We start from the raw sequence: 144,179 nt of genomic DNA, 5'->3' as shown, positions 1-144,179 counted from the left end.
AGATTCTTTATTCATTTATGGTAGTCTCAGCACACAGAGGGGACTCCCACATCAATTAGCCATTACACCACAGAAGCTGGTACATAAATCCCTGTTCCCAACATGAAAAATATAACTAAGGAAGTGATAAGCATATCATTGAAACCCAAATATAGATCATAAAAATCGCAAGAACAAGAAAAAATGCAAAAATATTTTTGGCTTTAGAAAATTGCTTACTAGGGGCTTGGAGGGGGGTCCCATAGTAGAACTCTTGCTTAGTGTGCACAAGACCCTGGGTCCCATCTTCAGAAGCACTAAGTAAAAAAAGAAAGTTCCTTAGTAAAGTTTGGTATATCCATGAATTGCACATCAATACTAACAGAAAGTGTTATAGGATGATAAATAAGAAGCAAAGATTGTTTTGTTTATGATTATGGATCTGAACTATTTTTATTAGTTTCTTATTTGGTTATGAATCTGACACCCTCTTCTGGCCTCTGTAGGTGTGTGTGGACACACACACACACACAATTAAAAATAAAAGCCCATGACATTTTATTATATCAAACTGACAAAAAGTTCTATGTCAAGAGATAGAATTCTCTTTTATTTATTTATTTATTATGTATACAATATTCTTTCTGCGTGTATGCCTGAAAGCCAGAAGAGGGCACTAGACCTCATTACAGATGGTTGTGAGCCACCATGGGGTTGCTGGGAAACTCTCTTTACTATTTTCTTGTTTTGTTTGTTTGTTTTTGAAACAAGGTTTCTCTTTGTAACAGCCCTAACTGTCCTGGAACTTGTAGACCAGGCTGGCCTTGAACCCAAAAGATCCACCTGCCTCTGCCTCCGGAGTGCTAGGTTTAAAGGCATGTGCCACCAGTGCCTGACTATTTTCTGGATTTAACAAAAAAAAATTCTTGAAAAATACAGTTTATAAGAATTATCAATATTTTCAGATAGTCCTTAATAAACATGACTTAATATACTTATGTGAGACTCAAAAGTACTGACAAAAGAGAACATTGGTTTGTATTAGAAGCATGGACAATACTCAAATACATTTATAAGAAATAATTGAAAGTCTATATCAAGTGCTAGAGGCCACATCCCACTAACTCAATAAGTCATGGGAAGAATTTCTTCCCTAAAACATTTTGGAAATGACCAAAATTTCCAAAGCATGTTTTCCCCCTTGTTAAATAAAAGAAATATTCATAGTCAATTCTTGGATTCTCTCATTATAAAAAGCAGAAGTTTAAAATCTGCTATCTAAAGTGATAGATATATAGTAGAAAATCTGTTGAGTTACTTGGGGGGAATTCCATATACTTTTAAAAGTTTCTTTTATTGAGACACATAAAAGTGATAGTTTTCTTTATATGGAAGCATGAACTCAACACTGCCCCAGGAACAAAACCAGGAAATTATGCTTTAAGAATACATGCCACTGTGTCTCATAGCTCTGTGTGTGTGCACAGGCATGTGTGCGTGTGTATGTGTGCATGTGTGTGTGTGAGGGGGGGAAGGGAGGGATGGAGAAAGAGAGAGTTATCATAAAACCTTAGCTACCAAGCCAATCATAGGAGCAGAGTAGACAGAGCATGTATTTGACATGGAGCATGTATGTGACGTGTATGAACCCCGAGTGGCAAAGCATGTATGTGACGTGTGGAGAGCCCCAAGTTCAAACTCTAGTGCTCAAACAAAACAAAATAACAAAATATCTAAGAAAACATGAAAACTAAAAACACATTTTATCCAAGAAATAAAAAGTTAATTAAATATCTGAAAATTAATTATGATAGCCCACCATATTAACAGGCTAATGAAGAAAAATGTCAAAACATACAAAGATATGTAAAAACACTTAACACAATTCAACAAGCGCAACATTCAGAATCGATGGAAAAATATTGGTTTAGTCAAGAGTAGATGCAAAAATCCTATAGCTAACATTGTATGGAACGAAGAGAAATGAACTTTTTTTTTCCCTAACTAAGATTAGGAAAAGGACAACATACCCCCTTTTAACATTTCTTTTCAGTTCTATATTACAAATCCTAGCAAAGCAATCCATCATGGAATGAAAGGTATACTGGGAAAGAAAAAAATCTTTGTTTGTAGCCATTGACATGAACATGAAAAAATGTTCATGTAGAAAATCTGAAAAAAATAGCCAAAAATACTCCCAAATCAAAACTTTGGAATTAATTAAACAAGGATTCAAAATATAATAAAGTTAATATACAACAGTCAGTTGCTGGGGCTGGAGAGATGACTTGACACTTAGAGCACTGAGCACCCTTCCAGAGGACCCAGGTTCAATTCCCAGCATCATATGGTGCCTCACAACTGCCTGTAACTCCAGCTCCAGGGAATCTGATCCCTTCCTCTAGGTTCCATGAGCACCAGGCACACAGATGATGTACAGCCATCATGTACAGACATACATGCATGCAAACACACGCACATACACACACACACACACACACACACACACATATATATATATATATATAGTTGTGATAGTTTCAAAACTCAATCCTTGCACTGTATACACAGGGCCTTGTACCCAATCCTCACTACCCAAACCCAAAACAAAACAAAGCAAGGTCAATTGGTCTCCTAGATGCTAGCAATAAACAAGCAGGAAGTAAAACCCCAGAACATATCACCACTTAGTTTATCTCCTTCCTTCCCTAAAATAAAATCTAACAAGATTCTGACTTCTAAGGCTTACGCCGCCACTCTCTATTCCTCCCTTGGGTCAAAAGCAGTAACCACAGCAAGACAAACTCAGAGAAAAAGCACTGAGACGCAATTGTACAAATATGCATACCAACTCTGCTGATTTAAATGATAAGAAACTGCCGTCCATTGGAGACTTGGCTAGCAAGCCTCTGTGAGTCAGGTGGAAGTCAACTACTCAATGAACAGAATAATGCTTTCATGTTTTACTGACATGGAGGTTTTTGAATCTAGTAAAAATTAATTTCTCCTAGCACTTACAGACGTTTTAGTAGTCTTTATATTTTTGTTAGATTATTTCATTTCACATATATGGCTGTTTGGCCTGCACATATGTCTGTGCACTGCATTCATGCTGGTGTTCATGGATGCCAAAAGATAGCATTGGATGCTCTGGAATTGGAGTCACAGACAGTTGTGAGCCACCATGTGAACTCTGGGTATCCAAGCCAGGTTGTCCACCATGAGGATTCTGGGTACCAAACAGTAACAAACGTTCTTAACTGTTGAGCCATCTCTCCAGCTCCTCTAAAGAGTCTTACTCCAGACCTGGTCTTGAATCATGATTTACTTGTTCATTTGTATGTCATATAAACATACAAATATTACTGACTTGACATTATTGTTTATGGGGTCACAGAAGAGAAAAATGTGTTCTAGAAGTTCATGATTGGGTGAGACTTTTAGAAGTGTGAAAAAATTTAGAGTATATTTCATAAAATACATTTTATAGATTAAGAAACTGAGTGACAGTTCATTTAGTAACCCGGTGAAGACATCATAGCCTAGCGAAACTGACTCCATAAATGAAGAGTTCTGAGTTCACAAAATATAACACTTTGGCCTCAAAGGCGACATGAGAACATTTGAAGACTTATGCTTTTGTCAGTTTCTGAGCAATATGAAGCCCTAACTTGTCCAGCAAGAGTTAACATCGCCCCTCCCTGGCCTCTCAGCACAGCTTGGGTTTGCTACAGCCTGCTTGCAAGAGCCACGCACAGTGACAGAATGCAAAGAGAAAGGAATTTATTGCAGGATATGACTTCAGTTTGGTCTCTCCTTTAAATAGAAAGCAGTGCTATTTAGAGAGCAGGGGTGTTACTGAAGAAAACACATCAACTTTACCCTTCAAGTGTATTCCAATACTCTCTTCCTGATGAGACCAGAGAGTAAATCTGCTGAATATTTCATGATGGCTGCTTTGTGGTTCCTCCCAGGCCTCAACAGTGTCTGCTTTGAGTGACAGTCATTCTTGAAGCATCATGTTCCATTTAGTGGGCAATCCACACCACGCCAATATCCTTAGTGAGGGAGAAGAGGAGGAAGGCAAAGCCACCACTGATTGAAGAAGCATATTTGGCTTGCGACCTGAAGACTGACCTAGGGCCTCCCACCTGCTCTGAGCTGCAGCTCTAGCCCTGTTTTATTTTCCTTTTGGAGGCAGATCTCACTAGAAGGCCCGTGCAGGATTCAAACTTAGGATCTTCCTGCCTCAACCTCCCAAGTAGCTGGGATTGCAGGCCTGGTAAGACACATTATTTTTATTAGTGCATGAATCAGTTTTCAGAGACAGAATGTGTCTTTACCAGCGTCAAACAGGTAACAAATGATTGTTCTTGTGTGAACCAGGTGTCCCTTCCCTAAGAAAACAGATCATTTGAGTCAAAGGGAGACGGTGCCTCATTATTTCCTCCACTTCACACATTCCCTGGATTTAATCCCGTTTTTAAGTTTCATTTTTGTTTCTTGCTTTTGAGACAGAGTCTTGCCCTGTCATTCAAGGTGACCTTGACCTGATGCATGTCCCCCTGCCCCCCCCCGCCCCCAGGCTAGGATAACAAGCACACACTATCTTGTATTATTATTCAGGATTGAAGATCTTTGTTATGATCTGTTTGGATTTCTCTTCCCAACAAGGCTGAAGGGCCCCTACTCCGAATCTCATTAAGGCATTCTGAACTTCCTGGACGATATTTCTTCCCACCCCCAAATCCACTCTGGTTTTACTCCTCTCAGCTCCTCAAGAAAGGACATTTTTGCTAACAGGGAGTTTAAGAAAGAAGTGTATCGATTTTTTTTCCTCACTGCATCTCTTGCTTCTGTTAAAGTTAAAGCTGGCATTTTCAGAGTGAAGTATTACATCTTAGAAGTTCAGTGCTGAGCTACAATTTGCTGTCAATTCTGATGAAGCATTAAAAGATGCTTCTTCTTGTTACTTTGGAATATTTGTTTATTTCCATAACATATTCTTTATACATAAATGTAAAGGGCTTGTTTATATGAGGCAAGCAAATAACTTTGTAAAACCATTAGATGGCAGAGATTGTATATTGATTGGCCAGGCTTAACACTGATCGTTTCTTCTATAGACTCCGGCCTATGTAGCAGTTTCTTATCGTGAATGATGGCTGCGGGGATATCTCAACAGAGCAGTTACACCTCAGTCAGTTGTAGAATCTCACAACCCAGCAAATCAAACCAGAAAGGCATGCTTGTGCTATGGAAAGGGAGGTAATTCCTATGGGAGGAATTTGTCCTTGCACAAAACAAAGATAAGGCAGCAAACTCAAGGCATTACACTTCTGTTCAGAACTGTAGAGGCAATCACCAAGCCTACCCTGTTACATTATAATTATTTCTCTACAGCTCTTTCATACTCGTTAAAAGTATGCTCTTCCCAAAAACAAAAGCCACACTGAGCACTCTCCTCTGTCACTCAGGACCAGCCAGTCACAGGCACTAGGGCATTTTGGCTGATGAAGACGCTGAACCAATCAGTGAATCTGAAACATTATGTGATGCTCACTGTTTAATTCCCACGAGGCCTGTCTCGTTCAAGACCCGATGTGCGAATCCCGCTGAGTGTTTCTTTCCACATTTGGCTTAAAATAGGCCCTGGATAAGGAAGTGAGATGCTGTGTGGAGTGCAAGGGATCCTTTGACAGACAAACCTCTGTGGAATGTCAGCAGCAGCCTTGTTCAGAGGAGGTATTTCACAAGATCTCTGTCAAAGTTTAAACACATACGCCAGAAGCCCCCAGGGAATGGGAGTTTCACATATCAGAGTCTTCAAAAAGAGCCTGTTCCTGTCAGGCGACTCACCTCCCACGTGGAAACCACCAGAAATGCCTGCACGTGCTGTTTCCTTAAGACATGGTTAGAGAAGGCTTTCAAGTTTGCCCTGTCGCTATGTCTATTCCTCACACGGTAGGTGTCACCTGAGTCAAGGGCACTAGCTCCTTTGGCACTTTGGTCCCTTTGGGCCTGTCTCTAAATCTGATAGGAGAGTATGCTGTTGGGATGACATATGCCAGTACACATGACAAACGCCTGCCCCTTTATTGGTTCAGTTTGGCAGCAATAATGTCAACTATTCATTAAACAGTGTCTCGGACACTCCTATAAAGTGTTTTACAGATACTATTTCATTTGATAATCTCGTGGGGTGGGGTGGGGGGCACATCATTCTTTCACAGACTAGAAACCGCTGATGCCAACAGTGCGCAGTAACTTCCTTGTTCGTGACCACGTGTCTGCTACAGAGCCGGGATGTGATCTAACCACAGGCAATCTTTTTCCAGGCCCACTGTACACGGCATTGTATGTAACCCCTGATGTGTTCCCCACTAAGGATCTTATTTCCTTCTGATAACAACAGAAATAACAGCAACTTTCATGAGACTAGGGAGGCTCCCAGTTCTCTGCTGTGTCTCACTCAGCCTTATCCAAAATCGACAAACTGAATGTAATGAGCAGAGAGAATCTGCCTGCTTACCGCGAGTAGGCTTAAAATGTCATGCCCCTGACACACTGCCTTTGGAAATAGGGTCTAACTATGTAACTCTGACTGGCCTATAACTTTTGGCATAGCTAGGGTGGTCTTGAATTCTCTTCAGGGTTAAGTTCAGAAGTTTTAGGAGGCTGTGCGCTAATTGAGGTCTCCAACGAAGTCCGTAGCTGTGATAATACATTATGAATGTTTGGGCTTTGAATGTATTTTTAGCTTTTCACCACAATGCCCGATGTGGTGTGCCTACATCTCTCATTAACTTAATAGCACGTCAGCACATCCCAAGAATTCCCAGACCAGTGTACGCCCGGACTTGACGTAACATGTACAACAGGACAGACCATTGTCACACAAAAGCAAAAGAGAGATTTCCCCCAATAAAATACAACACAGAGCCAGGAGGAGGGATGTCTTACACACATCCTGGAAAGCCAGACCACAACCCTCAGTCCCGCTGCTTATGAGGTGAGCGAGTAGTCGGACGTCAGAGCACAGCACTGGCTTAACCCCTGTGCTGCAGTTCTTATGCACTTCCTTGTTTCCTTGGAAAATAATAGTCTTACCTTGACTCTAGCGGAGGGAATACTTTTCCAAGCCTAGAATACTAAACTGTTTTTCACATTCCTAGGAACCTGCTAAACACCCCAGTAAGCGTATTTGAATAATGCTCATGGCGTTCCCTTGCCCAGCCCCTGCTAGCCCATGGGAGATTAACCAGTTCTGTGCCTTCCACCAACTTTGTTTACCTGTCAGTGTGTCCTAAGACCTTCTGCTTGGTCCTTAGGTCTCTTTGCCTTAGTCACCCTCTTTGGCTCTCTTTTTTTTTTTTTTGAGCTATGGATTGCCTTGCCATCTCTACTCTCCTCCTCCTTCTAACCAACCCAGTGACCTTTTCTACCAGCTCACAGCAGGGATAGGGCTGGCTGCCTTTCCTCTTTTCTCTGCTTGACAGAGTCATCCATCGCTTATGGATAGTTCAGATGTTACTTTCAATAGCTCACGGAGGGCAGGATTTCCAAGGCAGAGTGAATACCCCACTGGTCTTACTTGTGTTCCTCTAGCAAGAATTGTGTAGATGTGAGAGTGTACTACAGTGACTTGTCCATTTGGCCTTCTTATAGCCTGTGTACCTTTGAGACTGTGAGCTCCTTAGCAAGAGCTTTAATGCCTCTTGTTTTTATAGCGCATATGAGTTTAGTCTAACGAATGGGAATATAGACTTGAGAGTATGATAAGTTGTCCACATCCCAGATCTATCTCTCAGTAACTGGAAAACTTTGAACAGAAATAGTTTCTATTTTCTGTCTCCATCTTTTTTCTTATAAAGGAGAGGATGATTGTATCTCCTCCATAGGTTTGTTTTGATGGTAAAGCGAGGTGATAGTTGCTGTGGATTATACTCTTGTACACTGTAAAGATTTGTGACTCTGATTAGTTTAATAAAACACTGATTGGCCAGTATCCAGGCAGGAAGTATAGGCAGGGCAACCAGACTAAGAGAATTCTGGGAAGAAGAAAGGCAGAGAGACACAGTCACCAGCCAGACACAGAGGAAGCAAAATGAAAATGCCTTACTGAGAAAAGATACCAAACCATGTGGCTAAATATAGATAAAAATTATGGGTTAATTTAAGTTGCAAGAGCTAGTTAGTAATAAGTCTGAGCAATAGGCCAACCATTTTATAGTTGATATAATCCTCTGTGTGTTTATTTGGAACTGAATGGCTGTGGGATTGGGCAGGACAGACACTTCTGTCAACAAAATAGTTGTCAGTTACTTAAGATACATAGGATCAGCCTAGATTCCACAGTTTTTTTTCTGCACTAAGGCAATAATAATGGTAGAAGGCTCAGGAAAGTAGAGCTACATCTCAATGAGAGGAGAGTAGAACTTTAATCGTCTATTCCAAGAAGTCACCAGATAGCACATGACTGGGTTTCATTTAGTCACATCTGAAAAAGAAGCAGGTGTTATTACAGGGTAAAATGGAGGAGTTTCCCAATGCAATAGCTACTGAAGAAGTCTCAGATAAAAACAAAGACTTTCTTTGGGGGAACAAGTTTAAGAACTGAATCCGAAGTCACGTTGTTTGTGGCACATTAGCTGATTCAGCATTTATCCAGTGAAGAATGCCTAAATAGCACAGGGTTCACTACTGAGAAAAAAATCTCAGCTGAGCCGTTAGTATAAATGCACACCAGAACCCTCACTGGGGAATTACAGGTGAGGTCCAGAAACAGGAAGTCTTGAGGTCAGAAATGCGATGTAAGTCAACTGATGGGAACAAGGGCACATCCTTGAAAGAGTCAGCAGAAGGAGTATGTGAAGGATGGAGATCCATGCTAACTGCCATCCCGCCACTGGAGAAAATGGCTTCTCTTTGGGCCTGTGTGATGATGAAGCGGAGATGCTTATATCAGAGGATAGGCAAAGATCGATGAGTTCGTCTTCTGAAAACTGGCCTTGTTATGAGGGAGAGCAGACCCCCTGTTTTGTGCCAACTGAAATCCAGTAATGCCAGAAGTATTTCTCTGTGCACAATGATTTCTTAGCTTGTGTGTTGGGATTTTAATAAAGAGGTTGAAAGAGTTTTAAAAGCTTTAAACCAATATTATGATTTCATTTTAACCTATAGGACTCTTGTCCATGAAGTAAAATCAGATAAGAGTAAAACATTATTACACACACACCCTTCTCCAGACCCCAAATCTTTATGTATTAGAAAAAGTAATACACCAATAGTCAATGGTACAAAGTTAAAGTGTAGAGCTGATGATTCCTGGGGAATATTGGATCGAAAAACAACATATGGATCAGTTTGTTCGAAATAAACAAGCATATCATTTTGAGCAGAATCCTGAGTTAAAACACAGATTTTCTTTTTAATCTAGGGAAACTAGTATGTTTTTATATAAAATAAAGAATATGTTTTAGTCTATTCTGTAGATACTGTATCCAAAATCCCTTTCCACCAGATTAGATCTCTCTCTCTCTCTCTCTCTCTCTCTCTCTCTCTCTCTCTCTCTCTCTCACACACACACACACACACACACACACACACACACACACAGGTTCTATAAGGTGGCAATCACCATTTAATAAATGAGCTGACCGCAGATAACTCACCTAAGACTAGAATTGAGGTACGGGTCCATGGTTTTGCATCCCCCAACTGTCTCACAGCCCAGCTCTTTTTCTTTCTTTATCCCAACACCTCACTGTACATTCTACTCTGATTATTTTACCCCTGGACCTGATTTTAAGGGTTTGCCAGGAATTCAACCAGTCATATTAAGTTGTGTAAATAGACATTAAATATCATCAAAGTTCCATTCAAAATGCAAATGTATAAACCCCAAAGAAAATATACTCTTATTGATGGCTATGCTCTGTATATTTAGCATGCATTAAGTACTCGATAAACATTTGAGAAAAGGAAGAGGAAGAAGAAAGAAGAAAGGAGAAGAAATGGGGGATAATGTAAATGCAGAAGTCAGGCATGGTAGTGCTCACCTCTGCTCTCAGCACTGGGAAGACTGAAGCAGGAGGATCCCAAGTTTCAGATCATCTACTGTTCATTTTGATTGACAGATCTTTACAAGGAAACACACACATAAAAAGGAATCTAAAATGTTAAGGATCGATACATATGAGAGCCACAAGCCTAGAGGAATAGTGTTGGGAAGACTCAAGGGTAGGACGTGCTAAATCCTGTAGAAATGCTGAACAACATTTTTCAGGGAGTTTTGACTGATGTTTTTCTCAAGCTAAGTTCAAAGCAAGAATAGCACAAAAGTGATATGGCGAGGTCCGGGCAGATGGTGCAGTATTAGCAAATGGCAGGGAGAAGAACTCAATTGCCTTTTGTATTTCTTCTATCACACACACACACACACACACACACACACACACACACACACACACGTTACTTAACCTGGGACTCATGAAGTAGTAAGTGCTGTTTAGAGGGCACTGTCCCACCAATATATGTATACAGTGTGTGTGAGGCAACCATGGAAAACAAGCAGCTTCTTCAGGTGTTTTGAAGACTTCAGGTTCTTAGAAATTATATTTAAGAGAAGCTAAATAAGAAGGTGAATCCAAAGAAAAACATATAGGCATCCTCCTGAATATTAACCTTCATCAGGCGATGAAAGGAGACAGAGACAGAGACCCACATTGGAGCACTGGACAGAAATCTCAAGGTCCAAATTAGGAGCAGAAGGAGACGAAGCACGAGCCAGGAACTCAGGACCGCGAGGGGTGCACCCACACACTGAGACAATGGGGATGTTCCATCGGGAACTCACCAAGGCCAGCTGGTCTGGGTCTGAAAAAGCATGGGATAAATTTGGACTAGCTGAACATAGCGGAGAATGAGGAAGAATGGGAACTCAAGAACAATCGCAGTGGGTTTTTGATCCTACTGCACGTACTGACTTTGTGGGAGCCTAGGCAGTTTGGATGCTCACCTTACGAGACCTGGATAGAGGTGGGCGGTCCTTGGGCTTCCCACAGGTCAGGGAACCCTGATTGCTTTTCGAGCAGATGAGGGAGGGTGACTTGATCGGGGGAGGGGGAGGGAAATGGGAGGCCGTGGCGGGGAGGAGGCAGAAATCCTTAATAAATAAATAAATTTTTTAAAAAAGAAATTATATCTAAGATTCCTGGTTACAGGGCCTGTGTTTGTTAACATTTACGCTCAAGGGAAAGAGTTCAGATGTAAGAAGTAAAAAAAAAATGATTTTTGATTCTGAAACAGCCAAAACTTGAAGAGTGGATCTTGGCCAAGCAGATCAATGAGCTGAGACCCAGCTAATGCTCACATAAATGATTAAGCAGATGACAGTGAATATTATGGAAATTCCGTGACCTAGCTGCAGCCAAGTAGAATATTGGCTGGAGGCAGTAGGAGCAAGGAGCTTTTCTGATTGTCAAGCTGAAAGAAAGAAAGAAAGAAAAAAGAAGGAAAGGAGGAAGGAAGAACAGAAGGAAGGGAGGGAGGAAGGAAGGATGGGAGGGAGGGAGGGAGGGAGGGAGGGAGGGAGGGAGGGAGGGAGGATGGGAGGGGTGGAGGGAGAGAGGGAAGGAGAGAGGAAGAGAAAGAATGACCAACTTAAAACCCTGAAAAAGAACAGGAATGGAAATTCAGATGGAAATCCAACAAAAGGAGTACCCAGGACAGGAGGGCAGGTATGGAGCTGAAGGGTTTGTGAGCCAGGCCAAGACCCGTGAAGACAGGCAAATCAGGCTGGCAAATTAAAGTAGGATTTAGAGAGCTAAGCTGCCGCCTCATATTCTGAGCTTTTACGGGTTTCTGGGCTGCGGAGGACCATGAACCTTTGAAAATACCCCCAGACAGCTGAACTGCACGCTCCCAACATTTTCCCATTCACTATACCTCTCAAATATTTTAATTTCATTCTGTGGAAAAAAGAGAGATGTTTTGAAAAAACACCGAATTTCATTTAAAGTGCTGTGAGTTAAGATGCTTGCTGTGACCCAGATGTCATGTTTTGTGAACTCTGTGCAGTGAGAAGGTGATGTCTGTAGGAGTGGGATTTTTTTGATACTATTAAGTCACAAGGGAAGAGCCCTTATGGGCCTGATTAGGACCTCTGAGAGAGGCTCCACACAGACCCCCGAGCTCTTCCGCCATTTGAGGACACAGCCAAGAAATGTAGCCATAAACAAGAAAGTGGGCTCTCACCAGACACCACGGGTGCTTTGATCGTGAACTTCCCAGCGTCCAGAAGTGGGGACAGTAGATTTCCATTGTTTATCAGTCTGCGGTTTGCTGTCACAGTAGCTTGAGCACTGAGTCAGGGCCGCCTCAAGGAAGGACCAAGCTTTTCAGAGTCACCAAACATGAAGCCCCACAAAGGAAAAGTTACAATAGGCAGGCCATGAGTGCTCTATTCATGCTTTGAATAAAGGATGTTAGAAAGACGTTAGCCCCCATTTCCTGTGTGCAGGCAGCTGTCCATTAGAACCCCATTAGAATATCAGTAGAGTTTTACTAAGATGTATAGATCCCTTTGGCTAGGCAGCATGTTTTATATTTATACAAATTTTTCTTCTGAAAGTTATGTGGCTCGGTCTATTCTTAGGTCACCGTTCTTCAGATTAAATTTCCTATTGTATTGTCTGTCATCTTTGAGTATGCTCATAGCTAAGAAAAAGATTGATTTTTTTTATCTCCACAGGAAATGTCTTTATTTATAGAACCTTTTATTTGGTACTCCCATCATTTATGAGCTTTCTCAGGCTTGTAATCAACAATGGGTAAAGAAGTGTTTCTATGTTGTGTTTATCACTGGGACTGTGGAGATGACTGAGTGGTAAGACATTTGTCATGCAATCATGACGACCTGAATTTAGATCTCTAGCCTGCAGATAGAAGCCTGGTGTGGCTATAATCCCAGACCCGAGGGGACAGAAACAGGGGGATTTCTGGGGCTTGCTTACATTGACCTCTGGCTTCTAGAGGCACACATACTTACACACAAAGAGAATATTTATTGTGAAGTTAAACACCTTCACTGATTTTATTAACTCAGTCTCAATCTCTAACTCTGATACATTCTATTAGTTAAGAATACTTTTCTATGGAAAAATCATAGAACATATGCACTGACTGATGCATAGATCGCAACAGGTCTTACCCATGTGCAAGTCCCGAAGTTGGCAGTACAGGCTACTTGGCAACCTGATTATGTCTTCAAGGATACAAGCTATTTCCTTCTTCCACATGACACTGTCTTTAGTGTGCCAGCTTTCAGCTTCAGGATTGCTGCCGCATGGCTGCTCTACCTCTTACATCTATTGTGAAAACGGTAAAAGTCACCTGTTCCTGCTTCATGGACCTTGACTGGGTTACACTGCCATCTCCACACCAATCACTGGAAGATGCCAGGATGGGGTTTCTTTTACTGTTTATTAATTATAAAACTTGAGGACTAATATAAGAACCTGAAATGGTTATCACGGCTGAGATGCACCCGCCACACCACCTTCCAGCTTTCAAAGGGCCTCACAACCTCCTGGCCCCACCTATTCTCCTCGGGGCCATCTTTCTCTTTTCCTAGGTCCCCCAAGGACTCCTTGACCCATTCTGGTCAGCTGAATGTGAATTTTGCCTCTCAAACCAAACGCCCTATTCAATTGGATAACAGACCATGACAATAATAGAATTCCCGTAAGAATGCCAGGGACCTGTTATGGATGTGACTGGAGAAAAAAAAAGTAAGTTATTTGTCACACTTTTCTATTCCTCCTGTGACTTTTTAAAATGTAGCAAAGATGTGTTAGTGATTCTTGACATACTTAGAGTATGCCGAGCATGTTTATATACATACATACATGCAAAACTTCATTTAAACTAAACAAAATTCTGTGCAGTAGTCTTTACTCTTCTTGTTTTAAAGTTAAGAAGAGAGAGGCTTGGGTAGCATAATGGCTGCTAAGTGGTGGGAAGGAGCACAGGCTTGACAATTGATTGTCTGCCGAGTTGTGGAATACAATGCGAAGAGTCAGCTGGGACGCTGCTTTCTCGTAAAATCAATGACACAGAATCCTTTCTTGGTAACGCACGTGGCCTGCCCCAATGCCTGAGCCTCTCAGAATAAAGTGAACCTCTAAGATGAGATGTCAAGGAGGGAAAGAAAGCAACCAGACAGTAGTCTGCAATTGACAGCAGGGAGCGCACCATTATACGGCATCTCTACCACAGAGATACGTGAAAATAACCTCAGTCATAGCAAAATGTAAAACAATCAGGGTATGCTGGGTTTTAAGAACCACTTTTTCTATTACTCTAACTTATTTACTAAGAGATGTATAAAAACTTCATTTTTAAAGGTTGTATTTAACAGCTTGCTCAAGAGATGTCTAAATCCGTAGCAGCTGGTTCTCAAGGCAATTTGTATGGATCAGAGGGCCCAGTTCAAGCCATTTTGAGTCAGTATCCTTAGTATGAAATGGAAGCCAAAATTCTTGCTTTGTGTGTGATTATGCGAATTAAATAAAGCCATCTATTTGATGAAAGCTCTTCTTGACTGACAAAGTGCTGTGTAGATGTAACCCATATGTAGGGTAAGAAAACAGAGTGTATCCCGGAGAGATACATATGATTTCAAAGAAAAAGGGGAAAACACTTTAAAGTGTATTTTAACAGTGAAGATACCTTGGTAAAGTATAGGCAGTAATGGAAATGGGTTAAAGACTACAGCAAGCTTAAAAACGCCCCCCAATTCTCCGTGCCTTCTCCCTCAGACTGACTTTGTGACTTTCTTTCATCAACTGAAAGTGGGAGAAGCTCTCTGTGCATAAGCTCAGAGACTGGGCATGCTCAGCTTGCCCCTGAGCTCTGATCCCCTCCAGGAAGGAGCCTGGGCTAGCCTGTTGGAGGACGAGAAGAGGCATGGAGAGAGGGACCCAGGAGCTGTACCCAAGAGCTGGCCAGCCTCCAGCTGATTCAGCAGACATCTGGAGCTGCTTGAGGGAGCCCCAGTAAGATGAGTCAAGCCTGCTCAAATCACCATAGTGCCTCAGATGAGCTCAATCTGAATAACTGATCTTCAGGGCTGATGGCTGTTTAATCAGTGGCCCTTGAGGTATGCCACCGATTATTCCACATAGCCCTACAATATGTTCAAGGGTTTTTGTTGGGTTCTTCCTCATTTTTAGTCTCAGTGAATCTTTCTAAGGGCCCTGTGATGCTCCTATTTATATTTTCATTTTTAAGGGAACCAAGGACTCTGGTTAGAGGGATGTGGTGAATATTAAACTGACGGACACATGAAAGAACAGATACGAGCTGTGTAAAATTTTACAAAAAGTGTGCTGAAGGCCAAGACTGGCCTCTAGAAGGAGGACTTGAGAGACAAGGCGTAAGGGTGTCTACTGTTGAGTAATAGTCTATTCCATGTTTGTACTTATAAAGCTTGGATGATTTGAATTTGTGGGAAGTATCACTTTTGTGATTCCTATACTTAAATTTCAAAACCAGGACAATAAGGAGATCTCTTTTCTTCACCAAGTTCTGAGCTGGTCTTGAATAGTCATGAGTAGCACATCTATAACCGCCCTTGGTGCTTTTTAGAGTTAAGTATTCTTTCTGCATCTCTGCTATAGTCTGCATCCAAAGCTCTTCACTGGTCCTGTGACTATTAATATTTACTGTATTTAGTTATGGCATACTTTATCTTCTTCATTTGAACTAATAAATCAGTAGGGGGAAACCTAAATCTCTCTAAATTACGTACATGGAAATGTTTTAGTGATGTATGATGTTAATATTAAAATTTATAATGGAAAAATTCTGCAATGTCATTACTTATACAATGTACTTTTTATTAAGAGGATGAAAATGAAAATCAAGAATCCCCATCATCTTCCAAACTTCCCATAGTCTTCCTTTAAAATACCTGCTCACTCTAGCTTTGTACAGCTGCTTGTGTGTCGTGACACATGTGTGGAGGTCAGAGGACAACTCTCTGGAGTCTGTTCTCTCCTGCCCCCTTGTGGGTCGGGGGATGGAACTCAGATCTTCAGGATTGCATGCTCTCATGCCTATACTCCGAGCCATCTCACCGACCCTCTTTTTAGCTTTTGAAATGTTATGGTTTCCTGTGGGCGCTATAAGTGGGAAAATCTGATACCAATGCCTGCATGCAGAGGCTCCTCACTGCTTTGCTTGAAATGTCACCAAATATTTTATTTCCTTGGAAAAGAAAATTATGTTTGAGATCAGCTCTTAACAGTTAGAGAGACACCAACAGAATGACCTAAAAGGGAATGTAGAAAACCCAAAGCTTATTCTACAGAAGCAGGGTTGGCATTGCGAATCCAGACGATGGTCACGTTTGTCTTTGGTACCCCATCTCTTGAATGCCTCATTCTCTTCCGTCATTCCAGCTTTCCCTTCCCACTGTTGATGAAGGACACATCTTTGGGGTACTATCCATGTTAGCAAACATGCACATGTAACAACAGGCCAAGAAAAAGAGGCCATGAATTTGAAAGACAGCTGTGGGAGGGTGCATAGAGGAGATTGGGAGGAAGGAATAAAAGGGGGGAAACAAGCTAAATAATAATCAAAAAAATTTAAAATATTTTTAAAACTTTATGTATTTGTTTTGTGTATATGTGTGTGTCTATGGTGTATGTGTATATACGTGTTCTATGCACACATGTATGGGGTGAGTGTGAAAACATGTTCATGCACATGAGAAGTCTGCAGATCAATGTTGGGCATCTTCCCCTCTACCTTATTAATTCTTGAGTTAAGTTCACTCACTGAGCCTCAGGTTAAACAAACTGGCGATACTGGCTGGTCAGCAATCCCCCAGGATCTGCCTGTCTAGGCCACCTGCCCCCGAGTGTGAGGATTACAGATGGGTACCACCACACCTGGCTTTTTATGTGGGTGTCAGGGTTCTGAACTCATGTTCCCATGCTTATATGGCAAACATTTTACCCACTAAGCCATCTCCTCAGCCCTGATTTCCACTTTTCTTAATTAGTTATTAATTTGATGTGAAGGAAGGTTTTGCCTGCTTTATGTATGAGTACCGCAAGCATGCTGGTATCCTCACAAGTCAGATGGGAGCATCAGAGTTCTTAGAACTGTCCTGACAGAGGATGTGAGCTGCCAAGTGTGTAGTGGGAATCGAACCTACATCTGCTGGAAAAGCAGCCAGTGCTCTTAACCACTGGCCCATCTTTCCAGCCCCCACTATCTGCTCTTACAGAGACCAAATTCTTTAATTGAGTGGATAAGACTCTGCTGTAAGAAACACTTGTTAGTGGGAGGGGGCGTGTGTGTGTGTGTGCACGCATGCACATGCACAGAAAAGAAGACACTGAATTCTCTTTGTATGACAACTCTGGTTTATGCATGCAGCCTTAGATCACCAAGGCTTTAACCACCCTGTTTACTTTGCCTTTTTCCTTTTCTAACTTAAAATAAAAGCCATCTTAAACTCCAAAATGTTTGCAAGGATAGAGACAAAGTTTTGGCTTTCCTAATGGTGTCTCCTTGAACTGATTTTAACATTAATGGCAAATGTTGTCAGATCTACTGGTTTTGTTCTTTGGTTTCTCGGTTTGTTTCCATCATCTTTGGCCCTCATCTCAGTACTCGCCCTCCATGCCTTTTCCTGGCCTAGCTCTTCCACACTTCCATGCTCCTGAGTCAATCCCCTCTGTCCCCCGGCTCCTCTATTGGGATTCTATACTAAACCCCTAAAAAGTTTTTCTTCTGGCCTCAAGAGTTGCAAGTTGCCTCTTGTTGCATTTGCATTCTCAGCATGCGGCTCCTGGCTTGGGTTCTTCTGTAGCCTTAATTCTTGGCGAAGAGCTTCTGCCAGTCTCAGGTCCCATTTAGACTTTGAGCATGTTTCCTTTACTGGTTCTGAGGCATGAGCACTAAGACATCTTGCTTCAAGACAGTATTTTTTCAGATGTGTGTGAAGCAGATACGTGTGTGGATGTGCATTGTGTGTGGGTGGTGGGTGCATCTGTGCCTGTTCACACAGAGACCAGAGGAAGACACTGGGGGACTGCAATATCTCACTCTCTCTTATTGCCTTGAGCAGAGTCTTCCAGTGAGCCTGGGAATTGCTGGTTTTAGCTAGGTTGACTGGCCAGAAGAGCTCTAGTTATCCCCCCATCTTTGTCTCCTGCAGTGCTGGGGTTATAGGTGCAGGTGCATGTGGCCACATCAAGCTTTTTCATGGTTGCTGGGGATCTGGATTCAGGTCCTCATGCTTGCACAAATACTCTTGCCCACTGAACAATCTCCCCACATGTGTGTGTCTCTGTGTGTGTGTGTGTTGCTGTAGATTTCAAACTAAATACAATAGTCAATGAAGAATTTTGATGGATACACTGGAAAAAAAACTAGCAGGACAACCAATGAAATTGAGCAAGTGCTGACTTGGAAGAGATGATATATTTTGAGGGTTTCCCCTTAACTTTTACAGCCATTTTTCTATTTTATGTGTGTGGGTGTTTTGCCTGTATGCATATATTGCATCATATATATACCTGGTGTCCATGGAGATCATAAAAGAGCTTCTAATCATCCAGAACTAGAGTTACAGATGGTTGTGAGCCACCATGTGGGTGCTAGGAACCAAACTCAGGTCTTCTGAAAGTGTAACAAGTACTCTTAACCACTGAGTCATCTCTACAGCTCCTACTCTAGCTCTTGAATAAAACCAACAGCTCCTAACTTGTCTCAGAGATTTTGTGACTCCCACTTAAATTATTATGAATTGGCATTGTTTGGTTTGGTAGATAAATTACCTGGTGTGCAAACATGAGAACTGGGCTTTGAATCCCCAGCACACACATAAAGTCTTGGTGAACATCCCAGCACTCAGAAAAGAGAGGATCCTAAAAATAAACTGGCTAGCTAGACTAGCCCAATCTGTAAACTCTGAATTAAGTGAGAGACTCTGCCTCAGTACATAAAGTGAAGAGTCAGCAGGGAGATTCCTGTTCGTCTTTGGCTTCTGCGAGCACTTATGCACACATACACACACACACACACACACACACACACACACACACACACACACACGTGTGCAGCCACATATGTGAACATGCATGCACATAAAGTAGACTGCTATTGTAATTGTATTCCTCAGGTATACAGCATTGGTTCAAGTAACACAATTCAGTATGATTTCTGAAATGAGTGCGCGGTTCCACATGCCATGGGCATGCCATAGCAGCAAGTCCCTTAGAATGTAGTCTGTCCCATTCTGTGAATGGTCAATGTGAAGGTTCCTGCATGTGTCCCCACATAAAAAGGCTCCTCAGTTGTTTCTCATCGGTACCCTGAACCATTGATCCCACCATAGGACTGCATCCCTTCTCTGGGAAATACCGTTTTTCTACCTCAAACCACAAAGCTCAGACGTATGTGTGTAATCTCTCAGTCAAATTTATTAACAACCCCAGACTTTTCCAGAAACTATAAATACCCATCTCTGTTATCATCAAGAGAGAGAGAGAGAAAGAGAGGAAGAGAGAGAGAGAGAGAGAGAGAGAGAGAGAGAGAGAGAGAGAGAGACTTGAGCTATCTGATAATAAACATTTTCCTTACAAAATATAAGCTTGGGGTCAATAGCTTCACAATCTTCAGTTGGATTCATTGGGTTTAACAATTTAAACAAGGTTCGTCATTCCCTGTAGTACACATGGCTAAGTCTAGGCCCCTTTTAGCAAATATAAACAAACATTTAATAATTTGCTACTCCATCTGGGCAGGTGAGTTCTGTGGATAAGAGCTGATTTTAAGCTTCCTGGAGGATATACAGGTGTGCAGCCATGTCTGGCTTCCTGAATAGTCTATGTTTTTATGCTCTTCGATTCTCTGCAAATCCTCGGTATTTTTTTCACACATATGGTCCACTCAGCTGTTAGATCCATGCCTGCAGAAGCATTTTATTTTTGTAATCATTGATGATACTTTCCAGAGCTCTGTGGCCAGGAAACCATCTGTACTGACATCTCGTAGTCTTCTGCTGAGCCTTAGCCACACTCTTTCTCCCATCCTGAGGAATGGTGTTCAGGACCAGTCAGCCAGGCAGTCTATGCTCCTTTATTATGTGACAGGCCTGTTTAAATAAATTTTTCTTAGAAAAATATAACAATAGTGTTCTTTAGAGCCATGTTACTGGTACAGAATGTTGTATATTTAGCAAATATAAATCATGTGATCTTGTACGTCAGAAGATTCCAAGTCACTATTTTGCAATGCACATGTTTACTTAATGTTCAGAAATTGCTCCCTAACCACCAGAGTGATGATTAATGGTTTCCTCTTGAGTTTTTTTTAACTGTTATGTTGGCTTGGGGTTACAGGGTGCACTCTAGTGAGGTCTACTTGAATCACAAATAGTCTTGGTCCCAACTCCTTCCCATCATCTTTAGGAGGACGGGACATGGCTTACAGAGACAGGAATTGGTTAAAAATACACTATCTCATAAAAACTGGGGAATCTTTGTTGAGTAAAACAGCATGTATTTAGGGAGGAGACAGGCCCAGCTCCTTCTGTCTCTCTAATAATCACTTTATCTGTGTTAGTCCAGAGGAGAGATTTCCACCTTGTACCTCTGTCTCAAGGAAAGAAAGAAATTATGTGATACAACCATGTTTGTGTTTGCTTAGGTTTCAAATAGATGTCAGACACCATTATCATCAAATACTGACGAAGTGTGACTTGTGTATTTGGAATTGTACTTGCTGTTATCGTTTTGGGGGTACTGCATATGTTATAATTACTGACTACCGCATATAACCCTCTTTGTGTGCATGCACACGTGTGTGGAGGGCAGAGGTTGACAATGGAGTTACTTCTATATCACTTAGAGATATAGAAGTGACTAGTGAGTTCAGGACTGGGCCTGTCTCCACTCCTCATTCTGGGGTTACAGGAAGTCACTGCCATGTTTGGCTTTAAGTGGATTCTGTAGCTCTGAACTCAGGTCCTCACGCTTGCACAGCAAGCACTGTCCCTCCCAAGCCATCCCACTGAGCCATCTCCCCAGCCCTATAACTGTATTTTTCTTACATTGATCTAGAGCTCCTAGAGAGGGGGCAATACTACATTTTAAAAAATGGTCATTTTCTTGTTAATGTTCAGGGACCAGAGACGTCCAGCGTGGGGTGCACAGTGCCACACATCTGGTCAGGAAGATAATTTATGGGGTCTGACTTTCCAGACTGTCTGGGCCTCCTCGTTCTCATTTGTAAAATTAGAGGGCAGCCCAAACATTTCATTATTTGCTCCCTTACTTGATGCTGTCTGTGACTCCGCATTGTTCATAAGTACGCAAACTATTTTTCAAAATCCCTGAAAATCTACAAAAACTTAGCCTATTCTCACATTTACATTAAAGTCACACCTGTATCTTGTCATTTTAACCTTATTAAAATGAGATATTTATTAACACAACTCAGGCAAGTAAGGATGACCAAATAATATTCTTTGAACATTTCTATGTTTCCATTGTCTTGAATTATGGGAATGTAGTAGTTAGTCATGGGAGGCTGGTAGGGTTCTTACTATATACTTGAAATGAGCCTGAGAAATTATTACTCATAGCCTGTTCCTCATTATTAATATATATAAATGTGTAATATAACAAGCATTGTATAAGTGCCCACGGTTTTGTATAGACCCATACTAAAATGTAGACAGATCTGAGTAACAATTTCCAGTCCACTCTTAAAACTCAGAGAAGAAATATTTTTTGCTAAGTGAGGCAAAGTTCAGGTAAGAGTTAGTCACATGAACGCTTTCTTTTTTTTTTCTCCACATAGTAGAACATTTATTAGCATTACACAATCTAGACATGCTCCCTCGTTCTCAGGCCTATCTGCTGGCCAGTCATTGTTTTATTAAAGCAAATTGAGTGACAAATCTTCAGAGTATACAACAGAATAATCACTCCACCACAGATGTTCCTTGTACATGGGATTTCCTTTGCAAAATATTCAAAACCTGTCAAGAAGCTGATATCTTTTTTACATCAAACCTACTCAATAGCTGAGAATGTGTGTGTTACAAATATAAACCAGCATAAATAACCATAGAAAGACACAATCAAAGCTAGCAATGAATTGTATGTACATATATTTGTATGTGCTATTGTATATCTGTGTGTGTATGTTTGGGCATTCTGTGTGCATATACTTGTGGAAATATAAGTATGTGATTGTATATATGTGTGTGTATATATTTGGAAGACAGAAGTGAATCTCTTGTTTCAGGCCTTTGATTGCTTTGTAACTTTCCAAGTAGACTAGGCTAGCTGACCAACAAGACCCAGGTACTCATTTGTCTCCATGTCCCTTTCCCAGATAACAGTCATTTTAAAAGAAAGGTCTGGGACCCAAATAAACATTAAACAAAAATAAAGCTAGGGCCCAGAGGCTGTTCATTCTTCAGCTGATGACTGTGCTTTAAAAAAAAGTAAAATTGTATCTTTAGGTTATCCTTTGATCAAATAAAGTTATAATCTGTAATATAAAAATAAAAGAAGAAGGAACTTAGTTTGAGCCCAAGAATCCATGCTGAAGAGAAAACGAAAAAAGGTATGGTCACAAGGACTTTTAACATTAGTAATGGGAAAGGGACATGGAGACAAATGAGTACCTGAACGCTTTCTTGAGAAAAGATGAAGTCCATTCTCTGCTTCTGTACTGCATCACTGGGTCATTAGGAGAATGTCGATCTAATTCAGAAGTGTCCATTCTTGTAGGTTCCTCAGTTCTCCAGAGGAGAGCCTGCATCCCTATGCCTAACTGAGTCTGCAGGCTCCACTCTCCTCTCTAGGGTACAATGTCCAAAAGCATTATTGAAGGATGAAAAATTAAATGACACATGGTACATAATTCATGCTTTCTAGAAAGGAACTCCCATTTCACGAATGTCTTTCCAATAGTTCTCTGTTTTCCTTTTAACTGGCCATGGTCATCAAACGGAGGTAGCTTCAAGAGTCAGTCCTTGCTTTAAATTATAGATATTCGCATCTGGTGGGCACTGGGTAGTGTTTAAATGCCAGGGCTAGTATTTAGTGATGATTTTAATTATTTTAAGTGTGAAAGATTTGGCCATTTCTTTGCGTACAAACAGGTTTAAGTGGCTGTGTGCACGCTTCTCCTCCTGTTCTCCCCTCTCCATTGTTAGTTGTCCCTGTGGATAGTCTTTCCTCGGATATGCTTATTTGACCAGGTGTCAATCCAGGGTCAGTGAGTTCCCACTAGCTCAAGTCAGCTGTTTCTGTGAGCGTCCTCATCATGGTCTTGACCCCTTTGCTAGTAATGTCGCTCCCCCCTCTCTATGGCTGGACTCCAGGGGTTTGGTCCAATGCTTAACTGTGGATCTCTGCATCCCATGACCTTAGTGGAAGAAGGATGTCACTGAGGGGTGACCTTTGAGAATTCAAAGAATCACACCATTTCCAGTTTGTTGTCTTCCTAGTGCTTGTGGTTCCAGATGTAATCCTTCAGCTGTTTCTACCACCGTTCTTGCTTACTGCTACACGTCCCTGCTGGATGATGAAGGGCTCTTGTCCCTTAGGAACAGTAGGTCCAAGTAAGTTCTTTCTGTAAGTTGCCTTAATTGTGGTGTTTTATCACAGCAATAGAAAAGTAATGAATACAGATATTTTGGCTCAAACTCTCTTTTTCTCTTAATATTGTTATGATAGTAGTTAAATTTTAACATGAGTTTGGAGAGAGTGTTCAATCCGTAGTAATAGGCAATGTCAACCCACTTTAGGAACTTTAGTAAGCTAAGCTGCAGAACTAAATGAAGGATCAAGCCGAGTGTAATTGAAGAATTCTGATATAGACACTCAGAACAAGTTCTGTATTTAATTAACTTCAAAGAGACACTATATTTGGTTCTCATTTCTCAGAGTTCTTCAGTTATTATCTGTCTTCTAAAAATATTGGTGGAAATGAATAATTTTGCTAATCTTTCAAAAATAGCCTAACTTGGCACATGCCTTCTAAACTTGGATAATAGGTAGACTCACAGCGGAAATATAAAATACTATAAGAGAATTCAGATACTCAGAAATTCATATGCAGTCCATTTCAGGAAAGAGTTGCTGTAAGTCCAATAGAAATTACCTCCAATAGAGTTCTTGTCTCCCACAGGTTGTTCCCTATCATTCAGAGGCTATAAGTAAAAATAATGCTTCGAGATGTCACAATGTAGTGTCAAACAATTGCTCAAACAATGAAATAGAATCACAGACATCTAGCTTGTCTTTCCTATAAACACTAAACAGCACAAGAAGGATAAAATCACATCCACGGTCATGAAATACTCTGCTGTCAAACACAGGAAGGATCTTTATGGTGGTGGAAGCATTTACAGTAAGGAAGACCTTGGGGGAGGATGAACTTATTCATGGCAGTTCTCATTGCTAAGGAGTGTACATTCACTCGAGTTGTTTTCTTCCTCTTACATAAGGACATGGGAGTCAGCCAATGGACATCTTGACACAGAGAATTGACAGATGTCTGCAGAGTGAAACTGGAGACAAGCCAGAAGTCCAAACTGGCACACTTCATAGTGACTATGGACCAAGCATTTGCTTTATAAAATGAAAAGTATCCAGCCAGGTTTCCAATTTTGTCATAGGTCTTCTGACCTTATGAACACGTTTAGTAAGTTGTCTACATCTTTGAGATATCTTAGTAGTAATTCATACACTTGTTTTCTTAAGTGCAATGCTGCATTTGTTATATAAGATAAACTGCAATATGGCTTGTGGATAGAAATACTAATTATTATAGGATTATAGGCATACACTGTCACTCTTTGATATATATCGAGAAACCTATTCATTCTCATGAGAATAATGAGTAATCAAAATTAACAAAAGAAAAAAATGTATTTTCTGCAAATAATCCCTGCCTCCTGGTGTAATTGGAGGAGTGGGTGCTACAGTCAGCGCCTTGTTCTCTTCAGAACCACAGTTACAGTTGCACATATGGTGAGACAGAAAGGCTCCAGGCTCGGAAATCGGACAAATTTCTTCAGACCCGCCTATTCTTTTTACCATCTGGGTGACCTTGGAAAGTGACCATCAGTTCCATTAGGACATAAGTATGAGGATATAATCAAGATAAACTTGTCACATTTAAGGGTGTTTAATAGCCAGTTTCCCTTCAAATCCCTCTTCCACTTTCATGAACCATGACAACAAAACCTGGACTTGTTACTGTGTGTCCTACTTTGAGGGGAGGGGTGCTGCATAAGAATTCTGTCAGCTTTTAAAATGCTAAGGTTCAATGCATGCATAAATGTTACTTGCTAGAAACATGGTCCCTAATGCAGAAGATTGAGAGGAGAGCCCTTCAGAAGGCAACAGACCTGAGGCTCCACCCTTAGTTCATGGATTAGTGAGTATCAAGGAAGGCTTTGTTCTGGACAAGAGTTTTCTTCCGAGCTCTTGCTTTAATACCTATGCCCTCCACCACCTCCACCACCTCCACCACCACGTCACAATGTAGCAGGAAGGTCCTTCCTAGACGCAAACATCATGCTCTTGGGATTCCCAGCTTCCAAACTGGGAGCCAAGCAAAACTTTATTGTTTATGGATTCCGAGGTCTGTGGTATTCAGTTGTAGTAAGAATAAACAGAGTCATACAAGGAAGAACTATTTATGTAGAAGGAAAACATAAATCATGTTAATTTTTTTTATGTATTTTGAGACAGGGTTTCTCTGTGCAACAGTCCTAGCTGTACTGGAACTTGCTTTGTAGACCAGGATGACCTCAAATCACAGAGATCTGTCTGCCTCTGCCTCCCACCTATTGGGATTAAAGGCATGCACCACCATCAACCCGCATGTTAAATATTTTTTTATTATTTGTTTGTTTGTTTTAGTATTTCAAGATAGGGTTTCTCTGCAAAGCCCTTGCTGTCCTGGAACTCACTCTGTAGACCAGGTTGAACTCAAAGTAAGAGATCCAGTTACTTGTGAAACCTAGTTATCTACCAACATGGAATTGTGGGGGTTTTTTTCCCCCTCAGAATACTGTAAGCTTATGTCTCCTTCCTCCTCATTTTCGGTCACATAGTGAAAAACCTGTAAATTGGTACCTGTTAAGTAATTTTATTCAAAACAAAATTAAAAAGAGAAACAAAATCAAAAGATAATAATTCAAGGATATTTTAAGAATATTAGGGTGATACTATAGTCTGTTCCTGAGAGCTTTGTTTACCTTTGTTTGCCTAATTTGACTTTGCAAGCTTACTATTTATTAAACTTCCAAGAAATCCTAACACATGAAGAAGAAACCACGAAGAATCATAATGGCATTGGCCCAAGACTCAGTGAGGTGGTCTTCCATTAGATGAGGAAATCTGTCAAATGCTACCCTCTGCCTTTCAAAGGATTGCAAAAGTAAAAACATAATTAAGTTGGTTCAACTGATGACTCAGAACAAGAAGACAACACGTTATATAATGAGCAATGCCGTCTGAAACCACAGCATAGCTGGGGCTAGAGGAGGAGGGGAGGAGGGAGGAGGGGGAGCAGAGGGAGGAGAAAGAGGGGGAGGAGGCAGAAAAGAGAGGGAGAAGAGAGGAAAGATGATAAAAGGAGAAAGGAGGTAGAGAAAGAAGGAGGGGGGAGAAGAAGATAAAGGGGGAGGAAAGAGAAGGCGAGGAGGAGAGGGAGGACAGCTGATAAGTACCCAGCTGCCATGTCCCCCGCAGAGCTCTCAGCCAAGGAGGTGAAGGGAAGGATGACTAAATCCGGCCTCATCATTAGCAACTTAGTGCTGGGGAGAGAGCCGGATATTTACATCTCCGGGAGTGCTCTTGTTTCTGTGTGACTGGGTCACCTCTTTGTGAAGTCTGTGACCCATGGCGGAGAGGGGTAGGACAAAGGGATGCAGGGCTGAGAAGTTCTGATCTCCTGCAGAAACATAGCTCAGCCCTAACAGAACCCCCTGATACTTGGCCTACCCAGCTCTGGCCACCTGTGTCGTTGATCCAAGAGTTCCTTCACAGGGAAGCCCCGTGAATGAGAGACAGGTGTGCGGATCACCAGCTTCACCCATGAGAGCGCTAAGGCACACGGAGGTTAGATAATTTGCCAAGGTTCCGACAACCCGAAAAGATAAGAAGCAGGATCTGAAGCCAGGCAGTCTGCTGTCAGACTTCCTGCCTTAATGAAGAAATGCTCATCCTTGTTCATAATAATGTGTAGTATGCTGTTACACATTCTAGTTCACTTAGTTGTCTAAGCAGCATAATATCAATTAGTTTGACTGTTGAATGTCCTTAAAGCTGAAGGTTCAGAGGGAGTGGGTGCAGCTGTCACGTAATTGCTTCAGCGTGTCAGTTGGGATGTCTTCCTTCTCTGCCCTGTTTTTGAGACAGGATCTCTCATTGGATCTAGAGCTGGTTACTTTGGCTAGACCGGCTGGAAAACAAACCCCCAGGGTGCACCTTGCTCTGTCTCCCAGATATTACGTGGGTATCTGGGATCTGAACTCAAGTCCTCAAGCTTCCACAGCAAGCACTTCACCTCTGAACTCCTTCCCCACCCCCACTTCGATTTTAGTTAAGGGGCTACACCTGTTTGTTATAACTGATGGTCTGTGTAAAATAGTAACAGACTGAAATATTCGTCACATCATCTCCCAAGCGATTTCAGATTTCACTTTTAGAGCTAATTTGAAAATCCTAGTATGTACTTACAGGTTTTTTGTTTTTTAATTTTAATGCACTGTTGAAGATAAAAGAAAATACAAGAAGCACTTATTTTCTGCTCCCAAAAAGAACTAACGTAGACAGATTTTAGTTAGCCCCTTCCCTCAGAGGGCTGGGAAAGGACTTCTGAGATTTACATGCATAAAGTCATTGAGAGTATCTGCCATGAGCCATTTTTGAAAGGGTCCCTTTCACATGACACATATATTGAGACAACCCCGAGATGATGATGATTCGGGTGCAGATACCTTGGGGGAAGATCAGGACCAGAAGAAAGGGAGAAGCTGGGCGGTGGTGGCGCATGCCTTTAATCCCAGCACTCGGGAGGCAGAGGCAGGCGGATCTCTGTGAGTTCGAGACCAGCCTGGTCTATAAGAGCTAGTTCCAGGACAGGCTCCAAAGCCACAGAGAAACCCTGTCTGGAAAAACAAACAAAAAAAAAAAAGAAAGGGAGAATGAGATGGGAAGAAGGAGATCCAAGAGGGTTGCTATGGAGTCACAACCACCAATCAGACAGGCTGGAAGGGAGGGGCCATGGTATATGTATGGTTCACACCTCTGAGGTTCTCCCTTCCATGACTGTTCTTTGAGAGGTAACTTGCCTTCTACTTGCAATCCCTGTGTTACTGCAGGTGGAAGAGCTCCACAGCGAGAGACAGAACAGGAACTGCTACCAGAAGCCCAGCCACTGCAGGTAGGAAGCCAGGAGGGCCCTCTCCACTCTGCCTTTCAAGCTAAGGGGCACACCAGTATTTCCATAAATGTCCCATCAAAACAGTGTGCACTCTTGGAAACAAGAAACAAATGGAATACCAAGGTATGTGGTGATTGGAATCCCTCTGCAAACTGCTGCCATGTCTTTGCTCTGCCATAGGGACTCTAACCCTCCGAAACTGTAAGCCAGATTAAACACTTTCTTTTATATGTTGCCCTGATCCTGGTGTTTTATCACTGCAATAGAACAGTGACTAATAGACTATTAAGTTTGATTCCAGAGCCCACTGTGGAAGAAGAGGACAAACAGCCAAACATTGTCCTATGACATCTGAATGTGTACACTCCTCTGCACACCACATGCACACAGTAATAATAAAAATTAAAAATCAAAAAGAAAGTTGAGACCAATAAGGAAAGGTGCCCAGTGTCAATCCCTGGCTTCCACATATATCTATGTATGCACGTAGACATGCAGCCTTCTCCTTATACATATGCACAAGCACACATACATACGCCACACCATACACATAAAGAACATATTTATTCTTTGTCCTGAAATGTTCTCAACCCATCGTTAACTTTCAGTTTCTAACAGTGAATATTTGCTCCATATTGGGAGCAAAAGCATTCAAGAAAGTAATGCCATGAATTCTACTATTCTCTCCCTCCCTCCAAACAAACAAACAAACAAACAAACAAACAAGCAAACAAAAAAGATTAAGGGTAGGAAATCAAATAAATGTGATTTTTAACCCTCTTGTTGGATATTGGTGATATTTCTTGGAAGAAGGGGTTGATATATTTATGCATTTTAACATTTATCCTTAGCCTGAAATTAGATCTCTGGGTTCAGGCAGCCAGAAGAAAAGATCACATGACTCACTGGAAACACTGGGTATTTTGAAAAATGAACGACAACCATAGCACCTACTTTCTAATCATCTTCAAAGACAAATTACTAAGAGGAGAGTGGAGAATGTCATCCCCGTGGTCCCCATGAAGCCCCGATGAGGGCAGACGTGCTGACTGTATGCTGAGAGTTGGAAGGATGCTACTATGTTTTCACTGGGCCTCACTTCTGGTTGTGTGTGTGTGTATGTGTGTGTGTGTGTGTGTGTGTGTGTGTGTGCGTGTGCTCGCGCGCGCTCGCGCACATGTGTGTGAGAGGAAAGGACTGCTGCACCAGCATGCAGAGAGGTGTAAATAGACTCCTGTTTATTTCTCTTTAGAGATGAAAACCATAAAGGTGGGAAGAATATGAACAGAAATGGTGTGGGGAACAGGAAAGCGAAACATAGTCACTCGAGGGTTTTGTCAAACCATCCCTTTGCAGATAACATACTTTCCTGTACAGACTTTTCTGGAGCACAACACACGTGCCCTACTGTGTTTTGCATGGATGGAGCTGATGTCTTAGGATGGAGAGAGCACCCCGCAAGTCTTAGGCTTATTTACTTTTGCTTGGTTGAAAAAAATTGCATTTATTTATTTAATGTTCTTTGGAATTTGTTCTCTAACACATGTCTCTGATTATTCTTTAGTGCAAACACTGCCTTGGAGGCATGTATTAGGACAGAGACTTTATTCATATCTATGCAACATGCTGTCTGCATAATAGACATAAATGCTCAAGTCAGGCAAACAAAACAAAATCCTTGGTTTCCAAGGAAATTCTCATGGCTTCCTTTCATGTCATAAGCAGGAGTTCGGGATTTGAAGGATCTAAATCCTTAAATACGAATAAAATATTATGAAAAGATAATAGGAAATTTGTAGACACTTATAATTGTCAGAAACATCTGGGAATAGTGGTGAATTACCATAGCTATTTCTAGCAATAATTCACTGAGGTGAAACTTTGAGCAGGAGCAAAAGAATGAAGGTGTGGAATTCTTCAGGCATTACAGAGAGTCACTATAATCTGCAGGCAGAAGACTGCGGCCCACAGTTCCTGTTCTGTGAAAACATACCCCTAAATCTGCAGAACTTAAAACTACCTGTAAGCCTTCCATCTGCCTTGACCATCACACACAGTAGCCGCATGCAGTCCTTGGAATGTAGGCATAGAAGAGAGACACAGATCTTTAAACTTTTTTTTTGTTGTTGCTGTTTTGTTTTGTTTTTGCGAGACAGGGTTCCTCTATAGCTTTGGAGCCTGTCCTGGAACTAGCTCTTGTAGACCAGGTTGGTCTCGAACTCACAGAGATCTGCCTGCCTCTGCCTCCCAAGTCTAGGAAACTTAAAACATCAACGTGCAGTTACCATGGCTATCGTACTGGACACTATAGTTCTGGGGTGGAGACAACTCTCTTTTATCCCCAAGGGAAAATTACAATGGAGAGGCAGAGGGCATATAAAGTCAGAGATCTGAGAACCAATGTCAAACCATTGTCAACCAATGAGTATAGTCTAGAAATAAATATTAAGTTTCAAATCAGGATCTCATGTCAAAAGTATGGAGATTCTATTGTTGGGAAATATGTTTTGTTTTGTTTTCGTAGCTTCTGTTTTTAGAAAAAATAAACATTCTCTAACCCCTTTGTCTCTTCCATAAACTCTTGAAATGCTCTCTTATTCAGGCTTTCTTGGCCTCTGATGTTTACTCGGGTTCTGGGGACTCAAGCTCACGCTCCCCCACCCCCACTCCTCCACCCCCCCACCCCCCCACCCCGGCTAACACAGCAACTCTTTGCACTCTGGACCATCTCTTCAGCAGCAAGGAATGACTTGAGTAGGACTCTCAGGCAGTGTCTGCTCTCCTGCATTTTCCTCCCAACTATGGCTTCCTTTAGGGAAAAAACTACATCTGGATGGATCAGAGCACACAGTAGTCTGTAGGACTGCGGCCACTTAGTGAGAACTCATTTGATGCTTGTATTCTTAGCCCCAGGCTGGGCATTCCCGATGGCCTCATCTGAATTTTTACTGAAGGTTTATTTCAGAATCAGAACAAGCTCCTGTTCTCTAGGTAAGAAAGCTCACTGGCACACTGTGAAGTGGGAAGATGCAAATTTAACGTGCTTCGTATAGATTCCTGCAGAATTTCAGATACAGATTTTGAGTAGTGGATTTGTATTTCTGATTATCTGCCTGATACAAACATTATGTACTGAGCTAAAGGGAGAGCCCCGTAATTATCTTTGCAGGAATCCTTGAGAAATGTGTAGATTCTAAAGTTAACAGGCAGCGTGGCCTCCTGACAGCCTGTGCCTCTTCTACACATGAGTTAACTGCAAATCACGGTTTCTCTTCCCTACACATAGTACTTTTCTCAATCCAGAGCAATTAACATCTCCATCAAGTAAAATCTCCAGTTGTATCATATGGTCCCGGCTACTCCCAGGCCACTCACCCATCTGGTTCCATTATTCCTGCCATTTGCCGGCATGTGGCTCTGTGTGTGTGTGTGTGTGTGTGTGTGTGTGTGTGTGTGTGTGTGTGTGTGTGGTGTGAGGGGTGAGGGGCGACAGAGGTAGCTGGGTGTCTGGAGTAACACGTTACCACATGGGCATTGTCAGGTTTTAACTTGTAGCCATTCACTCCGTCCTTCTGATAAAGCAGCACAGGGCAGCTAGCCCTGGTCATGGGGCTCTGGGATTTAAACTCGGACCCATGCCCTGATCAGTGTCTCTGGAGGGCACCACAATGTGGACGAGACACATGCTTGTGATGAATTAGATGAAAAGTTAGAGCCTGGCAATTTGTCAGCTGCAAAAGTAAATTGTACAGAGCAAAGAAATAATGGTGATTCTGAGTGAAAGCGGAAGTTTTTGAGCCACTGGAAAAAAATATTATAGAAAAATGAATGTGAGATAGAGTCTATGTATGTATTCTAAAATTATGCATAGGCAGGTTACTTTGTACATACTTCTCAAATACTTAGGTCAAAGGTTAAACTTCACCCTGACCTCTCAGGGGATTTCGTTCTCTGACAGTCTTCATGCAGGTATTCCCACCCAACTTTTCGTTTTCCTTTAAATCATGCTGAAAGAGCATAAATAATTATTTAAAAAAATAAAGCTGTCAGGAGAAAGGGTCCTATTTATACACTATTTGGTGTTATCTGTATTCAGGAAATAGCAGATCCAGAGTCTTGCTTATCTGGATACTGTTTATCAAGCTGTCCAAAGGAACCACTGGAGGAGGCAGAGGGCAGACCAGACAGTTACTGTGACCTGTGAACAGCCATTTTTACGTACTGGAAGAAAGAAAAAGGAAGAAAGAAAGACGATAGCCATTCTACAATGCTAATTCTAACACTTTTGATGAGGATCAGTTAACCCTGCAAGGGCCATACCGTCTGCACATTTTACTTGTTCCTGTTTCAATCCACAATTTACACCATTTTTCATTATATATAATGAAAAATTATATATATAATTATATATATATATAAACCAAAACTAAAGTAACCATTTGATATGGCCTCCTCACAGCAACTCCAGTGGCCTTGTGTGACGTTGATTATGGCTGCTGAGCCAGAGTGGGAAGTCCAGGGACAGAGAGACAGAAAGGAGAACGGTCAACGACCCTAACACAACATGGAACTCAGCTTGCAATGTGCTGCTCCTGACTCTGACTCACTGGGTCCCATCTGACCAGGCTTCTGTTCCCTGAGAAGGATGGAGGGCATTAGAACAGGCTGCAGTGGTGACGTGGTGCCTCTGCGTGACTGGAATCTGCTTCACTAGGCTGGCAGCCTGACCATATTATAAAGTCTCTCAACCTTCCCTTTTATTTTCTTATCTTTTTTTTTCTTCAAATTGTGGCAATAACAGAAAGTATCTAATAGGCTTGTGGGCACCTTGAACACAGTAATCGTAGGAAATACTAAGCCCATGAAGGTACTGGCTTTATTTTGGTTCTTGCAGCAAATGGGTCCTGGGGACAGAACTGCTGGGCCTACTCAGGATATCCTCACACCATCCATTTCTTCACGGATTGTCATACCGATTGCCTCTTCCCATCATGGACAGAGCTGCTTTGGGCAATTGTGAAATTCTCAGGCAGGTGAAATTGGCCTCTGGAGTTTTCTTTCTTCTCTTTCAGCTTATTTTGTCCAGTTTATTTTTCTCCTACTTCTCTGGTGGCTCGGGGCCACTCACTTAAGTCCACAGATAATAGCCTAAGCTGTTATTTCAATTATCTCTCATCAAAAATCTGCTGTGCAAAGCCCTATTCACTGAGAAAGAGTGGGAGAGAAACAGAAAGACAGAGAGAGACACACAAAGAGACAGAAAGATGGGCAGAGACATAAGACAGGGTGTGTGTCGTGTTACTAAATTAAATCCATTTGCTCTGCCGGGCGCACTGTGTTAACAGCGTAAGCCTGTGGTTCACAGGAGCTCCTGTGGAGACACCAGGACAAAGGAATCTTTTAAATAATGTCAGACAAAAAGTAGGTTCACTGAGCAAAGAAAGACCAGGAACAGACATGGGGTCTGGCACCCGTCGGGTGACTTTCTACATGTATGGGTGGCCTGGCAAGAGGTAAGGTCCCGTGAAGGGATCTAATGGTCTGAGGGGTTTAGATGGAGAAACAGATATCAATCAGATAATGGCAGTACAAAGCCAATGCTTGCTGATGTTCTGAGAGTGCGTAAAAAGGTCACAGTCATTTATTAATAATAACTGATATTCTTACGATGTGACAGAGTGTCTTAGTGTTGTAAAATGTAAATACTGTACAACTGGCCATTCACATCGTTGAGCATTTTTGTCATGTAGCAACTGCCACGATTCCAGAATCCTTTCATCAAAACTGTAGGAAACCCTACGACCGTCCCCATTCTTCCCTTCCCTTTAGTACTAGGGAAGTATTTTCTGTCTATACAGAAGAGGAATCAGACAATATGGTATTTAGCCTTGGATTCTTTTGCTTAGAAAGGTATTTGTAAGGTTGTAGCATTTATCAGTATTTCTTTTATTTTTATGGATGAATAGCATTCTACCTTATGGATATGTTCCCATGTGTTTATCTGGTCATCAGTGGTGGACGTGAGGATGGGGTCTGTTACTTTGCAGTTGTGAACTGTGTTTCTCTGAACACTCATGCAGCACTGTTCACGTGAATACTTGTCCTCTGTGCTTTGAGCTACACACTCAGAACTACAATGGCTCGGTCGGATATGATTATTTAACTTGACTGCAACACCGAACTTACAATTTCCATTTGCTTTATCACTACCAATGTATGAGGGCTTTAATTTACCCACATCCTCTCCAAAATTGCTACTTTTCATTTTTCAAGAAAATTCTAGCTATATTACAGATGATGTGGAATGGTATCTAACTATCATTTTAATTTTTCTATCTTTGATGTCACGGGGCATCAAATGTCTTTTTATATGTTTGCTGGCCAATTGTATAGCTTTGTGGTATGATTTTTAAACATCTTTATCATTTAATTCTTATCATAATCTTGGCAAGAATTTTATAGATAAGTGAGATGTTTTATAACTAAGACCAAGTCAAGTGTCAAGGGCCATAGCAGAATCAGGTTCACACTCTGGAAATAGAAGACCTTTCAGATAAAGACAAATCTAAGGGGTAGTAATGTAACTGTACTGGTGGATGACTGTAGAAACTGTTTTACCTCGCATGCAGGTGCTGCTTCAGAAGCAATGCGCTGGCCACTGCCTTCACCTGTGCTTATATAGGCTGGCCTGAAACATTCAGCTTTCAGAGGGAGGCATCTGAAAGCCTCTGTAGGTCTCCAGAAACTTTTATCTTTATGTTTTAAAAGAGATAGCTTGTCTTAACTACACCAAGATCTAATATCTTTCAGAAAACACCTTTTTATTTGATTAGCTAGCACGCAGTGATCAGTATATAAAAGATGAAGTTAGACATAAAAAACCCAACCGGAACAGCATCTAAGCAGTTTCAAAGAGCTTCTACTTAGGTTCAGAGACCATTGAGATGAAACAGGTGAGCAGAGAACACACACCTGAGAGCCGGTGCTTTTCTATCCAGAGACTGGTCCAGCAGCCCAAGAGAAAGGTGTCTGAGCACACACGCATGTCACCTGCATTGTGTATATAGACACTGTACACTGGCACACAATGGCAATAGCACAGTCATGAGTAACCGCTAAGACGTCACACATGTCTTGAGATTGATCGATCACTGCTGGGAACTCAGCAAAGCATAGAAGAGTGCTCGTGAAGTGCCTTTGAAAATTCCAGAGAATCTGCCATAAAAAGATGCCCGAGGTTACATGGGCACTGGGTAAAATGTGAGGGTGAGACTGTTTGCAGCTCCAGGTCTCTTAGGAGATAGACTTGAAGTGCTGGGTGAGAGAGCCTCTTAAGACAGAAGTAAAGAGAATCAGCACTCACTGGACATGGACAGGGAATCCCAAGGCTAAGGTTCAGGTAACTTTAAAGTAAACGTTCAAGAGAGACGGGTTTACGGGGACATTGCTTGCTGCCTCTACTCCACAGTAGCTCTGTATTTTCTTGGGGACTGTGTGAGTATCACCAGCCTGACACATTGCCCCGGGCCTTGTGGATATTTTCATTAGCACACAGCGGCAACCCGGCAACCCCCCAGCAACACCAGGACTTTCTGTTTACTTTAAAGGAAGTGCAAAGTACAGATGTTTGCCAAACCTAGCTTGTCTCTGCTTTCTGTTACGCACTTAAATGTGTTTTGCTATGAACAGAGCCATCGGGAGCAGAAACCCCCAAGGTTCAGTTCCAACACTTTTCTCCAAGTCCCAAAGAGTGAAGAAATTGGTGGGGATTTTTCTACTAGGCATGGTGACTAGGAGGTGACCTGTCTTTAGTATAGGATGTGATGATTTTTAAAAACATATTTCAAAGAAAATGTTTTCTTTTGTTGTTGTTGTTGTCATTGTCTTTTCTCTGGCAACTGTGTTTTTAAGAAACATTTGCCCCGTGAATCTCCTTTCCTCTTATTTATAAAAAAAATGTCCCCCAGCCAAAGTCACATTTGCACAGAATGGGCACGAGTGGAGACAACTGGGCAACATTTGCTGGGGTCCTGACTCCTGGAGAGCAGGGTGAGATAAACTGAGATCTTCAGATATACCACTCACCCCTGTGCAGGGCTTTGTCGGACATGAATCTGGCTCACAAGGGAACAGCATTTCAGAACATGACCTTTTTTACTTAAGACTTTTGGGGATGTAGGAGGTGTCCTCAGCTGACCCCACCTGAATTGTGTGGATATTGGAGGTTTTATTTGTTTTTTGGGGGTGTGTGTATGTGTGTACACGCATGTGACCTATACAAATCCAATTTCAAAAGAACACACAGGGCGTCCCACACGACTGCATAAAGGAAGTTAGAAAATGTGGACATAACTGGCCTTTTTTGTGCATCTTTTCCCCCTAAGGCAGAGTTCACTGAGAGAAGCACACTGTCCAAATGTGCCCAGGGCCTACCTCTCTGATGTAAAGTGGTGATTATTTTACTTCTCAAGGTTTTGGTGATGGAGTTTGACCCCAGGTTCTGACCCACCAATGCAGCACTTTCCACACACCTGCAGCCTCAAGATCATAGCATTTTATATTTTATTTTAACATCATTATCATTTTTGCTCTTGAGGAAAAACATGAACGTTGTCAAAACAGAAGATTTTAAAGAAGTTGGCAGCTACAACCCTAGCTACAATTTTTAAAACTATTTTCTCCTTTTTTAGGCACCTGTCTATGGTTGTATAAATGCATTTGTATAATATCTAGATACTGATTTATTTCCTGAATTTATACCAGGTGTATTTCTTATTTATACTTTCATTAGACATTATAAAATGAAACTTTAGTCTTTCACTCAATATTCTTTGAGCATATGACCTTATTTTTGTGTATTTTCTATCTGGAGCATTGTATTTTGGTTGAACTTGTATAATATGGATATGTCTGTGCTTGGGTGGGATTGGGTTTCCTGCATGTGTACTTCTGGAGACTAGAGGTCAACGCTGGGTATCTTCCTGCATCACAATTTGTCTTACTTTTTGAGATGAGGTCTCTTCCTTAAATCAATTTGGCTGGACCAGGTAGCCAACAGGCTCCAGGGATGACCACATTCCTGCCTTCCCAGTGTGGGGTTACAGGTGAGCCCTGTCATGCCTGACTTTTACATGGATGTTTGGGATCTGAACTCAGATCTTCATGCTTACACTCAGGCACTTCCTTTACTGAGCTATCTCCCCAGCCCCAAACACAGGCTTTGCTTGGCTCAGGATCGTTAGATGAGTACAATGGTTTTTGTTTTATGAATGAGCACTTTAATGCATCCATTTTGGCATATGTCTTTGACTATCACCTTCTACCCTTACTGTTCAGAATGAGCATGCCCTCGACATCTGTGTAGACCCTCACATCACAGTCTTCTGCATCCTGTACATGTTCAGTCTGACTTTTAGCGTTAAAAATTATTTCCAGTGGTTTGCGCAGAAAAGAAGTGACTCAGTGTTCCTTTAATTTGCTCTTTTCACTTCTAAGTAAGCACACCATAGAGTTGGTTCTTCACTTTTCAGTATTGCATAGACTCACTGGCCGTAGTGGGGCGGGCTCGTGACCAGAGAACTTGAAGAGGAGGCAGGGAGGTGAGATGGGTGTTCAAGTTGGTTTGTATAAAAACTTTAAATGCCAACTTGGGCTTCGTGAGACTGTCACAAACCAAGGGACAAGCCAAAAGAGTACATTCTTTGTTTATTTGTCATCCTCATTGGTGATTCTCACTCATACAAAAGTGCTCTGTCCTGATGCTTACGTGTGATGCAGCTTGGTTCACGATGAGTGCACAATCGCATCCATTTATCTTATGCTTGTCCTGCATAAGGCTTTGATCTATTGCTGTGGATCTAACTCAATGTAAAACGTCGATACAGATTTTCAGTTTGCTCTTTTTCTGAGGGAAAGAGCTTCTGAATTGCACCCTGAGCACACAGGCTGGTTAAAAGAACCAGCTAGTAAACCGAGCCAAGGTCTGGACTGCTGTGCTGTGTCCCACTCTCGGCCTCTGCCGTGACGTCACAACTCCTGGGAAAGCTTCATATGCACAGATGTGAGAGTAACGGGGAGAGAGGGGAAAAGGGCTTCTTTCATCCCTCCCCACTCCTGAGCCAAGAAACATAAGCAGCGTGGCCATAGCGCTGGGGAAGAGAGAGCTAAGGCTCCACCCTGCAACCTGTCCTCCGCTGAGCTCACGGAGCTCTCACACAGACTGTGCTGGTCACACATGGGGCAAGGCTGTCCTTGTTTCTATTATAAGAACTCTAAAACTGACCATAGCTAGTAAGCTCTTGGCTTCTGCTTTCATGAAATAGCTCCATGCCAAAAATCCTCGAGAGACCAGAGGCGGCAGAAGCTTCCAAGCTAGCCCTGTGCCTCTCCTACTCTAGATACACCAGTCAGGCCTGCCTCGGGGGGGGGGGGGGGGGGGGGGGGGGGGCGGGGGGCGGGAATGCATGCATACATCCACGAATAATTTCTAACTTCTAATAAATTCTAATTCTAAGAAATTCACTAATTTCTTGTGGAATGACCATTACACTATAACATTCCTCATTTGGGGACAGGCACCTCGAGGTGTGAGGTTGGTGGTGGAAGTGAAGGGCTCTCAGGAGGGACTGAAAACTCCTGGACATTTTGGTGGTCAGTTCTGTATACTGGTACTTTGAAAATGAATGACAGATTTAAGAAGACCCACAAAAGATTCTAATGTAAAACATGCATTTGACAATATACATTATATATTCAACCACAAGACAGTACACAGATGTGTTTGTAATTATTATATTCCTGTGAATAGACATAATGACTTTCTATCAAATCTCAAGAAGTTTTAAATAGTCTAAAATCTCTCTCTAGCAGGCACTTGGAGAGAGAGAGAGAGAGAGAGAGAGAGAGAGAGAGAGAGAGTAAGAGAGAACAAAAATGTAGGCGCAGAGATTCTGGGAAGAGTTGGGGGATGGGAAATAATATGGTTAAAATAGTTTTGGAAATCATTTAAAATAAGAAATTTAAGTAAAAAAAAAACAGAAGAAGAAAAGAAACAGCAGACTCCAGACTCAACTCTATGGCATGCCCACTGCATATAATGGGGTAGGGCACCTAGGGTGTGGAATTTTGAACTTTGTGGAAAAGAGGGAGGTATAGTGGGAGAAGGAGACAGGAAGGAAGAAGAGAAGGAAGAGAAAATGGGAACTTATTTTTAGTTGTTTTCAAAACAGTTTTATTTATTTTATTTTTATTTGTATGAATTTTTGCCTGCATGTATGTATGTGTACCACACATAGGCAGTGTCTAAGCAGTCATAGGAGGGCATCAAATTCCCTGGTACTGAAATTATACACACATGGCTGTGAACTACCACGTGGGAGCTGAGAATCGAACCCAATCCTCAGTGACTGCTCTTAATCACTGAGCTGTCTCTCCAGCCCCTGATTTTTAGAGCTCACAATTTTCCTAGTATAAACACTCCCCCCATGTCAAATTTGAAGCCAGTAATGTCAGCTGCAGAAATGCCTGAAAAGTTAATAGTTCCTGAGCTAGAGGAAGCCAGAGGTTCACAGCACAATGCAACCAGATTATGATTCTGAAAAGGCCAAACTTCCCATGTTAGCAAGGAGAGGAGTGTGATGCTAGGAAATTATCTTAGCATTGAAATTTACCTCCTCTATTTCTGTGCATCGGTTGCAAACATTATATAAAGGACGTAGAAGTGTCTTCAGCATTTAAAAGAAAGAACCAGGGATGCAGAGCTAAGTGGATAAGTATAGTCAGTAAATTGCTTGTCGTGCTGGCAGGGGGACCTGGGTTTGATCTCCTGAACCACATAGAAGAAGCTAGGCATAATGATACAGGCTTGTAATCCCAGTGCTATAGATGTGGAGACAAAGGTATCTCAGGGGCTTCCTAGACATCCAGCATAGCTGAATCAGTGAACCCCAGACTAGTGAGTATCCCTATTTCAAAAGAAAAGTTGGATATGGAAACAAAATTAATATGTCTGCATTTCATTGTGCAAATTTATTTTTTAAAGGAGACTCTTTTCCTTTAGCTAAAGGTCCCTTCCTCACTTTACCGCACCACTTCTTTCTATTAATCCATCTCCTATTGCTGACTTTTAACCTCCTGCTTACCTCTTCCAAGAATCTGTAATTATTAACCTATCCAGTTAACCCTGGGTCATCTTCCAGCTGGACATGCTCCGTCCCATCTGCACAGCCCATTAGACCATGGGTGTAAACACACTCATGATTTTGGAGGATTTTTGATTTGAATACTGCTGTTGTTAACCTTGGGTACCATGCTGGTGCGGACTCCTGGATTATAGTTTTCTAAATGATACGGTACTTAGGTTAGTTTTTTATTTTTGCAGATTACCCCTGAAGAGTAAAGGAATAGACTCGGGCCAGTCCAAATGAGAGATGGTTGGGCCTTGGTCTGTTAGGAGATAATGGGGATGGAGAAGAATGATGACAAATTCACAGAAGAATGTGGCTATTTGGTAAATTTAACTATGAAATATGTTTTATTCTTTCTTCGCTGATTAAGAGGGTTTTAGTGGAATTATTTCCTTACTCTCCTGGAGTTTTCAAAGACAGTCCTGTGTGCCCTTGAAGAAAGGGATCTGACTCTTCCTGCAGCTTTGATCTATGCTCCAGACTTAATGAGCCACTGAGTTCTGTTGGGAGGGTGCATGCAGAGGGATAAAGAGGTTGTGGAGTGAGGGAAGACTGAGGAAAGGAGCCAACCAAGGGCAATACTAGAGAGGACCCTAGAGGCTGGGAAGCTGATCTAGGGGAGCTCCAAGAGAGTGGGCTGGGCACTGGAGTCCTATTCTGTGATGGTCTCATGACTACATAGGAAAAACCCTCTCTCCACACAACACATATAACCTTGGGCTCCCCAAGCCATTGTTTTCCTTCTGTATACACAGGAGCTTCCAGCCCCAGAGATCTCTGTGGGACACTGTGACTGACATTACCAAAGGGCCACAGGTTGAAGTAGTGAGGGCCACTTCCAGGCCTGGAACATAAAATGTTTGTACCCGATTTTGCTCTGGCTCTGCATTTGACTTTGCCCAAGTCAAATTGACTAGGATTATATCAATCTACCAAGCTTGGGGGTTTATTTGTGAGTGTGGCATAGCTTAACTGGCCATGACTAATGCCTAGATGCTAAAGCCAAAGCTGAAGGCAGAGCTGAGGCTGGGTGCTTGTGAGTCAGGGCCCTGCAGGTGTCCAATACACAGCCTCCTTCCTGACAGCAACCTGATTTCTTCATGGAGACTTACTTCTTCGGGGTCAGAATTCTTAGCTCTGCGTTCCCATTGCCCAGAAACAGATAGGCCCCTTTTCTGACCTCAGCCCACCTTACTGGAGAGTGGATAACTCTGAGAGGCAAGGGGCATACACCACAGAAGGTATAAACATAACAATTAAATCCCGTGTCCATATATATTACTTGTCTTTTCTGTGGCTGTGGTAAAATGCTCTGATAAAAGCAACCCAAGGAAGGAGAGGTCTATTTTGGCTCACTGTTTGAGGGTGCTGCCTCTACAGTACCCTGTTTGAGGTGAGGAAGTCATAGTAGAAGAAGGAGAAGCCTGGCTACATCCATAGTTAGGAAGCAAGAACCATGAAACATGATGCTAAAGGGGCTTTCTCCATTTCATACAGTTCAGGATGCCCGCTCAAGGCATGGTCCTGCCCATAGCTAAGATGTCTTCCAACACAGTTAACTTAGTTAAGATGGTCCCAGCAGACACATCCAGAGACCCATCTTTCAGGGTTATTCCAGGTCCTGCGAAGATGATAGTAAGCACTAACCATCACACTACTCAAGAGTACAACTTGGCAATATCCCCTTGTAGTGGCTGAGTTCAGGTGTAGGCTAGCTCCAGGTCTTGAATCTTGAGACAAAAGCAAGAAGCCATCTGACAATGGGTCTTGGAGAGCAATGCCCTCAACAGCGGCAATCTGACCTTTTGGGTATGTTGTTATCCTCACATCAGCCTTCCAAGCCTCCTTAGTCTTATTTTCTAGCTTTAATTCTTTTCAGTCCCCTTCCGGTAAGTCATATCTAAACTTTGTTGGAACAATTGGTGACAAGGGCTAGAAGTGGGGCAGGGAGAAGTAACATCCTCACCCTCTCCAAAGAAATGGGTTTCGGCTCCACCTGTGATCCTTACCAATTTGTATTGGTAAGAACCCACTCTATTCAGCCCCCAGTAGGCATTGTGTATGACGTGTGCCTGCACAGAGTAAGCTTGTTGCGGCATGTTTATAAGTAGACTTCGATGTAGGATCTAGTTCTCATGCTGTCTTGTTAGAATTAACATTATCAAGGGGGAAAAATCCCTCTAACTTCTTCTTTGGTAATCTGTCAGTGTAATCGGTTTAGAAAGAATATCCACTTTTGATTTCCTTGATTCTGCTTTAATATCACTTAAGTTTCGTGATATAATAAAAGAGAGTCTAGAAATGTGGATTGAACAGACATGCTTTTCTCAGTTCCCTAATAAATGCTGCTCAAAAGATGGCAAGGAAACCAAAATAGGCTGTGTGCACAGAGACAAAGAGAAGAGGAGGAGATGGCGGGCCCTGGCTGACTCATCAGTGCGAGGAAAACTGACACCTGAGCCAGCAGTGGGGAGACGGAAACAAGCTGACTCACTCTGCAGAGCCTGGGAAGACTCACGAAGGGAGCTATGGGGTTCCTGGGAGAATAAAAATGGGGAAGACATTAAAACAAAATGAGATGAAAGTGTATTTCTCACAGTTAGACTCCTTTCCCCGCACACCAGGAAACTCGCCCGCTGTCCACCACAGCAGCAGACTGGGAAGGTCAGCTCTGACAGCTCTATGGACCAGAGCGCAGCAGTCACAGCTGAGGTACTGTCCTGAAAGGGTGGGGTCATTTGTTAACCCGTCACAAGCATCATACACCCAAATTCAGCCACACTGTAAACAACGAAATGCCATACACATTTCAAAATTTTCAGTACCTATATGCTATGATTGTTGAGGTCAAGGATGTCCCATAAGGGGTCATGCTTGGAAACCAGTTTGTGGCGCTGATGGGATGTGGTAGAACTTCAAGAGATGAGACCCAGTGACAGAAAATTAGGTCATCAAGGCTGTGTCCTTACAGGACATGTTAGGACCTTAGTCCCTTTTCTTCTCCCTTTGCTTCCTGGTTTCCATGCACTGTACACTTCTTATATAATGGCCTTGCCATATGCTCAGGAGTCACAGGGCCACCTTGCCACTGAGTGAAGCCTTTGGAGTTAGAAGCCAAAACAACCCTTCCTCTGTATCAGTTCATTATCTCGGGTCATTTGTCATGGCAACGAAACCTGACTAGTTATCTGTTCCCACGTCCTAGCTCTTAGATGGCGCTTACAAACACAGTGTCAGGGTCTCTAGAACCAAGAACATCCCTGCCCTCTGAGAGCTGGAAAAATGCATGGTCATGAGCCCAGGAAGGGAGCCAGGCCCTCTACAGACCAGGCACCTGGAAGCTGTGCCTTCCAGGCAGTGTTACAGGGTTCCAAACTGTTGTTACTACGACACAGTGACTATACCACAGTCTTGGAGTCATGTTACCTGAGACCAAAGCTCTACCGGTTGTGTCCTAAGACAACTACTTCCCCATGTCTTCATTGCCTTAAACTTTTAAAACTCTTCGGTGCAAATACTTAGAATTTACTTGAATTTTTTGCTTATGAAATCCACCGCAATTGTGTTTCTCTCTGTGATGAGGAGGCCCTCTTGATTATCAGTTTGACAGGGCCTGGAATCACTGAAGAAGGCTGTTTCCAGAAAGAACTGATGGGAGGATGATAACTCTTTCAAAATGGGTAGTACCTTCCAAGGGGTGGGCCAGGGATTACATGACAGGGGATCTGACTTCTGCCTGTTTTCATTTCTTCATGAGTGAGTCTGCTTATCTCTGCTACTGATGCTGCTGATGCTGACAGTAGTGATGATGATAGTGATGGCACTGCCGTCCTCTGCTGGCATTAGACACCAGCTTCTTCTGCCTTCCAGTATGGGATGAATATCATTGACTCTCAAGAATAAGGATTTTAGCGTCAAATTTGGACTGCTGAGGCATCTAGCTTTATGAGCAGAGCAGCCACAGGAGTTTCTACTCTGCAGCATGCAGATGGCCATTGTTAGAAGACCTAGCCCTCGTTACATAAGGGCAATCTAGTAAATCCCCCTTTATAATATATACCACACATAATATGTTATATATAATATTATGCTATGTATTAAATATATTTATATAGCTTGCATAACATATATTATAAAGGGAGATTTATTAAATTGCCTTCATATATGGTATATGTTATACATTAAATATATTATATAACATAATATATAATCTTATAAAGGGAATTATTAGACTGACTTTATGTAACAAGAATTATATATTATATGTGTGTGTTTTTTATATAGACATACATATTATAATTGAATATACACATACATCAATCCTGTTCCTCTAGAAAACTGTTGATAGACTCTCAGGTAGAATGTCAAGGGATTTATTCACAAATATCAAAGGCTGCTTTCTTTTGACCCACATCCACCCAGCAAGTTAGTTACTTCTCTCATTGACATGAGCAAAATATCTGCCAAAAACAATCTTTTGGGAGAAAAGATTTACCTTAACTCACAGTCTCGGGAAAACAGTCCCTTGTGGAGAAGGAGGTGTTCTGGAGTGGCTCAGTCCAGGCAAGAGGAGTGCAGTGTGGCCCCTCACATCCTGGCGGATAGAAACCAGAGGACTCAGCTGGAACCAGAGTTGAGCTACCTTCAAGGCCCTCCCCAAACAACTTACTTCTGCTAGGTAGGCCATGGTCCCAAATAACACCATCAAGGGCACCAGGTGTTCAAGCACATGAGCCTGCAGAAGACATTTCACATTCAAACCGTAACACCCTCAAACAGAATTCTATGACTCACAGAACTGTGATTCAGTATAGGATCGCTGGAGCCCACGGTGTCTACTAATGTCCTAGGAGGAGCGATGGAGCTAGAAAGCCCCGTTTTGAAGCCATTCATATCCATAGCAGTATATGTAAGCATGCCAAAACCAGAGGAAAAGCTTCTCAGGAAACAGGATGTTTACATAGTCTCAGGGCAGCTCAACATAATTCCCTATTGATCACTAATGGAGAACAACTGGAAAGCGACTGGTGTTCATATAACAACAGCGAGACGAATCCCCTCGTGTGCCACCTCTGGGGACACCTGGGGAGGGTAATATGTTACTGCTGAGTTCCTCCAAATTTTGCATAACCTGGATTAATCATCAGGCTATATGTCATAAGTTTAAATATTTAAAACCTGCAAAATAATTCGTCAGTTTGCTTAAAGATGCTGAGGTCATGAAAGACAAAGAAAGGCTGAGGAATAGTCAAGAATCTGAAAGGAATAAGACTATACTTGAACTAAATCCAATTCATGGTCCCAGAATGATCCCAGAGCGGGAAGAGAGGAGGTGTGGAAGACAGCATTGGGTCCACTGGTGAATATGTGAATATTGCCTTGAAATTAGATGAGTTATTATTTTCTATGAAAAAGATTGTCCTTGATTTTAGAGTTCAGACTATATTAGTCAGGGTTCTCTAAAGGGACAGGACTCAGAGAAGGAGAGAGGTCCAACTACGTCTGTCTCACACTGAGAAGCTGAGAATCTGGTAGTTGCTCAGTATGCAAGGCTAGCTATCTCAGGAGTCTCAATCTGGCAATGATGGTCTGGAGAGCTGCTGGTCTTCAGTGTACATGAGAATCCCAAAGAAGTTAACTTCCATGTCAGTGGCAAACGTATCAACAACAGGGTAGACCGACTTGGAAGTGAGAGTGGGGGCAAGCGGGCAAAAATCATTTCCTTCTTCTACACCCTTTTATCTGGGCTTCCACCAGAGGGGCCATCCACATTGATTTGAATAATGTGATCAAGAAAATCCCTCATAGGAGTGCCAGCAGCTTGAGTTTCAGTTGTTTCCAGATGCAATCGGGTTGACAACCAAGATTCTGATTCCGTTGCCTTCTCTTGTCATCCATTGAGATCTCTTCCTTTCCTCTTCTGAGACCCTTATGCTTGAATAGCGCGCCCCCTCTCTCTCCCTCCCTCCCTCCCCACCCATCTCTCTCTCTCACACACACAAACATTTATGTATACATTTATGTAATTTTAAATCTAGGTTCTACTTTTTTGTCTTCCTGAGTGCAGTTTCCTGCAAGAGTGTGATGAGAAAAAGAAACAGTTTTTCTTAAGTCACTGTAAGTTTCTACTACACAATTTATCACCAAACAAATAATATTTGAAGAAACTGGAAACCAGGCCTGACGTAGCCTTATAATCTCTGTGACACTCAGGAGCCAGCTCACTCCTTGAGGGTGGCTGTCATCAATGTCGCCTCTGAACCTCAATGTCTTCACACAATTCCAGTTGAGGAACATTTTTGGACCTAATGAGAGTTTTTTAGTTTTGTTTTATTTTTATAAAAACAATTTCAGGAAGTTAGCTGTAACAGCTATGAAAATTCAACTGTGTTCATTAATAAATAAATATTTTCTAAATAAATACTTGACATAAAAATAATTATTTGATAAAAAAAATTACAGTCTTTTCCTGGTCTTCCAGTTTGCTGTAATTATAAACTTTCCTATTATACTTTTATTTTGATAATATTCTTAATTAAAAAATAATGAAGTAGCATGACTAAGCTAAAATGTAAAAATCCCCAAGTCCTATTGGCTTATAAAAACAAAGGTTTGTGGCAAGGGAGATGGCTCAGGTAACATAGTGCTTGCTGTGCAAGCCAATGACCTGAGTTTACTCCCGAGCACCATGGGAAGAGGTGGGTATATGGTGATTCATGCCTGCCCCGCTGAAGAGGTCGAGTTAGGACAATCCCTGGAGCTTCCTGGATAGATGCCTAGACCAACTGGTATACTGCAGATTCACTGAGAGATCCTGTCTCAGAAAATAAAGTGAATAGTGACTGAAGAAGACACCTGACCTTGTATTGATCACTGGCCTGCATTCACACACACACACACACACACACACACGCATGCACACATGAACACCCCACTCCTCAAGGTTTTATTTCAATTTAGTAGGGGCATCTGGTCCACATCATCTTTATTGAAGCTGATGTTACCATCTCCTCCATCCAGGCACAGGGAAGGGAGCATGGCATATTGCCCCCCACCTCACGTGTGTGTGTGTGTGTGTGTGTGTGTGTGTGTGTGTGTGTGCATGCACGTGCTGAATGAATGGGAGTCTATGGGTGCACATACCCATGTGCACACTTGGGATACTCTCTCACTGAATCAGCTCAGTCTCTTGGCTAGTCTGGCCAAACAGTGAGTTCCCCCTGTCTCCACTTCCTAATCCTGGGATTCCAAGCATGCATAGCTTACATTTTTACATAGGTGTTGATGATTCAGGCCAGGTGTCTTCCTCAATTACTCTCTATCTGATATTTTCGAGACAGGGTCTCTCAGTGTTCACTGAAACATTAGGTCCAACCCTTTATCACCTCAAGAAAAATGCTCCTCGTGCCAATCCAGCAATCACTCTCACCCAGTTACTCTCCCCTCCCCACATGCCCATTGGTTCTTAACACTTCTAACCAGGAGTGAGACATATCACTTCAACTTATATTTTATTAGCTAAAATTAGACAGCCACATGCTTAACCCAAGAGGCTGGGAAGTAAAACTTCACTTGATACACAGGATAAAGACAGCAGAATGTAGAGAGCTCCTCTGACCTCTAGATACAGTGTTTCATAACAACATTGACCTTCATAATAGTGTTAACCTTCATAATGACATTGACCTTCATGATGACATTGACCTCATGACCTTATAAGACCCCCTTTAGTCTTCTCCTTAATTTGCTCTCATTATCTTTTTTAAAAGATTATTTATTTATTTATTTATTTATTTATTTATTTATTTATTTATTTATTATATAGTGTTATGTCTGCATGTATGCTTGCGTGCCATTAAGAGGGCAGCAGATCTCATTATAGATGGTTGTGAGTCACCATGTGGTTGCTGGGAATTGAACTCAGAACCTCTGGAAGAACAGTCAGTGCTCTTAACCACTGAGCCAGCTCTCCAGCCCCGCTTTCCGTTATTTTTAAGGCTAACAGATTTTTTGATTAATAGAATTAGCCAGCTGTATTTTGTTATGGTTCTAGGAAGAAAATTTTTCTTGAAGTGACAGCAGATTGAACTTAAGGCTCCTGTTCAGCTACATTTGATTGTGACTATCTGATGATGGAGTCAAGTCACCCTGACAGTTCAAAGTCTCATGGTGCAGTCTGATGTGTTAGCTTATATCTGTGGAAGAAATAGGCAGGACTCTTGTGTATTCTCCAGAACATGAGGAGGCCACAAAAACTTTCCTTTCTCAGATATACTCATTTGAGAAAATATTTTTCTCCTGTCTTCCAAGCAAAACAACATATAGTAAACGGCTAATTGAAAAAAGACATGGGAAACCAGGCATCTTCTTAGGCCAAAAGTTAAAGAGATTTACAAAAGAAATTAGTCTGAAAAATATTTTTGTAACATAACACATATATAATAATATGTAATATAATATGTAATATATAATATAGCATTGGTTATATATGATAGTGTTGTCTCTGTAGAGATTATAAAGATCACTAAGAAAAAATAAAACTTGTGTTTATAAATACAGAATCATTGTGCAGACACATCTGCTTGGTGGGAAGATGCTTTAACCACCCGTGTTGAAACACCAAATCAATTGCATTTCTCCATTATAAGAAAATATATTCGTCTAATCTCCTGAATAACATTTGGTTAAAACTAGTTACTATTGGGATATATAAAGCAGCAAATTAGCAAGTTCATTAAAGACACAAAATTAAAAGAAGTAAACTCATATTCTCATCTACTGAGAAGCACAGGTTCCAGATATTTACAGCTGGGAATTCCATAGGCTCAACAATGTAAACACAGTCTCAAGACCTTTCCAGCCTCCCTATCTATTCGTCTCAGCATGCTGGCTCAGGAAGCTGGCTCCTCTCCTGAGCCTCACTCCTGATGTCAAAAATAGCCCAACTGTGCTTCCGTTTCTGTAGCTGAAGAAGCAGCCTTCCCAAAGACAGCTGACTCCTTGACATCCACACAAAATTGGGGTGGGGAAAATCGTAATTGGATAGCTGGCCAATAAGGTCTTATTCTACTGCTGTCACCAATGAGATGCCTCATTGCAGTGACTAACACTGCCACAAAACACTGGGCAAAATCCGAAGTGTTGCCAAGATCAAAGGGGCCTGTGACTGTCGTCACTGAGAGTCCACAGCATGCCTCAGGGCATTACTGTCTGCAGCCAAGTTTTCTTAAATGCTCGTAGACAACTCGCTCCTGACATACAATATCCAACTATGCAACGTGGTCCCTTCAGCCTCACATACCACCCTATTGACTTCCTTCAGTCATCGTGTTCTTGTTCCTGCTGACACAGCCCATCATTTTTAAAATAATCTTTTTACTAACATGATATTTTATTGATTCTTTGGGAATTTTACATCATGCACCCCAATCCTGCTTTCCTCCCAGTCCCTCCATACCCACCTTTTGTCCTTGTAGTGCCCCCCCGCAAACTAAAAAAGAAATATAGAAATAAAATAATTAAAGAAATTTAAAATGCACACCCTGTCTGTTAAACGTAATACTTTCAGCTAAAAGCTAGGAGTCGTCTACCCATTTAAGGAAGATAAATTTTATTCTATAACCCAAATAATTCTCTAGTTTAGGTTACCAATAAAAGTCAGAAACAAATACAGAAATATGCAGACTTGTTTTTTTTTTCCTGAAACAGTCCCTATATCATCTGTCTTACTTACTAATATGAACCAACCAGAAAAGGAATATATTTTTATGAGGGTTTTGCTATAATTGCAAAAATGTATAGACCTTTTAGGAAATGGTCCTTGATCAGTTTCTTGGAGGTCTCAACTTAAAATTCCTTGGGGACCTTCCCTGACTATCCCATACAGAAGAGGCCTCCTCTGGTTAGTTGCCACCAAATCTGCCTATCTATAGAACTCTCGCCAATCTGTTATTGCCTGTGTGCATTTGTGTACTTTCTAGGTTCTCACTAGAGGGATGTAAGGACTGGAAGCCATGCTGATCTTCTTCTGGGCTGTACAGTCCACACTTACCTCTCATCAAGCCTGACCAATTAGCACGGGCAACTGGATCTACTTTTCTGAATGGTCTCTCACTGAATCATCTTATGTTGTGCGCTGAAAGCACACTTGAAAATAAAAATTTACTGATTTCCATGCTATTTTGGTTAATGAGACTTAGTGGTGCTGGGTTTTAAATTTGCATCATTAGTAGAAGTTTAATAGGAAATATCAGATTTGCAAAAACAATAAAATATAATTGTTTATCGGGAAAGCCAATTTCTTTTTAGGTCTGTGGTAGATTTTTTTCACGCACTGTGTTTTATTCTAAATAACTTATCATGCATGAAAAATTAATTGGTTTGAGACCAACAAGCTGAGAAATATCTAGAAGCAGAACCTTCAAGAACCCATAGTTATTTACCCATTCAAAACCGAACTTCTGGTTTTTTGTGTTTCCCTTTATAAGCTTCAGATTGTAACCACCACCCATGAACAGTCTCTTCGTCTTTGCAGTTTAAATAATATACACTCAGCTGTAACTATAGCACGAAGCATTAGCTATTCCATGCCTTCGAATAAAACTAATTTTTGTAATTATTGACTAAGTAAGACACTCCCACCCCCTCTTCCCCCAGGAAAGTGTGGCTGTTTTCAGTAGAGGCATTCCCATGCATGAGTGTGATTAGCACAGACTTGCTAAGTCTCTCTCTGAGCCATCTGTGAGCACCTTCTTGCTTTAAAACAACACATACCAGCTCTGCTCACTTCTAAGTGGGTTTTTGTCACAACTGTTATCTTCATCTTCAACCTGGGAACATTCTCCAGCGCCCCAAGCTTGCAAATGCCACCTCAGACGAAGAATATGGTCTTCCAGCTGAAAAAGATCTTTATCAAATCAGTTATCTCACGTGAAATGTTATTGCCATAAAATGCTGGTCACAAACGTTCCATCTCATTTGTAAAGGGGGAAGAAAAGGGGACGTTTTGGTTGGACAAGTGAGTTTCAAACATGTTCATCTGTTTAATTCCCTGCCATCTAATGAGAAATTCACATCACTTGGACTTAATGCTTGCTCTTTAACTCAGCCTCCAGATTGGCATGAGGGTCATCTTGGTGTGAGGTTCTGAGCTGGCAAATCAACAATAATGGAGACCAGACTGACAAGACTTGGCAGTGAATAATGAGCTGCTCAGATTGGACACCAAGGTCTTTGCTGCAGACCCAATCCTCTCAGACCTGAAGGACTTGCTCTGACTCAGGCAATTCATGTGAAACTTCCGGATAATTGCTGCAGTGAAGGCATCTAGGCCTGGAGACAAACACAGGTGTAGGTTATTCTTTAAAACAGGTACTGATATTATCATTGGTATCATAGCCATGTTTTCTTCCAAAGACGCATATGTAAACCCTGATCTAATAAATAAAATCGGGTTATTTTAGCATTTATGTGTACATTTAAATGTACAATCATGTGTGCATTTGTGTGTACATTCAGGTGTCTGGAGAGGCCATAAAAGGGCTTCAGATTCCCTGGAGCTGGAGTTATGGGTGCTGGGAACTGGAACTCGGGTCCTCTCTGAAAGAGTAGAAGTGCTCTAACCACTGAGCCATCTCTCCAACTCCCAAGATGCATGTTTTAAAAAAACTTGTAAATCTGCAACGTTTAAAACAGGCTTAATTGTTTAGTTCATCAGGATCAACCTGAGAGCAGCCAAGAGAAAGTCCATCCTTCAATGTCTGTTTGTCATTATGCATATAACTAAAATGTATAACTGTACAAATTAACAATATTGAATCAATTCACAGAACTGTGCACCCCTCATCATGGTTCAGTTGTATAACATCTCAATTATTCTCCAGAGACTCCTCATACACATTAGGCTTAGGGGTTTGTATTCAATTTTTTTTATAAGTTTTCCAAGAAAACGTAATTATGTAATTAAGACAGAATACCAAAAATATTAACATATTTTACTCAATTGATATTTGGATAGGAATGAATCATTTTTCCTGGCAAGGCACACATTTTCCATATGCAGTGTTTAAACAAAAATTCTAGTTTTTTAGACAGGGGTACAGTATTCCTTACCTGCACAGTTTTCATAATACCATGAAGAAGAGATGAACACGAACCGCCCTCTGTTTACTAGTGACGCCAGCATTGTCTGCAGGCACACGGTGGCAACAGCAGCAGTGAGTCATGGCAATGCCCTATTCCTTCACACATCTGTTTGCAGCTCCATCTGTAAGTGGAGAATAAGTCATATCCTGTGAGGTCATCCTATCCCTTAGGAAGTGTGCCACAGCAGGCCACATTCGAAGTGGGTGATTAGTTCAAGTTCTGATTTTTACCTTTTTGTTTGTGTTTCCCAGATACTATTGATGCTCAATGTATTTAAAATGTGGTTTTGCCTTCTTCCTGGCTTCCTCCTTGGGGACCATCACCTAGCTCTTTGCCTCTTTCTCATATTAGTCTTAAAAGAAACAATCAAGAAAGCATGTTAATCACACATATGTAAAGTAAATTTGTAATTTTTATCTAGTAGAATATAAAGCTTGGTGGCATGGATGTTTGTGAAAATGTAGCTTCCTGAAGTATGGTGGTCATGATGTTTTTTGTTCATGAGTGGAGCCTCAGTTGTAGGAATTTGAACTAACCACCCACTTTGAATACAGCCTTCTGTGACACACTTCCCAAGGGACAGGATAACCTCACAGGGTATGACTTATTCCCCACTTACAAATTGTAGCAGGAGGTCTCTTGTTCGTTCCGGCTTCCCAAACCTGAAATAATCACTCAGAAACTATATCATTTGAATCACTGCTTGGCTAATAGCTTAAGCATATTTTTAGCTACCTCTTATATCCTGAACTAACCCATCTCCATTAATCTATGTATCTCATGTGGCTGTGACTTACTGGGTAAAGTTCCACTGGCTTCTGGCTACATGACTTCTCCTTGACTGTGTCTTCTTTCCTCCCAGCATTCAGTTTAGTTCCCCCCACCCAGACCCCACCTCTGTTTTGCACTGCTATAGGCCCAAAGCAGTTTCTTTATTAATCAGTGGTAATCACAGCATACACAGGGGAATCCCACATCAACAAATGAAGCTGAAACCAAGGTTGTGAGCATGTAAGAGCTGTCTTGTGGCTGCATGGGCAGGGGAAAAATGCCACTCCCCTTCCCATCAACACCTGAGGCAGTTTGGAGAGCTGGCCCTGAGGTCAAAAGAGCTGGAGAACTGTCCTTGCTCCCCCACCAGCTAACACTTGGGCAGGCCCTACACCTTGCCTGGACACCACAGTAGAACTGACCCTGTAGGCAGAGGTGTGGAAGAATGGACCCTGAAGATGTAAAAGCTGAACTGGTCCCACCCCTTGCCCATGGCTACAAGGGGTGAACAAACTAGCCAGAGCAATGCTGGAGAGTTCATCTGGTGGTGAATACAGGAGAAAGCCGGCAGGCTGACCAACCCTGCAAAAACCCAGGCCCAGAACTAGGTTGGCTCACCCCAACATCCACCCCATCTGTGATCTGCTGGAGCATGGTGGGAGGGGGATCGTGCTAACCCAGAGATGCAGGATCTCTGCGACACAGACGCCAACAGGATGTTAAAGAAGAATCCTAGAGGGCCCAGCATCGATGGTGCAGTAGAGACCACGAGACCTTGAACCAGACCAATGATTCTTCGCAATAAACACCTGCGTGTAAAAAAAATAAATGTATGGAGTTGTTTACTGTGTGTCCCACTGTGTCACACTGCAGTTTCCATGATGAAATATCCCTTCTTCCTTTTTAACCCCTTTTATTTTTTTATATTTTATTTTGCTTTATTTCAGGAGAGGAAGATGGGTGGGATCAGGAGGCATGATGTGAACGACACAAAGAATAGGGAAAAAGAGAAATGGAGCTGCAAACAGAAGTGTGAAGAAATGGGACATCACCGTGACTCACTGCTGCTGTTGCCACCATGTGCCTGCAGACAATGCTGGCTTCACTAGTAAACACAGGGTGGTCCCTACTCATTGCCTCTTCGTGGTTTTATGAAGACTGTACAGTTAAGGAACACTCACGTGGTGTGTGTTCAATAAATGCATGAATAAAAGAAGTTTTTAATGTTTCATTTCCAATAAATTATGGCAGTTGGTGTCTAGCTCATGGGCGTGTTTTGAAGAGTACATGTAATATGCTATGGAAAGCGTGTGCTACAAATGTGCCAGTGATGTTCAACACGGAATTCTAAAACCTAACCTGTAACATGTGTATGTTACACAACAGATTATATTATAAATCTAGATATTTATAATATATTTGAAATTCTAATTGCATTCTAATTAATTGGTATGTGTGCATGCATGCACATGCATGTATACACACATTGGTGGAGGTCAAAGGGCAATTTGCTTGCAGAAGTGGGTTCTTTACGTCTACCATGTGAGTCTCAGGGATTGAAGTCACTGAACTCGGCCTTTACCTGCGCATCTCAGAAGCCCTTTGTCTAGCTGTTTTCTAAGACTTTATATCCCCATGCTGAATCAAGCTTCAAAAGTATGTGTATCCATCCTAAAATAGTAAATATGATGTTCCTGAACAGTATACAAGTGCTCTTGTCTTCTGGAACAGAACGTTCCCCTTCATGATTTATCTGTGTGAGCCTATCTTTGATGAAAATATTAAGCTGTGCACAAAAAAATACTTCATAAATAAAAAGAAAAAATATTTGTCCCTGGTGCCATGGGGGACTCAACTTCAAGCTTCATACAAATATGATTTAATGAAATCAGGGTAGAAATGGAAGATTCGGGACTTTTGTAGTTCTGGTAGTCTCTATTTTTACTTCCCAGTTTAACATGAACTTGGCCAAGCATTATTCTTGCTAAATTCTTATTCATTGGCTCTCTCTTTTCCTTCTGGGGATGCAAAGTTTTCAGGTTTATGGATGTCATTGCCACACTCTCTGCTCTTCTCCATGCCAGATCTATTCACCTTGACTGCCAACTTCTAAGGTATTTGATTGCTACTAATACTAATTTTCAACCTCATGAGGATCTTCTCCAAGAGTTACTGACCTCATTTCTTCCTTCCTCCTTGGTGACCATAGCCATCACTCAATTCCTTCTCCTTGAAGACCCCCCTCTCCCAATCTTCATTCCCTTTCACTCTTTTCTTCTCAAGAGGGTGCCCTCAACATTTGTCATTTCTTTAGCCTGCACTGTTAACCAACTTGCAAGAAAGAGCTTCTGTCCCTATGCATTCAAGCGATGTTTCTAAAGAATATAGAATCCTTTAGTTGCCAAATCCAATGAATACCTGTCATTATTTTGTTTTGACTTTCTTCTTCCTTGTTGAAAGTTCATCTTACATCGTCACCTGCACTTTGAATCACTTTTTACTACAACCATTCCTCTTTGGTGATTTTGCTGAAAGCAGACTCATATAAGAAATGTCACCCTCCAGAGCTTTGGCCTTGGTTTGCTCTCACAAGCTACAACATTTTCTTAGGAAGCCACTCAATTCCTAAAGTTGATGCTCCCATACTTCAGTCTTCATCCTTAAGTTCTCTGCCGCACCCCAGCACTCCTAACTCTGGTTGCTCCTTAGGTATCTTCATCCATACTCAAAAGGACCTCTCAGAAGCCACCAGATCCATCTTCTGTTGTTAGTGAACTAAGAGTTCTTGCGCTTAGTGTGACTAAGTTTTGTGCACAGGAAGGACAGTGACTGAATTCAGCAGCAGCAGGGAGAGATGGCCTTTATCTGCTGGTTGTTTCTGTTTCTCCTCTTTGGGGGAATATGTCAGAAATGTATTTCCTTTCTCTTTTGAGATCAGTGTGTTATCTCATAGCTTAGGTGGTTGGGGGGGTGATGTGTGTCACTCGAGGCACACAATTGTACTTGTGTCTCCCTGGCAAACATAACCGGCGATGATCCAGAGATAACAAGCTACATCAGCTTGCCTCCAAGAGCCAAGAAGCTTAAAAGCCAGTCTTCCACCAGACAAATCAGGGTGCATACAGGATGCCTGAGAAATTCACCCCTGCTACACTACGCTTGTGAAATTTTGGAATTACTTCTTACTACCATATCGATAGTCTATCCTGACTGATTGAAAAACTAGTATCAAATGTGTTATCTTTTTTTCTCCTCTCAGAGTCATTTTGAAAACTGAAACATGTAAGTATCTTTTCTGCTCTGGTACCGGGGGTCCAGTGCTAGCTCGGACTCTAAATTATTTCTCTTGACCAGACCCCAACCTAAACTATCTCTCTCTGGACTGGCGTGGAGGAGACAGGAATAAGACTCACATGGTTTCATCGGGAGAGAGATTTTTAGTGGTCCCTCATGAAGTCCTGAGTTCACATCCTGAAGAAATTCCTCCTGTTTATTCTCCAAACAGTCTTTATACCAAAACTTAACTTAGGGGAAATACATTAGCATTCTGTCTCCTAGGTAACCAGGTGAATGGCTTTTCGTCATGTCCACAGCTATCTGTGTGCTGTGTGTGTTAGCTGTCATGTAGGCTTGAACCAGCATTTCTATCAGGCATCCTCTAAATTACAAAGAAAGGAGCAACAACATCCTGACCCTTTGTTAGGGCAGTGACAGCCTGTCTGCAGGGCTACGTGACCACCTCAGGTGGGGCCTATGGCTTCAGAGCCTGGCTGCCACACCATATAGAAATAGGGGCCTACCTGGGTCTGCTGTGATCTTGTCTTTGCCTGAGCCCGCACCACCCACCATTCCCCTCTCCTGCTCATCATTTTTCACCAGTACTTACAGAACAAAGTCAGAATGTCTGAGCACCTCATATTAGATTCTCAACAGCCCAAAGCTGCGGTCTTTTTAGCCACAACTCTGTGTCAGCAATACCTCATCCCTTCTCCTCTTACCCAGTTACCACACACAGAAACAATAACACTCTTCAACGGATCCTTCTAGAAATCCCCACTCAGGTTTCATTTACTCTAAGCAGGCTTTCCTGATTGTACCGAAAAGACACACTAAGTCCTCCCGACCTTGATTTCTAAATGTAAAATGTCCTTTACCAATTAAATATGTTCTTTTAAAATACATTAATTTTGAAGCCACTGTAATGACCATAGATTACAAGCTTCCTAAGTAATGAGAGAACACTTTTAAGTCATCAGATGTAATATACATATATAATGTACTTAACACATTGCAGATGCATTAAAGATATTTGTGCAACTGGCCCCTTCATCAAGTAGGCCACATCTGTAAGGCCATTATATTTATATTATACTTATTATGTAGTGTGTGTGTGTGTGTGTGTGTGTGTGTGTGTTGGTATAGAAGCAATGGATTTTCATGCCATTGCTGTGTTTTGTAAGAGGACAAGTTGTGGGAATCAGTTTTATCCTTCTACCATTCAGGCTCTGGGGGTCAAACTCAGGTTGTCAGGTCTGGCAGCAAGCATCTTAACTTGCCAATAGGCCATAATATTTTTAAATCGCTTTTTATTACCTGTCAAAGAAGGGCCTCTTGTGTGCCAGACACACAGCAAGCATTTAATAAGCTCTGTTACTCTAGCCATTGAGTCAAGCAGTAGGCATCTATCTTCACTAATAGCTAGATTTCCGTATCTCATTCCCCCCCCCCCGGCAGTTACATCATTACAACCTCTTAGGTAATAACTAAACTGATTCTTTTCTTATGAAGTAACCAAGTGAATAGAAGTGGTCTTATAGCTTACATGGAGGTTTTTAATCTGCAGTAGTTGAGGAAATTCAGTTCCATTATTTAAAATGTTTTGGAAAGAAATTATAACATTTACATATCATATTTGCTTTGAAACAGAACATTTTTTATCCAGTGTTAATGAATCTTTACAGATAAAGGACGGGTAACTCCCAAGAACTAGTACAGGAACAACAAATGAATTTGTCTCATATAAGGACCTTTTAAGATCCATTATCATCCACATCTTCCCCAAACTCCGAAAGGATTGTTTAACTAGCTACCGATAAAATACCAAGTGATGGTGGAGGTGGAGAGAGAATACACTCGGGCTTCCTGGAGGAGAGATATAACGAGAGTTTGGGAGTAAGTCATGAGAATGTGGGAAGGCACTGAGACCACACAACTGACTCTGCCCTTCATGGCTTTAACGATCAGGTTTTTACAATTTATCTCTTGCTGCCGAACAGTTTCCGTCCTCTTCAAATAAGCAGATTTGGGACAAAACTTATTTATACAGTTTTTTAAAAATATATTTATTATTGATCCATATTTCCATACACAGGGACACTTTGATTTGTGTGTGTGTGTCTTTGTTGTTCCAGAGGGTTTGAAAAAATAAAGACTATTCTTGTTTCTTCTTACTCCATATCCAGTTTTTAGAACACAGGCAGCTGCAGGGCCAGCTGCACTTGCTGAAGGCCAGAGAGCCAAGCCAAGAGTCAAGCAATTATCAGCCGTCGGCATTTTTGCAGAAATACACAAAACGTGTAGAATCGCTTAATTCTATCCCCTCCTATCCTCTTCACATGGAAATTGGCGGCTCGGGCACATGCTGTTTTTCTCCCAGGCCTTGTGTCAGGGGGGCTATTAACACTCGCTCCTGCAGCCGATTCCCGGGCCATTTGGGATGTGCACGCGTTCACACCAGAGCACGGCCCACGGCGTCTTCACGCGCTGCCGTTTTGTTTATGCGGAGCGAGGGCCGCCGGGGTGCGAAGGGTCTGCAAGCACAGCGGGCTGCGAGGACTAGATAAAGCCCGGCTGCGACACCGGAGCAATCGCGCTGCCATGGACACCGCGGAGAGCGCCGAGCGCGCGCACAGCCCAGCGCTCCCACCCCCGCGCAGTCTCTGCCCGCCGCCAGCGCAACCCGGGTACCTATCAGCCAGGATCCACCCTCTCTCCGTGCCCGCTGCCCGCGGAGCCAGAGGACTGCTTGGCCCCGGCTCATCCCCACGCACCCTCCACCTCAGCCCTCGCCCTGTGCCCGCTGCCCTTGCCCGTGCCCAGTGTCCGTACTCGGTCCTGGTTGTGTGCTGTGGCCAGGCTCACGTTCTTTACGCGCGGTTTGCGCTTGCCATCCTGCAGGTCCGAGGGCTTCTGGAGACCTTGGCTTCGAACCCCCGGAGAGAAAGAGAAGCGGGAGGAGCCCCGTGCTGCAGATGCGGTGAGTGACAGACAGCATGGCCTGCAGCGGTTCAGGCTGCAGAGCATCCCCACCCCCACCCCCACCCCCAACCCGGGCCTGGGCACTAAGGCCCCGGGTGACCTGCACTCCTAGTCGGTCCATAGCTTAACAGTGTGCCTGCCCCAGGCCCTGTAGGTATGAAAGGCAGGCTGGGAAATTCTCTGCAGTGATGTAGCCAGTTGCAGCTGAAGAGCTGGTTTGAGGAGAGACCCAGGGACACGGTCCCTACCTGAACCAGAGACTGGGTGGCACACAACTTCCCAATGTTTACAGAGATGCATGATGACTGCCTTTATTCCTTTCCTTCCTAGTTGCCCAGTGGCCCTGGAGTGACGGAAGCCCCAGGAAAGCTTTCTCAGTACCAACACCCTGTTAGGTGAGTCACAGGCCTTAAGGTCTTCAACTCCAGCCCTAAGGAGGACCTGGGGGCATCATCGTGCAGCCTGGTTCAGTAGCCTGTTCTGCAGTTTTTTCTTTCTTGGAAGATTTGCCGTCAGTTACTCTGTGTTCCCATTCTGAGGATTCTGTTATTCACAGAATGGGAAGCTGTCCGGTTTTTCACATAAAAGGACTGTCACTCGATGCGTGGTGAGTAAATGCTAAAAGAACTGGCAACAAGACAAAAAAACCCGACTAGTCAGGAAAGAGAAAGGATGGGGCTGGGTACCTAGTTCAGTGGCAGGATGTTTACCTGCTGTGAAGGAGGCTCTGGGTTATAAGAAGGGAGATACCCTGTGCCCGAGAAGTTGTTTTGAATTTTTATTTATTTTATTATTTTTAAGGCAGTGTGAAAGTGTCTGCGCAGCATGCAGAGTGTATGTATTATTTTCTTACAAACCAGAAGGAAGAACGGGGTAGACATTTTACAGGATTGTAGCAGATCAAGCTTGACACTTAAGAGAAACTGCAAGCGAAAGGAACGTTGGAAAGATTACCAATGACTAGGCTAAGAGAGGTCAAAGGTGACCCAAGGCTGATCCAGCTGTTTACTGGTTTTGTTTGTTTTTACTGCTTTTTTGTTTGTTTTATCTTTTGCCACACAAAATCAGCCATTCTATAAAATTCTTTGTAGTTTTTTAGCTTTTATTTGAGACGAAATGTTTATAATTGTGTGGTGTTCTCTGGGCTGTTAGGAGAAGGCCTGTGTGCCCGTGTTAAAGGCCTGGCCTATGACTACGTGTTTATATGTGGTGTACAGTAGTTGAGATGTGTTGATTACCTACATATGCTAAAAGTAACCGAGGGACACAGGGAAAGCAAGGGACAAGTGTTGAAATAGAGTTTATTGTGGTCAGATTTTTTTTAAGATTTTATGTGTCTGATTATTTTGCCTGCATGTATGTATGTGAACCATGTATATGCCTGGTGTCCACAGAGGTCAGACGAGGGAGTAGGTTCTCCTGGAATTGGAGTTAAAGACCGTTTTAAGTTGCTATGTGGGTGCTGGTACCTCAACCCAGGTCCTCTAGAAGAACACTCAGTGCTCTTAACCACTAAGTCATCCCTCCAGCTTAACTTTGGTCCCTTTTGAAGTGAGTTCAGAATACTAAATACTAAATACATAATTGTTGAAGGGTTGGAGAAAGCTCACAATGGGTGGATTATAAATTAGGTATGGTTACTACGCTGAGTCTCCAAGGGTCAGATAAGGGGATACTTAGAGCAAAAGACATGACATAGAAAATGAGAGACAGGATCTCGGTACAGCATGGCTCCTGCTGGAGCTCCTAGACCAGGAATGTGGGTATAGCTGCAGTGGTGGCAGCAAGGTAGTGGAAGGTCAGAGCCTATACATCTCCATGTGGAGTTGTGTCCAGAGCCCATGGACTTTACTCTGTAGGAGGAGTTGATGGTTATCAGTTTTAGCCAGAATGGTGTAATCAGACTGATGCTTCAGGAAAATCATTAAGGGCCTAGAATAATGACTTAAAGCACCCGAAGTGAAATTGGAAGTAGTTATAAGTAAGAAATGAAGGAGAACCTTTCTAAGTCATCAGAAAGGGAATCGGGACTTTTGGAGATGTAGGAGGTACTTAGGTGACAGAGCTGGGATTGATAATGCACTGGGAAGGTAGGTGAAGAACAGCTAAACAGCCAGAATGCCTCCCAAATTTGTGACTGCTGACCAGGTGAGTGCCGTTCTATGACAATGCAGATGTGGGGAATGAGTAAACAAGTCTGAAATGGATGTGTTGTATTGCATGTGCTTTAGGGCATCTAAGCAGAGCGATTAGGGAGAGAGACACAAATATGTCAGGAGCCAGCCTGAAAACCTTCCCTGCCAACACAGGGGTGAGGTCTATGCCTATGAAGGCTGGATGAGGTCATGAAAGGGGTAAAGGTATTCTAAAGAAGTGCAGAGCAGAGGGAAGAGCTGGCCATTCTCAGAGAATAGGGGAAGAGCAGACTCCACCAAGCATATGGAGTAAGGGAAGGCTATGAAGCTGGTAGAAAAATCAGAACAGGGAGAACTCAGAAAAGGACGGCATCCCTGGAAGAACTGTCCACAGAGAAATTCTGACCAGAGTATGATGATGCCAGCTGACTGTTTTGGGTGGGGAAGGTTAACAATTCCAGTTACATACTAGGACATATATTGGTATATTGTAGACAACTCTTTGCAGAAAAAAATTAATTGTAGTTTTTTATTAAGTTTTATTAATCTCCATCTTGACTAATATTGTTTGTCTTATGCTTTTTATTCAGTGGTCAGTTCTTTGAGGGTAGGGTTTATGATTTATTCGCTTTTGATTGGTGGATTGTGTTGGCACAAGAGCTTGCTACCACATTTATTGGATGCATAAATGCTACTTGTTTAAGCATCTGGATTGTAAACATTTTTGTGCCCAATGTGGGTCACAAACCCATGGCCCTGAGATTAAGAGTCTCATGCTAGCTCAGTGGGTAGAGCATGGTACTCTTATTTGCAGGATCATGGGTTCGAGCCCCGCATTAGGCATCATTATGTAAACAGAGACTGCACTTTCATTTCCTGCTAACCCAGGCCCAAATAATCACACAGAAACTGTATGAATTACAGCACTGTTTGGCCAATGGCTCAGACATATTTCTAGTTAGCTCTTACTACATCTTAAATTAACCCATTTCTATTAGTCTATGTATCGCCACGTGACTGTGGCATTACCTAATTTTCTACATGTCTTGTTTCCTTGGCAGCTGGCTAGCATCTTCCTTGACTTCATCTTCTTTTTTTCTCTATATCTCTGCTTGGATTTTCCACCTGGCTTTACTCTGTAAGCCACTGGCTGAAACAGCTTTATTCATTAACCAATATATATATGAGGGCATCCCACATTAAATATATTATGCTAGAAAATGTATGTAAACTCTGTTGCCTAACTTCCTGTCTTTTAAAATTGAACACACGGAACACAATATAATCTTTCCTTGCTTAGACTCACTTAATTATGTGTAGACAAGGTTCTTTGCCCTACACTAAAGTGACTTCACAAGAGTTGTTAGCTCAGCACTGTCTATTTCTCTTCTTTGGATGAAAATTTAAAAAAAGAACACCAGGCCAGATCAATAGTGTCAAAATTTTAAAATTCTGAGGTAATGATGTTTACTTGCAAATTAATTGTATAGAACCTATATAACTCTCAATACATTGATATAGTGTTCCCAGATTCGGTTGGATAAGAGAGAAGAGGGATTGGGAATAAAGACTGGTGTTGGAGCAGCCTTTCTACCTAGCTAGTTGTGGAGGCATAGACAAGCTTTTAAAACTACTTTTCATGTACATTTCTGATCAAGTGTATTGGCTATATCTATAACAAAGGGCTATACCCAGAGGTTTTCTGCTGGACAGTGGGTGATTGCTGCCTGTTCAGGGTCCAAGCATTTTGTCATCCTAGTAAAGCTGGCTGTCACTCACACCCACGTCTTTGGAGCAGTGGTGAATGTTTTGCCTTCTAAGGAAATTTAGAAAATGGAAGTCTAACCTTCTACATTTTGTAAGAATAAATATACACATAACTCGTGAAGCAAGATAAGCATTGATCTTCTGCTTTAGAGGTTACAGCCAGTTTTAAATCTAACCCATAGCTTGATGTAGATGTAAGAGAATCAAGCATTTATTTGTACTCTGGCAAGCGGACTTTATAAATACCGTGGTAGTAGCAGTTTTAAACTCTGCATCTCAAGGCTGTCGCTAAAATGTGTAAACGAATTGTTAAGCATAGAGAGCTTATGGGAATTGATCCTATCAGGCTATCAGGATCCTGACTGTAAAACATAAGGATGGTGTGTCATCTGCTTCTTTCAGACTGTTCTGGCCCAAGTCCAAGTGTTACGATTACTTATATCAAGAAGCAGAGACTCTCCTGAAAAACTTCCCAATTCAAGCTACGATTTCGTTTTATGAAGATTCTGATAGTGAAAATGAAATTGAGGGGCTGGCCTGTGAAAATCAATCTAATTAGTTACTTCTGATGGCAACTGAGCTGGATAGGATTTGAATTTTGTGTATAAATGTATCATAAACTTTTAAAAGTTATTTATTTGTATATAAATTGTTAATAAAACTATTTTGTAATCACCAAGTGTTTCGGCTTTTCTTTGTCCCAACACTAGAATTAAATGTTGGGATTTAAGCTAGGCATCACTGGGCTCTGGTACCCACAAAGGATACTTTTGGTCTTTTTTATTAAACTGCAAATTTATCCTTAGTTACAATTTTTCAAAGAACCATAGTACTTGTTTGCTTTTTGAAGACTGGCTTTTGTAATGTCTGCTGTTTGTTATTGATCTCAATTGGATGTGGTAGTTATAGATGATGTAATCTTGGTGGTTAGTGAAGAAAATTGCATCCTGTGATGAGTGTCGTATATACTAGTATATGTTTGCTAGCTGATGGTGGAAATGCTCCAGTTAATCTTATGTCTCTTAGTTTTTAAAAACTGTAACTAAGCAGTGGGTGGTATGACTCTCACCCTAATTCTCTCCTTTCGTCCTTGATCTGGGGCTCAATACTTACTGAAGGATTCCTACAATTAAAACAAAATGCTTGAATTGGAATTATTTGTATGGAGTACAGAAAAGTTCAGAACATGAAAGTATGTTTTCTTGTCTTAAGTAAAGCTAAGATTTTGCAGACATGAATTTTTAACATTATCCATTTCCCCTTTGCTCTAGTTCCCTGCTCACAATTTTCTCATATAAATATTTTCTTATGGGAAGCAAAACAAATCCTCAGTGGTTTTTCTTACATAGCCATCACATAAGAAACCTTACCCCATAATTTAATGAGTCAAAAAATGGGCAAGTTTCACAGTTAAGGTGACATATAAGCTATAATCATGATGTATTTTTAGTTTATACATCATCATCAAGTCAACAGTTCAACTGCAAGTAAACATTTTTATTAACCTATAATCTGAGCTACTTGTGAGGATGAGGCAGGAAAACTACAAGCTCGATGCTTGCCTGGCAATATCTCAAAAATATTTTTCTGCAATATTCGCGAATAAAGATGTGTAAGGTGGAGATGAGAGATAATCAGCCAGCTAAAAAGTACCTCTTGCTTGAATGACTAAGCATCTTCACAGACCTTCTTTTATGATATTAAAACATAATTATCACAACTTTGACTGTCAGGAACTCTGGAGACTACATAATAGAAATAAATAATGTGTCCAGAGTCAGGAAAAAACATAGAAGCCAGAAGAAATTGGAGAGTGTTATTCAAAATTGTTCATTGGGAAAATGTTCTCTTTCTGTTGGATTCTACTCTGTGGACCTGTATATTCTCTCAGATTATGTAAAAGAAGGCCCAAGACATCACCAGCCCAGACCCACAACATTAGATGCTTCCCTTGCTAACAAGTTAGGATAGTATAAGGTGCCCTGTCTTTTGTTAGATACCTATTACTAATCATATAGGCAGTGTGGTTTAGATATGGCCATTTATTTCTACAGAAACCCAAGCAGTAAGATAAATATTCCTTTAAGAAACTAAAAGCCTTACCCTCTCTGAGGAACAGATTGTGGTGGGGTGCGGGGAAGGCAGAGGGAGCAGGTGCAGAGGAGGGAAGGAGAGAAGGGGTATTAGTATGTAAAAAATAAAAAACAAACACAGAAACTCACACAAACCATTAAGTATAAGAACAACACCCAAACCAAATCACTCCATTTAGGGGTGAGCTCCCCGCAGATTTCAGGGAAGGAGAAAAGCTGTGGGAGGAGGAAGAATGTGAGTGTGTGGATGGTGCAGGAGACTGGAAACGTCCTTTACTCGTTTTCCAGAGAATGCAGAAAGGTGAAGTTTTCTCCTTAACCCACAGCAGAGGCTGCTTGCCTTAGGCTTCTTAGCTCAGGAATTTGTGAGGTCCTAGAGCTTAGTGTTTCGCAGGAGAAAAACATCCAATAATCTGAAAGTTTTTAGAGTGTTATTTTCTTCTATATTTAAACAGTCTGATGGTGTTGTTTGTCAAGGGACAGTCGCTGGTGTTCTGTGTGAACAGGAATCTACAGAAAATTACTGTCGGACTCGATCAGCACCAGGGCCTGGGAACAGCTTCACCCACCAATCTTGCAGCAGAAAGCTGTCATTTCCCTGTGGTGCTGAAATTTTGGACCAGAGACTAACTGAGCATGCGCTGCTATCGCACAATCCCTCCCCCTCTGTCCACCGCTCCCTTCCCTTCCTCTTTCCCTCTGACTCCGCCCCCACCCCGCCTCCCGTGAGCGTGCTACGTCATGGCGCGCCTGACCCCTGGCGACCCCGGAAGTGGGTCGGGGGCTTGGCCTCTGCCCGGCCGCGGAGCCGGAGCGGGCGGTGGTGGCCGCTTGAGGTCCCGCCAGGCGATCCTGTCTGGTGGCGGAACCCGGACGCAGCCCGGGTCGCGGGGCCCAGGATGCTGAACGTCCCTTCCCAGGCTTTCCCGGCCCCCGGCTCCCAGCAGCGCGTCGCCTCCCAGGGGCGCAGCAAGGTAAGCGGGGATGCCGTTGCCTATTGAGTCTGTTCCTGCTGCTGAAACTGGTCTCTGTAGGTCCGCCCGGCACCCTGGGTCCGGCGTGGTTGCTTCCCTCCCTCAAGCTGCCTTCTCCAGTCACTTGTTCTTTACTGCCAGAAGGACAAGGTTGAGCAGTAGCGGCCAGAGAATCTTCGCTGCAAGACAGGTGACTAGGGAAGTCTGGAGTCTGCAAACCTCCCATCGGATTTACCGCCACTTCTCCAAGTCCTGCGCCTCTATGCATGTGATAGCCAAACTGTCCCAGCACTGCCTCTTCTAGGGGCACTCTTGGCTGACTTTGAATATGATACCATGCTCTTGAATATTTGTTGAATATGGTTACTGTTAGCAGCAGGTGGAATACGGATATATATTTACAAACTTCAATTTAAAAAATGTGCCCTGTGTTCACTGCAAGGCGAATACTATTTGCTTATGTTATTTTGGCACTTCCTTATACTGTGACCACATCTTGGTGTTTTCTTTTGGGACTTCTGCCTTCTTGGGCACTTGATATCTGAGTTTTACTTTATATGACTTTGGTTACTTCACTGAACGTTCCTATTTTTCTTCACTTAGACCTGACCGTAGATCAGAAAACGAGTTGAAGTTTACATTTGTTTTTCAGAAGTCTGTGAACGCAGCTTTAATCATACATAGTATTTAGATGTTTTATGTGCTTACCGATGGCCATATATGTCCTGAGGACTTTTCCTATGTCCATTGAATCTTCGTAATTACCCTATGGAGTGGGAACTTTTACTATCTCTATTCCGGATAAGAAGAAATAGGTTAGCAAAGGGCTGACATTAGTCGAGTAGGCTCGTGATGTGATTATAACACTTCCTTCATTGATGTGGTTCACCGGCCATGAAGTCATGGTGTGCAGGTGACATGGTCTGTCAGTGTCCCGCTCTGGCTTCCAGCTGCTATGGCTCCCTTGCCATATGGACTCCCTTTCCTGAACCATAAGTCAGAATAAACTCTTTCTCCCGTAAGCTGATTTTAGTCACAGCAGCAAAAAGTAACTGATACAGTATGGTGTGGTGAAGATGCGGTCTCTGAGAACTTAGTCTGGGGCAGTACAGATAAGTAAACAGATAATTGTAATTCATTCTTCAGTGGGGTGTATCACCAAGAAGGAGTCAGATTGGAGAAAATACTGTGAGCAAGTGCCTGATACCAATGGGGTAGTTTCTTCCCATTTGGCCAAAGCATTTGATAGAAGAGCTGAGGCTGAAACACATAATGCAAAGCATGACCAGCTGTGAAGGGTGTGACCCACAGTCGAGGGATTTGCAGACATAACTGTAAGGAAGCACTGAAGAAGAGACACTCATGATTTGTTTTGCGTTTTCAAAAGATTTGACTGCCCTGGGGATTACAGAATGGAGAGCCCAATGATTTTCTCTGGGATGGGAATTGTTTTTCTCACTCTTCACTCCTTAATTGGAATTGAGACACCAGAAAAACTTCATCAATGGTCAGAATGAGAGTGTGGAATGAGATGATAGAATGTACCCCAGAGATACTGACCTATATACTTTGGGGGTAAAGGAATGCTTAAAATAGATATGACTCTGAAAGTTGAGTTAGACAAGCTTCTTTGTGTGTGCCTGTTTCTGCAGTACCGTTCTCCTGGTACTTTGTCATGTGGTGGTTGGACAGATGTGAAGAGTGGCCGTATTCAATGCAGAAGATTCCACTAGATTATCATAATTAAAATACTGGCATACCTTTGTGAATACACTTTGTGTCATTGTGAGAGAATACCTGAGAATGGAGAAAGGACAGATTTATTTATTATAAAGGGAGGGTAAAGAAGCTCCTGTCTTGTCACAGCCTTTTGCTTTGTTGGATATGGTGAAAAACATCATGGGACAATAAACAACACAAAAGAATGTGTAACTTCAAACCCATTCATAATTAACATAAGCCCTCATAACCTAAATATGTGGGCCCCAACTTGGAGAGTATTACATGTGCTTTCGGGAGGAAGCACATTCAGATCAATCCTTTACCTTAAAACCTTGGAAGTGTATTTTGTAAATGAAAACAGAACTCAGAATATTCTGTTACTAAATCCTGTAGGTAGGGTTTGGTAGACATTTTCTGCAAAGGGTTCATGATTCAATGCCTATGTTTTCTGTTACTCTAGTCAACAGCGTGAGTCCTCTTGTCCTGTGTCTAAGGTGCATGCACTGCCCATCCCTAAGTCACTCAGTAGCCATCTTTTTTGTTACTAGATAGTCGAAAATGAAAGTCCTGGTCTTCAAGTCTCCATTAATTTATTTAGTAATGGCCCATGTGCTGGAGTAGCAATACTGAAAATTCTCCTGTGCCAAAGAAAAGCCATGAAATGCTTCCTATAAGTAGAAATGTGAACGTTCTTAGTAAGAAAAAAAATTATCCACAGTTAAAACAATTTTCCATGAATTGTGAAGGAAAAAAGAAAATGTATGAATTTTTTTAAAAAGTATCCCTAGGGTGTTTGGTGTTGCGCTTGGTTTCAGGAAATCTTTGAGGCAGGATTAGCTAATCTTGGTTGGAGGTCTCTGTAGGGAACTTATTCCACCGGACAAAGCTGTGGTGGCTAGTTTCTACACACACTGTCTACATTCACACTCAATACTAGAAGATGACTTTGCCAATTCCCTGTATCTGCGACACTGAGGGCCTTGACATTTCTGCCCTGTGCTTATGCCAATGACTTCTTCATTTATAACTTCCTCACCTGCCCCCTGCCCCCTGCCCCCGCCCCCTCCCTGCCCACACCCTCTGCGCAGTGCTAATCTTTCTCAATGCTTTACCAGTGTGTTTGCAGAAGACATTGTTGCAAACTCATTTCTGATGTTTTGTGTATATTAATAACTCAGTAAAGGTCCACGTTAGCCAATCATTGCTGTATCTTCTATCAAGTGTCTTGATTGTTAAGGTCACAAATTTTGGTTCAAATTGGCAACAGTAACATAATTAGTAACAGAGGTAGGACCTGGACATCCCAGCTTTCTGACTTTAGATTTAGTACCAATATGAGGGAAATTTTTGAGAGAATTTCTAAGTCCTTTCTCATAGCCAGGCATCCTAAATAATATTTTGTTTAAAATTCTAGGCATCTGAATTTCCTGAACCTCTTGAACTAGATGGAAGGGCCTCTCTCTCCCTGTAATAATAATAATAATTTAAATTACCCAAAGGTAAAAAAAAGTCAAAGAAAATAAAAGGGAGATTAAATTATATAAAGAAAATAAAAAAGAAAGAAAGAGCCAGTGGCATCTTCCCTTTGTAATCCCAGTACACAAGAGGCTTGATGGCTACCAGTTTGTAATCAGCCTGAGCAGCTACAAGGCAGGACCTCCCCTGTTGAAAACAACAAATAAGGTAGAATAAATTTGACATTCCTCACACACAAGCGATGAGAGGATTTGCAGAATTGTTGGGCTTCAGTCTTATCTTTTCATTCATTTATATTTTAATAATATATGTTTATATTTTTTGAGATGGGATCTTGTTGTGTAGTCCAGGATAGCCTCAACCTTGCCATGTTTCCATCTCAGCCTCTCAGGATTTCTTTTTAAAGGAGAATAAAAGGGCTGACAAAGCCCAAAAGCAAGTCAAAGGAGGCGGGAAGGGAAGCAGCCAACTTGAAACGGAGGTAATTTCTGTGTTCCACTCTTAGGTACCCTTGAAGCAAGGCAGAAGTCTTATGGACTGGATTCGACTGACCAAAAGTGGAAAGGACTTAACTGGACTGAAAGGCAGGCTGATCGAGGTAACTGAAGAGGAGCTTAAGACACACAACAAGAAAGACGACTGTTGGATATGCATCAGAGGTGGGTGGTGGTTATTTAACACTTCAGGAACTTGCTGGTTTTCCACTGGTAATGCACACAGCCCAGTCAGGATTTGTTTCAAACCGTGACAACAAATTGCCTCACTGGACATAAGATGATGGCGTTCTCAGTTTGGACAGTATTCTTCCTTATAACCTTTTACATTTGATGCAGAAGATAGGGCTGGAATAGAAATCTTTCTTTAGCATCCCTATTGCATTCCCTTTGAAATGAAGCATGAGTTTCCCAAATAATTTACTACCAAGGCAATAAAATTAAAATGTTCAGTGACACCCAGTATGTGGAATAATTGCCCATCCCAGAGCCTTATGGTCTCTGAGATGAATCTAAAGGAAACTGTGTGTGTGTTGTACACACGTGTGCATAATTGTGTGTCTATATGCACTTGCTGTGGAGACCAGAGTGGAATGAGATTCAGATGCAGATGCAGTGAGGACACTGTCTCAAAGCATAAGGAGGAGACAGCTGAAGTCAGCCGCTGGCTTCCACACAGATGTGCACATACCCACAACTACATACAACACACGCACACAAAGAACCAGTTCATTGGGACTGTCATGTTAAGGTGTGGTAACAGAGCTTCAGAGTACATAACAGACATTAGCATAACTGAGGGACAGAATTAAAATTTTCATTGAGTTGTATGTAGATTTTGTTCAGCAATTGTTGGAACTAGATAAACAATTGTAGACACAGTAATGAAAGTGGTCGTGCAGTTTCTTTATTGAACACAAGGTGGCAGAGTTGTCACATTCTTTAGACTAAGGCTTAGAGACACTCCCATCTCTGTAGCTGAGAAATGGTGAGTTACACCATGTCTTTACCTTGTGAATGTATCTTTTTTCATCATGTTTTAGGGCCAACATAATTAACAATGGTAAAAATTCTAAGTAAGTGAAAATTCTGTTCTATAATGGCTTATACTTGCTACATACATGATCTACATTAAATATATTTATTGGATGAATATAATCTAGAACTTTAAATTTGTTTGAATGTTAAAATCAAAAATTAGTTTTGAATGTTTACTTTGATTTTGTTTGTTTTTGTTTGTTTGTTTGTTTTTTGGTTTCTCTGAAGCTTTAGGGCCTGTTCTGGAACTAGCTCTTGTAAATCAGGCTGGCCTCGAACTCACAGAGATCCTCCTGCCTCCTGAGTGCTGGGATTAAAGGCGTGCGCCACCACCACCCAGCTGAATGTTTATTTTTACTTACTTGTGTGTCAGACTTTTTTGGGATCTTGAAATTCCCTAATCTTTTAATATTTTTTGAGAACATTAAATGACTTGTTTGCCTGATGTCTCTAACATCACTATTAACTAAAATTAAGAAAAGTAAGGAATATTTAAAAATAATTTAATAAAGGTAATAACCCTACTATATGTTGTAAATAACACCTATGTTTATGAAAATAACTTTTATAAAAGAAAAATAGAGAAGTACATCAATTTCTTTTTTGGTAAATATCTCTAATGTATAGTTTAATGGATGACGGCTCATATATACTGGGGTGTTATTGTCTCCAGTCTGATATTACATGTCTGTTTAGCTTCTAGAAAATCTCACATTTATGAAAGGACAAGAATTCCAAATAAACATAATATTTTAGTTAGTTTGAGGGAAAACTTTCACCTTGGACCACCAGAAGTGTCTTTCCTGAGATCGCTCTGGAGTTGTACTATAAGATTCTGTGACTTATAGAAGAGAAGAAAGGAGAAATGTCGCCCAAAGTGTGGTGAAACCATTAATTCTGTATGGTGAGCCACTGTGGTTCACAGGCATAATTACCTAACCCGAGACACTGTGGCACCTTCATCTGGGGTGACGGATAGGCATAGGTGTCACTTGGGGCTAACGCGGTGCTATCTGTAGGCACCGTCACATAGATCTGAGTGTGAGGTTGTGGTGGAGTGTGCTGCCGTTCTGTATTTAGTCATCTGAGATAGGGTGGCCGCATGGAGGTTTTCCTGTCTCTTTAGAGTTGGAGATAACTGAAAATGAAGCTCTCAGAAACTGAGACATTCAAAATTGCCATTGAGAAGGTTAAAAACAAAATTGGTCACAATGCTTGGTACATACATAATAGACAGTAAATATATTTATTGAATGAATATAATCTAGAACTTTAATATTTGTTTGAATATGAAAGCTGAAATTTAGTTTTTAAAATGTTTCTTTTTACCTATCTGAGTGCTGTCAGACTTTTTGGTCTTGAAACCCCCCTCCCCTCCATTCTTCAAATCGCCAAGGGTAGAAAGCTGTGTATGAACATTTTCTGTCTTTAAAAAATACCCAAGACAAACAGCTTTTTAAAAAAGGTTTATTTAGCCAACATTTTCAAAGGTTTCAGTCATGGTCACTTAGCTGTGAGGCTTTGAGGCCTGTGGCAAGATGTGACATGATGTTAGGAATGTGTAGCAGAGGAAACTGCTTACCTTATAGAGGTAGAAAGACAAACAGGAGGGTTGATCTTTAATGAGCTTGAGTTCCTTCCACTAGGCTCACCCAGCTAAAAGGATGTAGGCTGCATGTCAATACCACATGACCCATTACATTTCTTCCTAGATGAGTATGTCTAAGATTAGTGAAACCACGTATATCCATACAGCTCATACACATGAATACAACCTAAATGCCCATCCAATGATGAGTGAATAAATTAAATGTGATTTATCCACATGGCATATTACCTAGCCATAACAAAGTGGATGAACCTTTCAGATATGCTACGTGGAAAAAGGAAGTCATATATGAGTATGTTTTGTATGATTGCACTTGTATGAAATGCTCAGAATAAGCAAACCTATCAAAATAGAATGTTGTGTGTGTGTGTGTGTGTGTGTGTGTGTGTGTGTGTGTGTGTGTATCCACAGAGGAGAAAAGGAGAATGCTACTGAAAAAATGTTTCTGTATGTTGCTAAACTGTGTACCCATTATGTAGTCTGTGTCCTCTTACAAGGATTCCTGATTCTTGACACTGTCAAGAGAGCATCTTCCTCTTAAAGTATGCTATCTCCTGGTTTTAGTTTATCTTTTTTAATTGAAAATAGATTGCTTTTCATGTAATATAGTATTTACAGTTGCTTCTCCCCTAACTCCTCCCAGATCTTTCCTACTTTCTCACCGATCCAGATCTACACTTTCTTTCATTAGTATACAAACAGGCATCTATAATAATGATAATTTTAATAATTAAAAACACACCAGAATAGGGCAAAACAAAGAAACATAAAAAAGAGCCAAAGTAGAAGCCTAAGAAACATGTACACAACCTGAAACATACACATTCTCACACATACACACACACACAGTTACACACACACACACGTTTAAAAAAAACCTACGTAAGCAAAATTGTAAACTATAATATATAATGATCTGTGTGATTTTTTTTTTAAAAAAGGAAATGCCCAGACAAAGCATTGTGAGACAAAAATTTCCAAAAATACCACTGAGTTCATTTTGTGTGGCTGCCTATGCTAGCCATGGGGTCTATCCTTAAGTGTGGTTTGTGTACCCTGTGAGACTCTGTTGGAGAAAATAAATGTTTCCTTTGTGAGCAGTTATCAATTGGAGATAGCATCTTTAACTCCATCAAAGACCTCAGAAGGATATAATATTACCCAAGTAAACAGCAAGTACAGTACAAGCCACTTCCAACCCTATAAAAATTATAGACATCTGACTGCCTAGACAGGCACCCAAGGTTCCTCTGCAGTGTTGAGGCATTTAATCTTTGGCCTGCAGGCCTAGAATATTAGGCAGATTCATCTATAAAGCAGGAATTTTGAAGAATTGATCTGCCTAGTCTTGACAAAGTTCAGCAGTCACTTTTCTGGGTGTCCTGCAGAATCTCTGGCAGGCTTTTCTATGAAGCAGGAATGTTAAAGGACTATCTCACCTTATCTTGGCAAAATTAAACAGTCTTTTTTCTTTGTGTTCTGCCTCTCTAGTTTATACAGCATACTGTCAGAAGTCAAGGCAAGAACAGTTTCTTTCCCCACTGGCTAATCTTGCCATAATGAAAGCAAAATCCATAATGAGTTTCTTCTTTGCTCGTTATCTTTGAAGTAAATTGATGCTACCAGGAGTATACTTGTCTTATCGTCATGAAAAGGCCTATGTTAAATTTTAAATGTCATATTCTATAGGTTTTTTAAATGTTTGAGGACCATCTATCTAAAATAAATCTCTGTTTGATCTTGAAAACATACCTAACATGACTAGTTTTGTTGTTATGGGTGACTAGTAACCTATATTTCTTTGTTATCCTAAATAGTTTATAATAATAACTTTAAAGGACTAGAAATTTACATTATATTGTTAAATGAGCTGCATAGATACAATACTTTGTTTAGAGTAAACATGTAAGTACAGTATGTTCTAACAAAAATAATTTTAAATTTGTGTCACTATACCAAAATCCATACCAATGTAAAATATTTGAGATTAGTGGTTATTCAAAAGAAGATTCAACAATCCATCCTTTCCCCCCCACTATTTCTACACTATAAGAGATCCCTGAATCTAATCTCCTTTATTAAGCTGTTTCCGTGACTATGACCAGTAACAGTCTGTAACCAACCTCCCTAAATTATGACAAACATCTATAAACCATTGAATGAAAAGCCATCCACCCCCACCTCTTGGGAATGTAGGTGTTGTGTTCTCCAGACTGCTTTCTGTTGTTTGGGGATGCTTGCATCTTTAAGAGACCCTGGGAAAATAGGGGTAATGGCCAAGTCCAGTGAGAGTTAGCTGTATTATTTGCTGTACAGTATCTGTGCAATGGTAGAGTACAGGCTTATCTGAAGCCTTGGCTGGAGTAGTCTGTGAAGTTGGACCATCGCAGCCAGCAGCTTTGAAGCTGTTTTGGATGCAGAACTCTGAGGAAACTGCAGAGGCACTGTGAGATGCAAGATCACCTGGGCCACCCATTTTCACTGGTGTCTGGTCCCCTTCCTCTGACAACATATAAACATCCAAAGGTGACATGCATAGCTGCATTAACACAAGTATGGAATATATTTCTGGTGTGTACAAAAGTCAGTTAAAGATGATTTTTTTGTTTTATATTTAAGCAGGTAAAAGGCATCTGTTAACTTTAAAGTCTGTTTGGACTGTATAATCAAACTGTAATATAAATCTCTATCCATGCCATATGAAAGAATGGTATGTAATAATAACTCATGAGGACTCTGTAGCCAACAAGATTTATCATGTCTCATCCTGTCTCAGAGCTGTTCCCATGTCAAAGGATCAGCTTATACATTGCCTGCCCTGTGGTCTTTTTTTGTCTTCCTCCCCCATATCTGAAGCCAAGATACTCAGGAGGTCTCATCCCCAGTCAAGTCTGAGCTCTATTATTCTGGAAGAATTCCACAGTCTTTTGTTAACTGTGGAAACAAAAGTATAACCTTTCCCCTAACACAACACATTGTCCAACTTCCATTTTAAAGTTACAACATTTTTAAAATATATAGGTTAGTTTAATTTAGCAGTTTCCATAATCCAATGTCTTTTGGCAGCTCTTGGGTTTTTGTACATTAGCATTTAAAAAATTTAAAGTTAACAAGACATCATATAGGATCCAGACTCCCTGTGTTTTTTCCATTTTATGTGATTTTTTTATTACCTTACTCTCTCTTTAAAGACTTCATTATTTTAAACTATTTTTTCTATGACTGCCTATATCCATTTTCTTTTCCATAGGTCTATGTATATTGTTAAACACACTGTAACCTATTTAGAGGGATTTTTCTATCTGACCCAGTGTTACTGCATATCTGTAACCTTTTCTGTCTGCATGAGCAAAGCCTTACACCTACCATGTGTCTTAGCTCATGGCACGCTGGCAGCTCAAGCATGCAGGAGCTGCTGGGAGATGTGTCTCTGTACCATGGCCGGCATGAGTCTGAGACACAAGACTAGAAAGCCATGTTTGGCTCTGTTTTGTGTGTTTAGAGCTTTATTTATTTATTTATTTGAGATAGGATTTCTCTATGTAGCCCTAGCTGTCCTGGAACTAGCTCTGTAGACCGAGCTGGCCTCAAACTACAAAGATCCACCTGCCTCTGCCTCCCAAAGCATGTGCCATCTAGAACCTTTATGTTAAAGCTTCCTCAGCTCTTATGGGAAATATGTGCTCAGATAGTTCGTGCCATTTGTAGTTGGGCCTTTTTGTCAGGACTACTGGCTCCCCAGTAATGACACAGAGACTTATTTGTTGTGTTAGGAGCGGCGGGCTACTTTCCCGGCACCCGGCCGCCCACATGGCTAGCTTATGCCCAGAAATAATTACACGGAAACTGTATTCTTTTAAACACTGCCTGGCCCATTATCTGTAGCCTCTTATTGGCTAATTCTCACATCTTGATTAACCCATTTCTAATAATCTGTGTAGCACCATGAGTTGGTAGCTTACCAGGAAAGATCTTAACCTGCATCTGTCTTGGAGAGGAGAATCATGGCAACTGACTGACTCGGCTTCTTTCTCCCAGCATTCTGTCTGTCTGCTCGGCCTACCTAATTTTCTGTCCTATTAAAGGGCCAAGGCAGTTTCTTTATTAACCAATGAAGTCAACACAAAACAGAAGACTCTCCCACATCAGAAGGACCTGAGTTTCCTAAAGTCCATGTTCCTCTCCTGGAGGAATGAGAGTGTGCAGGTCCACTAGGCCCGTTGCACATAGCTCTGTAGGAATTGGGGCTCAAGGAACTGGTGTAAATGTTGCTTTTCTAGTGCAGGTATCGATATATTAAACTTTCATGCTTTAACCAACAAGTCCCCTGTTGTTTAGAAGAGACCAGGAAACTGGCAGGTTAATTAGCTGGCTTGCTAGAGTGGAGAAATTTCAGAATTTACAGTTCATGAGACTTTGAAAATATGGGGAGTATTTATAGGTTTTATAATTTTTAGGAAGTCATTTGGATATTATTTCTGCTTGCTTTGGTGCAGGACTTGTTTACAATGTCAGCCCCTATATGGAGTATCATCCTGGCGGGGAGGATGAGCTGATGAGAGCAGCAGGAGCAGATGGAACGGATCTTTTTAATGAGGTAAGTTTCTACAGGTAGTCAGAGCCTTGTATGCAAGGGTTAGCAGTAGCATATTTGTAGGAAGAAACGCTAGCATTCATTTGAGATGGGTAAGCTTGAATTTTGAAATGCAGGCAGATGTTCACAGGTAGAAACTGTGTGATTTTTGAAATCACTGTATCAAAATTCTGAAGATGGTTTCAAGTATATGACATGTACTTTGAATCCTCTGCCAGCAAGGCTTGCACTCACCTTAATTATTTTGGTAATGACAGTAAGTGACTTATAGAAAACACCACCAGTGGGAGGAGGAAGCTGGACCTGCTGTTACCGATCACTTCCGTTTATTTTTTTAATTTAATTAATTTTTTTAGTTAACATACAGCATTCTTGCTCTTTCCTCGTGGGGAAGTCTTATACATCCAGTCTGTGTTACTGTGTGGGACCCATACCTCTTGGAGGAAGTTAGATAAAGTTGATTAATGAATAGGAAACTTACTTTTCCTAAATTAATAGCAGAAGTTCTACATTATCTCAAAAGATGTTTATATCAGCATCCTTTTCTTCAAATTTACAAATGAACATTAGTTTCCCCACTATTTAAGAGTCATATAGAATATGTTAACTACCATCAATTTTGTTAGTGGTTATTCTGATATAATAGTCATTAGAAGTTTAGTAACTGGCTTTTGTTTCACATTTCGTTTTGTATATTTATGATAACTGTGTTATATAATACTAGGCTTTAACCATTTAAGATACCTGTTCAGATTGGGTTATTTTATGATTGTTTTGATCAAACATAATTTGATTTCTGTTATTTTTAATACTTTTCTCTGAGATTATAGGTAGTTATTGTTGATCAGGTTGTCAGAAATGTAATTTGTTTTATGTTTAAGAATACTTTGGTGCATCTGCTTTACTGTGGGACTTGTTTGCTCCGGTGCTGTCCTCGTGGTGCCGAGTTTGCATTTGCTCATTGACTGGGTTACCGTTCCCTTGGGAGAGTCCTGTTGCTCTTTAAGAGCTGTTCCCTTTGCTGTCTGTTGTTTGTTACTTTCTAACAATGCAAACAAAGTCAGTGTAGGACCATTTGCCTAACTTGTCTGCTGTAGCTGTCTGCTGGCTCAGGGAGCTGTGTTCTCTGATGGAATGTCCCTCTTCAGCAGAAGATTCTCAGTAACACTGTATGTTCCCCAGCGCCAAGTTTACATGGGACATGTGTAAGGAAGGTGGTTCTTTACTTAACACATTGCTGCGTTCCTTGGCATTAATGAACCAATAAAATTTATGACTTTCACTCACTGTGGAAATAAAGTTTTGTATTTTAGAAGCTTCTGGTGTATTCTTGAAACATCTGGCGTCTTTTACTATAAAACTTCCCCTACACACCATGTTTGAGTTGTACAAAGAATTTATTGGTTCATATCTTTATTGGCTCTATCTGTTTCTAGTTTTGGTCCCACTGCTGACTCGTTTCTTTTGTCATTTCCACATAACTGATAGGCCAGTTTGATTCGGCTCAGTCTCTGGCAGTCACACTGGCTTCCCTTCCCCCTGTGTTCCCTGCTGCCTGTGCCCACAGACAGGGGCTGAGCTCCTGCGTAGTCGTTTCCCATCCTGGCTGTTTGATTCTCTCATTAGCCTGCACCCTTTCCTTCCACTCAAGTCCCCAGTGCTGTTTCTAGCCCTGGTACTTTAGTACTAACCAGATCGCTTTCTGTTCAGGTCCAGTGTGGGTACATGACAAATATATTCTTTTTTTTTTTAAATATTTATTTATTATGTATACAATATTCTGTCTGTATGTCTGCAGGCCAGAAGAGGGCACCAGACCTCATTACAGATGGTTGTGAGCCACCATGTGGTTGCCGGGAATTGAACTCAGGACCTTTGGAAGAGCAGGCAATGCTTTTAACCACTGAGCCATCTCTCCAGCCTGACAAATATATTCTTAAAGACGATTGTCTGAGCAGCACCCTGCTTTGTCAGCCCTTAGATGGTCGTTACTAACAGTGAAATAAATCTAGTCATCTGACTGGTCTTAGAGACCCTAAATAGAATAGTATGTCAGAGTAAATATTCTACCTTGAACATACCTAAGTGTCTGCTAATTTAGAGTCCTGTGATCAACAAGCTGTGTGCCCTTGCCTCCTTGGGTCTCTGTCTCCTATACCTGTTTGCTGAAATCACCCCCATTCTCACACTCCCAAAGGCAGGTTTACATACAGCAGTGCGTCTACTGTAAGTAATTGCAAATCAAACTTAGTTTCAAGTAATAATAAGTTAATGTCTACTTTGTAGTGTATTTGCTTTTTAGCGTTATTTCCTCAGGATTATTAAGACTCTGTTAACAGTATTATTTGACCGAATTATTTTAATGTTTGAATAACACATGACCATTGATAATTATATTGAATAAATTGATAACTGAATAAATGGTTTTTCTTTACTGATGTTTTTGAATGGTGTATTTTTCTTTACTTACCTTTTTACAATTAAGAATTTAAATTTTCTTTAGGGTTTTGCTAATTTAAACAGTGCTATGCTGCTGGCATAGTGATGTACACCTGTAATGCTAACACCCAGGAGGTTGAGGCAGGAGGATGGATGGCTGTGACTTAGAGGGCAGCTTGAATTACATAGTGAGTTCCAGACAGCCTGAGTTAGAATTTTCTGTTTCATCATACAGGAAGAATATGGCAATAATTTTCATATATTATGAAGGATATTCTTTTTTTTTCTTTTTGATTTTTTGAGACAGGGTTTCTCGAGCCTGTCCTGGAATTAGCTCTTGTAGACCAGGCTGACCTCGAACTCGCAAAGATCTGCCTTCTTCTGCCTCCTGAATGCTGGGAATAAAGGAGTGCGCCACCACCACCTGGCTGTGAAGGATATTCTTTAACACTTTGCAAATGGCAGAGAAGTAAAAAGGGCAGGTTATATCTGAGTATTCCTTTGAAATTGTTGGGCCCTCGTGGACACTTGATGGTGTCAGAAACACCCAGAGGTCTATAGACAACACGTTGAGAATAGCGTTCTAAACAGTCTCTGTCTGCTGCTGGCTAAATGAGTCTGCCTTGGAGCAGTGTATGAAGGCTTAGCTCGGCTCATGGGAAAATAGAAGCATCTTGTGGAGGTAGAGTCATGTTGCTTGTTGGCCATTCGTCTCCCAGGTTCATCGTTGGGTCAATTATGAATCCATGCTGAAAGAATGCCTGGTTGGCAGGATGGCTGTGAAGCCTGCTGTTCCAAAAGGTAAGTAAAAAGCCCATGCCTTTAAAATAAAATTGGATTTCAATGAATAGGATTAGATAAGTCCCAGTATTTTCCCCATTTTTACTGGCTTTCTGCTATAGCTGCTCTAAAGGTTTTATTCAGCCTTGGGCCTTCACATGCATGTACACATGTGCACCCCATCCCCACACATGTAACAAAATGCACGTGCACACACATACACGTACACAGGCATGTACCACGTGAAATGGAGAAAAGAAAAATAAGGAATTCTATAGTGACTTTCCCCGAAAAATGTGATATATTTTGTAGAAAGTTGCAAGGAGAAAATATCAGAAGGAAAACTGTATTTGCTTCCTTGTTTTCAGTAATCTCACATTCTGTCCTTAAATAACAAGATTAGTGGCAGTACTGGTTATGGATGTTGGCAGAGTATTTTTTAGTTTAGTGGTTTTATGTTTATTTTTTTAAAGTTTTTTAGAGTTGCCCTCTCACTCTGTTATTCCAGGCTAGACTCAAACTCATGATCCTTTTTCCATAGCCTCTGAGAGGTTGGGATTATAGATGCGGCAGGTGTGTGGCCCCATGCTCAGCTTTTGCCTGGTGTGGTTGCTCTCACATGACTCAGAAGTCAGTTATACAGGACAATGTCGCCTCCTGTCTTTGTCCCCGGGTTTACCTTGAATCTTCCTTGTCTCCTCACCTGTGTAGTCCCATTCTTGGGTAAGCTTCTTTTAAAGTATAGTTACCTCTGAGTTAGAGCTCTCCTACAGCTGCTGTTCAAGGTCAGATCTTCCTGATCTCTTTCAGAAGAGCGCCCTCTGGGACTTTGAATGGAATTGCAGTGGCAGAATTACTTCCTATAACCCCTTTCTGTGAAGGGGTATAGTCATTTTTTTTAGTGACTCATGACTCTTAAATTCAGAGCGGATTGGTCTGTTCAAGCAGAGTCTTCAACTAGTTAGTTCAATGAGTTTTGTAATTTGACACCTTATTGCTCAAAGTTTCTCTCAGTAAACTCTTGTGTAGGTCCTTGGGTTTTAGATATACACAGGAACACTCACGATAACACAGGATAAAAGACAGGTACTTAGATCTGTAAGAAGCAAAGTTGGAACTGAGCCCCTGTTTATGGCCTGCTCTTTAATGAAAAGCGTATTTAACAGCAAAGGGAGATGCTGGATTGTCTTGTCTGTTGTGGCCTTTTTTATAGGGTGTTAAGGGAAAACAAAGAATTTTCCTCTGAGAATCTGGCCACAGTTCTCAAGGTAGTGAGGGTTCCCTTCCTGGTGTGTACTGAAGCCATTATTCTAGAACTTGGTTCTTATTAAAAGAAAATCGTCATTGTGCTTTCAGCCCAGCAAGGAGGCCAGGAGCTCTTCAGCTTAGGTTTACCTCCCACTTAAGTACTATCAAGGATTTATATGAAAACTGGGGAGAAACTGGTTGTGATGGAATGACAAGAAAGAATTTTAGGGTTCTTAGTATAGCATAGGAGGCAATGCACCTCTTCACAGATTGCATGTCTTTTCTTGCTTTCAGATCCCCAGAACCCAAGTAAAAGCTGCAGGTAGGAGTGCAGCATCTGTAATCCCAGATTGCTCCTACAAGGAGATCAGAGACTGGGACAGGAGCTAGGCTGACTCGCCTGTACCCAGCTAACCTGGTTTTACAGCAGGACCAATACTCAAAGGCTGTCTTCTGTCCTCTACCTGTGTGCCATGGCCACATACCAACAGGCACACACATGGCAACCCACATATATACTTGCATACATGAAGGAATGTTTTAAAGTTATTGTGTGAATTAACTAAAGCAAAATTTATCAGCCACCTTGAATCTAAGCTGTGTGTGTGTGTGTTGTGTGTTGTGTGTGTGTGTGTGTGTATGTGTGTGTGTGTGTTGGGTGTGTGTTGGGTGTGTGTATATGTGTGTGTGTGTTGTGTGTTTGTGTTGTGGGTGGCTAGAAATGCCACTGCTGCTTCTGTGACCCTTTGCTTCCCTAGTTATAACAGTGTATTTCTGCAGTCGTTAGAGGTGAACTAGCATGTGATGCTGGTTTTGTTCCTATGAAGAAGCATTCTTGTTATTGACAGGTCTGTGACAGTGTGGAAGAATCAGCCTGTTTGGGTCAGGAATATTTGTGGAGTAGTAGTGGACAGTGATTCGAAACAACAAGTCATTAGGGGCAAAGACAAGAATTTCACAGCGCAGAAAAGCAATGTTTGTGAGCAAAGGGACTTTTTTCCTTAAAAATATTTTATACAAAATATTTTGATCTTTTTTTTCTGCCCCAGATCCTTCCCACCTCTCTGTCCACCCACCTACCCATCTTGGTGTGCCTCCCTTTCTCTGAAGCAAGATGAAAATCAAAGAAAAAGAACAATAAGACAGAAAACAAAGACTCTGCAAAAACATGAACAAAAAAAAAAATCAACTATGGAGACCGTTTTTGTTAGTCATCTACTCCTAGGCATGGGGCCTGCCCTGGAGAGTGGTTGATAGACCTAGTGACACTCCTTTGGAGAAAACTGGGTTTTCTATAGTCTGCGTGTGCCAGCTGCAGATAGCTCCTTGCTGGGATTAGAGTCCTGTGTTTTCTTCCCCTCACAGTGCTGGTACCCTATCTGGCCTGAACTTGTACAGGTCCCACGTGTTCTTCCAGTCTCCATGAGTTCACGTGTGCATCAGTCCTGTTATGTCTTGGAGACATTGTCTCTCTGGAGCCTTTAGGGGAGGGGGCTTGACAAAGACTTCTCATTTAGGGCTGAGTGCTTCAAAGTCCCTCACTCTCTGTCCATTAACAGGTTGTGGGTTTCTGGTTAATTCCTATATACTGCAAGAAGAAGCTTCTCTGATGACTGGTTCAAGGCTCTGTTTTTTTAAAGAATAGCATTAGTAGTCATTTTATTGCCATGTTCTTTTTTAAAAAATATTTATTTATTTATTATGTATACAGTATTCTATCTGCATGTATGCCTGTAGGCCAGAAGAGGGCACCAGACCCCATTACAGATGGTTACGAGCCACCATGTGGTTGCTGGGAATTGAACTCAGGACCTATGGAAGAGCAGGCAATGCTCTTAACCTCTGAGCCATCTCTCCAGCCCCTGCTATGTTCTTTTATCAGAATAATAGCTGTAGGTTTTCCTTGACACTTGTGACCTATTTAGTCTCAGGTTTTTGGCTACTTTAGCAGCGTCAAGTATGGGATCCATTTCATGGAGTGGGTCTTAATTTCAATAGAAAAGTGGCTAGTTACTTCTGTAATACTTGTGCCACTATAAACCCAGTATGTGTGGAGACACATGACTGTTGGATTGTGCGAGTTGTGGCTGGGAGATATTGATGAGTACCTTTGTCCTCCTGTACTGTACAGATCAGTCAGTAGCTTTTAATTGGGCATCGGTTCAGCTTCTCTGTGTTCAGTGATGTAAGCGTTGTCTTCATCACCAGGACCCTGCCATCAGATTGTGGACAGCAACCCCGCAATCTTGACAATAGCCTCTGATGTTTTGGTGGGGGTTCCGTAGATCCCCTTTTGCCCTCAAGTACCTTATTATGTAGACTGAGCAGAACGTTTAAAGGAACTAAATAGTTAAAGAGAAAGATCTAATGATATACCAGAAAGAAGTAAACGGCTTTAGCAGTAAGTAGCTTGTATGCCTCTCGAGGAGGTGCATTCGGGTCACCCATAGTAGAAGTCCGGGATGACACAGGGAGAGAGGCTGAGGACAGAGGGTGAAGAGACTCCCTGCAGCGGGAGTTGGGGGTGGTAGAGATGCTGAAGAGGAATTTTCTACAGTGATGTTTTTTCAGTATCAAAGACGGGGATTTTCATAATGACAGAGTGAGCATTTCACCATAACATTTCCGTACATGCATGTAATGTATTCTCATAGTCACCTCCTACATTCCCTCATCCTTTTTCTTCTTTGCCATCTCATATCCACAATGTCCTAATCCCTTCTACTAAAATTGTTTACATGAGGCAAACTGTCAGAACCCAATGTAAAAGTCTCAGAATTGGCATTTTGTGTGCATTTCCACACGAGGCAGTTCCAGTTCTCAGTTTACTTGATTGATTGTAGTGTGGTCCTGATGAAAACAGCAAAGCTGGCAGACCCAGAACCGAAGCCGTGGCAAGATTTACTGTGATCAGGCAAGAATTCAGCTGTTTATTATAGTCCTTTATTTAAAAGGTATTGTAGATTATATTGTGCCTTAGAAAGATTTATTAACAATAAATTAAGGAGTAGAGACCACTTATTGATAATTTGTATCACAGAGGCACCAGATTGTCTGATAAATATGAAGAATGAGTGATGTTCTGCCTTCGTTCTCTCTGGCTGCCATGATGGTTGTCAGTCGAGTGGCTATTGAACTCACATGCCAAATCAGATGTACTGTAAATACACACTGTACTTCAACTATTCATACTTCAAGTATGAAAAAATGTCAAAATGAAGTATCTCATAATTGTTATATTAATTACAAGAGAAGTAGTAATATTCCAGGTGCAATGTTAAATATAATATAGTTTATTTCTTGCTTTTACTTTGTTAGTTTAGTTATGAGAAAATTTTAAATTATGCTTTGAGTTGTATTATATTTCTTTTGGGGAGAAGTTTTAGATCATAAATGTACTTTAACATTTTAATGCCAAATTTAAAAATACTCATATTTTTCAGTGGCAAAGTATATCTCAGGAATAGTGTAGTGATGAGCTGGGGCAGGCCTGCTTTTCGTCCCGCCCTGCTCCCGCACGGCTAACTTTACACCCGAAATAACAACACACAAACTGTATTCATTTAAACACTGCCTGGTCCATTAGTTTCAACCTCTTATTGGCTAATTCTCACATCTTGCTTAACCCATTTCTAATAATCTGTGTAGCACCACAAAGTGGTGGTTTACCGGGGAAAGATTCAGCATGTCTGACCTGCGTCCATCTTGGGCCGGAGCTTCATCATATCTCACCTCACTTCCTTCTACAAAGCATCCTGTTCTGCTTACTCCGCCTACCTAATTTTCTGTCCTATCAAAGGGCCAAAGCAGTTTCTTTATTAACCAATGAAAGTAACACATAGACCCTCCTCCATCAGAATAGTCTTAATCTCTTGTTGCTTTTTTCATATTTACATCTATGTATTTAGCTTTTGTGACCACTTCCTAACAGTCAACAGTTTCTAGTAAACAGCTAGAAGCAGAGACTAGAACACTCAGAGGGACAGGGCTGTCAGGTATGTGAATTTAGAGCTGCCCTAACATCTTGATTTAAAAGTAAAAATGCTGAGGCTTATAGGCACGTGTACCTTACTTACTAAGGACAACAGAATTGTTTGCCTGACTAATGTTGTCCACTTTTGAATAATTCATTGCTTCTTTATTCTCAGTGCATATCAATTGGGGTTATTTTCCTCCTCAAGGAACACTGCCAATACTTAGAAGCATTTTGATTATTACAACTAACCTGGATGCTGCTGGTGTTGTGGACAGAGGCCAGGGATGCTCCTAGTAGCACACAGTGCCCAGGACAGACTCTCATGACAGAGAATTATCCAACTCAAAGCATCACTAGTGCTGAAATGGAGAAATTTTTGTATATGCATTGGTAGTAGTAGTTGTTGTTGGCGTTCTTACTATTGCTATTTTAGCATAGCATCTCATCTAGCCCAGTCTGGTCTCAAACTTGCTGTGTAGCTGAGGATCTCCTGGCCTGTATGTCCTGAGTGCTGGGATTGAGGTGCTGAGCCATTAACTTCAAGGAGCCGTGTTGCCTGGTCAGCAAAGGACAGCTGGTGAGTGGGCTGACTGCCAGTGGAGGCTCGGCATTGGTGGAGAGTTAGTCCAAGGTTCTTTTCCGGAGCCTTCATTTCCTTTTAGGTAAAATGGAGACAGTTCAGACAGACAGGCAAAGCGCAAGCTTACAGGCCAGCAAAGCCTCCAAGGTATAAACACAGGCAAGCGGACTTAGTGAAGTAGCCTGTACCAGATGAGACATGTGCTCACTTGGCTGTCTTGCCTTAGTTGGCTCTTGCTGCCTTAGTGCTTATTGTCTGGGTGAGGTTTTGGTGTTTATGTGTGCATATGTGTGTGCTCACATGTGCTAGATTTAAGGGAGGTAATTTGTTATACAGGACTATTCTCTGAGCCAAACTACTGCCATCTTCAAGAGTCCTCTGAAAAGATCACATAGCTGGGCTTTGTTAACTGTTGTTCATTCCTAGAAGGAAGAGCAGGGAGAGTCATGGATGCTACTCACTTGAGAATTCAGCCATCCTTCCCAACTAGTTGTGTACAGTGCTGCCCGAATTACACATGGCCTTGGGGGTCTCAGAGAAGGGCTAGGGGACATAGATGGGGAACGAACTAGGGAAAGGGGCTCTATCTACACAGCCATGGAGATGTTATCATCCATGCTGGGTCAGACCTTTCAGCATGGCTGCTGTAAGGTCACCCATGCTCTTGCCTGTGACTCCCATTCATTGCTCTTAAGTAAACCTGAAAACTCAGTGGCTCCCAGAGTGAGCTTTAGTGGAATCATGAGTTGATTTGTCACTGGAACACAGGAAGGAGGGGTTGACACTGTTTCTCTCTCCCCTAGGGAAGGAATTCTAGCAACATAATTCAAGCTAGGGGGTGAAACACCCCTATTAGGAGACAGATGCACATCTGAACTGCAGTATTGCAGTTGTGTTTTGCAGTATTGCAGCGACTGACTGATGTTTATTTGGTTAGTATTTATTTTGCTTTCTGGCAAAGCTGATTTGGGAACATGTGTATATTCACCCTTGTCACTCCTGTCTCTGATCTGCCCTTTTCCTTACCCTGCCACACTAAAGAAGAATTAAGTGCTGTTGGCTGCCAGGGTTGCCTCTGAGTGACTAAGCCCTTGGAGAGGAGGGGCTTTGGCCAGGCAGAACACTGCCATTTAGCCAACATGAGGAAGAGATCTCAGTTTGCGTTTTCATAGAGACTTCCAAATGATGCAAGTAGTTATGGAAAGAGAATATTGCATTTATTCTCAGGGAAAAGGTTTCTCTTGCAGCTAAAATGATGCAGATGTAAATGTGTTTAACATGGAGAAGAGTTTATATGGCTCAGCTTTTTAAAACTTAGACTGGGGTAATTTTGAAGGTAATTTAAATAATTTAAAAGCAAACTTTCTTCACACTGGAATTTCTTATATTAAAAAATGGGGAAAGGACATTTCTGCAGAATCCATTAAGTTCTGGCAGACTGAATTCAGTGCATATTAAGAAAATAGTCCTCTGATGTAATTTTTTTCCTAGAAACAAATTACCTGGAATAATTTTTCAAAATCTATGAGTGCCTTGGGTAAAAACAGAATTTTTTCATGACAAATGAGATTTATCAGATTGCTGGCTCTGTAGCACACCGAGATGGATTTAATATACAGTACTGTGAGTTTGCTGTTTGTTCTTAGGTGAAGCAGATAATCACAGCTGCAGAGGCCATAACAGGTAAAACTGAGGAGGGCAGTTAGGACAGGCAGTGGTCGGCAGTGCTCCCTTACAAATGGTAATGCTAGATGGTCCTTTGGCAATAGCCACTTGAGGTACAACTTTTATGGTGTTTTAAGTCTTGTATGTTTTTAGGAAGTATTAAACAACAACGTGAAGAAAAATAGGACTGGATTTGTAGGGAGACAGATTCACTCTTGACTTTGGTGAAGAACTCTGGATCCTTCTAGGCCTTGGCTTCGGATCCTCTTCGTTCCTGAAGAAGAGAAGGCAGTAGTCTGTTGTGTATTGTAAGAGTCCTCTCGGTGTAGAGTTAGTTTTATTAGAAGGGGAAACGATGACTTGGTGGTCTTCTTAGTCATGGCCACTTTGTGTTGGGTGAGTGAATTAGAGGAGTGTTTGGGATTTTGGATTTTTATAAATTAGAAGACAGAAGATTCGAAAGCAGAGCCTGGCACACACCTGCAACTCCAGCACGCGGGAGGATAAGAAAGAAGGGCTGCAGGTTTGAAGGATGGAGGAAGGGTACTTTGATTTAAGTACATTTCTTTTTCTTTTGTTTTGTTTTTCAAGACAGGGTTTCTCTGTATAACAGCCCTGGCTGTCCTGGAATTCGCTCTGTAGACCAGGCTGGCCTCGAACTCACAGAGATCCTCCTGCTTCTGCCTCCCAAGTGCTGGAATTAAAGGGTTGCACTACCACCGCCCGGCTTACATTTCTTTACCGCATGGTGATGCCATTCTACCATGTCACCTGTCAGTCTGACTTCGGGACGTGTTATCTTAGCTTGTCAACCTGCTGAGGGGATGAAACCAGAGTTGTGTCACAGTTGTGCTTACTAAGATATATTAGACTCTGGTGCATGCACTGCTATCCTGAAAGAAAATACCTGTTGAGGGTTTCCTGGGTTGTAACTCTAAGAATTGTATTCTAAGTACATGTGAAAGTTTTAACACATTTACCTGATTTTGGCCACTTTATGTTTATAACAGTATACATACAGACTGATAATAGATAATAAAACCCCTTTGGAGTGTTAATATTTGTATTTAATAGGATATAACCTAATAAATTCTGTTTTCTTTATATTAATTTAGAATATGACATCTCAGATAAAACTTGGGGTATATGTGCTCTTTGGAGAAATAATTTGTGGCCCAGTTGTAAAACACATGCCTAGCATTCTCAGAGTCCACAGATTGATTGCCAGCACTTGGGGGTAGGGGTCAAGAAATAAATTCCAAAATACTGAGGGATGTGGATTATGCACAAGACATACACACGTACACACACATGCACACATACACACTCACACGCACACACACACAAACACACACACGCACGCACGTACAGAGCCCTGGGAAGTGTCCTGATGATCTCCAGAGACCACACTGACTTACTTGAAACAATGGCTCTCCATGTCATAGTCCCATTTCTGTCCTCACACCCTAGAAGAAAGCAGCCCTTTGAGACTGTTAATAGTTTAACCAGTAAAATGACTTGATAGTCTCTTTAATGATATAGTATTCTTACCTGACTTTTTCTCCCCAAATCATCATACAGACTGCCATGAAGGAAAGAAAGTCTTAAATGGTAAGTCATATAAATTAGTGATAAACTTACATGTTGATACTGCTTCACAGAATTGTCTGGGGTATTTGGATTAAAAAAAATGCAAAAGCTGTCTTTGCTTGTCTAAACTTAAGGGATTTACTAGAACTTTATGTGCCTTTTATTTCAACTATTACTTTTAAAACAATTACTTTTATGAAATCTCTAAGCCCAAAGCATAAATGTTTTTAGTGACTAAAACAGGACTCAGGTGGCTCCCTTAGGTGTGTGTGTGTGAGTTAACCTGCTGTTCCTTGGTTGAGCAGCACAGACATCACGGTTGGCACTGCCCCTTTCACACCCAATTGAGGTGTGGTGTTAATACTGACTGATGAAATGCATGGGCTCCTCTGACTGAGTGTATTATTGTACCTGTAGATCCAGATTTTTTTTCTCCCTTTGTGCAAAACAAAGTTACAGAAATAGAGCTAGCAAGCTAGGTTTTCAGAAGAATCACCTTTTTTTAAGTGTGAAAGTAGCCTGTAACTTGCAACTTAGGATGTTTGAAGTTGTCATGGTATAACACTGCAGGGAATGCAGGAAATGAAGGGCTGCTCTTAGGCTCATCTGGTGCTTGGCTCTTCTGTGATGCTGCAGAAACAACCATCCTCCTTGCCTGTCACATGTTGCTTTCAGCATCTTTACTGCAGATGCACTGTATTTAATATTTCAATTAAAAATATTCTTAGATATCACTCTCCAAGTAATGTGGAACCATTACATGTTGTGACTTGGAGTCTCTATAGTAATGGGGTATAGTTGTATCTATTTCCGTATATGTATCTGTGTATCTATGTATGTATTTGTATTTTGTAACTGTTTCTCACATTTGGCTCAGCTAAGGCTATGTGGTAATTCTATATTATGTTTGCAAATGTAATCTGCCTGCTTTTAATGTCATTATTTCAACAGTTAATTAAAATCCTGAGTGGGATAGATGAGTTTTATTTTATAGTAAGGCCCAGAGCCCTTAAACTGACGCCATTCTGTCAGCCAACACTTTGAAGGTTCTTTGGGAACACCTGACTTATTACTCTGCTCTGACGTAGACTTATCCCCGAGTCTCCAGAGGATGATTCTGTGGTTTCTTTTTGCTCATGCTGAAAACAGGATAGATTCTGTCAAGTTTGGCCTTGCTCTTCTAATGAGCTGTATTTCTGTGCTACTCTCTTGAATTTTAAAAGGTACCTGGAAATGGTCTCTTTTGTGCTTTCCTGTTGAAGAAGAAAAAGCAATGGTTTTGCATAAGGCTCTAGTGCTGGCACAGAGCTTATGTCCAGCCCTTTCTGATCTTAACCAAACATACAAGATCGTACAAGATCAAAAATGACTGTAAATGTATGAATTTTGTTGATGCTTTTCCTCACAGTAAATTTTAAATTTTGATGCATGTTTTTTAAGAGACCACCAAAATAAAAATGACAATCTTTTAATAAAATATCTTTCACCACTTTCAAATAATTTAATAAGACTATTTTTTTTTAGTGTATTCATTTTAGAAAAAGATGCTTGTGGCTCTGGCTTTAGTTATGAGGCCTGATGGTCACATACATCTTTGAGGATCTTGGTCTGAAAACATAGTGTGCTCTGCGTAGTAACAGTGGAAGAGATGAAAGCTGAAGAAACCAGACAGGCTTCACCAAGAGCCTCATTCCCAACAGTATTGCTGTTTTGCATCCGCACTTTTCCTAAGCCTGAGTATATAGGGAAGTTCCGGAAATCTCTAACCTCTCTCACCTGGAAGTGCTTCCAACTCCAGCCTCCTGTAGTGATTGTTACTAGTCTGGGAGCTCTAAGGCTAACTGGATTACTGTTTTTTTTTCCCCTGTAGTTTGAGAAGTGGTAACAAAATTAAATAGTTTATTTTCAAAAGTTACTTAGCAGTCCAGGCACAAACAAGGCACTCCTCTGGAGGGAGGAAACAGTGCCTGCAGGCTCTCCAGAGGGCTTCCCTGTCTCAGAGCTTTCTGAAATGACTTGAAAACCAGTTGGTGTAGCCCTTTAAAGGCCATGTTAATGTAGACATGTGTGAATTAATCAAAATGGAAAAGAATACCATATTGGTGTGCCAGTAGAGCTTCAATACTTAAGCACTGTGGTAAGATGTGTCCATTTCTACAACTGTGCTGGTGGTTTAAGTCAACCTGGTACAGCCAGAGTCCTCTACGAGGGAGAAATCTCAATAGAGAAATATCTCCCCATAAGATGTGGCTGTAGGCAAGCCTGTAGGGTATTTTAATAAGTGATTGATGTGGGTGGTGTCATCCCTTGGCTGCTGGTCCTGGATGTTGTAAAGAAGCTGGCTTGAGCAAACCTTGAGGAGAAACCAGGAATAGCCCTCCTTTATGGCCTTTGCATTGGTTCCTGCCTCCAGGTTTCCTCCCTGACTTTCCTCAGTAATAAACTGTACTGTGGGTCAGTAAGTGGAAATAAACTTCCCAAGTTGATTTTGATCATGATGTTTTATCAAAGAAATGAAACCCCTAACTAAGACAACAACCATTTTGACTAAAGCTAAACATGCATGCATACTATATGCCCACCAGAATTGTAGATTTTGTTCTTTAAAATGTGCATGTCAGTGTGCAAGGCTTATAACCACGTTCCCATAATAGTACCTGTTCAGGAATGACTTATCAATAGAAGAGTGGGTGAATTGTAACTAAGTCATACAATGCAATAATTTTCAGTATAAAAAGGAACAGACTACTTATGCACTTAACAGAATGGCTAAAATCTCAGGAAATTCTAGGTTTGACTTGTTAGAACTGTGATGCTAAGGATGAACAACAACAAAAGATCAAAATAAACCATGCTTTATGATCCCTTTCTATATAGTATATAGTGCCACTAATATATGTCCATGATTTAAAAATAGTTTGGTGTCATAAGTCACAATATGGTTATCCTTGGGAGAGAGCAAGCTATAGGAAGACACCCAAAGAACATGCTGGTGACAAGGGTCTTTCTTGCTTTATGGTTTAGTAGCATGTTTATTAAGATGTCCCTTGTGTATGTGTGTACATGGGTTTAGTGTGGTGTAGATAAATTACTGTTTTTCTTTGTGAAGGCATGCTTTCCAAGAGCCAAGTGACAGATACACTGCCCAGGGAAGGCCCTAGTTCTCCAAGGTATGCACTCTTCTTTACATTTCAAAGTGAGAGCACTTCTGCACAGACCCACAGACACTGTGGGAAAGAACCCAGCACTGGGGTTGTTTCTTGTTTACCGCCAGTTTTGCTCAGCACACAAATGGCAGCGCCTCTTCATCAGATGGGTTGCAGAAGAAGGTTGTTCCATAAGTGATTTTTAGATAACTGAAGTTTGAGCTGTTTTAAATACTTTAAACCACTATTTTAAAATGATTTTTTCTTTCTGGTCAGGTGATAGTGACTCACACCTTTAATCCCAGCAATTAGGAGGCAGAGGCAGGTGGATCTTTATAAGTTCAAGGCCAGCCTGGTCTGCAAAGTGAGTTCCAGGACAGCCAGGGTGGTTACACAAAGAAACTCTGTTTCACAAAAAAAAAAAAAAGCATCAAAAAGAGTTTTTGTCTAATAATGATAAAATGCATGCTCAGGGTAGGAAGTTTAGAAAACATAGTGGTAACCCCTTTAAACCTTAGACATAGATGCCAAACTCTGGGGCTGACTGACTTATACAATTCCTTCACACACTACATTTGTAGTGCTGGTATTATAGTGTCGTCTGTGAGCGATATCTTTTGTTGTTAATATTCTGTGAAAACTTCTGTATTCCGTCACATAGCCATACCATTGTTTATTTCAATATTCAATCTTTATGTCTATTTTGGTGGTGTTTTTAAATTTAAATTTTAATGGAAATTCTTTAATATGTTTAATATTTGACAACCTTGGGCACGAGCCCTCACCGTTCACCTTGGTTGGAACAGGACTTTTTCCCCATGACGTTTGCTGCCACATGTGTTGAGGGCAACTAGTCTGTAAGCTTTCAGGGATTCTCCTGCCTCTGCCTTCCATCTTCCCACAAGAAAACTGGGATTACAGATGTGTACTCCCTCATCAGGCTTTAGGTGGGCTGTGTGGGTTTGAACTCTTGTCTTGATATTTATTTAGCAAGTATTTTCCACTGAGTCGTCTCCCCAGCTCAAGAATGAATTTCTTTAGTAGTGATATTTTCATTATAGAGAAGGAAGGCAATGAGCATGCAGATTTCTTTGTGCTCCTTAACAACACATGTATGTATTCTATTATTCTCTGAGAAGATTTTTTTAGAACAATGTATAGCCTTTATTTGCCCATTTTGGTGGTCTATTTGGAAATAAATGTCAGGTATATCATGATGACTGTAACAAGTTAAGGTTACCATGTAGATACGAGTTTTACCTGGAGAAGCCTATTTCCCACTGTGGATTTTAAATGTTGATAATTTCACGTGTTATTGCAAATCATTCTGGATGTTTTCTTCTTTCACTTTACTGTCTTACAGCTATGACTGGTTCCAAACAGAGTCCTCAGTCACCATTGCTATATACACCAAACAAAAGGTAAACATTCTGTTGAAAACAAGAGGAAATAAATAGTAAGAATTAGTTGCTTTTATTTACATGCAGATTCTTTTCTAAGATCTTTTTTATATTAGCTTATTTGTTCTCCATAACAATCCTGAGGCAGAAAGCAAATGTTCTCCCGATTTTACAAAGAAGGGTTAATTTTTTCCCCAAAGCCTGTGTTTGGAAGCTAGGTAGGTGTTCTGGCTCCTGTCTGGCAGATAGCTGTTACCACCCATCTGTGTAGCCTGTAAACCTATTGAGTGTTGTTCTGTGTGCTTTCCAGTTAACTTTGCTGTAAGAGTACACTTTCTGGGATTAGAAAGACTATACTGCTGAGACTTAATATACTTGAACTGTTAATGGCATTTGGGTACCCCTTGGAAACAAGATTAAGGAGCTTGCTCATTTATTTGTGAATCTTCACGTGGCACTTCTTGTATATAAGGCACCATTATACGTCAGAAATGTGATTCTGGGCCAGGTCCACATACTTGTTTCACAGGGTGGATAGTCCAGCTAGAAAGCTGGATGAATATATTTACATTGTTTCCAGCCACATCCTCCAGTGCCTGCTCACCTTCCACATCTGAGGAGCCTTGTGAATGGAATCTATTTCTGCAGTAATTTCAGTGGGGTTTGAAATGCAGTGACTGAGGAAAGGGGACATTTACGAATGGGACGATATGTGTAATGCATGGTATAAGTAGTAAGTACCACAACACCTCTCTTTTGTTTCTGTGTACTACTTATACCATGCATTGGACACATCATCCCATTCGTAAGCTTCCAGTTGAAGAGAGGGAGGAGGGAATATATGAGTAAGGGAGGTCAAGATCACGATGGAGAAATCTATAGAGACAGCTGAACCAAGCTTGTGGAAACTCGGGAACTCTAGACTGACAGCTATGAGGCTCCATGGACTGAACTAGGCCGTCCATATGTGGGAGACAGTGGTGAAGCCTGGACTATCTGAGGGGCCCCTGGCAGTAGGACCAGAATCTATCCCTGGTTCATGAGCTAGCTTGTTAGGACTCATTCCCTATGGTGGGATACCTTGCTTAGCATTAATGTTGTGGGGAGAGGCTTGGTTCTGCCCCAATTTAAAGTACGAGACCTTGTTGACTCCCCATGGAGCCCTTACCCCTTAGGAGGAGTAAATGAGCGGTAGGCTGGTGGAAGGGAGGTGCGCGGGAGCAGGAGGAGGAGTAAATGAGCGGTAGGCTGGTGGAAGGGAGGTGCGCGGGAGCAGGAGGAGGGGCGGGATGGAAAACTATGGAATGTAGATGAAATTAAAAAACAAAACTTTAAAAGGTTTCTTGAATAATTTTGAGATTGGTGGAGATCAATAGGTTACATACTTTCTCAGAATCACACGGTAGTGGAAAGCTAAAATGAAAACAATTAAAGATCTTAAATTCTGGGTCATAGTCTTAGTTTTCTTCTATGTTGTTTCTTAAAAAAATATTCTTGAACAACTAATAGATGCTGACCAGTGTTCTACAGATAGTCTGTAGGGTTCATGACTTTAAAACCATGGCCACAGCGGATGTTAAACAGAGGAAATGTGTGCTTAGAATTACAGTGACGTTCATAGAAGGGAAGGGACTGGCTTATATGAGGGAGAAATGAGAACCAAGAATAATATTCATGTTGCTTGGAGACGTGTACCAGGAAAGTGCCCCTCATCGCCTCAGAAATGGAGTTCTCTGGGGACAGTTCTCATTTTTCATCTTTCTATTTTTGCTTCCTTTTAAGAATATCAGTTTAGACTCAGTAATGGTTGACCTCCAGGGTGACTCCTTGAGAACAGAAACTTTTATCCAGGATCATTCTTATCTTATACATATCGGTGAGTATCTCATTTTTACTAATGGGAATATTTTCATTTTCTTTCACTATGACAATAGCGTGGTCTGCAGTCTAGAAGGCTGTAATATTTTATCTGCTATCATCATTTTGGTTTGTCATTTCTGATCATTTTACAGTCAGTGTTTTTCCTTCATGCTAATAAAAATGGCAGCATGGTTCCCTTTCCAAACTGAAGTAATTATAAGCCTAACGTGTTGTCTGTTGTGTGACACAGCCCCGACTTCATGCAATCAGATGCGATCAGAATCAATCATAAAATACTAGTTCACTTTTATAAGTGTCTTACTCGATGGCTATAAATAAGACTCTGGAGACCTCTGGTCACCATGTGAGCATTACTTACTGGGATGTCCATTCCTTGCGCCCCAGGACATCAGAGGCAGCAACCAAACAGCCTGGACTGCAAGCTTGCTCATCTCCTAACAGCCAGAGATAAGCCTTGTTAATTTTGACCTATCGGGGGTAAGAAGTTCTGAAACCAAAGAGACCAAATGTTTGATCTGTTTGTCACCTATAATGAAATTGAGTCTAAGATCTCATTGTTTTCTCCTCTTATGACTATGATGTATTTCTAGTTAGAAAATAGATGTGACACACACAAAACAATCCCTAAACAATAGCAAATATATATTAATTTTTAAATAAATTGTCAGTGTGCATATGTACATGATATGAACATGCAAGTGTCATGGTATAACATGTATGGAGGTCAAAGGGCAGTTTTATGGATTTGGTTTTCTCCTTTCTACCCTTATATGAATCCTGGGAAGGAACTCGGGTTGTCAGGTTTGCATGGCCAGCACCTTTACCCAGTCATTCATAAATGGGGAGTGGTTGTGGGGTGGGGACTGTGGGGCCCTATCCCTTGGTACTGAAGAACAGGCTACTAAAGGAATCTGGGTGAGAGGGGCCTGCTGTCTTCAGTTGTGTAAACACTGATGAACCAGGCTCCAGGGGATAGTTCCAATGCAGAGACCACACTGATAACCATGGTCCAACCCAGAGGGACACAAACAAAACAGAAGACATGAAGATGAGTAGGGAAGAGGACAGGTAGATGGGGAAGAGAAGGCAGGGCTGCAAGCAATCAGAGTGCATTTATATACATAGGAAATTGTCAAGAGCAAAATTAATACTAATAAAACAACTTCTGGATACCAGTTCTGCATTGGAAAGACCGAAACAGTGCAGAATGAGATTTAGAGCAGAGTGATGAAGCCACACTTTGCCTTTGCTGTTTACGGAACAGATGTCAGTGAATGTAAAGATCTGTCTCCTGTTAACCATTCAACCATTCATTGCATTCATAATACCTGAAAGTGCTTGCTTGCTTATAGGCTCTCAAAAGATTGATATATACCAGACAGACACACACACACATAGGAAAAGCTAAGTTGACACTGTCTGACCTGTGTCAGCAGGGCACAGGACACACAACCAGCCTGCAGTGTTGCCTCCTCCCCCAACTGCTCATCTCGAGTCTCACTCTGTATGATTGTCAGTCTGGAATGAAGGTTGGTTACATAGGGAGAAGTATGGAAAGATGGAAGAAATTTAAGCAATTTGACTCTTTCAGAGCACGTATTTTCTTTTAGTCTCTCAGTACACTCTTCTAGTCTTGAGCAGTTTGAAATAGTACATTTAAGTTGATCTTACAGGTATAGATTGATTTTATAAATTGAATTTTGGTGGTAACTAAAAAACTTTTTTTTTTATTTCAGGGCTAAGCCATGAAGTTCAAGAAAATTTTTCTGGTAAGTACTAAAAACCAGAAAGAAATTATGTGTGTATACACACACACATACATAGGCATGTATAGAAAGGGAAAAAAAACCCAGGCATTTGTCTTTATTTTTCTTACATATATTTTCATGTCATAAATACATTAATTTTAAAGTACACTCTTTCTGGTTTCTGTTTTCCCTCTTTTCTTTCTCCTTGCTCTTCTTGATTTATTTATTTATTTATCTATTTATTTATTTATTATATATACAATATTCTGTCTGCATGTATGCCTGCAGGCCAGAAGAGGGCACCAGACCCCATTACAGATGGTTGTGAGCCATGATGTGGTTGCTGGAAATTGAACTCAGGACCTTTGGAAGAGCAGTTAATGCTCTTAACCTCTGAGCCTTCTCTCCAGCCCTCTCCTTGCTCTTCTTATCTCTCTATTTTCCTTTTCTCTCTCTTAAGAACATTCCTGTCCGATTTTGTTCTTCCTCTCTGCCCTGCTCCTCACATGCAGCTCGTAGGCACGCACTAGACCAGACACACTCTCATAGCTACATACACTCAAGTGGATGCCAGGGTGGAGCACACTGAGCTGCAATATTGCCACATACCATGTGCAGTGCGGGTTCCTTGGGAGGTGAGGACTCAAAATAGTTTCTGACTTCCAGGCTTCTCTCCTTACCATATACCATAGTAAGCTCTTTACATTCAAGGAGCTTGTTTTTATTCTCATGAAGTCTGAACTCAGTCATTTAATTGAATTCACTTTGCTCATCTGTTGCACTGTGGCAGACTCTCAGGTTCACAGTGTAGAAGAACAGATACCTAGCTTCTTAGCAAAGTAAAGTGTGTGTTACGACTTTAAAAGCATGTTACTCATCAGATTTAAGTCGGTAGCTAGACATCCTTGTTTTATTACTGGCCTCACACAAAGAACTGTTCTAGTCACTGAGCAAGGAAGAGCATCTGAAAGACTTTCAGTGACAAGCAGTTCCCATGGGCTTTCTCTTATGTACGTCCTATGTGCTAAATCTTCTGAGTCTGCTCTTCTATTTTCAGGCTCAGTGTTGTTCTCAATTCACAATATAGACCTCTCAGGCTTAACTAAATATATGAAAAGAGAATAAATTGTTTGGTTTGATGGGCCCATTTGGTGTGCCTGTGCTTCAGGCTGTGGCTAGGATGTGTATTTAAGACTCCATCTTGCCCTTTTGAAAGTCACACATATAACCTGGATAGAGGTGGGCGGTCCTTGGACTTCCCACAGGTCAGGGAACCCTGATTGCTCTTCGAGCAGATGAGGGAGGGGGACTTGATCGGGGGAGGGGGAGGGAAATGGGAGGCAGTGGCGGGGAGGAGGCAGAAATCCTTAATAAATAAATTAAAAAAAAATAAATAAAACTATCCATCACATGGTCCCACACCCATGAATTGAACTCAGCGAGTTATAAAAATAGGAAAAAGAAAAAGAGGACATGAACTGGGGGGACTGGAGAGAATTGGGGGGAGGAGCAGGGGACAAATATCAAAATACACTGTACATCTGTATGAAATTATCAAAGAATAAAAACATATTAAAAACCAAAAAAAAAGTAAATCTTAAGACAATTTTACAATTAAAGATGATTCAGTTTGAAAAAAAAAAAAAGAAAGTCACACATATAATATCAGGCCTTGGTAAATTGGTTTGAAAGAAGCCAGTCTGAATCTAAAATGTTGTAAAAGGAGTGGGCCATGTCCTGCTGCCCGGCTAACTTATCCCCCGAAATAATCACACAGAAATTATATTGATTAAATTACTGCTTGGCCCATAAGCTCTGGCCTCTTATTGGCTAACTCTCACATCTTGATTCAACCCATTTCTAATAATCTGTATGTCACCATGAGGTCGTGGCTTACCGGGAAAGATTCAGCATGTCTGACCTGGCAGCTAACTCCATGGAGGCAATCTCTTCCTGCCTTCTTCCGAGCATCCCGTTCTGTCTACTCCGCCCACCTAATTTTCTGCCCTCTCAAAAGGCTAAGGCAGTCTCTTTATTTAACCAATGAAAGTAACACATAGACAGAAAAACCTCCTACACCACTAAAATAAGCTGGATTTAGCATCAGATAAAACAAAAATCACTTTTACTGACCAAGTGAACAAAATCTTATTTTTCTATTAATTTTTATTGTTATATAAGAGCATGTTAGTGTACCCATATGAGAAAGTTTAGTTTTAGAATAAAATTTTGCATTTAGTATCAGTGAAACTAGTGAAATTTCTTTTCTTTTCAGTACGGGTCATTGAGAATGTTGGAAAAGTAGATATTGTCCTGCAAAAGAGAGAAAATATTTCTTGGAAATGTCTTGGTCAGCCCTTGGAGAAGCATGATTCCTTTATTCCAAAGAAAGATACAGGTACACAGTACTCTTGTTTCTTATATTTGTTTTGTAAAGGTTTTAAGTAGCATTTTATTTATTTGGCATGTCTCTGTGTGGGCACACATCCATACAATGGTTTTCATGTGGAGGTCAGGGGACAGTTTGCACAACTTGGTTCTCTTCTACCATATGGGTCCTGGGGATCAAACTCGGGTTGTCAGTCTTGACTGCAAGAACCTTTACCCACTGAGCCAGCCCACTAGCCCATCTTTAAAAAAAAAAAAATACCTGATGGTGTTCCAGTGTTTCCTTTTCTCTGTGTGACCTCTCAGCGCACAATCTTGTTTGTTGTTTGTTTTGATGTTCCATACCAGATGCAGTCTTTGATATTTCTGATCTCATGTCTGCTCATGTTTCAGCTGGTAACAGCTGTGCATGAAGGGTTGGGCTTGTTGCCAGTATATTCCCTGTGCAGATGAGTGTTTTCTCTGAGGACAGTTTGATGCCAGGATTTGTGAGTCTCCTGGGAACAGTATTCTCCCTTCACACAGTCTTTGGAAGGCTCGTCTGCAAAGAAAGCTGCAGTTCTATAAATGCGACTTAGTCTCATCCTTCTCTTCCTCCTGTTTTTGTTTGGTTTTTGGTTTTGGTTTTTTGTTTGTTTGTTTGTTTTTGTCCAATCCCCCCCCCCCCCCCGCGCTAGAATACTGTCTTAGTTAGCTAAAGTACTATGACTGCTCATCACAGCTTAAGAACAGAATTTATTTTCTCTCAGTTGTGGAGTTTATAAGTACAGTCATGGTATTGGCAGGATTAGACTCTTCTAAGGCCCCTCTGCTTGGCTTGTGTGCTTTTCTGAGTGTGTGTATGCGTGTGAGTGTGTGTTAACTTTTCTGGAAAGGGACACGATTGCCCTCACTTTACCTTAAGTACTTTTTAAAGGACCTGTCTTCAAATGTAGTTACAGTCCCAGGTCCTGGCTGCTACAGTTTTGCCACTCTAATGAGAGGACACAGTCTCCTCTAGTGCATGCCCAATCCACTACCCTGTGCTACTTTGTAATTAGGTTAGAGGGGCCATTGCACGGCTGTGCTAAGTAGGAGAGAGCTTACGTGGGGTGGCGAGCATCTGAGCCCTTAGACTTTTAACCCGAAAGTTTCCATTTTACCTTTTTCTGATGTTAGCAGTGGTGGGTCCTGCTAACCTCAGGGCATTAAAGGGATTTTTTTCTGTTAAAAAATTCCAGTCTGCTGCTGCTTACATTTCTGGTTTAGGATTCCACTTTCTCAGGTCTGCTGAGTTAGTCACTAGTCATCTGTTTTTTTTTCTAGTTCCCAGCATTTTTTTCTTTTTCCTTTTTCTTTATTTTTTAAAACAGTGTCTTCTTCTTTTACATACCAATCCCAGTCTCCTCTCCCTCTCCTCCTCCCACTACCTGCACCTTTCATGCACCCCACCCCCATCCACTCCTTAGAGACGGAGGCTTCCCATGGGAGTCAACAAAGTCATCTGGCACATCACTTTGAGGCAGGACCAAGGCTCTCCCACCATATCAAGGCTGAGCAGGGTATCCCTCCAAAGAGAATGGGCTCCAAAAAGTCAGTTTAAGCACTAGGGATAAATCCTGGTCCGTCCCACTGCCAGTGGTCCCACAGATGCCCCAGCCATATATCTGTCACCCACATTCAGAGGACCTACTTTGGGCCTATGCAGCCACCGCCCCTCCCGTCAGTCTGGAGTCAGTGAGCTGTGGGTTTCCCCATCATGGTCTTGATGCCTTTGCTCATATCCATCCTCCCTCTCTTTGACTGGACTCTGGGAGCTCAGCCCGGTGCTAACTGTGGATCTCTGCATCTGCTTCCATCAGTTGCTGGATGGAATTTCTATGATGAAAATTAAGGTAGTCATCAATCTGATTACAGGGGAAGGCCAATTCAGGTTCCCTCTCCACTATTGCTTAGGGTCTTAGCTGGGGCAGCTGAGATGGGAGAAAAGGACAGAGAAGGAGAACAAAGAAAGAGACATCTTGATTGAGGGAGCCATTATGGGGATAGTGAGAAACCTGACACTAGGGAAATTCCCAGGAATCCCAGCATTTATTTTCATCCCTCCTGTTCTTTCTGTCCTTGTAGATGTATGACCTAAGCAACCAAGCATATATGTGCAGTCTGTTGCAGTCATTTAGTGGATTCAGATGGTAACTCTTTGTATTCAATAAACATCTTTTAATTTTTAAAGTTATTACAAGCTATGGAAATTCAAAATAACTTCTACTCTCATGATTTAATATAGAACTAAAACTGTGTGGGAGTTTCGCCCCACCAGTAACCAATTACCTAGTGATTCCAGTTGGGTATCCTAGAGTCGGAATCAATCCTGATACTAAGTAGAGGCTAGTGCAGACCATATAGTTAAGGGCTTGGTTCCGTGAACTTTCCAAACTTCTGGTGCCCATCATAGTTCCCAGGTTCTGTACTTTTAGTAAACCAACATTAGAGTTTTCACTATCCCACCTTGGGTTAAAAAAAAAATGTGCTAGAGTGTTTTGCAGAACTCAGACAAGCAGTGTACTTATGCATTTATTATAAAGGACACAGAGGATTGTGAGAAGTGTAGAGCTTCTATGCCATCTAGAGCTATGCCGCTCCCCAGGCATCCCATGTGTCCAGCAAATGTTAGACTTTCTGAACTCTGTCCTGGGGGTTCCTGTTATACATCACTGACCATTACAGTTCAGCATTCGGGCCCCATCCAGAGTCTGTACAGAATCTACTAAGAGTCACCTCCTTAGAACAAAGATCCTGTCATGCTGGGCATTCAAGTGATTTGCAGTTCTGTATCAGCCATACCCATCCCTGGGAAATTACAAAGACTTCAAGAACTAGAGTGAAGGCCAACTTCTCATGGCTGTCACTCTGTGTCAGAAACTGGAGGCAAAAGCCAGTATCTTTTTTATTATTTCTCATTATAAATATACATTTATGGGTAATTTATGTTTCAATCAGACATCCTGTTTTTTTGTGTGATGTCATTTGTTGAAGACTGATTTAGCACTGTGCTATGAAACAGAAGCAGAAATTATGTTCCCAGGAAGGAACAAGAACATATAACAAACATAAAGTGGAGAAACAAGCCTACAAGGGTGAGTTATGCAGTCCAAACACAGCATACTTTAAGGCAGCCTTACATAAAAAAGACAGGTGAATTTGATACCGAGTGACTACCTACAGAAGGTGGACTTCAAATGTTTTGGAAGTGGAATCCATAGCTTTCACAAAAGCAGCAATCTTCAGGGGATGTTTGGGGGAAAGCTACACATCCTTACCAGCTGTTTTGTGCCAGGCACTGTACGGTTATAGAGGGAAATTTTTAAGATTATATGGAACATTTTAAACCACTTTGATTTTGCCATAGCAGTGTGCTGTGAGCCTTGTGGTATTAGGTAGGGGAAGAACACAGAAAATGTGGCCTAATGTAAAGATCCAGCAGAGAACGGGGTGGGACACTGCCACCTGAAAAGAGAACAGAGCCTGTTGTCCAGGATTATCCGCTCCTAGTGACAGAGGAGGCCTAGGCCGCCAGATAAAAGCCTAGTCAAAAATCAGTGATTCTGAAAACCAAGGCTGACCTTCATTTGAAGATAGAATGACCGTCATTGAACTGCTTACCCTGTAATTTCCCGAGGCTTTCTGTGAACTCTTTTATCTGCGCTATAAGTTTCTTTTAGTCCTGAGCCACCATTTAAAAAGAAATCTTGAATTTAAGAAAAAGTAAAGGAAAATCAGGCAGGAAAGCTTCAGCCATGTTCTTGCTGACATTGGAGTCGGGAGTGGTACACAGTAGATTTCCTGCTTTGGAAATAGCTCGGTGTTTAGGCACCCGTTTTCTTTGACAAATGAGCAAAGACAATTTTTCCTTTCCCTTTCTTAAATCGTGACCTAAACTGTAGTGAGAATTCTTACCTCACCAGTGCATCGTTGATTTGCTGTCAGTCCACATTGCATTTACAATCAACCGCCGTATGGTTCCTAGGTTTTTGATGTGTCTTAATAACATTATTGGCTTTTTAAGATCAGTATGTTTTTTAGGTTTTAGTTTGAAATTTTAGTTTGAAAGCAATTGTGTAAGTTGAAAACCAGTGTGTTCTCATGGCAAATTGTTATTGCCGCCGAAGATTCAGATGCGGTCAAACACAGGAGTCAGAGACTGGAAACTGTGCTGTTGTGTGCCTTTGCTCCAAATGCAGAGGTTGTGTGATGCTTGGCTGCATTTTCCTCCCCAGAATGGAGATTATGAATGAATAGTTGTGTGTGTGTGCACATGTGTGTGCCTGTATGTGTGCACACATTGAGAAATCATTATTTTTTTCTAGTCCTAATCTCATCTTTTATTTATTTGCTTTTCCTGTAATATAGAATTTAATACCTGGATAAGGGACGTTTTAAAGATCTGTCAATAAACAACCCAGAAAATTGGTCTTAAAAGAAGAAAAAATGACATTTTTTAATAACTTCATAATTTTGATATGTCAACATTCGTGAGTAAGCTTTTAGGTTAACACTTGTGTATACACACACACACACACACACACCTTCAATTCAGGTTGAATTATATATATGCAATTGCTAATATTGAATGTTAGTTTTAGTTTCTCCAGGGCTTCTTAGCTGCTGACAGACATGTGTACAAAGGAGCGTGTGCCTGTAAGGATGTTTGCTGGAACATGGCGAGCCGTCATTTCTCTCAGGTGTTCTATGGGCCTGCACACTGCAACTACACAAAGAGCCACTGTCACCTCCCCAGCCCTTGCTTGTGCATCCATGTTTGTCTGTCACCTTAGAAAGCACTCATAGTTACTAGAAATGAGTAAATTCTATGACCAGCAGTAAATGTTTCACCATATTTTACTCTCTAAGATGTCTGCTCTGCTTAGGTTGCAAAAAACTGTTGCTTGCAGGTAACTTGGACATGCTTTGGCATCTTGCTGTCCTGCTTCCCCTTCTATGAGAATTCCCTGACTGTGAAATCAGAACAATACTGATACGAGCTGACAAGACAATGCCTAAGTAAGAACCCCCTGCTCTGTTACTGTAGCAAATCCATTGTGGCTGGTGTAGAAATTGGGAAGTCAAAAGACGAATAGTTTTCATCCATCACTGAAGTCAGGATGACATGTACTATTCGCGGTACATATTTAGAGGGAAGCACTGTGGCCTTTAGGCTAGGCAGGGAAGGAAGGCACCCGCCCAGGGTTTCTCACTCAGGGAGTGCCTAAGGCACTCCAGTTAGTTTCCAGTTAGTTGCTGCTTCCCCGCCTAGGAGGAATGTATAAGGGTAAGATATATGTTCCTAGACTCTGCCTTCTGTTCTTCAACACCATTCTCCCAAGATTTGAAACCTCAAAATTCCCTGCCCAAAGGCCCAAAATCTAGGGTTTTTTCTTTTATTTATTTATTTTTAATAAATAAGTTTAATTTATTTATTAAATTTTTAATAGATTTCTGCCTCCTCCCCGCCACCACCTCCCATTTCCCTCCCCCTTCCCCAATCAAGTCCCCCTCCCTTGTCAGCCCAAAGAGCAATCAGTGTTCCCTGCCCTGTGGGAAGTCCAAGGACCACCCACCTCCATCCAGGTCTAGTAAGGTGAGCATCCAAACTGCCTAGGCTCCCACAAAGCCAGTACATGCAGTAGAATCAAAATCCACTGCCATTGTTCTTGAGTTATCAGTAATCCTCATTGTCCGCTATGTTCAGCTAATTCGGGATCAACCTACACCTGAACCCAGTAATACCACTCTTGGGAATATACCCAAGAGATGCCCTGTTGATTGCCTTGCGGGCCACTTAGTCTAGGGTTAGTAGCCCGCCTGGCAGGTCAGTTATTCCAGGGTCCCGGAGAGGCACTACCTGGAAGATATGGGCTAGGAGACAGGAAGAAGGCCATGCAAAGTTTGTCAAAGCCTCCGTTTATTAGGGACGAGATACAACCTTTTATAGGGTAAGGAGTTGGGGGGATGGGCACAGGGTTCTGGGCTCTTGCCGCGTGGTTCACGTTGGTCACATGGTCCTCGTTGGTCACGTAGGCAGGAGGTTATCTTCGGTCAAGTCACAGTAGGCCTGGAAGTTGACACACCTAGTTCTCTAGATAGTTTAGAATGCGGGGTGGGTTCCGCTAACAGATAGCTCTCATTAACAGCCAATTTGGGTGTGGGGTAGGCTCTGTCAATAGAACCATTCTTAACACAATTAGGGGTGTGGGGTTCTCTACAGACTCCCCAGGGTGATGGTTCCTGTAATGATTTTAGGAGGAAATTGGCTCCTGACAGATCCCCCTTTCTTTTATAAAGACAGGCCGCTATTAAGTGAAGGGCATCAGGTCAGAGTCCAACCAAGGTGTCAGATCTAAAGGAGCAGTGACTGGGGCAAGGAGAGACCCTCCTCTCGAATGGTGAAGCAATTTACCTCTCCTGGGAACAGAGGGGTGCCTTATGATTCTTAGGTCGAGTGGGGACCAGGTCTTTATCCCCCTAACCCGTCCTAGGATTCCCAGTATCCTGTCTTAGGTTGGGGGATTTCCTGCCACAGGTCACCCGTCCTTGGAGCTCCTCAAATGAAAGGTATCTAGCGAGATTTAAAGTAAACAGATCACAGGTCGACCCTGTCTTAGGCCATGTGGAGGGCACTCCTCGTGCCTGGCACCATGCCATGTTGAGCCGGTTTCTACAACCTCTGTATGGTGTGCTGTTCAGGCGAGGATCCACACTAACTCCCGTCATTGGGCCCCTGTGTCTATCACTAATGAAAAGACTGTGAGTAGCTCCTCAAACAAAATATAATGATATAATTTTGGGCACCAATAACTCCATCTTCCAGACAAGAAGAAAGGGCATTTTCCAAACCCAGTATTCACCTTTTTATCTGGCCTTAGGTATCCTCCTTCCTAAATGCCTACTCCACAATAAGATTATGAGTGCTGCCTGCCAACAATTAGGGCAGTGTAAAAGGGGTCTAAATCTAAAATTTTTAACATATGCATTAAACCCAAACATTTTACAGCGTGTGTCAGACTTTTCCCAACATCTATAAGCAGTTACAAATATCAGGTCAATTGTAGTAAGGGCACAATGACATACATTGTTGTTTCAAATACCACCAGTTCCAGTCTCTGAGCAACAGTGACAGGAACCCTAATCTTTCCCCTTCTTAAGTGAAGAAGCATTAATATTTTAATTAAAATGAGTTCTGTGTCCCAAACATTAAAACTGTCTGATGTTTAGTCCGCATCTTAGTTTTAAAGCAAACCAGAATTCAAACTGCAGAAGGAGCTCAGCATTAGTGCTTCAGGACAGGTGGGATTCCTGGGTGAGGTGAGCTGGATTCAGCTATCTGAAGCACATCCTGGCACTTCTCAGGTGGGTCTCCCTGGACTCTCTAGGGGCAGAATTGACACCCTGCAGAGTGGTGTAGCAGGTTCTGTTATCAGGCACTCCTCTCCTTGGGGGCAGGAAAGGCCGGACCAAGGACCTCTCCCCAGTCTCCTCTGGAACTCCTCTCTGGGCATCTGCAGCCTCGACATCAGATCCAGCTTTTATTTTCTTTCTGTGAAAAAAGCATAAACATATCCTCGACCCCAAATATATATAGGTCGGGTTTTTTCATAATGCATTGCAAGGGCTTTTCCACCTTGCCTTAGCAAAGGTCAGCTTGGTGTTATCACATCAGATCCGTTTGCATCAGGATCTGCTTGCAACCTTTTATGAGTTGCTTTCAAGGAGCCTTATTACGCTCCACAATTTCTTTTTTATTAGCCATATATGCAGCTCTTCCATTGGAAAAGCCATTTGTAAAATTTAGCATAAAATCCTTTAAGGGATTTTTTTGTTATAACATTAGCAAAATACAGTTGTGTGAATTGTAGCAATGATCTTGGAAAAGATTATTGTTTTTGCCTTTGAATTGAGCAAAGACAATTGTCCAGGAATCAATCTTAAAATTATCAATGAATCTATTATTTAGTATAAGAAACATTGATTATAGTCAATATTTTGTAAAGCCATTTTTTAGCTTTTATCCTGCCCTTTTATATTAGACAGGCTACTGTTTTAAATTAAGAGTTTAATATCTTAACTGGCAAAACTGAGAAGGTTTAGCCATAAACAGCATTTTTTATAAAACTGTTGTAGAATAAGTTTTACATTTAATATACACATTTGCCATAGCTGAATTATAATTAATATACTGTATTTGTCGATTATTGTATACTTTACCTGTTGATTTATATTTTACCTGCTTGAGTACCTGTTAGGCAGCTGTTTAAGCTTTCCATTGGAAACTGTTTTTTGTAAGAATTTTACCTAGCGGCTCAAGGTCTTCCATAAGAATATTATAACTAGGGCTTTAACCATTGTACATCCAACCTGTTTGGGCGCCACTGTTGATTGCCTTGCGGGCCACTTAGTCTAGGGTTAGTAGCCCGCCTGGCAGGTCAGTTATTCCAGGGTCCCGGAGAGGCACTACCTGGAAGATATGGGCTAGGAGACAGGAAGAAGGCCATGCAAAGTTTGTCAAAGCCTCCGTTTATTAGGGATGAGATACAACCTTTTATAGGGTAAGGAGTTGGGGGGATGGGCACAGGGTTCTGGGCTCTTGCCGCGTGGTTCACGTTGGTCACATGGTCCTCGTTGGTCACGTAGGCAGGAGGTTATCTTCGGTCAAGTCACAGTAGGCCTGGAAGTTGACACACCTAGTTCTCTAGATAGTTTAGAATGCGGGGTGGGTTTCGCTAACAGATAGCTCTCATTAACAGCCAATTTGGGTGTGGGGTAGGCTCTGTCAATAGAACCATTCTTAACACAATTAGGGGTGTGGGGTTCTCTACAGACTCCCCAGGGTGATGGTTCCTGTAATGATTTTAGGAGGAAATTGGCTCCTGACAATGCCCTATCATACAACAAAAGTATATGCTCAACTATGTTCATAGCAGCATTGTTTGTAATAGCCAGAACCTGGAAACAACCTAGATGCCCTTCAACGGAAGAATGGATGAAGAAAGTATGGAATATATACATATTAGAGTACTACTCAGCAGTAAAAAACAAGGACTTCTTGAATTTTGCATGCAAAATGACGGAAATAGAAAACACTATCCTGAGTGAGGTAAGCCAGACCCAAAAAGAGGAACATGGGATGTACTCACTCATAATTTGTTTCTAGCCATAAACCAAGGACATTGAGCCTATAATTCGTGATCCTAGAGAAGCTAAATAAGAAGGTGAAACCAAAGAAAAACATATAGGCATCCTCCTGGATATTAACCTTCACCAGGCGATGAAAGGAGACAGAGACAGAGACCCACATTGGAGCACCGGACTGAAATCCCAAGGTCCAAATCAGGAGCAGAAGGAGAGAGAGCACGAGCAAGGAACTCAGGACCGCGAGGGATGCACCCACACACTGAGACAATGGGGATGTTCTATTGGGAACTCACCAAGGCCAGCTGGCCTGGGTCTGAAAAAGCATGGAATAAAACCAAAATCTAGTTTTATCCAAGGAATACCCAGGACTGTTGTTGGAAGAACGTGGATGAGTTCATTTGTCCATCCTTGTGTAAACCTCACTTGGTGACAGATGAGGATGAAGACAGAAAAGGGGAGAATTGGGCTGTAGGCCTCAGCTATTTCAATATGTGATACTCTTAGGAGCTTAAGAATGCCCAACCTTCTTGGATATTATGAAGGCGTATGTTTTCAAGATGCAATATAGAACACAATACAGTTTTGACTGATGTATAATATTTTACTATTTGGCCATAAACCATCTTAGTTTTTGGTTGTATTCTCAACATGGGGCCCAGGAAGTGGTATGGTAGTGATTCTCAACCATTGCAATGCAGCGGTACTTTAATACAGTTTTTCATGTTATGGTGATCCCAGCCATAACATTATTTTCATTGCTACTTTATAACTATAATTTTGTTACTGTTATGAATTATAAATATCTGTGTTTTCCAATGGCTTTAGGTAACCCCTGTGATAGGATCATTCAACCATAAAGGGGTCATAACCCACAAGTTGAGAATCAACTGTTGTATATGAATTCTAGTTTTCCTTTAAACACTGGTTGCTAGTTTGGAGGCCCTTTACTTCCTGTGATCTGGAGTAAATTTTTTCTGTACCAAGTTACGTACTATTAAATGAATCAGAGGGAAAGAGAGGAAAAAGTAATTAAAATGAATATATTACTGAGCGATTCTGTTCCTGTAAATGCTATTTTCTGAGAGAGGAGATAAACCATTATCAGTCTTTGGGGGTATATTTATACTCAATAGAATTTATAAATGACAATGTTTTAGAATTTTTATAATAAATCCTTCTAATAAATGGCAATTGTTTTGTGTAGTATAGTGTTTCTAGTATTTACAGAAATTCTTGCTTCCTTTTACAGAAGTCAGTATATGTCATAAACTTACAGTTTTCAGCTGTCACTTAGTAAAAGGTTCTTTATTGTTTAGTCATTTAGGCAGGATGCTTTATGATTCATATGCATGTACAATTCATATATAGAAGCATAGAATAACATACATTTTTCTTTTTTTAAAATGGGGTGTGATTTTATTATGTTTTTTATATTTTTTAAAGGAAAACAAACTATATTTTTTCATTATACATCTAATCCAAGTTCCCACTTCCTCCCCTCCTCAAATTTCCTCCCCAATCCCCCACCCCCACCCTTATCCACTCCTCAGAGAGGGTAAGACACATTGCTCTGCGGAAGGCCCAAGGCCCTCCCTGCTATATTTAGGCTGAACAAGGTATCCATCCAAAGAGAATAGGGTCCCAAAAAGCCAGTAGAAGCCGTAGGGATAAATCCTGGTGTCACTGCCAGTGGCCTCCGCAGTCTGCCCAGCCATACAACTGTCACCCACATTCACAGGGACTAGTTGGACCTATGCTGGCTCCTTCCCTGTCTGGCTGAAGTTGGTGAGCTCAGGTAGACTGTTTCAGTGGGTGTCACCATCATGGTCTTGACCTCTTTGCTCATATTCTCACTCCTCCCACTCTCCAACTGAACTTTGGGAGCTCAGCCCAGTGCTCTGATGTACGTCTCTGCCTCTATTTCCATCAGTTGTTGAATGAAGGTTCTATGATGATATTTGAGATATTCATCAGTCTAATTACAGGGCAAGGTCAGTTCGGGCCCCCTCTCCCCTATTGCTTAGGGTCTTAGCTGGGGTCATCCTTGTGGATCCCTGGGAATTTCTCTAGAGCCAGGTTTTTTGCTAACCCCATAATGGCTCCCTCAATCCTTGCTCTCATCTCTGTCCTTCCTTCATCTGACTATCCCATTCCCTCAAGTTCTCCTCCCCCCTCTTCTTCTCTCTCCCCTTGTCTTCCACTCTTCCTACTCCCTCCACCCCCATGCTCCCAATTTTGTCAGGCAATCTTGTTTATTTTGACTTTCCAGGTAGATCTATATGTTTTTCTTAGGGTTCACCTTATTACTTAGCTTCTCTAGGATCATGGACTATAGGCACAATATCCTTTGTTTATAGGTAGTATCCACTTATGAGTGAGTACATACCATATTCACCTCTTTGGGTCTGGGTTACCTCACTCAGGATAGTGTTTTCTATTTCCATACATTTGCACGAAAAATTCAAGATGTCATTGTTTTTTACCGCTGAGTAGTACTCTAATGTGTAAATGTGCCACGTTTTCTTTGTTCATTCTTCGGTTTAGGGCATCTAGGTTGTTTCCAGGTTCTGGCTATTACAAATAATGCTGCTGTGAACATAGTTGAACAAATGTCTTTGTAGTTTGATTGAACATCTTATGAGTATATGCCCAAGAGTGGTATTGGTGGATCTTGAGATAGGTTGATTCCCAATTTTCTGAGAAACTGCCATACTGATTTCCAAAGTGGTTGTATAAGTTTGCATTCCCACCAGCAATGGAGGAGTGTTCTCCTTGCTCAACATCCTCTCCAGCATAAGCAATCATTGGTGTTTTTGATCTTAGCCATTCTGACTGGTGTAAAATGTTATTTCAGAGTTGTTTTGATTTGCATTTCCATGATGGTGAAACATCACCTTTCCCAATAACCACAAATAACAAAAATATCTTGGATAGATAGGGTCAACATTTAAAAAAGGCAATCCTACCAAAAGCATTCTGTAGATTCAATGCAATCCCCATCAAAATCCCAACACAATTTTTCACAGACCTTGAAAGAACAATAATCAACTTCATATGGAAAAACAAAAAACTCAGGATAGCCAAAAAATCCTGTACAATAAAGGAACTTCTGGAGGCATCACCATCCCTGACATCAAGCTCTATTACAGAGCTACAGTAATGAAAACAGCTTGGTATTGGCATAAAAACAGAGAGGTTGACCAATGCAATTGAATTGAAGACCCAGATATTAATCCACATACCTATGAACACTTGATTTTTGACAAAGAAGCTAAAATTATACAATGGGAAAAAAAGCATCTTCAGCAAATGGTGCTGGCATAACTGGATGTCAACATGTAGAAGAATGAAAATAGATCCATATTTATCCCTATGCACAAACTCAAGTCCAAATAGATTAAAGACCTCAATATAAATCTGACCACACTGAACCTGATAGAAAAGAAAGTAGGAAGTAGTCTTCAATGCATAGGCACAGGAGACTACTTCCTAAGTGTAACCCCACTATCACAGACACTGAGAGCAACAATAAATAAATGGGACCCCTGAAACTGAGAAGCTTCTATAAAGCAAAGGACACAGTCAATAAGACAAAAAGGCAGCTTACTTAATGGGAAAAGATCTTCACCAACGCTACATCAAAGGACTGATCTCCAAAATATATAAGGAACTCAAGGCACAAAATGCAAAGAAAATCTATATTGAGAATCAATCTTATTCATTGAAAATGACTGTGACATGAAATATCAGTGAAAGCAGGGAAGGAGGAAGTCCAATACTAATACGTGTGTGTGTGTGTGTGTGTGTGTGTGTGTGTGTGTGTGTGTGTATCTGTCTGTCTGTCTGAGAGAGAGAGTGTGTGTGTCTGTGTGTGTTTGTGTCTGTGTTTATGTGTGTGAGTGAGTTTGTGTGTGTGTCTGTGTGTGTGAGTTTGTGTCTATGTGAGTTTGTGTGTATTTGTGTGTGTCTGTGTGTTTGTGTCTGTGTGTGTCTCTGTGTGTGAGTTTGTTTGTGTATTTGTGTCTGTGAGTGTGTTTGTGTGTGTGAGTATGTGTGTGTGTATGTGTGTTTTCTTTGCACTTTGCTTCTGATGTTAAAAATATGTGTGTGTGCTCTTAAGTCAATTGAACTTCTTTTGTGAATTGTCTAGTCTACTCAATTGTTCATTTATGGATTTCTTTTATACAACCACAGAACTAGAAGTTTCTGTCTTACTGAGAGTCATAAAAATAGAAAAGCCCTCACCTACCAAATCAAAAAAAGAACTAGAAATATCAGTTGAATGCAGCAAATTCCTGTGTACAAGATGACCATAAAATATTCCTGTGTCAGTGATGTGACAGACTTTGGTGATTTTCCATGGACGGCCTCACCCTCTCTGAGGACTGAATGGGAGGTGAAAGGGAGGGAGAGGTAACTGGGATTAGTATGTAAAATAAAAGAAGATTGTTTAAAAAATAATAAAATGGTTTGTTCCTTTCTAGTTTATGAAAGTGTGTCTTCTGGATTTCAGGAATGTTTTTGCTTCGTTTTAGGAAGCGTGCTCCTGTACAGACAGGAACGAGAGACTCTGAGCACATGGGCTTTGTGATATTCCCTTCCTTGCCTTGCCATCATTTGATCATAATTATTAGTCTATTCACAAACATCTCCTGTCTATTCTTCATAAAATATAAAGAAAGTCATATAAGTACTCATGTCACATAAAATCTTTATTAAACAATATTGCTTTTCTCTAGCTGAAATGTCTTTCCAATTTTATTTTCAGATACATAAAAAATAATAAAGCCGAAAGAAACATTAACAAAAGGAACTCAAGGAATTAGACATCAAAATTCTAAATAATCCAATTTAAAAATGGGGTTCAGAACTAAACAGAGAATTCTCAACAAAAGAAACCCAAATGGCCGAAAGGCGCTTAAGGAAATAACATAGTTTTCTTTCATCAGAGTGTGGTGTTAGCCTGCTTGACAGTGATAGTACTGTTAAATTCCAAGTACTCAACTTTTAAAACCTTTTCATTGGGAAAGAAAAAAAAAACTTGAGAATGTAACCATGTTTATCAAATATTTTTATATGTACAATCAATATCATTATAAATATAAAGCCTAAAATACGGAGTTGCTTACAAAATATGTATAAGAAGAAATTGGGTTTTAATTTCTTGAGACATGTTTTTAATGTGCTGTTACAGGTATGAAGAGATAACACTCATTTTATTAGACTTGTTAATTCTCCATTTTTCAAATTATAGGTGTGTTCACATGTTTTACAAGATATCTTAGAATACAATAGGCTTGTAAAGTTACTGAGCTTTAGAGCTGTGTGCACGGTAATGAGACTGGAGTTCTGGAAGAGCCGAGTGGAGTGTGGGTTCCCCTAGTGACCTACTCCTGTTGCCTTCTAGGCTTGTCCTACAGAAGGTGCCAGCTGATTTCCAAGGAAGATGTTACTCATGATACAAGGCTTTTCTGTCTGATGCTGCCTCCAAGTACTCACCTTCAGGTGCCAGTTGGGCACCATGTTTACCTCAAGCTCAGTGTCACAGGTAAGGGGATTAGAGCCACGGTGGGGTGGAGTGGGGAACATGTTATTTTGTACAGTCGTCTAAGTTACTGGCCCTTTTGAACACCTGGCTTTAATGTCAGGAAGCCTCTGGGTCTGTGGCTGCAGGGGTGTGAGGACTGTGGCTTTGCTATTGATGACCTGGACAGGGAGAGAGCACACAGTGGTCCCCACAGGGAGTATCACTAGAAACAGACCTGTGTCCTTGGTATCTCCCAGGGGCTGTGCCACTCAGGAGATTTGAGTCTATAAAACTCAAAACAAGTGAATAATTGCACATAGTTTCCTTATGTATGCTACCAGTTCAAGGTGTTCAAAACTGTGTTCCTTGCTGTGTGGATTATTTTTCCCTTATTTCGTCCTAAATCTCTTCATTTACTTATTTCAGTTACTCCAGTTCTTACGGATAGCCAACATTTCTTGGCCTCTTGAAGCTGCAGGCTCCTTACTTCAGTCTGTGTTTGTCTTATAGACGCCTTGCTGGGACTTGGTGTAGGTGTTCTTCCGTGATGGTGCCATGAGGCTCTTCATCATCACTAGTGCCGAGCCGCCAGGAGCTGTTGTCTCCCTAGCATGGCTCTCAGCCAGTGAGCTTTTAGTTATAGGAAATAATGAGAACCACGGATGAAATTGTGCTCTTTCAAATGTTTCATGACTCTTTTCTTTAGCACTTGATCAAAGCATTTTGCTTTTACAAATAAAACTTTCCATGATCTAATTAGATTAGCATTCCTTTCATTCAGCTGCCAAAATAATAATTTTAGAACATTAAAACAATCCAAAATATATAAAATTAGAAGGGAAATGCCTCCTTTTCTTTAGTGCTCTCATTGTTGACCACTACCTGTTGCTAAGTGTGTGGTTTATATTGGAATTGGTCTGTCTTTATTATTACATCTCCATGGAAAACTTTGATGCCATTTTATTGTGGCCTGCTTCACAAGTTATATGTCTGTCTGGATTCATTATTATAGACCATACTTAGTTTTACAAAAATTTGACAAAAAGTCTGTATAATGGTTAAGCATTGGTTTGTTAAGATTATATCCTTGAATTGAAACATGGATGTGGAACATCTCATTAAAGGTGTATATACATTAGTTTTAAACATACACTGATAGCATCATAAAATTTTTATGTTTTATCTTCATTAAGAGATTTTTAAGTATTACACTTTTCTTTGTTGATTTTTTTTTCCAGGTGCAGAAATAGTAAAGCCATACACACCCGTGTCTGCCTCCTTACTCTCAGGCTTTAGAGAACCAGTTCCTCCCCCAAATAAATACATCTACTTTCTGATCAAAATCTATCCTGATGGACTCTTCACACCAGAGCTTGATCATCTTCAGATTGGTTAGTAATGTTGATTTGTAGCCTTGTTTGTACTGTAGATTGAATCAGTGAGTGGTCCTCTGTGATCTCCATGTGGGAGTGTGTTATGCACCTTAAACTCAGCGTGTCTTCTCTGTCTGGTACTCCATGTCCTCCATCTTTATCATTTGCAGCATTTCTGTTCATCTCTGCCCTGCTCTGGAGACTTGCTCATGTCATCTTTCCTCCCAAGCCTCCATCCTTTCCATTTTGTCCCCTAACTGATCTCTCACACAGCTCTAACTGGTGTCTTTCTCTTCGTGCATATCCCAGCAGCTTCTCCAGTTCCTCTGAGAATAGACTCACTTTTCTCTCTAGCAGGTCTTTTACCTGTACTGCTCAACTGTTCCCTGCAGGGCTTACAAGGGCTGCTAGGCTCTAGCTTTTGTGTTTGGTATCCTCATTCTTAGGTTCCTATAGGACCCTCATCTAGAATATCCATCAGCCCTTCCTTTGCAAAGACTCGACAGATGAGCACTTCCATTATGAAGCCCTCCTTCTCGGAATCACTTAAGAACAGTTGCTCATGCTCTGTTTTAAGAGGAGCACACCGATTGTTTGTAAGATTGACATTTACAGGTAGAAAGTGTCTTATTTCCAGGACCTAGCTTGACAGTTGGCTGTCAGGAAACAAACCTAGAAAGACTGGATAACAGATTATAATGTCTCTGAAGATGCAAAATCTTTCCTTCTTGTTTCTGACCCTTTCTCTGTGTTTTCTCATTTTTCCCTACCTCCTTTTGATTCATTTTGCCTTAATGGCAAAAATGTTCTTCCTCTTTCTCTGTCAGCTCACAGTGGGGCCACAGGGTGGACTGTCAGTGAAGTCTTTATGTTACTTCTGAAAGGCACTTTAGAATCCTGTAGTGTGATTGTTCCTTAGACTGTTAGTACTGTCTTGTGTAAAACTGAAGAAATTATAAGCACCCAAACATTTAAGATCTCCATGTGGGAGTGTGTTATGCACCTTAGTATATAGTATTTAAATAACTTCAAGATAAGGAACAGTTTTGGTTTTTTTATTTTTCATGTTATGTTGGAGATTTCTGAATGTACCCTGGTGGCGGTGTTCTTGTATGAGAGGTGTGGACAGTCCTGTCAGCAGACCCCCACAGAAACTAGGCAACTGCCCAAGAATAGTTGCTTTCTGATCTTGCTGTTTTCATAGGAATTAAGCTCATGATGGCTCTTCTCGTTTCAGCTGACAGATCTTTTTAAGTCTTACTGGAGAAGTCATGGCACTGCCAATGTCAGGCTCCGGAATACATTTGTTTCCCGTCTCGCCTGCCCAGCTGGGCCCTGTGGTTACTAACCAGTGTGTAAATAGCAAATATCTCTTCCCCTCCTACCTTATATTATTTACTCCTTAGTCTGATTACCGCCATCGAATCCCAACATATTTGGATATCTGATGATTGCCTCTGAAACTCCTCTCTGTGGAGATGATGTGGCCTTCACGGGTCAAATGTCCATCCTGTCACTATTTGGATATCTGATGATTGCCTCTGAAACTCCTCTCATTCTGTAGAGACTGATGTGGCCTTCACGGGTCAAATGTCCACCCTATCATTCATCAGTGCTCTGTCTCTCTTTCCCTTCCTGCTTTTTTGTATTGTTTTGTTTTGTTTTCTGATTTTATTTATTTCATTTGTTCGTTTAGGAGATTTTATTTCTGTAAGCAGTCCCGAGGGCAATTTTAAACTATCTAAACTCCAAGAAGTAGAAGATCTGTTTTTATTGGCAGCTGGAACAGGCTTCACACCGATGGTTAACGTGCTGAACTACGCTTTGACTTGCGTGTCCAGCCTCAGGTACGCTCCCTTCTCTCTGATTACTGTTACTCAGGAGGCTTTAGTGCAAGGCATTCATTGTCCGTGGTAGGTAGTTCGTCTGCTCTCAGAGCCCCACTGGCCATGTTACTCTGCTCCTCCTACTGACTGTATTGCTGGCTTCCTCTGTCTCATTTCATGTTTTTATAATTTGGGCTACCCTAAAAGCAGTCACCAAGTTCCTTCGGACATCTCCACTTGTGCATATTTTAAATCTAATAATGACTTACATTTAATGAGTTTTCCTTTTTTCCTTTTAAGGAAGGTGAAATTGATGTTCTTCAATAAAACAGAGGATGATATAATTTGGAGATGCGAACTAGAGAAATTGGCATTTAAAGATAAAAGGTACTGCACCTGTTAACTCAGATTTAAATTTTGCTGTGTCCTGGGACAGTTCAGTGTGCTGGAAGCTGGAGCAGAGCTGACTGTTGTGGAGTCCTGGGTCCTCTAGTGAGCCGTCTCTCTGCCTGGACATGGGGCCGTTGCTCACCATCTCAGCAGCAGTTTTCAGTTTTAGCTGACGGAGTTAGTGGGCATTAATAACCCCGTCACTGGTTTTCTTTTTATGCTGGTGTTATCAATAGAAAGCAGATCTTGTCAAGCCGAACTCAGGGAGAAAGAAAGGCATGGCAAGAGCTTGTGTCATTACAGAAAGAAGAAAAACTGCGAAGCAAGGTCAGCTGCAAGCAGTACAAATTCAAGAACATTGAGCTAGATAGGCCACCATACTTTCTGAGGCATTTATGCAATCATCTAGTCTCAGAATGCCAGGGATTTCTAAGTTGTAAGAATATCTGAGGTGATTACTTATGTTCATATAGTCTCATAAAAATCAAGTTACCAGTCCTTGAAAAGCCCGAACACCCTTAGGTGCCACCATCCCTAGGGCTGAGGATGCAGGTCTTTGGCTCTTTGTTGTGTTCTCTGCTACTTCCCATAATCCTCTGTCTCCTTTAGGGAGTGGCTCATAAGTTACGGCTGTGACTTGAACATGTTTAGCCTTGGAGCACTACTGTTCTTAACCTGGCTGAAGCCTCTACCTCGGCATGCTTACTCTGCGGAGGCAGCTGAGGATGAATTCAGGAAACACAGATCACCAAATTCCAAGCTTTCACACTGGGAAACATTGACTGGGAAGCTTGCAGACCAAACCCTAGTTCCCATATCCTCAGCTTTAAGCCTTACTGTTCCATGGGGAAGGAGAGATGGCTCAGTGAGAAAGAGCCCTTTGCTGTGGCAGAGGACTCTGATGGTGTCTCACAACCGTCCTTAACTCCAGTTCCAGGGGATCATGCCCTCTTCAATAGTCACACATCCAGGCAAAACACTCATTCATAGAAAACAAAAAAAATAAAGCTTAAGCCAGGAGGGTGGTGGCACACGCCTTTAATCCCAGCACTTGGGAGGCAGATGTTCGTGGATCTTTGAGTTCAAGACCAGCCTGACCCATAGAGTGATTTCCAGGACAGCTAGAGCCACACAGAGAAACCGTGTCTCAAAAAACAAACAGCAAACAAATCCCCAAAATGCATAAATGAATAATCTTTAAAAATTAATGTAAAATAAGCCTGATCACTTGAACTCTTCTTTAGGAATTGCTTAGCTTCACGGAGCTGTGCCTTTATCTTCAGCCTCAAACAGTGGTGCCTGTCCTGCTCGTCCTGCTACACAGCTGGGCTCTGGGGACCAGTGTTTAGGATGGGTTAGAGGCCCTCTGTCAAGGACAGAATGGCTTGCCTTACTAGAACCCCTGTTTTCTCAAGCATTTAAAAGATTTTAAATGGACATGGATAGGGTTTAAAATAAATGTTTCTAGTAAATTTTTTTTCTTTTTTCTTTTTTTTTTTTTTTTTTGGATTTTCGAGACAGGGTTTCTCCGTTGCTTTTTTGGTTCCTGTCCTGGAACTAGCTCTGTAGACCAGGCTGGCCTCGAACTCACAAGAGATCCACCTGCCTCTGCCTCCCGAGTGCTGGGATTAAAGGCATGCGCCACCACCACCTGGGTCTAGTAAATTTTTGACAGTAGTATTGTTAAGTTCCTTAAAGAGAAATTTTACAAACTTTAAGAGATTTATTTGAATGACTAGACATTATCCTTTAGTACTAAAGGCTGACGTGAAGGGACATGCACCTGTGCACATGAGGTGTCCTTGTTTTGGTCTTCATGACTGGGGTGTGGGTTGCTTAGGCTACAGTGTGGAGGACTGGTTTTTAGTCCTGCCTATAATTGTGCTCGGCAGCAGAGTGAGCCTCACCTAGTCTATCTGATTACAGTGTATTTCTGTCACGCTGAGCCCCCCCCCCCCCCATCAGTCATCCTCGGGGATGCTTCCATTTGGAGACAGGGTCGGGTGTTACTGTTTTTAAGATTTATTTATTTTTATTTTATGTGTATAGTGTTTTCTTGCATATATGTAACTATACTACATGCAGGACTAGTGCCCAAAGAGGCCAGACAAAGGCATTAGATTCCCTAGAATTGGATTACAGTGGTTGTGAACTGCCAAAGTATTCTTAACTGCTGAGCCATCTCTCTAGCTCTTAGAGACTTTTTTTTTTCTTTTCAATGGTCACAACTGGAGAAAGAGGGGCTACTGACATGTAGTTATTAAAGGCCAGGAACAGCTCAAAATGCCAGAAGTGTGGACCAGGAAAGCCCTGTATTATACCATGATTTTTAATAATAGCAGCATTGTGCTCTGTCATGTGAACATGCCCTAATTTTTTTAAGCAGCCTCTGCTGTTTGTCATGGTGAGAAGTTCTCCGTACTCCCCTGATTACTTAGGATGAAAGTACTGAAGAATCACGGGTGAAAGTGTCCTCAGGCCGGGAACCTCCTGATAGAATCCTCAGCACAGAGTGACCCAGCAGCATCTCTTGATGGCATTGGTGCCTTTAGTTTTCCACTGGAATCGAGCAGGAAATGCCTGGCAGCTCACAATGGGCAGGTTGCTTCTACGCCCGAGAGAAGAGCAGGCATCATTGAATTTCTGTGCTGTCTGCACATGGCCCCAGCCCACGCAGCCCAGTGATCCTGTTCTTGTGAGAGAGATGTGGGCTTGCTCCCACTCTGGGTGAAGCTCTCTTCTCATCCAGGACAGCAGCCCCTTACAGTGACCTTCCATGATCTGTGCTGCCTTCCTTTCATTGTGTTCATTGAGTACCAGACTGTAGGCAGGAACAGTCTGGGAGTAAGTACGGAAGGAGCTCATACCTCACCATGGTCCAAGTAGGTGCTTGTAGAGACGATGCCACTGGTTAGCCTTCTTTAAAAAGGATACTTTACTAGCTTACTAGTTTACTACTTTACTAAATTACTGGGTATCCATCTCAGATTAGAGCCTATTTACTCTCAATTTAGCAATTGTATTGTAGTGAAAAAATCATTGGAAATCCAGCCATCTTTGGCTTTTAATTCACTATGGCAAAAAGGTGTTTGGATAAAAGATAGTAACAGTGTTTTAGTGAAACAAGAGGCCAGTTCAGTTTCCCAAATCCAAATGGAACCAGAAGTCCTCCAGTTTTAGAACTTGAGAGTTTCCCAGTGTTTGCATAGACTTCACTGACTAGATGTCTAATCTGAAATCCTAGGTGCTCCAGAATCTGATAGAACATGATAGTGTCATGTTGGCACTCAGAATGTTTATGATGTTTGAACTTTTTGAATTGGGGTTTCAAGTGGGTGTGCTTACCGCTGTGTTTGGGGAGGGAGTTCTTCGTAATGTGGGTTAGAATTGCTATGTAGACTTATGTGGAAACCTTGATGCTAAGAACTGAAGCCTGATCTGAGCTGTGTGGAGATTGTGATTGATGGGGAAGTTTCCTCACCACGTTCAGTGAATGCCCTGGGAAGCCTTTGAGGCAGGGCCTGTGTGCAGGGCTAGGCTGCTTCCCTGGTCTCTGCCTGGTGCTCTTACTTGTCTGCTGTTGCTGTGCCTGGCCTGTCAGTTCTTGGGAGTCTAACCCAGCTGTGACAGCGGCATTAAGGCAGCACTGTCAGCCACAGTCTATTCTCACATTCGGTTTTTTGCTCCTCTCATCCAAAAAGCTTTTTTTCCCAGGGCTTAGGCTGATGCTTAGCGGTCCGTGAAGAAGCACAGTGAACTGGGTCTGTCGAGATGGCGGCACAGCAGGTGTGGCAGGACTCTGGTTTTCTAGCTTTTAGCTCCCTAAACTCTGAGCCCTCTCTAATTTCCACGTGTCTGATTTCATAATGTTTAAGTACTTCTATATTTTGGCCACTAGGGATACAGTAACTAAAGATGACATGATCCCTGCTTTCGTGGAGTTTCGGGTCTGAAGGCAAAGTAGACAGTGGAATAGCGGACAGTGGAATAGCGGACAGGGAAATAGTGGTGAAATGGCGGGCAGTGGAATAGCGGACAGAAGTTCCCTTGCGGGCTACATGCTTACCACCTGGAGTAATGGCTATGAAGGAAGGGCAGAGGCCACCGTTTCTGCAGTACGTAGAGTGAAAGAGCAGTGGGTATAGCACTTGCTGGTGGACATGAGCGTGAGCTAAGAGCAGAGTGGGGCTCTTAGGAGCATCACAGAAGGAAGACTGAGTGGCCAGTATCACGTTGTGAAGTCCAAATGGAGAGGCCGGAGCCAGGGCTGCTCATAGGGTGTATGCAGACTGTGGCAGGGGAGCCTCCCAAGAGGAATGCTGAGGTTCTGGCTCACACAACCGAGTGAATGACTACCCCTCACAGGGTTAGTGCTAGGCTCTGAGCAGCCAGACTACATCTGCCTGATGGAGATGGAACCACCAGGTCCAAGAAGTCAATAGGCTTTTTAATCCAATTGTCCAGAGCAATCATGGGCAGATTTGAGTGGGGATTAAAGTGACTGTTGGACAGATGATTACTAGCGGTGTGACAGACTCTAAGATCCCAGGGAAGTCTCTTGCTAGTAAGTTCAAGAAATGAAACAAAAACCAAAAGCAGATCATTACCCTTCTCCACAGCAAGGCTAATCCTTAGATTGCCCTCTCCACAGCAAGGCTAATCCTTAGATTGCCCTCTCCACAGCAAGGCTAATCCTTAGATTGCCCTCTCCACAGCAAGGCTAATCCTTAGATTGCCCTCTCCACAGCAAGGCTAATCCTTAGATTGCCCTCACCCATAGCAAGGCTAATCCTTAGATTGCCCTCACCCATAGCAAGGCTAATCCTTAGATTGCCCTCTCCACAACAAGGCCAATGCTTCACGAATCCGCATTCACATGCAGGTGTAGAGCCTATCCAGTCTCGCTACACTGCCCTTTGGGAAGGGACTTACTGAACTTTGACAATAGAGGTTTTAAATACAGACTTTGAAAACTCTTTTTTTTTGCTTGTTCTAGATTTGATACTGAATTTGTTCTCTCAGCGCCTTCTCCAGAATGGAATGGCAAACAGGGGCATGTGTCACCAGCTCTTCTCTCTGAATTTTTACAAAGAAGTTTAGAAAACTCCAGAGTCTTCCTTTGCATCTGTGGACCAACAGCATTTACAGATGAGGGGATAAGGTGAGCAGCAGTCGGGCACCAGGAGTCTGAAATGGAAGCCCACATAGAGAGCACTAGGGAAGCCTTGTGGTTCTTCCTGCCGTGCTGACATATACTGTAAAGTCTGTGGTAGCTATGAAAATAGTGGTTTTTCAGTCCACATACTAGGAGCGGATTGGGGCCTGGATTGTGCTTAGTGTCAGATACAGCTAGAAAAGTGATATTCAGCCAACAGTGTCCCCTGCCCACAGCTGTCAGTATGAACTAGAAAAGTGATACTTAGCCACAGTTAGTGTCCTCTGCCCACAGCTGTCAGTATGATCTGTCACGAGATCAGTGCCACAGTCTCATTCGGGACATTGGGCTCTATCTCCCCTTCTGCCCACTTTAATGTAAGTAATTATGAGTAAGCCATTTTCATTTCAGTGTGGCTCTGTCTTTATTCCCTGCAGCTGTCTAGAGTTGGTGAATAAAATACAGTGATCCCATCCAGGCAGCAAGGCCAAGTGAAGGTGCTAGATTGTACGGCATAAGTAAGCAAGACCCGTAGCTAGACGACACAATGAAAACCACCTTAGATGATCTAATTCTAAAATCACACTTGAAAATAGGTGGTTAGATGCCCCCAGTGCTGGATTTTTCTATTTTAATTTCTGACTCCTTAAATTTGTTTTGTATAAACATAAAATTTTCTAGATAGTCTGAGTCTTATTTTATTGTAAAATGTATTTATAAAATCTTCTGACTCCAAATTTTAGGAAGCATTTGCTTTTGTAGGACACAGGGCTCAGTGCTGCACCCTCGCTGCACTACAGTGCTGGCCCCGGTGTCTCCGAGCACTGTGTAAGCTGCAATGATACCATTAGGTGATGGACACTTCAGACTGACTGCAGAGGGAGCTGCACACCCATCCTTAGGTGATGGACACTTCAGACTGACTGCAGAGGGAGCTGCACACCCATACTGCACACCTCCACCCCTTGCCCACGATCGGCCTCTCAAGCTTGGGGCCAAGTCTTCTTCATTTTCATTCATTCCTTTCTGCACATCATAGCCACTCCTGTGCACACTGGAGCCGCTCGATGTGCGCATTACAGAGTAGGTTGTCGTGGCTGTGTGTTTCTAAATGCTATAAGGCAACTGTAATCTCTACAGCTCTTTTCTAAACTGCCTCAACACTAATCCTGCTATGCCGAACTGGTTTATGTAGGGGGCTCAGCAGGTCTCTTAACCATGCCCCATGGTGCCCTGAGATTACCTACCCTGAGCAAGCTACACAAGCTGCCTGTCAAGGTGACATGCCCCGATCAGCATTTGCATTTCATGACATCTCCTTTGTGACTTTCTGTTCAGACTCATTTCCCTGATTTCTTGTCCTTGCCATCTTAATGGATTGTGTCTGTCTTTCTTTTTGAGACCAGGTCTCAGCATGTAGCCCTGACTGACCTCAAACTCAGAACTATGCCTGGCTGTGCCTCTGCCTGTGCCTTCTGGGTGTGGGATTAAAGTGTGCACCTTCATGCTGAGCTAATGCGGCTTTCATATCAACAGTGGCAAGAGGCTCTTACTTTATCATGGTTTTGTTGTTCTGTAAACTAAATTTCCCTGCCATCCTTTCCTCGGGCCTCCAGAGTTAATCTCTTGTCTGCTACGTGCTGCACGAAAGTCATTCTCCGTCTCCTCCAGCTCCACTTCAAGCCGTGGACTAGAAATCCTCTAACATTGTGCTGGTACTGAACCTGTGATGACTGCACAGCTGCTGTCATCAGCCCCTGGGCAGCACAGCATAGCTACGCAGCGTTTGCATTTTTTTTATTTACTGTACTAATCTAGAGATAATTTAAAGTATCTTGGGATACATACAACACAAATACACTGCCATTTTATATGATGGTTGTAAGATCCTGCAGACTTTGGTGCTCATGGGCAGACCTAGAACCAGGCCCCTCAATACTAACTGGATGACTAGCTGTATCCCAAGCTTACCCCCTGCATCTCATTGCATCTCATGAGCACCTGGCAATTTGTATAATAAAGGGTTAGAAGCCCGCAGTTTAAAAAACAAAACACAAACAACGATGCTTTGATACACTCACTACCTTGCATTGAAGACATGGATAAGTAGATTCAACTTCAGAGGCTCACACTGTCCAGAGTGAGACAGATGTGGCTGAAATACAACTTGGAGTCAGGTGCTGTCACCTAGGGGTGTGTGTTTTGAGGAGACCAGAATCACGTGGTCATAAAGGACCTATATCACACATGGTGGCTAACAGCAGTCAGAGCTGGCATGGTGTACACGCCTGTAATCCCAGTGTTCTGGAGGCCAGGACAGACTGAGCTATTTAAGGAGACCCTATCTCAAAAGACAGACCAAAACAAAAAGAACATCCGCTTCTCATTGCCATTCACAGCACCTGAAAACACCTGCCGTCAGAAAGCAGAGAAAGCGTGTTAAAGGCATCGAAAGAGTAGACTGGTTACAGGGAAGCCCTTGCCTGGGGGTGACAGTATACAGTCTAGAAAGTAGAGTGGGCTCCCCGAGCGAACAGCTTGACCTCTGTGCCCTAACCCTGTGCCACATGGCCTTCCTGTGGGTATTCCTGCTCTGAACAGAAGTGCTGAATAAATAATGATTATTTTCGGCAGTATTTTAAGCAGCCACTTCTATGGTCTCAGTCTCTGTTTGTATGATTTCCCAAGCTGAAGGGTATTTCAGCAGTCTGTTTTCTGCTCCTCACTCTGAAAACTGGTGAGGAAAGGGAGGAAAGCAAAGCTTTATTCTGCCTTTTCTGTATGCACTGGGTTCCTTTATTCTGCCTTTTCTGTATGCACTGGGTTCCTTTATTCTGCCTTTTCTGTATGCACTGGGTTCCTTTATTCTGCCTTTTTCTCTGTGACAGTGTGTACGCATGCTGCTGGGCAGCCACATAGCCAGAGCAGGTTTTCTTCATAGAGTCCTTCAGGTGGTCAGTGAGGAAAGAATGGTGGAAATAGAATCTCACCAATCCGAGCAATTCCTAGGCGCCCAGGGGTTCTTAGCATCTAATAAGAGAGGTAGCCATGTGCTGTGTGCCTCTTAGAGGAACAACACTCTGAATGAGTAGCCGAAGAGAAGTAAACCTGTCTGTGAGGAAGTCCTAGACTCCATCCATTTGTCAGGTGTGAGGAATAAGAGGACCCAGGGCCGGGCTATTTAAGAGTGTCATGGGGTGCAGCAGAGTAGACTGGGGGGGGGGGGGGGTCCGCGGTGCTGAGGTAGGAGCAGAAGGGAAAGAAGGACCGTGGAGATCAGATGTATCCAAAGCCTTGTTCACCATTTACAATGAGCGAATTATAACTGGATCTTGACTCAAGTCACTGAAAATTTAAATGTGAAAATTTGAACACTCATTAACTACCTAGTGCTGTTTAGGAATTGTTAAGTTTCTGATGTGATCGTTGTGTTTTTAAGAAACAAAGACGACTTGAGAAGATGAGGAGGTATGTTAGCAAGCTTTGATCTCAGTGCTGTTAGGAATTGTTAAGTTTCTGATGTGATCATTGTATTTTATTTATTTATTTTTTTTTTTTTTTGGTTTTACAAGACAGGGTTTCTCTGTGGCTTTGGAGCCTGTCTTGGAACTAGCTCTTGTAGACCAGGCTGGTCTCGAACTCACAGAGATCCGCCTGCCTCTGCCTCCCGAGTGCTGTGGCTCACGCCTTTGATCATTGTATTTTTAAGAAACAAAGACGACTTGAGAAGATGAGGAGGTATGTTAGGAAGCTTTGATCTCATGCTTTCTTTGTAAGCACTTTTCCCAATACTCTTTCTGTTCCTCAGGTTGCTGCACGATCTTAACTTTTCCAATGATGAGATCCATGGATTCACAGCATAATAAAACGCTGCCATTGTCTTTTATTCAACTAGTTTATATTTGTGATCACCTAGGATTTTTTAAAAGAATTTTTGTATGTACGAAAGGTTAACCAGGCTTCCATTTCCGGAATGAAGTCGTGTGTCTTCAGTATAGGTAACTTGGTTTAATTTTGTACCATGACTTCCTTTACTACTGATGCCTGACCCGGAACGTCAATCATGGCAGCAGACGCATACAAACAAGAGCCTTTGTTATGAACTGCAAGTTTTCCTTACCACTGAAATTGTATCACTGTTCTGCAATAAACACTTGTATTTTATGACATGATAAAGTAAGTAATCATTTTGATCACTTTTTATGCTGCAAGATGTCTTCTGAGCAATATAGATTAAATTTTACACTGTACTGTTTACTCAGGAATTGATGGTGTATGTCACTATTATTCTTAAAACATGTAATGCTGTAACTATTGGTGATCTAGTTCTGTGGGTGTCCATGGCATTGGTACAGAGTAGAATAAAATTATACTCCCATACTTTTATTCTCTGTGTTAGACATATGACTGAAATGGAGTGGCTGTCTTAAAGGGAATTTTATTTACTTACTTGTTTATTTTTTCAGAGTCTCACTTAGTAGCTTCGACTGGGCTAAAATTTGCTATGTAGCCCAGCATGGACTGAAACTTGCAGTGATTTTTTTGCTTCCGCCTCCTGGTGCTGGGATTACAGGTGTGTGCTCCCATGCCCAAGTTTAAAGGAGATTTTAAAGACACCAGTAGAGTTCAATATCCAAGCCCCAGATGGTAGAAGAAAACTAACTCCTGCAAGATATTCTCCACGTTCTCTGAGTGGCAGTGCACGCCTGCAAGATATTCTCCACGTTCTCGGAGTGGCAGTGCACCCCTGCCCGTGCACACACAAATCTAAATAAATATAATTTTTAAAAATGTTTTAAGATACCAATAAAAAATATTGGAAGTGCTTCCTTCACACTTGTAGCCTGGGACTAGGTGTATAAAGAGCTTGCCAGAACCCTAGCAACTGTTTCTAAGCCCAGACCAAAGGTGTCGGCAAAGGTTGGAGAGTGGCATCCAGCCCACGGCCTGGGACAGTCGTTCATCCTTCTGCAGCCATCCACACCGGCCGGGAAGAGGAGGGACATTCTGTCCTCGGAGGTCCTCTCCAGGCTGGCTGCTTCTCCAGCAACTGGCAGATGAGCAGGGAGCCCTGTTGACTCTGGTATGGGCAGTCTTCAAATCCTTCCAAGCCTGGAACCAAGCAGAGGATGAAGAGCTTTCCAGAAGGACGCGTTGGATGCATAAATGGCTGCTGCTCTCCTAATCCACACAGCAGCAGTATTTATACAGACAGAGCTGGGAGGAGTCCCTGGTTTTCCATGAATGGTTTTGTAAGTCGATACCATCTCTGAATGAGTGCCCAGCTCATTAGCACTTCCCGAAGGACCACCAGCACGCTGCATGTGTAATCTCTGCTGGCAAATGGCTGCTTGAACACCCATTCCTATCCCTGTGTCTTCCTCTTCCCTCTTCTGAGGCTGGAGTCCAGCAGCTCAACTGCAACCGTGCTGCTCACAGGGACTTCAGATCCTTGTTACCCCTCATCTCTTTCCCCTGGAGGGAGGTGTGTGCCATCTTCTTTTTTTTCTTTCAGTAATTCGTTGGTATTTTGTCAATTAACTTTCTTTCATGAGTGCCTCGATGTTCCATCTCTTCTAATCGTCTTTGTCCTCCACTCCTGTTCCAGTTCCCCTCTGCTGGATCTCTTCTTTGTTCCTCTTTTTTTGTGCTTTAGAGCAAAAGAAAAGCCAGAAGCCCTGCAGATAATTTCTGCTCACATATTGGTTTGCACATTAGTTTAAAAAAAAATTGTGGTTTTTGCCCATTTGTTGAGTGGATAATTTATTTTTCAGGTGCTTTTTATTTAAAAAAAAAAATTCTTTGTCTGTTCTAGATGTTAATCCCCTGTCAGTGAAGTAGCTGGCAGAAATGTTTTTCTCCCATTTTGTAGGATGCCTGACTGTCACCACTGATGGTTTTGGTTGCTGTGCAGAATCTTTTCATTCCATTTGGCAACTCTTGCTATCATTTTCTGAACTATTGGAGTCCTATTCAGGAAGCCCTTGCCTGTACTGTCAGTGTTTTCAGTGTTAAATTAAAGCCTTTGGTTTATTTAGAATTGATTTTGTGTGTTTTTCTACAGCAGCTGTCTACTTTCCCCAGAATCGCTGTCTTTTTCTTGGGTGTGTTTCTGGTGTCTCTGTTGTAAATCAGATGTGTGTAGCTGCATGGGTTTATTTCTGGGACTTGGTGGGTAGGAAGTTTAAAGCCTACCAGGCAGAGTGAGCCAACCTGGAGTCTGCCTGGTACTGTCAGAGGTCCTCATGCCTTGCCAGTGAGGGGCAACCATGTGACATCAATGGATCAGAATGCCGGGGCGCTGGGAGGGTATATAAGGTTTTCCCTGTTGCTAAATAAATGAGTCTGCTGTATTCCTTTCACCAGACTCTTGTCATCTGTGTCGCTCATGCTGTGCCTTCTCACCCCCCCCCCCAGGAAGACGTTAGGACCCAGCTACATACGTGTCTTTTTTTGTGCTAGTAACATGCTGGGTGTGTTACTCTAGTGCTGCAGTGTAGTGTTGAGTCAGGTATTGAGGTCCTCTTGGCTATTTGGGTGTGATGGTTTGGATGAGAAATGTCTCCTAGAACCTCTGGTATTTGAACACTTGGTTCCCAGTTGGTGGCACTATTTGGGGAGGATTGGGGGTGTGGCCTTGATGGAGGAAGTATGTCACTGGTGGTGGTGACTTTGAGAGTATATAGCCTCACTCCATTTCCAGCTCATTCTCTATTTTGTGCTTGTGGTTGAGGCTGAACTCCCAGCTTCCTACTGCAGCCGTCATGCCTCCCGCCATGATGAACTCCAGCCCTCTGCAACCATAAGCCAAAGTAAACCTTCCCTCCATCAACTGCTTCTGGGCATGGTGTTATCACAGCAATAGAAAAGTAACCAGTGCTTTGGGTACCTTATGGAGTTAGGATTGTGTTGTCTATTTCTATGAAGAATGTCGTTTTTTTTTTTAAAAAAAAAAAACAAACACATTTTTGTTTTAATTTACTGCTGCTACCAGAAAAGATCACCACAAGCTTAATGGCTTTAAACTGCATGCTTGTGTCATTTCCTGATTCAGGGTGACTCACCTGGGTCCTCTGCAGAAGCCCAGAAAGGATGTGAGCCAGGGTGGGCTCTTCCCCAGAGGCTCCAAGGACATTTGTTCTCCCAAACTCCTCCAAGTACTAACACGTGACCAGAGCATCTGTCCCCCTGTCTGCAGGGCTCCTTGCAGCAGCAGTAGGACCGCCCTCATTTCCTTCACGGCCAGTTTGCTTCTAGAAGCTGCATATATTCCTGCTGCTTTCCACACGGCCTGCTTCCAGCACTGCCTAGTGTCCTGCTCAGACACTGAAACTCTAAGTTCTTCCTGCCATAGCTTTCTTTCCCCAGCCAGAGAAGACCCGTGGCTTTGAAAGAGCTCTTGTATTTAGGACAGACCTACCCAGATGCACAAGGTGGCCTCTCTACTTTGAAGGTCTGTAATCTGTTTCCCCACGTAACAGAGCATAACCACAGGTTGCATGCCTTAAGGTATTGGAGTCTTTTGGATCTGAACTGTCCATTGGTTTATAAAGAAGCATGTTTGTCTCTGATAAGTTGCTTAGGCTTTGTGTAGCTATCACTACAGGCTCTTGCATGCATACTCAAGTTCCTTATACAGGCCAACTGCTGTCTTCTCTGTGGTCTGCCCTCTCAAGCCTGGGAAAACTTGTCCCAAACCAACTTGGTGCCAAAACTGTTAATATCGCAGATCTCTTTGGCAAATGAACCAGATTGTGTGGTTCACACTGTTTAGAATCATTGCTGGTGGTTTATAAAAGAATGTGAACTCTCAACCCATCCAGTCTCCTCGTCTTTTAGCTTCAGTATAAGGTCAAGTCATTTTCTCTCGGGGCAGACCTCTAACCAGAATGCAAGAGTGATTATCTAAAATGCAAAAATATCTTTGTTTCTTGGTTAGAATTCCTTTACATTTTCAATTGGGGTGGAGTCACGTGTTGTATATATGAGGGTTGGCATGTCTGACAGAAGCGTATCTAGTGACCAGAGCGTCTTTGGGTGTCTTCCTGCATCACTCACCACCGTAGTTTCGCTTTTGTTGAGCCCAAGTCTGTGTGTGACCCTGGGAGCCTTTGGTTTCACTGAGCGGACAGCAAGGCCGCAGGCACACCTGCCTTGCTTTCCCAACACGGAGGTGCGGACATGCCACAAGCCCAGATTTCACATGAGTGCTGGCCATCTGAACGCAGACCCTCATGCTTGCACTACAAGCACCTTATTGGTTGAAGCAGCTCCCCAAGCCCTTGAAAATCCCTTTTTCATTTCCATCCCCATCATGGAACGGAGACTCTAACTCGAGTCCAGCATTGCTCACAAAGCCAAATATCCATCTGTGAATGGACTGATAAAGAAAATGATAATATACAGACAGTGAAACATATGACCATAGGGAGAGATGGCATATTAGATGAGCATTAAAACACGCTGAATGCAGGAAAAATCCAGCTTTTAAAGGTTGCCATATTTATGCTTCTTTTATATGAAATATCTAGGAAGGGATATTTATAGAGATGGAAAGGGACTATGATCACTGGAAAATGGAAGGTTTTTTTAAAGTTGACATTTGTGATTATGTACTCATTGTATGGTATGAGAAGTATATCTCAAACAGGATGGTTTAGATAATTTAAACTTGAAAGAAAATGAGAATGAGCAAACCTCAAACTTCATTAAGTGAAAAGGACACATTTCGAAGGTCAAAGAAGGAACAGTAAACACTGAAGACAATGAGGAGTGTCTACCAGGGCATGACAGTCATCACTGAAAGGAAAGAATATGTACTAAAAACTATATACTGCAAGAAAAAAATACCTCAACGGCAGAAACGCTGAAGTGAATGTTCCAAGACCAACACCCAGGTGATTTCAGTAGAATGATTGAAACTCGAAAAGTTTTAATCATCTAGAGAAATAAAAATGAACCTTCAATCGTTGTCTGGCTCTTCAATAGCCTTTTGTTTTGCAAAGTGCTTGCAGGGCTGGCGCTCCAAGGAAGAGCTTCACCTAGCATGGAGAAGGTCTTGCTTGGGTTTGATTCCCCAACGCCACACACACAGGAAAACAGCAGCAGCAAACAACTTTTGAAAAAAGGAAATATACCCTCAAGAGCCACAGGAGAATGCTTGCTTTTTAGTGGAAAAGCTTAAGTGGGTGGAACATGAAGAAACCCTGTTCCAGAAGCCTCCCTTAAGGTGTCTACAAATGGACAGGGTTGGACAAAGACGAAGGCATTTCTATACAGGCCATGGAGTGTAGTAAGAGCTGCGGGTTGCATTCCTGCCGCCCCAGCTCCTGGTCACCTGGCTAGCTTATGCCCCGAAATAACAACACACAAATTGTATTCATTTAAACACTGTTTGGCCCATTAGCTCTAGCCCTTACTGGCTAATTCTGATATCCCGATCAACCCATCTCTAATAAACTGTGTAGCACCGGTCTTACCGGGAAAGATTCAGCATGTCTAACCTGGCGGCTTGCTTCATCACATACGTCTGCCTGGGAGAGGGGAGCATGGCCTCTGCTCCAGGGAGCAGAGCTGTCAAGTCTGAGCTCACTTCCTCTTCCTCCCAGCATTCTGTTCTGTTTACTCCACCCACCTATGTTCTAACCAATAAAATGGGCCAAGGCAGTTTCTTTATTTTTTAACCAATGACCTTCCTCCATCAGTGGAGTACTTAACCCTGCAGGACTGAGGCTAGATGAAGGTTAAAGAAGAAAGACTCCAAACATGAGCTCTGACACGGGAGGGTAATCCAAAGATGAGCTTGGGGCCAGGGGCCATAGTTCATTTGACTGGCGCCTGCCTAGCAGATATAAACCACTGGGTTTCTTCCCCTGCAGCAGTGAAGTGGAGTGCATGGTGGCACTCTCCTGTCATCTCAGGACACCGGAGCTGGATGTAGGAACAAGGTCATCCACGTAGGTCAAGACATCTCATTCAGTCAGAGAGGGTCATCCACGTAGGTCAAGACATCTCATTCAGTCAGAAAAACAAAGGAATGATGTCTTTAAAAAGAAACCACCATCCCCATAGTAAGTGTTTGGATATTGTGATTTTGAGATATTAAATAAAGCAAATTGGGTTTTTTGTTGTGTTTTTAGTGTCTTTTAGTCCTCAGCCTCTATTTCCCACTTAATACCTTTGTAGTGAAGTAGATTAAAACTAGTTCTGCCCATCAAATCATTATTCGACTTTGAGAGTTTTTATTAAAAGTCTAAGAAGACAGTAGGCAAGGGTCCACTGTACTGCTTCCTTCAAGGTGTGTGTGTGTGTGTGTGTGTGTGCGCGCGCACCCTCACAAGCATGCAGGTGTATACATGGAGCTCAGAGAACAGCTTGCAGGACTCTGTTCTCCACTTCCGGCATATGGGTTATGAACTCAGGTTTGGTGACAAGTGCCATTACCCACTGAGCTATCTCCGTAGCCTGACACTGGCTCTTGGGGGCAACCACTTCCTCACCTAAGGATTGTTAACTCCCAAAACAAGTGTCTCCAAACCAAGGGGAGAAAATCAGGGCAAAGGACATCTGTAGTACAGTGCTCCCCAAGGGAGGCTCTGTAGGGCAGAAGCAGAGTGTCCTGGCTTCCAGGGCTCATTCCTTCAGCTTTTCCACAGTGAGAGGCCTGAAAGAAAACATTCAAAACCAATCTGTGCTAAGTGGAGCATGCTGGTACACAGCTGTAATTCTAGCTCTGGGAGGCCCATGAGTGCAAAGCCATCTTGGACTACATAGTGAGTTTCGGGCCAGCCTGGGCTACACAGACTTTACCTGAGGTAATGATGCTGACGATCTGTGCTAATAAAACTAAATAAAACCAAAGCATTACAGTTGGTTTCAGTGGCAGCTCAATGCAAATTAGGATCACCTGAGTTGGCCCCGCTCCAGAACTGATTGATGCCCAACATCCACCCAAGTATGGGCTGTACCTTTTGGCAGTCCAGCTTGGCCCTCCTCTTCATTCTGAGTTGATTTGGCCTGTTGCTGCAGTGAGCCCTTCACTGATGTCAGAGCCTGCGTGTCCAGACTCAGGATCAGTGACTCTCCAGGGACCCCCCAGGTTTTTGGTGCCTGATGGAGACTGCAGATGCACCCAGTCTTGTGGACTGAGAAACTGCCAGGCTGTCCTTCTGCTGCTGTGGGACAACTCCAACTTCAAGGAACAAGCCGCTACAGGGTTATTGTCCTCTCAGGTATAACTCAGCTGTTACTTTAATGTAGACTGACTTAGTAAGTTGTTTCTCGTGTGTGTGTGTGTGTGTGTGTGATTAGTTCTGTTTCTCTAAAGAACCTCTAATATACCAAGTAAATTCAGGAAACGGAGTTTTCAACAAAGAGCAGAGGCGACAGCGGTTCATGTACTGCGTCTGTTTCTAAGTGCCAGTCTGGACCAGTTGTTCCTTTTCCAAGAATAAGCAAACTTAAAATACTATGTAGGATTTATCCAAAAGCAGTGTGAAGAAAGACTTCTCCCTGGTTATTGAGGCCAGCTCTGCTAAATTACTTAGGTGATGTAGCTTGTACATCAGCTGTGTAACGAACGGCCCATTGGCTCTGTAAGGCATTATTGTCTTGACTACATGTCTTCTGGTCTCTAAGCACTGCTCCTGGCCCTCCTCAAAGTCACTAGGATGGGTCAGTACTGGGCACCTGCCAAGGTGAGTCACACACCCTCACCCCTGTTTCCTGATCAGATTATTGATTTCTCCCATGTGCACTCTGTCTCCATGAGACTCGGCCCTAACCAGTGCCCACACAATTGAAATAGGCACAGCAGAGGACTGGATTTGTTTCATACTCCACTGTTGCAACTCTGACTTGGTCACCAGTAGAAATAAAGTGTTCTCATGTGGGATTCCCCTCTGTGTCTGTGATTACCATTAATGACTAAAGAAACTGGTTTGGACCTATAGCAGGGCGGAACTTGGCTAGGTGGGGGAAAGTAGACTGGGAGAAAGGAGTCAGAGTCAAGGAGAAGCCATGGGGCCACTGCTGGAAACAGACATGTTGGAACCTTGCCGGTAGGCCACAAACCTCTTGGTAAAATATAAAATACTGGAAATGGGTTAATTCTAGATGTAAAAGCTAGCTAGCGATATGCTTAATTGGCCAAGCAGTGATTTAATTAATACAGTTTCTGTGTGATTATTTCAGGACTCTGGGCAGCCAGGAAAACAAACAAGCAGCTTCCTACTACAATGTTCCTTTTCCCTGTTAGTTTAACCATACAAAAGAGAAGCCATCTGGGGAGTGTGGCAGGGACGAGAGCGACAGGTTAGCAGAGAGGTGCGCTTTAAACAGCTACACTTAGAGGAGGCAGCACCAAAAGCCAGTCCTCTCTTCGATGGCAGATGGCATGTTCTGTCATTTTAATCACAACCTGCTTTGGAAAACTGCACTTACTCATCTTTCCGTGTTTAGCTCCCAAAGATGGCGTTATGAGCCCATACTCGAAATTCCCAGCTGAATACGTGAGAACCTTTGCAAAAATGGTTGTTCAGAGTGAACAATAGAAGCACACGCTACAGATGTCCCTGCCCCCAGGGACTGGAGAGAAGACCAAAAACAAGAATGTCTGCAGATTAGACCACAAAGATACACACAGGTGCAAAAAGAGTGTGCGTGCATGCACACAGGTGTGGTGCGTTTCACACCCTTACACTGTAGCCCTGTTGTTTGTTGCCTTCAAATGCCCCGTCTTCCCGTCTTTGCCTCCCGAGGGCTGAGATTACAGGTGTGCAACACACTAGGAACGTGTATTTTCTCATGGGCCAGAAACTACAGAACAAATTCAGTTATCTATGACCCAAATTGAATTTATTAACATGGTTCCTGGTAGCCTTGTGGCTTTAATACAGTTTTCTAGGATTTGAATAGAATAAAGTTTGCATTCAAATCTATAGTCTAGGTCACTAAGCTGCCTGTGTCTGCTCTGCTCATAGTGTAGGCCCTGTAGTTGTGAACAAACTCAGAAAATAGCAAACCATAAATTCTAACTGTTAATCTCTTGAGTAGTGTTGTTACCTATCATAATATTATATGAACCAAAATACCAACTTCACATACTCCAATATTTTTGTTAATGTTTATTAATTTTTAATTCATACTCAGTTTTGTGAATTCATATTCCAAATATTCCCTATACTTTTAATAAGGACATTTTAGAGTGCTTAAGCTTGAGGGAGACAGATCTTTGCAGTTGGGGTTCAGTGAAATACAGGCAAAGCAGTAGAAGTTACCGCTGTCAGCATGAAGGACATAAACCCTGCAACTGGGTAGCTTTGTGTGCGCTTGGTCGGGCAGGAGGAACAGACCATGTCAATGTTGTGCTACGTTTTTGTCCTTTATTTTGGAGCAATGGGGACTTGGAGGTAAGGCTGAGAAAGCTGGCAACTTGCTCCTTATCAGAGTTGAGGCTGATTCCAGACTCTGTCCTTGGCCGTTTTAGTCCGTGGTGATTAGACATCGAGGGGGTATGCTCACGGTCATGTCGTCAGAGGCAGCCTGCGTGGACCCCTTTCCAGGGCTGTCCTCCATTTAGAGCACGCTGAGATGAGCAGCTGTGCTTCACAATGGCTGCTTAAACGAGTGCGCAGGAAAAGCCTTGTGAATTTTTCAGTGAAGTACACTCAGGTGTTTGCTATGATAGAGACTCCTACTTTCTGAGAAAGTTAATATTTTACTATACAGAAGTTTCAACGAGCAATCTGAAGACTAGCCTTGAGAAACAAATCAGAAAATCCCAGCACAGCATCTGGGCTTGTTTGCACTGTTACATGTCATGTTTTATAAATATATACACTTACGTTTTAAAACCTAGAATTTATTATCCCGAGCTCCATGTGAGGTGGGACCTCTGCACACAAATAGTTAGAAGCTGCAGTGTCCAGTGTCTGGTGTCCAGTTAGAAGCTCATGCCCAGGCCAGGGGTAAAGAAAAATCCCAGCCAGAGCTCCCTGCACTCGTCAGTGTTTGGGGACGCACACAGTGCAAACATTAAAGTGACAAGAGAGGGCTCTTCTAACGGGGACTGAACTGGGAGGGACCCAAGCCTATCATGTGCACAAGGCCTTGCCAAGATGTAGGGCAATGCCCTTTTGGGAGCTGTGTTCAGTTCAAAATGTTCCTTTCTGGCTCCTCTTGTCTGTGGAATCTTTAATAATAATGGCTAGTGTTTATGTAATACTTTTTGATTAGGAAAACAGTTTCAACAGCTCTTCAGCAGGCGGGCCCTGGGGAAGCAATTGTCTAACAAAACAACACACAGAGGCAGACACTTTGCTAACTGAATGAATGACATTCCGGAACAGCCCACCACTGAGGGTCTCAATGTGGAGATTGTGTGTGTGTGTGTAGACACTGTGCTCTTTTGTGAGAAGCTAATAACCTAATAATAAAACATAAAGATAAAATTGATCAAAATCTAGCCCATACCTGTATTTTTCTATAATGAGTTTCTATAAACTCAGGTGGGTGCAAATATTCCCAGTAAATTGTTTTTAGCATTTGAATTATTTAGTAATGTTAAGTTTTTCTCAGTGAACATACAAGTGGCCTGCATGTTATTTTCATTCTTTTACCATCCTAACCTGATTTTGATACCAAAAGTCATATCAGCCACATAGCATGTGTTTTGGGGTATGTAATAATTTATTTCTATTTACAATATAGTTTTCCTAACAGAGATTTACTCATTTATTCAGTGCCTAAGACATTACCTAAAAAACTATTATCAATATTTTCCTGATGTTGAGGGAAGATTTTTTTTAACCTTAGTTTTTTTTTTTTTTTTTTTTTTTAGTATTTTTAAGTCTATCTGGTTTTGCGTGGTTTTGTATTTTCTACCTTTGAGTCAGATTTGCTGACATATTATTTATTTAGAAAATGATTTGCTTCACCTCACCTTTCTACTGTACTGGGGGAAATTATTCCAAGGGCTTTATTATTTTTAGAGGCTGAGAATGTAACTCAGTGGGAGAGTGCTTGCCTACAAGGCATAGGCCCTGGATTCACGGGCAGAATTACACACGTGTATACACACAGACAGAGAAGTCAGCAGCTGTGTTGTTGGTGCTATGGCACCTGCTGGTTGATGCTTTGGTTACAGTGTTGCCTCCGTGTATCCGAGGCCATTTTAACACGCCCCCTCCCCCGTCTGCATTGATCCCACCCAAGTTTTAGCTTTGTAAGTGTTTTTTGGAGACTCAGTCTCTGGCTTTGTCAGTATTTTTCAGTCTCATTCCCCTTTCTTTACTTTTGTTCTCTGCTAACTGGCTGCTCATCATACACCTGTTCTCTGCTAGAAGCGTGGGAGGGGAAGGGAAAATGCAGTCGTTTTGAATTGAGATGAAGCTAAGAAAACAGACTGCCATTTCCTCTGAGAAGGGCTAGTCTCAAGTTCTTTTGTTGTTGTGACTGTTTCGTTCTTTTTACATTTTTTCCATTCTAATTTATTTTCTGTATATGGGTCTTTTGCTGGCATTTGTGGCTGTGCACTGTGTCATTTGGTGCCAGAAGGGGGCATCATCATCCCCTGGGGCTGGATTGACAGATGGTTATGAGCTGCCATGTGGGTGCTGGAAATCAAACTCCGGTCCGCAGCAGTACTCTTAACTGCTGAACTACCTCTTCTGTCCCTCAAGGAAAAGTTATTTAGTTTATTTTTGTGCTGTTTGGAAAGCCCTACAAGCTTTGTTCTAAGGCAGTGGTTCTCAACCTTCTTTGTAGTGACATTTCATTTGTATTTTAATAAATAAAGCTTGCTGAAGATCAGAGAGTAAGACAGCCCCACTGGTCAGCCTTACAGACCAGGTAGTAGTAACACACACCTTTAATCCCAGTAGCCTGACTAGTTGCCATAGAAACCGTGTGGTGCATTCCTTTAATCCCAGAACTACAGAGGATTGTAAAACAGGAGGAGACAACTCTCAGACACAGTCTCATTCTGAGATTCCTAGAGGCAGGATCGCCATTTCCAACTGAGGTCAAGGTAAGAGCCAGTGGCTGACTGCTTTGCTTTTCAGATCTTCAGGTTGAACCCCAGTTTCTCTCTCTGAGTTTTCATTAATCGTGCTTCACTTCCTAAAGCTGCAACCCTTAATACAGTTCCTCATGTTGTAGTGACCCCAAGCATAAAATTATTTTCATTGTTACTTTATAACTTTAATTTTGCTACTGTTACAAATTGTAGTGTAAATATTTTTTGGAGGTAGAAGTTTGTTAAAGGGGTCGCAACCCATAGGTTGAAAACCACTGTTCTAGGGGCATGTCTTAAAGGAATACTAATCTTTTTTATTGAGTAGCAAATTTCCATGCAAGATCAGGCACAAAGGAAAGAATTTTCTGTTTGCTTTAAATGCTGTGATTTACTGCAAAGCTTGTGGATGCTAAATCCCAGGATAGCAGGTGAAGGGGAGGAGAAAGCAACGGCTGTGCTGTTTCTCTGTAGGTCTCTTTTCGAAGGCCAAGGGAGTTCATTTTGCTTCTGACAGTTCCCCTAACTAATAAGTCACGGCGTGTAGTAGTCATCTCACAAAGGGATACAGGTTTTCCCGTCTGCAGCCTCTGCAAGCACAAATAGAATGGAAGCATTTAGAAGCATTTGTCTATCTATAGTGACCAGACTGAGCCGATGTCCCTATCCCTATGTATTGGAATCTTTTTGTTTTCATCAAGAATATGCTCAATGCTGTATCAATGCACGATACACCTTATGAAATGTCTTTATGAAAGCCATTCCCATGTATAATGAATATATGCTCATAAAAAAATCTACTTTAAAAGACGCTCCCGGGCCAACCAGGAGTTTACAAACAAGTAGTGTAGCAGTCTGGGTGTATACAAATAATTCTTAGAGATACGCCAAGAGGGCTGCGGAGGGAGAGGTGGAGCCTGCAGTAAGCAGGTCTGTCGAGACACCTGGAGGAAGAATCGAAGCTTGAATTATGAGACAGATGGAAAACTTTCCAGAATGTGTCAGAATGGCTGAGGGAAGCTCTGGTCAGAAGGAGAAAGAGACGGATTAGGCTCTCTGAAGGCAGTGAGGCCAGGCCCACGCAGGAGCCAATGTTCTCATTTGCTGGAACACTGGGACGCGGGAGACGGGGCAGCAGAGGACAAGAAGGAGTACCATGGTGAGGATCTTAATTAGATGTCGGCGGTGCTGTCCAGCACAGAGGTGTGCAGCCAGCTCTCAGCTGCCACCTCCAAGCAGAACACGCCGCCCACAGGCAGAGCTGCTGCAAGCGGTAGCATCTGCTCTGGCCCCCCACCTGCTGGTGTTCACAAAGCAGCCGTTTGGTAATAAATTTCTCTCCCCATCCAGACCATGCCCGTGGCCAGCCTTTCCTCCTCACCATTTCCAGGCAGGAACCTTGCTGGGATAGAGCAGGCCAGTTGGAAAGGACCAGGGCTTCCTGGGTCAGAAAAAGAGAGGCTCAAGGACAGGAGAGCTGATGACAGCCACGCTGGTTCATCAGCTGGACGACCCATCGGGTGCTGAGGCGCCACAAGGCAGGATGTCTACACATTCTACTGAAAAAGTCTTCTATCTCATGCCCTAAGAAGAGAAAACCCCTGTGGTGCGGTGAGACCAGCTCCCTCTTGTGTGATTCTGGGCCACGGTGATTATCATGGCAGACAGGTGATAGTCACACAAGCACCTGGGAGCTAAGTGACACCTGGCTGCATCTCACGTGGCTCTCGCTAATCCCCATGAGCTACACTGTATTAGTATTTCATACTTGATGACTAGGTGAGTAGATGCTATGGGAAATTGTGTATGCTTCTGGATTCAGGCAAGATTAGCAGTCAGAGTTCATAGCAGATCTTTGACCCCTGAGCCTACCCTGCTTCCCCTACCCATGACTGTGCCTCCTGAGTAGATGAGGGAGCCCACCTCTTTCGCTTTGCAGTGTAGGGGTGAGGGAGGTGCAAGAAAACTGATCCTCTAAGGTCTGTTCCATCCACCAATGGGGCTTTCTCAGAGATAACTGTTTCTCAGATTAAAATTTATTCTCGCCAGGCAGTGGTGGCACATGCTTTAATCCCAGCACATGGGAGGCAGAAGCAGGAGGATCTCTGTGAGTTCAAGGCCAGTCTGGTCTACAAGAGCTAGTTCCAGGACAGGCTGTAAAGCTACAGAGAAACCCAGTCTCACAAAACAAAACAAACAAGTATAACAACAACAAAATTTATTCTCATGCTGTTTGATGACTCTGAGATGTTGTCCTGGTTCCAAGTTCTCAGGCTAGGACTAAACCTCTGAAACTGCAAATGAGCTACCTTTTTCCTTTATAAGAGTGGTCATGGTCATGATTTCTCTTCACAGCAATAGAAATCCTAACTGAGATACTCACATACACACACACACACACACACACACACACACACACAGTTTTTAATTTCTCCCCACTGCTGGGGCGCAGTGTCCCCATCTATAATATGGCAGGGCTGAGCCAGTATATCTAAACTCGCTTCAGTGCTGACCTTCTGTGAGTCTGTAATTGCTTTACTCAAATTGGCTCTGTGATTTGCAAGAGAATGTGATAATATTCCAGCGGACCGTTATAGTTCTTTCACAAGATTAAACTGAAATAGTCGTGCTTGGGCATTAACATCTCCCTTTGTGAGTTCTGATTAGTATGGGCAAGTCCTGCCTCCTAAAGCACTTGCAGATAAGTTTATCCCATCTCATGCCACTATAGCACAGCACAGTGCACCAAGCCTTTGGGTAGTCCTGACATTCCCCAGGGGGTTTGCAAAGTGGCATGCTGACCCTTATGTAGAAGGCTTTCTTGGACCACCAGCCCCCAAATCACGACAGAGACTTATTATTAACTATGACTGCTTGGTCTTAGGTTAGGCTTGTTTCTAGCCAGCTTTTTTTTAAATTGACTTTAATCAATCCATTTCTAGTCATCTATGTGCCACCTCAAGGCTCGTTTATCTTATCTACATACTGCCCACCCTGCTTTCCTGCATCCTCCATGACTGGCTGACTGGCTCCTTCTGCCTGCCAGCTCCACCTATCTCTCCTCTGCCCAGCCATTGGCTGTTCAGGTATTTTAGACCAATCAGGTGCCTTAGGCAGGCAAGGTAAAACAGCAACACATCTTTTCTTTCTTTCTTTCTTTCTTTCTTTCTTTCTTTCTTTCTTTCTTTCTTTCTTTCTTCTCCCCCCCCCCCATCTCTCTTTTGGTTTTCGAGACAGGGTTTTTCTGTAGCTTTGGAGCCTATCCTGGAACTAGCTCTTGTAGACCAGGCTGGCCTCGAACTCACAGAGATCTTCCTGCCTCTGCCTCCCAAGTGCTGGGATTAAAGGCATGCACCACCACCAGCCGGCTAAGCAACACATCTTTATATAGTTAAACAAGTGCAACATAAACAAGAGCAATACATCTTTACATAGTTAAACAGATATTCTATTCCACAGCACCCTTGTGAATTAGGGGATCTCTTCCTTCCATAAACAAACAAAATAGCTTTAAAATCTTATCAATATTATATGTTAAAAGTCACACAATACACAGAAATATAAAAGCAAATATAGAAATGAATAAAAATCTTCCACTCAGAGATGACCATGCTTAAGATGTGATCATTTCAATCATTTTCTCTATTAATATACCCATATGCATATAATTTTGTGAAGTATTGTTGTTATAGGATTTATTGCATGTGGCATACAACAATATAAGACAATTCTTTTATAATCAATTTTATAGTTTACAAAATCTCTATTTTACTTTTTTTAAAAACTATAAACATTTTAATATAGTCTTACACTTAGGAATTATTGTCATTAAAAGGTAGATTAGAAGATTCACTTTCTATTTTTACAATTGCATGGAGGGGACACGGAGATATCTCAGCTGGCAAAGTACTTGCAGGAGCCTGAGTTCAATCCTCGGAATCCACATTTAAAAATTCAGGCTTGATGACATGTTCTTGTAATCCCAACAATGGAGTAGTGCAGACAGACAGATCCCTGAGGCCTGATGGAATGTTCTTGTAATCCCAGCACTGGGGTAGTGGAGACAGGCATATCCCTCAAGCTTGCTAGCTAGCTAGCCTAGTCTGGCTAGAGTGGTCCAAGCCAGTAAGAGACCCCCCTCT

At 41.9% G+C, this 144,179-nt stretch overlaps 2 protein-coding genes and 1 long non-coding RNA gene across 4 annotated transcripts; all 3 read left to right on the top strand.

Moving 5' to 3' along the window:
* Positions 1 to 28,540: 28,540 nt before the first annotated feature.
* Positions 28,541 to 54,846, top strand: LOC142846977 (uncharacterized). The gene is made up of 2 exons (XR_012910104.1): positions 28,541 to 28,608; positions 54,533 to 54,846. It is a non-coding gene; the product is annotated as an uncharacterized LOC142846977 (long non-coding RNA).
* A 4,313-nt stretch (positions 54,847 to 59,159) lies between these two features.
* Ripply2 (ripply transcriptional repressor 2) lies at positions 59,160 to 64,418 on the top strand. The gene is given in 4 exon segments (XM_075965060.1): positions 59,160 to 59,572; positions 59,574 to 59,841; positions 60,174 to 60,238; positions 64,148 to 64,418. Coding segments are annotated over 4 exon segments (600 nt in total). The 5' UTR covers positions 59,160 to 59,462; the 3' UTR covers positions 64,305 to 64,418.
* Positions 64,419 to 66,590: 2,172 nt separating this feature from the next.
* On the top strand, positions 66,591 to 130,385 carry Cyb5r4 (cytochrome b5 reductase 4). Of its 2 annotated transcripts, XM_075965058.1 has the most exons (16): positions 66,591 to 66,812; positions 70,516 to 70,669; positions 77,648 to 77,748; positions 80,904 to 80,985; positions 90,015 to 90,044; positions 93,133 to 93,193; positions 94,533 to 94,590; positions 96,352 to 96,445; positions 98,187 to 98,219; positions 100,474 to 100,596; positions 115,162 to 115,302; positions 116,520 to 116,672; positions 118,351 to 118,501; positions 118,781 to 118,867; positions 123,867 to 124,031; positions 127,834 to 130,385. In XM_075965058.1, the coding sequence occupies exons 1-16, from the start codon at positions 66,738 to 66,740 to the stop codon at positions 127,886 to 127,888; spliced, it is 1,563 nt and encodes a 520-aa protein (XP_075821173.1). In that variant the 5' UTR covers positions 66,591 to 66,737; the 3' UTR covers positions 127,889 to 130,385. The 2 variants fall into 2 exon arrangements, with proteins under 2 accessions (XP_075821173.1, XP_075821174.1); XM_075965059.1 differs by lacking the exon at positions 90,015 to 90,044.
* The last annotated feature ends 13,794 nt before the right edge of the window (positions 130,386 to 144,179 follow it).

Source organism: Microtus pennsylvanicus, chromosome 3, assembly GCF_037038515.1.
Source record: "Microtus pennsylvanicus isolate mMicPen1 chromosome 3, mMicPen1.hap1, whole genome shotgun sequence".
NCBI lineage: Eukaryota > Metazoa > Chordata > Mammalia > Rodentia > Cricetidae > Microtus > Microtus pennsylvanicus.
Note: the sequence above shows the minus strand (reverse complement) of the source record. Positions and strands in the feature narration are given on the sequence as shown.

Coding starts and splice junctions, on each gene's coding strand:
- Cyb5r4 (XM_075965058.1), top strand. CDS start 66,738: ATGCTGAACGTCCCTTCCCAGGCTTTCCCGGCCCCCGGCTCCCAGCAG. Junction 80,986..90,014: donor GAAGCCTGCTGTTCCAAAAG/GTAAGTAAAAAG, acceptor ATCATCATACAG/ACTGCCATGAAGGAAAGAAA. Junction 100,597..115,161: donor TATTCCAAAGAAAGATACAG/GTACACAGTACT, acceptor GTTGCCTTCTAG/GCTTGTCCTACAGAAGGTGC.